The following is a 104,359-nucleotide window of genomic DNA, read 5'->3' on the forward strand; positions in this document are numbered from 1 at the left end:
AATCAGGGAGGGGGACTTTTAACAGCTTTCTGCAGCAACAGATAACTCTCTTCTAGAAAGGTGTCTTGCCTGTGTGCAGATGGTTCCCAGCTGGGCTACCGCTGATTCCGAGAGAGTGGGTTAATGCTTTTTAATGCACTGGCCAGAGATATGTGCTGATGGATAGGCAGTTTTTTTCAGCTGAGTGGACACTGAGTTAAAGTGGTTCTGACCACCAGGACAGGCAGTCTGTCTGCCATAGATCAGGGCTGTGAGTCGGTCATATGCTCGAATGGTCTAGTCTAGCTAAAGAGCCGCGTTTCTATGACCCTGGCGTGTGACCCATGATCTGCTGCTCTCTGGGTTGCAGGCAGGGAAGCTACCCTGGTGTGAATCACATGGGCATGATAGGCAGCGCTGCGCCTTACAGCCAGCCAGTCGGGAACAGCTCTGGGAGAATGACCCCACAGGCCCCGCCCTACAATGTCCCGCCCTCAGGTAAGGTAGCAGAGGGGATATTTGGTGCAGTTTGGTCATATCGCAAGGGGAGTTGCCATGACAATACAATTGATTGTCCTTCAGAATGACATATTCCATACTCAAGGAACGATGACGTTAAGCAAGAAACGGACGTGCTTTTTCTGTTTAAATCTAAAATGTATTTTCACTAAGGTTGCTGTCTTCGTTTGAGAATGGAAATAACTTGTAGAGGCCTGGAAATAGTCCCTGCATGGAAATGTATGAAAAATCCCAGAACACACCAGGGCCCAAGAGACAAGTGGTTTCCATGGAACCTCTGTTATATAGACTGACATTATGATTTGGGGAATAGGTCTGTTCTGGGAGTCCCTTGGTGTAAATTCTGCACTACATCAGCCTTGGAGGAAAGAGCAGATCGGCCCCTCCGGTGGCTGGGGGCGCTTTTGGGCCCCATCAGACCCATCAGGCTCAGCACCATCATCCCCTCGGCCTGCCGTAGACCTGCAGAGGGACCCTGTAGAGACAGACATCCGCATGGAAAAGCCCCGATCTCAATAAGCCTGGATGAGCTAGTGCAGATGATGGTGGTGGGGGTAGCTCCACTCACAGCAGCTTCAGGGCTACCGCCCCCCCCCCTCCCCTCCCTCCATGTCAGTCTGCCCTCTTGTCATCAAATTTCAAAGACACCTCAGACTCAGAGGCCACGGCCCAGTTCTTCACCGGTCTGGGATGAGGAGCGGAGGCCTGTGCCAACTGACCACCTAGAGACTCAGCCCCTGATGTGCCGCTGCTCTGCCCCCCCCCCAGGACCCCTGCCAACAGCAGCTGATGGCATGATGCCTCTCGACCCAAAACAGAAGCTGGACAGCAAGGAGGAGAGTGCTGGCCTGGAGCCCCAGAAGGCAAAGGTACCCGGGGGGCCTGTACCATCCCATCAGAGTAGGGGGTGTGGGTACAGGGGTCTGGTGCTGGGCACATGGCAGCAGGCCTGGCCATGTCTCTTGGTGTGACTCAGCTTGGTAGCTTGCCCATGCCCCCCCAGTCACCACACTGACACATTTCTGCATTTTCTCCCTAGGACGGTTACCTCTCCAGGTGTCCGTCACGGCCACCCACCCCCTCAGCGCTGTCCCCCAGCCCCGCCAGCCTATCCTCGTACCACGGCGACGACAGCGACAGCATCAGCAGTCCTGCCTGGCCCCGCACTCCCTCCAGCCCCGTGGGTCCCCTTTGTCTTCTTCACTGGCCTTATTTTTATTTTTCTGCTCTGTTTTCGTTTTGTTTTGTTTTTCCTGGCTGCTCGGTTTGTTTGTCTGCTGTTTGTGCTTTTCGATGGTGAGTGTGTGTCAGAGAGAGATTACCAGTCTATATTTTGACCCGAGGGAGATTTATAGGGGAGGTCTCCTCAGATGGCTGTACTGGCCCGCTCTCTCACTCTCTCACTCTCTCACTCTCTCTCTCTCTCTCTCTCTCTCTCTCTCTCTCTCTCTCTCTCTCTCTCTCTCTCTCTCTCTGGCGTCACCTGCAGCAGAAGCCCAACTCCTCCTCCACGCTGAGCGGTGAGAAGATCACCAAGCTCTACCAGATGGGTGTGGAGCCGGAGCGCCAGGCGTGGGTGGAGCGCTACCTGGCCTTCATGGAGGATCGCGGCACGCCGGTCACTAGCCTGCCCAGCGTGGGCAGGAAGCCGCTGGACCTGTGCCGCCTCTACATGTGTGTGAAGGAGATCGGTGGCCTCGCCACGGTAAGCGGCCACTCAGCCAGCACAGCCAGATTCACCGAGCGCAGGTGTCGTTCTGCGGGTTTGGACTCTTAAGTGCCTGTGACCGGAAGGTCATTGGTTTGAATCCCGCAGCCGGCAGGGTGACGTCACCGTCAGGCCCTTAAGTCAAACTGTCTGACCCTGCTATCTTAGTTGCACCTTGTTTTCGATAAAAGCATTTGCTAAACAAATAAATGTAAATGAGCCCGACTGCACATTAAAGGACTCACTAAGGCCTAGATGACTCCGCCCCCCATTTCTGCAGTCCATGGTACATGAACTACAGACAGCAAATTAGCTTTTTGGTTCCACTGAAAAGTAAAAGGTAATATGAGTTGCAGGCAGGATCTCCTATTGGATAACCCAGATTTGGCCATTGTGGTCACACCATGGAGCTGCCCAGCTGGGTGTCACGCACTGCCCCCGCCTCTCACTGAACATGCCCCCGCCTCTCACTGAACATGCCCCCGCCTCTCACTGAACATGCCCCCGCCCCCCTGCCTCGTGATGCAGGTGAATAAAACCAAGAAGTGGCGGGAGTTGTCTTCCCACCTGAACATGGGCGCCTCCAACAGCGCGGCCAGCTCCCTGAAGAAGCACTACATTCACTACCTGTTCGCCTTTGAGTGCCAAGTGGAGCGTGGGGAGGAGCCCCCGCCCGAGATCTTCGCCACGACCGACTCCAAGAAGCAGCAGACGCCCAAGATTCAGCCGCCATCTCCAGGTAAGGAGTGGTACTGCATGTTGCCACTTTATTAATGCAAGTGTTTGATTCTAATGGGTCATTTTTAAGAGTCTCCATTGCTGGACATCAGCTAAGGTAACACCAAGCATTTTGGTTTTTCAAAGAAAAGTAACATGCTCCCTCCACCTTATAGTTCAGTCCAGCCTTCTCAGCTTTTGAATTCTTGTAGCGTGCTAAATATTTCTGTCCTCATTGCTTCTTGGTGTTTGTAATTCTCTGTAAAACGGGCATGAGAGGCAGCAGGTGAAACAGGGGGGCTTTCCACTGCTTGTTGAACTGTCTGTGTTTACTGTCAGTCCCCCCCAGTCATGCCGTCAGTGTATATTACACACCCCATTCTGTGCTCTGACCACCAGGGCTGTTTGTGCCCCCCTCTTGTCTTTACACCTTCTTGTTTTCCCACATGAAAGGTCCCTCTTCTGCATTTCCTCCAACCCATATCCCATAATGCACTATCTCTGCTAGCAGGGGAGGTGGCCAGTGTCATGTGACCAAGGTTATTAATAGCTGGCAGGCTGTGATGTCACAATGGAGGTGGGGGGGGTATCCGGAATGCAGTGCCAGGAAGGGGTGGAGCTTGGAAGAGTTAAATAGCAGTGACCTCCTTTTGACTTGTGTCCACAAAGCAGGCCAGTGATGGTTCCCCTCCATCCCGGATGTGTGCTGAGTTCACGGCGCACTGTCGTCCACAGTGTGAGGAAGCACTTACCCCCGTGTAACCCCCACACACAGACTGAACATGCGAAGGCTGGCAGGCAGTCAAGTGGATATCCTTGAAAGAGGATCCCCCCTCCCGGATTCCTTCCCTCTCTCCCTGCTCCCCCGCCCTAACGTGCATGATGTGTTCATGTCATATGACCCCTCTATTACAGACCCAAGGCGTGGAGTTTTTAGGTGCACTTCACATAGGTTGTGTTTTTCTAATTAATCTGGAATAACCCAGCCCAGCCCCTCACGGCTTCAAAAGGCTGACAGAATTCTTCACTTTGAAGGAGCAACTCCTTCTCCCCCAGCCTTGTCCCAGTTACCCCCTCCACCACTCCTTTGCTGCAGTCCTGAGACCCTGGCCGGATGGTCCTGCCTCATGTAGCCTGATTCTGTGCTGTGTTTTGTGGCAGTAGATATTTGTGCTAATCTGCTGGCTGGTCTCACCATTTTTTGTGAAGAATCCCTGGGAGCGAGTCAGTGTCAGCTGGTGAGAGGGACACAAACCTCAATTTACGTGTATCTCCTCTGGTTCAACAAGTAGGGCATTGTGCTAATGACACAAAGGTTGTGGGTTTGAATTCCAGGGAGTGCACATTAATTGTAACCCTTCACTCTACTGTGGGTTGCTTTGGATAAAAGTGCCAAATTATTTTATAGAATATATTTGTAAATGAAGGGCATTTTGTAATATTTCTAAACAATATATGTCACAATGTAATATTAACGTTAAGGTGTTTACTTCTAAACAAAACTTGTAGGTTTCTATATACTTAAATATAAGGATGCACTGGTATCGGTATTAGTTGTAATACCATGCTCATGTCCTCATGACAATGTGTCGATGCCTGTAACCAATACCATGTGATGACATATTAGCTATATCGTTAATGAGCAAAATAAACAGGACAAAATATCTGTGGTATGGAACAAGTTAACAACGGAATCCAAACCATAGTGGACTGCAGACTGTGCTTGACTAAACTATGAAGAGGAGGGTTCATACAACACTAGTAATCTAATTAAACATCTAAAAAATAAACATTAGAAAGCATTTGACCAGCAGTGGTATAAAAAGTTTGTGAACCTCTGCTTTATAGGTTTTAAGGTGACGTTTTTAAATCGTAATTAACTTGCTGGTCAACTGTTTTTCACAGAGACTTAAAACTATGATCACCATGACCACTATGATCAGCCCCCCCTTCCCTCCTGCATGGCGATTCTCCCTTTCACTAATGGGACATGAGCGGCTCGGGGAGCCCAGAGCCCACATGCCGTGCTGACCACACCTCTGCCTGGTGTCCTCTCTCTCCCCCAGCTAACTCTGGCTCCCTGCAGGGCCCCCACACACCACAGTCCACAGGCAGCAGCTCAATGACGGAGGCGGGGGGTGACTTGAAGCCGCCCACACCAGCCCCACCCACACCTGCTCCTCACACGCAGATGATCCCGCAGCAGGGTAGCAGGTAGGGGGCGCACTTGAGTCTCATCTTTTGTGGTTGTGCCGTGCTGTGGATTTAGTTTACTTCAATTCATTTCAGACAACCTTTGTGCTTTTATTTGCCAAAAATAGCGAAATTACACATTTGCCTGATCAGGGTGAAACTGGCAGTTTCATGTAGTTTCTGGATACCAAGGATTTATGGGAAATGAGAAATGGATGGGTGTTATCAATAGGTGGATTTATAACACTGTTGGGGTTACATCTGGAAGACTTTGATACTGACTGTTTGGGCGATGTCAGAAAAAGGTAAAGAGGTCTGCCAGACGCGCTTTCCAAACACCGAGAACAAAATTCCGTATCACGTTATCAACATGTTTGTCATTCCTCATAGATATCAAAACAATAAAACGAGGCATAAGCGAGCGTAAGCGGTCAACAGAAGTTGCAACTCCCCACTCACCCCCTCTTTACCAAACACCCATTAGCAGGTGTGCAAGTAAAATCACAGTCTACCATGCCTAGCATCATGTGACACATACACCCTTAACGTAAAACAATGCAAGTAAGTGCTACATAAATGTGACATTGAGAATTTGCAGGATATGTAGCACATCCATTAAAATTGTCCTGTGCTCATTTAAAGCTCCTATGCAGAAAGAGTGACTGACACATTTCCTTGTCTGTGATTGTGTCAGTATCTATTGCATGCATTTGCACGTAACTTCCAGTTCTCCTCATAGTGAGTGTCTGTCTTCTCTTAGGAACAGCAGCACTGTCAGTGTGCAGGACCCCTTCGCAGAGGTCAATGACCCCGTCTTCCAGAAATGCACTCCTATGAACCCTGGGGCACCTTACCACCCCCAGGGGGGCAACATGCCAGAGGCTGTGATGAGGATACAGTATGAGGCCAACAAGGACCCCTTTGGTGCTGCAAGGAAGGGTAAGTCTTGTTTGGACTGTCCTTGCTCTATGAATGATGCAGGATAAGCAGGATGTGTGCTCTTCAGAGGCAGGGACGACTTCACCCACTTCTAGCTTCTGGTGTAGTACAGCGGAAAAATATTCTGTCTCAGATTGAAACGTTGAGAAATCTCTGCTGTCGAGTCACCTATGCCCATCTGTGGTGCAATGGTGCCCCCTAGTGGAGAGTAATGTTTTGTTTTAAATTTGCTCACTAAAGCTATAAATAAACCAATTTGTAAAACGTTGTGACTGAAGAGTTGCTCTTAGTACTTAGAAAAAAAAATCTCATTTATTTTCTAGATGCAGTTTTAACTTTTATATTTAGCTCCTCAATCTGCCCAGCCCGGTCATTAAGACCATCAACAACGCTTAGCTTACTTGGGACATTCTGCTCTTTATTTATGCTCCTTAGTTTTGCCTAATGGCAAGAGAAATGGTTATATTTGGGAATGACTCTTACTTTGGGAATGAGTGCTGATTTTAAGTGGAAACAGCGTTTCGACGGGAGCACGCTCTCTCCGCAGGGATGGCCCCAAACGAGCACTTTGGGGAAGGCCATATGGCCGGCAGCGGCATGCAGGAAGCATATGGCCGGGGGCCACCTCCGGGGGCCATGCCTGTCCCGGGCGTGGGCCAGCGCCCCCAGTACCCTTACGGCCCCGGCTATGACAGGAGGTGGGTCCGCAGTGGAGTTTCACTGGATCTTTGCGTTCACATTTATTTATTTAGCAGATGCAAAAAACAAGTGAGGCTAATACCCCAATTATCCATGACAAAGCACGGTGTATACCACCAAAATTAGTATTATTTATTATTCAGGAAACTAGCTATATGAAGAACATTAGAACCTCACGTTCATAATCAGTCTTGTAACCCTGAAATGATTTCAATATGATTCTTTAAGTACTTTTTTAAAAAGGACTTTAGGTTTTTCACCAGTTTAGATCAGAGTTTTCCCATTAAAGATGTACTATTGTAAAATTGAGTTGGAGAGCCAACTACCCGTCAGTAAGATTAACTGGTACTTAAACAGGATTGTTTATTTTTTGAGTGTGGTTCCAGAAATTCAGTCAGCTGATCTACCAGTTCAGAGTCTTTCTGGCACAAATGCAGAATGAGAACTGGCCACTTATTGCTGCTGTCTAACCGTGCTTTTATTTGGTGACCCATGTTCCATCAGACCGGACAATGTGATGGGACCAGAGGGGGGCATAGTTCCCCACCAAAGTCAGAACAACATGGCACCCTCTGCTAATGACTCGGGACTGTATTCTCCAAACAGATACCCCTCCCAGCTGAGGTGAGGACCCACCTCTCTCTCTCGCACCTCCGCATCTTCTAGAAGGGCTTAAAAGCAAAAATAGTCAGCACAACTGTGCATATTTTTCACCTGAAACTTGACCCACTTTTATCCAGCTGCCTTAAGAGATTTTAGTAACTCTGTCTCATTGCAGATATACCTTATTTACAGTGTCCTTGTGGAGATACCAAGACCTCTCAGTAGAACAGTTTGTCCCCTGGCTGAAATAGTCAACATAATTTCCTATAATGTCCGCATGCCCAGGGGGGCTGGACTGCCCGTTGATCTTGGACCCCTCAGTTTTTTTTTCTCTCTACTTGGGAGTTTGTAGTTCCTCTCCTCCATTGTCATCTGTCTTGTTTATTCTCTTTGCCTTCCCATTTCCCAGTTATTGAATTATTCTGTATAAATGATGCAGGAATGTATCTCACCCATGTAAAGCGCCTGGGGGTGACACTGTTGTGAAAGGAGCTATATAAAAATAAACTGAATTGAACATAATAGGCTCTGTAAGTGGTGAAATGTGGGAAAAGAAGCATAGCCTGAACGAATTATGTAACACAAAGAACTGGAAGGATGATTCACTCCCAGTTGCAGTTCCAGCCAGCGGTAAGAGCAGGCAAAGCTGTAACCTGCTCAGACTGTAACCCTGGTTTCCGTGTCAGTGCTTTTGGTAAATGAAGGGATTTATTGTGACTCCATGTCCCATCAGGCACGAGGGCTACGGACAGCAGTATTCCCACGGCATGCCATATGGAGCCCATCAGCCCGGAATGTTCCCCCAGCAGCAGGTGAGAAGCCAGGGCGTGGGGGAGCACTGTGATGTCAGGAACTGAGCCCCGCCTGTGCATGACCATGGATATGAAGTCTAACTGCCACAGAGGCTGCTCTCCAAATCACTGTCAGTGTGACTGATCGCTCCTCCTGCTCGAAGATGCCCTCAGAAGCTCAGGCCTTTTGTTGTATTCCAAGAGTCGACTGATTGCTTATTTGTGTAGAAAATGTAACTTGGCTTTAAAAATTAGCTTCGAACTTGAAAGTAGCTCAAACCATAATTTACTGTCATCTTTGAAATGGTGGTAGTGTTTTTCAAACGATGACTTTAAATAGTCTATTAAATGACGGGGTTACTCAGCAAGTTAGTGTTTGGCCAGGCCTGGTTATTAGAGGGTCTTGTAACAAACTTGTATCATTTGTCTTAAAGTTCCTTTCATTGCCATGTCTGATTTAGCAGAAATAAAAGAAACCTTATTTACAAATTTATAGAATAAGTGCAACATTGATGAATTAGTGAAGTATTGAAGGGCAAAAGTGAATTGCAGTATCTACAGATGATGGTGAAACAAGTGATGCTCATTCAGTCAGTCCAGCTTTCGCTCCCCTGCAGGGCTACAAACGGCCAATGGAGGGGATGTACGGCCCCCCTGCGAAGCGCCATGAGGGGGACGTGTATGGTGGGCCCTATGGAGGGCAGCAGCCAGATCCATATGGCCCCTACGGCAGCTATTCGGGCCCTGAACGCCGGCCCATGCAGAACCCCTTCCCATACGGTTATGGACGGGAACGCATGCCCCCCTCAGGTCCAGTGCCCCCACATGCAATGGGCTCTGGTGAGGGGCCCCAGCCCAGGATGTGGCCCTCCAGGACAGATGTGAACTACCCCTATCCAACTAGGCACGGTCAGGGAGCGACCTACCCTTTGGGCCGCGGGGACGACGGTGAAGGCCTGCCAGGCCAGGACAGCTCGTGGCCCAGTGCCACTGGGCAGCGCCAGCCGTCTTTTCACCCCTCGGCCACCTCCCCCTCTTCCTCCTCTGGACCGATGCCCCATATGACCACTAGGCCGCCGCCACCCTCGTCATACCAGACACCCCCCGCCATGGCTGCCAGCCATGTTCCCCGGGACCCCAGTCCCGCCCCTTTCCAGCGCTCTATGGAGGTGCATCCATCTCCCAGCAAGGGCCACTTTATGGCTTCTGTAAAACCGCCAAAGCCAGGCATGCCTGTCCCCATGCCGGGGCCCGCCCCAGCTCCCGGGATGCCTGGCCAGGCTCCTCCTCCGGTCCTCCAGCGAGAGGTCAGCTACCCCGCCAGTTCGGTGGAGGGCACACAGGCACTGCTGAAGCCACGTCGTAAGCTGACCTCCAAAGACACCGGTAGGTCCTGCCTGCTCTGTTACCCAGTGTCATAAACAGGCCATTTCCTCCTGCTGTGTTTAATCGCTATGCTGTTAGGGGATCAGCGTCGTCCCATGCATCCGAGCCACCTCTTAAGGAGTGTGTAAGGCCCCATCATTGTAGAAACAGGTTACAGCCCAGATAAGATGACTTTTGAGAGGAATTAATAGAGCCCAGAACAACTTATAATGGTAGTGGCTTTGTTTCCTGGAGATGCAGAGAAGATCCAGTTGGGGTTGAGAGTAAAAGAAATTTTCAGTTCTGCAGTGTTGTAAAGAAAGGAAATCGGAGATACTGTAATGGATAAGATCTATAATGTGGAACTGCATTGAGATTAAGGTGCCTTCCATCTGCAGTAAGTTGTCCTAACAAACATTCCAAACAAGTACAACTCTGCTGCTTTCTATCTACCATTTCCTAGTGTATTCGCACTAGGACACGTCACAGCCATATAACATGAAACATGGCTGTGACGGGTCCTAGTGTGAATACACTAGGAAATGGTAGATAGAAAGCAGCAGAGTTGTACTTGTTTGGAATGTTTGTAGGGACAACTTACTGCAGATGGAAGGCACCTTAATGTAGGATGAGAAACCACCTGCTGTGTAGGAGTAAGAAGGGGAAGATGCAATCTTAGCAATAAGGGAGTTTGTATAGCAGGCATTCTGGGATCAGCTGGGGTCAGCTGTTTGTCGGCGGGTTCCGTCTCCACTGAGCGTCTCAAAAAGACAAGAAACAGGGAGTATTATAGGGGCAGAAATCACTTTGGACCTCATTGCAGGAACCCCAGAGGCCTGGCGTGTGATGATGTCCCTCAAGTCAGGCCTGCTGGCAGAGAGCACCTGGGCCCTAGACACCATCAATATCCTGCTTTATGATGATAGCACTGTGGCCTCCTTCACCCTCTCACAGGTAGGACTACATCGGCTGAACCCTCAGGGGCCATTCACAAGTGACATATGCATGACATCATAAACCTACCTCAACATCTGTCTGGGAGTGATTTTCCTCCTTGATCCAAACAGGTTTGTTGATCTGTAGAGCGTGACCTCTGCCTTTTCTTTCACCCCTCCAGTTGCCTGGATTTCTGGAACTAATCGTGGAATACTTCAGAAGGTGCCTGATAGAGATGTTTGGGATTCTGAAGGAGTATGAAGTGGGAACACCTGGACAGAAGATACTTCTAGGACCTACGCCAAGTCAGAAGGAGGAGGATCCTGCCCACCCGGAAGAAATGGATAAATCTGAGGCAGAACTGGGAGAGGAGGATGGATGGGCAGCAAATGATGAGGCACTTCTCAATACCACTGAGGAGGCAGTGTCAGACAACATCAGGGAGGAGCCTCCAGATGAGCCACATTTAAAGGGGATGGATGAGGAAGAGCATGAGGAGAAGAGCAAGGACCTCTCAGAGGCAATATGTCCCCTGGAGCCCCGGCCAAAACAGGCTAGCAGGTATGACAAATTCCCACTGAAGGTGGAAGACAAGGACTGGGATGGGTCACAAGAAGACCTGCTAAACGGTGAGGGCTTCACCAGCGGGTTGCTGCACTGGCAGGCAGGTGGGGGGGACTCCACTGCCCACATCCAGACCCACTTTGAGAGAAAGACCAACAGCCTGTGGGGTAGGGAGGAGGAGTTGGAACCAGTAGAGGCCAATGAGAAGACTTGCCACAACAGGGCACCCTGGTGGCCATCAGTTTCCTTTGAGTTTGACACCCTGGAGGATGAACCACGTTGCCGAGACGATGCCCCTCTCTCTGTTGCTGCCAACTGGCAGGACTCGCTGGCACGGCGGTGCATCTGCATCTCCAACGTTATACGCAGCCTCTCCTTCGTACCTGGCAATGACACCGAGATGTCCCGGCATCCAGGCCTGGTGCTGATCCTAGGCCGGCTGGTGCTGCTGCACCACGAACACCTTGAAAGGAAAAGGCCTTCTGCAATTCGCCGCGATGGAGAAAGGGATGGCGAAGAGGAGGACCGTGGTCTGGCCTGCAGCAGAGATGAGTGGCGCTGGGATTGCCTTGCCACACTGCGGGAGAACACTATGGTGACCCTGGCAAACATTGCCGGCCAGCTGGATCTGTCACTCTACCCAGAAAGCATCTGTTTGCCTCTCCTGGATGGCCTCCTGCACTGGATGGTGTGCCCCTCGGCAGTATCCCGGGACCCGTTTCCAACGGCTGGGCCTTACTCTGCACTCACCCCACAGCGACTTGTACTGGAGTGCCTGTGCAAGCTGAGTGTTCAGGATGGCAACGTGGACCTCTTGCTGGCCACGCCACCTATGAGCCGGCAGCAGCGGCTCTACACAGCTTTGGTGCGTCATGTGGGTGAGCGCCGCAGCCAGGTGTGCCGCGAGATGGCGGTGGCTGTTCTGTCCAACTTGGCCCGTGGCGACCCTACAGCAGCCCGGGCTATAGCCCTGCAGCGGGGCGGCATAGGCAGCCTGATGGGATTTCTGGAGGACGGTGTGGCCGTGGCGCAGTACCAGCACGGCCCCCACGGGCCCCCGCACCCCGAGCCGCCGAGCGTCAGCATGATGTGCCGGGCCGCCAAGGCGCTGCTGGCCATGGCCGAGGTGGAGGAGAACCGGCCCAAGTTTGTGCTGTATGAGGGCCGGCTGTTGGACATCACCGTGTCCTCTGTGTTGAGCGCCGCTGTCTCCAGCATCCTGTGCCAAGTGCTCTTCAAAATCGGCCGCTTTTGACTGGCACCTTGACGGCCTCTAAGAGCAGATGTCACATGCAATTGCTGGTATTATATTTTTATTTAAGGGAAAAAATTAAATAAAAATGTTTTGTATATGTATAAATAAATATATAAATATATAAAAATAGCTCCCCAGCCCGATTCACGGTTTAATTTTGGAATTTTTGAAATGATTTTAATACAGATATTTAATACTTGCTGTGGTATGTGTTTTTAATATTTTTCCTGTCTTTTTTTTAATAATTTGATTTGAACAAGAGTTGATATATGCTCCTTTTTGTTGTCTCTTATATGTATGTCTCTTGTTTTATATAATTGTTCTGAATCAGTTTGCTTTCAATTAATAATTTAAATTGTGATAAATATTGTGGATGGTTCTTCTGCCACATTATTGAGAAGAAAAATGATTTTACTCGTATAAATATACCCATGTTTAAGAAAGGCTTGTGCAATAGGAATCACGGCAGGTTGGCATGGTAACAGGCTGGCTGTCAGTTAAGTGTGTGTTTGTTCCCTCCTACACCATGCAACACAAAATCAGTGTTGCATCTGCCTACCAGTCAAAGAAAAAAAAATACTCCCTTCTCCACTCCTGGAGCAGTCTCTTTAGTACTTGTATTACGTTTATTTTGTATTCGGCAGTGGGCTGAGATGTAAATAGATCTTGTACATTGAACAAACGTACCTTTGTTTTATTCTTTGTATTTCGTTGTTTTTAGTTACCTGCATATCTTTTTTTCCAGGTGATATGACTACAAAGTGACAGTAGTTGTTAATTCTAAATATTATTTGCTGTTACCGTTAATTTTATTTAGTCTATTTCATTGTTTGGGTTCACATCCTAAAACAAAGGCAAAGTCGTATCCTGTGTGTAAGAAGTTGCTGTGCTCTCAGCACGGGTGTGTACCGCTTTGTGAGCCCCATGTTGGACTTGTTTCATTCTGGGGAATAATGTATAAGGTTATAAAAGACAGAAAGACATCTATCCTATCCATTTCTTTTTAATTCCCCGCATGTGATGCGGAAAAGGAAAGTTATCCTGGGATGATGACAGAAACCAATTAAAACTGAATAACAGGACAAAGAAAATCCTACACCGATATTTAAGACTGGCGTCTTCTTTTCGCTCATCCACACATTGGACATTTATTCAAAACAAAATCTTTATACTATATGTTCCACATGTTAAAAAAATAAATGTACATTAAACCTTGTTAAGCACCGTGTAGGATATGGTGTTTGCTCTAAGTTAACCTGAAATGATACCATGCTCAGGCTGTATGTAAACCGAGTGTTGAAAAAGATCTAGATTTTGTTTGCCAGAGGTAAGAGCTGGTCAAGTGTGTGCATAAACCAATATAACTCCACTAGCTCCATCCCAGTCACATGGCTTAGCATGTGAACAGATATGTCCTGAAACCAGTGAAATCTAGCACATCTGACTAATCATGTGACTGAGAAGTACATGAATTTTGCATGACTTCACAAGAGTTGGCACGCTGCACCCTGAAATCACTAAGCAGAGGTTTGTTATGGTTACTATATACTACATACAAACTGTCTGGGAGTAGCTTCACGTACATCTGAATGAACCTATTGTTTGATTTATGTATAGAAGGAATGGTGAAAAAATACATCCTGTTGTATATTTTGGATTGTCTCTTGGAGGAGTGTGACCTCAGCATGAAGGTGTGCTTCAGTGATCAGCAGAGCTCTGTCATCTGCAGCCTGAGCTCCCAGTTGGGGCCATCCTTGGTAAACAGGTTGGTGGGGAGAAGCCAGACACAACACTGCATGAAAAATACCTATTAAAACCAGAGTACCCTGTCCAGAATAGGGTTACGAGGACTCGGCCCTGGAGGCGGACCTGGGGATGGTGCTCACCAGTGTGGAGAAATCAGTATAAAACACAGTGACCGGTGATGGTTTCACCTCCCATAAACCTCTGCCGGTATAAAGAAATCCCATTCCTTTGTTCATTTCAGATTACGTTTGTCGAGAATGTATATTTAGCACGTTGCAAACCAGGGGAATTTCACACTTAGAATGTCACAGGCAACAATACTCGCATAATACAATTCAATATGTTTATTTCCGCAGCAACATATTAAATCTTTGCAACAAATAAAGCCAGTTGTGACTTTTTCAAACTCATAGCTACAGTGAGCAGAAACAGATGCAAATATACTTTTAAAGGAAAGTGTCCATCCAGCACTTGATGTGCTGTGCCTGTCCACCTGATCAAAAGTATCCCAAGGCAAGGTCTTGGACATAAAGTCTATTAGAAAGAAACTCAACAAAAAACCAAAACTGCCAACCACAAAATGCCACAGGTCTGGAGGGCTGACTGGATGAAATGACGACAATGTAATTGCCAACCCTGCACCTCCAATAACACTGAAACTTTAAGGGAGGAAATCTGATCCCCAGGTAGTCCAGTCAGCTATGGAAGTGTGCGGCATCCATCCATTCTGTTACTTTGATCTGAAGAAAGACTCCCAGTTCATGGGGTTTATGTTGGCTTGTGTTTCTGTTTTGGGGATCGTTGGAAAGACTGACTGCATCTTCTGCTTGAACTCTGCTAGCTATGTAGACAAGAACAAGGATGTCCGTTACACACAGACCCACAAACTTCATTTCACCAGTTATGTGCTGCTCACATCCTGGCATTGAGACTCACGCTATGGACGCCCAGGGCCTTCCAGACAGCAAAGCTGAGGAGGCCCACCCCGCAGCAGGCATACAGCGAGCCCCAGCCCAGTGCCCGGAGGGCCAGTGATGCCCCACTCTCCGGTACTGCCGTTGTGCCTGCCAGGCCCTGGGGGCAGAGAAGGTAAGAGGCATGGCTTTTGGAACCATCCTGACTTAGGGCTGGTGGATATAGTGATATACAGCTGTGGCCAAAAGTTTTGAAAATGACACAAATATTAATTTTCACAGTCTCCTCAGTATTTATGATGCCAATTTGCCTATAATCCGGAATGTTATGAAGAGTCAACAGATGAATTGCAATTAATTGCAAAGTCCCTCACAATTTTGCCTAAGAACACAGAAACTTCTCCCGACCATCCAGCAACAGTTTGGTGATGAACATGCCTCTTCCAGCATGATGGAGCACCGTGCCATAAGGTAAAAGTAATAACTAAGCAGCTTGGGGAACAAAACGTTGATATTTTGGGTCCCTGGCCAGGAAACTCCCCAGACCTTAATCCCATTGAGAACTGGTGGTCAATCCTCAAGAGGCGGATGGACAAGCAAAAACCCACAAATTTGAACAAACTCCAAGCATTGATTTAAGCAAGAATGGGCTGCCGTCAGTCAGGATTTGGCCCCGAACTTGATTGACAGCAGCCAGGGCTAATTGCAAAGGTCTTGAAAAAGAAGGGCCAACACTGTAAATACTGACTCTTTGCATAAACTTAATGCAATTGTCAAAAAAAGCATTTGACACTTATGAAATGCTTATGAAATAACAGTGCTGTGTCCAAGACAGATGGCCTATTGAAGTTATATGGTGTACATTGTTCTCCATAGTTTACTGCTTAAAGCATACTTCATTGGAAATGTCTCTATCGTTTAGGGTTACACTAATTAGTCCAGCTGTCTTACAGTTACTGGCGTTGAATGGACACCATGCAATTATTAATAAATTTGTATAAAGCATATAATATGAAAGTTACATGGTGTGCATTTTCCACTGTAGTTTAGTGCTTAAAACATTTGTGAATAGTTTAGGTTTATACATTAGTCTATTACTCCTGTCTTTTGCATTTTAAATGGATAAAGTACAGTTATTAGTAACAAAAGTATATTAAGAGGAAACACAAAACTATTCCAAAAGATATTTCCCCACCCACCATATACCACAGCTGATCTTTAGAAAAAAAAAAAATCACAAACACATCGCAATCCACTAATATGTATTTTTGTGTGGCTGAGCGATTTGTACACCTGAAATGGATTTTGTTCCTTTTTATTTGCGGATTTTTGTTACATTCCTACTGTAGCTGACCTGTAGAAAAGATCCATAAATATAAGGTGCATTCTTGTTATATATTGTTATCGACATATGAGATTTTGGTCATATCGCACAGCCCCATCCGCACTCATTTCTGTAAAACAGGGCTCTTCAAGTCTGGACCTCCATAACAAATCCAAGCCATGTTTTCAGTTCTCAGGTAGTTAGTTAGTTTAATAAGTTTAATAAGCACCAATTCTGGTTGAGCAGAGGCTTCACACCAGGCTTACAGGTGAAGAACGGCTGGAAACTCAGCAGGGCTCGGCCCTTGAGGATCATGATTTGAATAGCCCTGCTCTAAAATAAGTGATAAGACAATATCCTAGAGGAAAATTCTTTGTAAAGAGTTTATATCCTTCAATGCCCAATGGATCAGCAACCTATCGTTTTAACTGCTTGACCACCTTGTCAAGCAATGGAAATACACTAGATAAACATCCCATCCATCAACCTTCTGTACTCACTTGGTTTATGCAGGGTCATTGGGGTCTAGAGCCTATCCTGGAAGCAATGGGCACAAGGCAGGGAATGACCCAGGACGGGGTGCTAACCCATTGCAGAGCACACTCACTCACACACTCACTCATACACCATTCACACCTACCTCCAAACATGTAGAGCCAGGGTGGAGACTTGTACACACATTGTGAGGAAACAGTGCAAACCATGATGTCAGCATGCTGCCCCAAAACACCCATGAAGTTCTATGGTATTTCCTCCTATTGGGGAAAATTATGTGGCAGGGGTTCCCACATACAACACAGGTCAAAATTTAGCTTATCTTTTGATTGCCAGCACCCACTGAACAGCTATAAAACTGCTTATATATTTAATTTTTTAAACACTACTGTAAGCTGCCCTGTCTTGAATACCATATTGATCGATTAACTCTGTCTGGTTAGACAACATCCATAGGCTTCATGCAAGAGTGGCGGGCAGCAGGTACTGTGGTGTTTAAGCATGTTGGTTAGCTGGTTCATATCACAAGACCCACCTTGTTCTAGTACACATTCAGCAAGGTATCAAACATCTGTTTATACAAAACCACTGACATAAAAAGTTTTTCTGGAAAGCAGGAACAACTCTTGTAACTACTTTACCCAAATAATTAGATCAGTCTGAGTGAGACACTGATTAGATTTGCTGCAAGTTGACCATCCCTGTCTCTGTCTGATGGCTTTTTTGGCTTTGAAAAAAACCAGGTTATTATCTTCAGACAGTTAAGACAAGACTTAAACAGCCTCCACTGCAGATCAACTCCTTAGGGAAATTATTTGAAGTGCTTATTTTGGATTTGTTTTTCTGAATGTATGCAAAACAAAAGTGACGTCTTGTGCTAGGATGCTTCACCTCAGGATCAGGCAATCGCCTTGATCTTGTGCACAAAGTTGGCCTTGTGAGCCAACGGGTGGCACTGACCTCACTGCAACATCCCCCCCATGAAATTCAATTTTCTCACATTAAAGGCATCTTTGCCTTTTGTTGAAAAATAGATTTAGAAACAAAGACAGCACTGTGATGCCCATTAAATTCTGTTTTAAAAACAAAAATAATCCAGGAATTTACGCAATACTTGGTTTAAAATAAATTCAAACTTGGTCTCATGATAAAGTTGAAGTAAACATGGCGTGCAATAATTAATAGCAGCAAAAAATGCGAAACTGACAAGCTATAGTTAACCCAATTTACCTAAATAAAAAAAAAGTTATACAATGGATTATTAATTGGGGTGTAATTATATACCTCTAAGAAATTAATATCTATGGCCCAGAAAGAAACATATCCCCCAAGCTGAAAATCTTAATTAGACAAGTTTACATCTTCACCTAAAGCAAAATAATCTGGACTGATATAGCTTTAAATGACTGGGGTTTCATTCATTTTTAATTACACTCTCGCACGGACTGACAGACACGCTTCAAGAAAAGTATCCACGCAGCTCTATCACACCTGCAACAAAGTGCCGTGGGTCGTCAGAACGCACAAATTGTTTTGGTGTTGTGTAACGCTGCTGAAGGTGCTGGTTTAATGAATTACAGCAAAAAGTGTGGCTATGATATAGGCATATGCATGTCATTCCAATAGAAGTGGGGGGGGGAAGTACTTCCACACCTTGTTAAACCATTCTGGGCTTTTCTTCTTAGCTATCGCCAAGGTCGTACCGAAACCGGCGATCATGCCAGCTGTGGCCACGGTTGTCAGAAAAACGCCACCTGCAAAATATTATAGATGCTAATTCAATCGTATGATTTCTATTCAAAAGTAGGCATTATATTGTTCCGCTTACAACATTGTCAACGATTATCACCCCTTAACTACAATGTGTAATGTATGTGACACAAAAAGAAATCCTTCAGCACATAGCAACGAAACCAAACATTTACGATTACAAATTCTTAACCTGGGGAAATTTACTCGCCTTTTAGCAACAGTATCTTGTTTTGTTCTTCGTCTTCAACCATGATTGAACACGCTTGTTAAGGTATATTTTCCCGTGCAGTTCATATGCTTAAAGAACGGTCCTTCGCTTAAAATCTTCCGGATACTACAAAAGCATAGGAGCAATAGTGTCCTATCGTGTATATTTTTCTAAATAGTTCATTCATTCATTTATATCCATAATAGGCATTCCAAACACACGAAAAATCTGTGTAAATATATGTCACGAAGATGCGTGTAAATGTATGACAAACTTTAATTTGAATAATATTAACTTAAACTAATTTGTACCACATATGTAATTACGTTTTGGGTAACAGAAATTGTAATATACAAGACAGCACGTACATGGAAGAGAAGAATGACCCATTTTTGTGTGGTTATACAGGGATTGGAAGTAACTCAATCTCCCATGCTTCTGCGCGCCGAACACGCTTTAGAACTGAACCGTTAATGCAGCGAGCTGTAACAGCATGAAGGTGCTGAAAGCTTCGTGTATTTTCTTCCAGCCGATTAAGACAAAGGCTTTTACGTTTTGATGTTGCAGCTTTGTTAACGGTTGGTACACGGAATCGTTGTATTTAGTAATGAAATTCTCCACTTTTCAGCATTATAACGTTTTTTCTTCTTAGCTGTATTTCTTTTCTGGAGTGTGTGTGTCGGCGTTTGTGGTTTTTTTTTCAAAGCGATTTAATTGGCTTTGATAACTAAAGAGTCGGGATGTTGCCCTACTTTGCATGAAAATTTTTCCTCCCATATTGATGGACGAATTATTCCTCTCCATTCAAATGTTGCGCTTGTTTTTCGATGCTTCTCGTAACAAGCCTGGATAACGGATCTGGATAAAGGATAAACAGCTAATGATCTCCTTTGACAAACACAAGAGGAGGGAGCATCTTTCTGGGTGGATTTTCTGGTGTTTCTGTAACCCGATTGCAGTCCGGTGGCTTCATTTGGCTGGATACTTAACTTTACCCGCCAGTCATTTTAGTTGCGCCTATAACTGATCAAGGAGCCGACCGCAGGCGTGCTTAAAACTCACTGCATGTCTCACATCCCAGCATCATTTATTATTATTATATTTTGAGATATATAACGGATGCATGTTCGTTGGTCCCACACATTTTTCGACAACATAGGACGTCGTTCACATGGAAAGTTTGATAGATGTTGCAAATCCAAGATATAAGGACGTGTAAGCCGGAGATAATTTAAATATCTTCGTTGGTGTTTAGAAACACTTTCGCCAAACTCTGTAAGGTTATATTTTGGATAGTTATTCATCACTCACAAAGGGACTTAACACTTGACACGGGTTCCTGCAAACGATCACATTGACTAAGTTATACTGTTTTAGTGGTGAACATTAAGATCGTGGGCTGATGGATCCTGGGATGACAGAGTGTCAGTACAGTCAGATCAGCACGGTCGCCTCATCGCTAATGGAGAGCCAGCTTGGGAAGAAGATCCCCAAAAGGAAGTGGCAAACTTTTCCGGGCAGGAATAAGTTTTACTGCAATGGAAGGATCATGATGGGTAGACAAACCGGTGTCTTCTACCTTACCATGGTACTTATCGTGGTCACCAGCGGGCTCTTCTTTGCTTTTGAGTGAGTTACTTTTTAATCGTAATACATCCTTATAAAAGCTCATTGTGTTCCTCGATGTTATGTATTGTTTTATATGTACTTCTATGTAATCGAATAAGGTAATGTTGTTGTACTTGGTGAATATTAATATCGTAATACTAAATTATAATAAATCGGCATGTAGATGGACCAAATTTTATTGTCTGACGTATAATGTCATTTTATAGGAATAGTATGTTAGGCAATTATGACACAGAACAATGGACGTCACTAAGCAATGGCTGCACTGGTTAGAATGAGTTGTGTGGCAGCTCAGTGGCTATAGCATTGTCACATCACACCTCCATGGATGGGGGGGCTTAAATCCTTTTCCAACTCTGTGTGTGTAATATTTATGTCTTTTATAGGCAGCGTTGTTACCTTTTCTGAACGATTTACTGCTTGCTGAACGATTACTATTTGTTCTTGTCTCTCAGTATTGACCAATCTTGAGTACGGCTCATAGTGTGATAAGAACGAATTGAATGGATTGATGTTTAGTTTTGTCCTTGGGGGTCCTATTGCCAAGGCTCTCTATTTTTTTTATTTGTTTGCTGGGAAACTAGTATTAAATGTATTCAGTGAGAAATAAAGCTAGCTAAAATGGGTCTGCACATTTTAGTCTCTGTATTGTACAAAATGTAAAAAAAAAAAAAAAAAAAAGTTCTGCAAAAGGAAGTATCCTTATTTAGTGAGCTGCAGTTGAAGTAGAACAACCTGTTAAGCTTCCAAAAGCTGTTTCTTTAGTCTGATGGTCACCACAAATGAGTTAAATTTCCCACTGTCTGAAAGTCATCCCTGTAATTTGGTCGGATTCTGTTAATAGTTTACTTAAAAAATGTACTGATCTTATGGTTATCACTCTCACACGCTAGCAGCTGTAGCTTTTAACCTTAGAACACCAAGGCGCTGTTTAATGTAGAAACATGCTCAGGCAAAGAAGAGCCATATGGGATGTATCTAGATGGGAAAGGTGTGGAACATGGCATGGTACGTGTCTTTTGGGCACAGTGTCTCCTATACTGGTCCTTCTTGATGAATTTTAGTTACTTGAAGACATTTCCGTAGATTCCAAGTGGCAGCATGTCCTTGGTGTTCACACAGTGATACATTTGTTTTTGTTTGGAATGTTGACTTACTCCTTGTAAACTTTTAATTAGCCTGACTGTAATTAGCAGCAGACTAGCAGAAAGTGATAGTCACCTGCATTCCGCAAAGACCCACCACAGCTCTGCCTTGGATTGACTGTTGGTTGTTGTTTGGTTACAGTTATTTTCTTGTCAAATGGTTGGTTAGATAGGCTTAGACAAACATTTACCTGCCAGTGTGGTGAATAGTCTTCTGGGATTTACTTGGCAAAAAGAATATCTACTCGCATTTGGTGCATGGCTGTTGTTAATTTCTGACCCTGATCGAAGGCCTTGTTAATGTGAGTAACTGTCACTCATCTCTCCTCTCCATATACCAGGCTGCCTTGTGCCCCATGTGTTAATGAAATGGTGGGTTACTCTTACTTTAATACTTTTAGAAGGCCTTTGCTGCTATTGATTTCAGCTGCTAGAGTTTGTTATGTGAGTTTGACTCTCCAAAAAGCCTTAAGGCATCTGCTGTGGAGATTGTTGTAAGTTAAGGTCAGCCAGCTAATGGACCGCAGCAGGGTTTCCTCAACCATGGAGCTGCATTTTACCCAGAGTTGGTGCTGTGTGTAAAAGAACAAGGATATGTACTCCTCTGCTGCAGGATGGATAAATAAATGGATTACTAGCTCAGTAGCTGCTTGGAAAGATCATCTAGTCTGTATGTAGATGCTCAAACCCTTCATGTTACTGATTTCAAGTAGACGTAGTTATTGTGTGTTGTTGTGTTCTGGTATTTGTGATCTGTGATGTAAACATTCTTTTATGGGGCACAGCTCTATGCTCTATCAGTGATTCAGGGTGTAAATTTCTATTCTGCATGCGGTGCTGGTGAGACAGTGGTTATTCAGTCAGGAGCCTGAATCCCAGGCAGCACTGGGCACAAAGCAAGGGTACACCCTGGATGGGATGCCAATACATGACAGGTCACACATGTACAGGTCCTCTTAGCTTGACTGCATGTCTTTGGACTACGTGGGGAAGCTTGGGTACCCCATTTATTTCTAAAGTAAGATGTATTTTGGGTTGTAACATTCTGGTTTGCTATGAAAATGGATACTAGTAATGTTTTTTTTTCCCTCATGAAATTTGCTTGCAAATATTTACAGTCCTATAGGGGTTTTGTCTATCTTACATGTTTTCTATTGCTTGAGTTGTAGAATTACACCCTTTGAGGGATTTTTATTATTATTATTATTATTATTATTATTATTCACAGTCTTTCTTTACTGCTTGTGGTCTGCTTGCAGACGTAAGACACTAGACTAGACTAGAAATCACATGGATACCCGCATCTTTGCCACCAGCAGTTTCACTAATTGTGAATCAAAGTCGTGGCTCGATTTTTACCACTCTGGTGGTGCCAGAGTGCTCTGTCTTATTCCTCTGGGAGAAAATATGGGTGAAAAGATAGCAATGGGTTCACAACACAGCCAGAGACCTTGGGAGAGAAAATCATTTCATGAAGTCCATGTTTGTTCAAGGAGTGATACATCCACACTATCCCTGGAAGGTGGAGAGTTTTGAGTCCTCTGTGTGTTTCTGGATGTTTTTAGAAGGCATCCTGAAAGGCATAGTCATATCCTACTTTGGCGGACGTTTCCCAGGATGACCCAAAAGCTCTAGCGTATTGTACAAGGATGTTTCATTTCTAAGCCATGTGACACTCAGAAAATAGGTCTGCTGTGCTGCTGGAGGTCACCTAGAGTGATCCCCCTTGAGTCAGCTTGGGGTTGGAGTAGACCTGACACATCAGGAAGAAATTATGCTCTATTCCGGGATTGTTTTGTTTGTTTGTACATGTCTGTCCGTCATTTAATTTTTTAAGTGGTTTATTTTCTAATGTAGCTATTTAGAGTGAGACTTTAAAGAAAACAGCTCTGCTTTACGCCATAGGTTGTGGTGTCCATTAGTCCCCTCAGCAAATATTTGTAGCCCAGGCTACTGGCTACAATGCTAATCATACATACATATATTTCTGTGGTTGATGCGATATGGCCTACCTATCCAGACTACTTGGTCTGAACTTGCGGTCTCCTCTAATTTTAACCTTCGTTCCTTTCCCAGTGCTGTGTGTTGAGATTTCTTTCCAATGATCGTCATTGGGGTATAGCTAAAGGTTTTTATCTCTGCGTCGTGACATAGATGGATGATGAAGAATTTTTTCGTTTAACTAGCCAGGGCAGGAATGTTACAGGCTGGAAAGACTAAAGTCTAAGTCTAAAATGCCTTAAGGCCAGTGATGCATAATTTACATGAATGAAGATAAGCCTGATTCTGAGGTACCAAGTACTGCACATTTTTGCTGGTCTTCAGTTAAACTGTGACCATGTTGAGTGTTTCATGATCATTAAAAAGTCTTCCCTAAACCAAAGGTTAAACACCCTGGGTATATTCAATGGTAGAATCAGTCAGGGTTGGTTCAAATCCTATAATAGATGTGGCTCCTCTGCTCGGTGCTAGACGTTGTCCAGGCATAGAGGATGCTTAGGTTTGGAGACATACCATACATGGCCACTCATGCTATCCTAAATAACAAATTGAGTATAATGCCTAATGGATGCAAGAATGCTTAATCCAAAGGACTTTAAGACGGATCCCTTTAAGATGTTACGTACACGTGTGAATTAGCCGCTAGTGATGCACCAATTTAGTAGAAAATCCCACTAAACAGTGTACGTAATTGTGCGAGACAATTTAAATGATATGAAAACAGCAATGACTGGTTTTAGAGTTGCTGGCTTGCGCTGTTCTGTGTACTCTCTACAGCTATCGCAACAAAGTGTACAGTAAGTGACACTCTTTCCAGTGGGAGAAAAATTGTGGAGCATTTTAAGCATTCGCCACTTGCGTATCCTTTCTTGGACGTTATTCAAACTGAACTGCAAATGCCTCAGAAACACTTAGAACTAGATGTACAAATAAGGTGGGACAATATGATATGAATGTTTATAGTAGTATAACTAAAGATTTTTTGGCATACTTTTTCTTTGTAGATTTACTAGTTATACAAGTGTGTATGTGTACATGTGTAATATTTAAATATTAAAGTTTCGGAATCTGTGTTGGTATCGGCAGTTGTCAGATTGGAACTGAGACAATATAGATCTGTCTATAGAAGGGGAGACAAACATAGCAACTCATGGCCAATGGGTCACGGCACAGACATGGAAGAACTTCCAAACAGACAGATAGTTACATCTATGAAGGCTGAGAACAAGCAGTCATTCTGAATGAGTTTTTGGGGCGGGTGGACCTGGTGACGGGTTATGAGGATGGAACTCAGATGGAGGCTAGTAAATTTCTGGGCGTTTCACTGGATCTTTTTCTCCCAGTGCTCATAATGGGTTTGGTTTCACAAACAGTATCTTGTTGCATGTATATAAAATCAAACAACTAAGTTAGAAATTAAGTGTGAATGCTAGTGATCCTAAAACAGAAGGGTGTGTCCCTAAACTGTGAAACTCATACTTAGGGCTTGGTGGTATATTGATACATTTACAAAATGAGATATAGAATGACACAATACCATTTATGTTAATATACTTTTATTGTGTGTTCAAATTGAGGCTCTATTAAAGATTAATAAAGACCAGTAGTTGCTCCTACCTGGTTGTAAACAACATGAGAGCTTTGGTGATGTTGTACAGAATCGCAGATTTCACAGTTAGTCAGGTAGCTCTGTGCATTCAGGTAGCATCTCATGGTGAGAAAAGGTGAGAAATCATTGTTACTTGATTGATTTCATTTAAAAACATTGCTAAATGGCTCATGTTAAAAATATCATAAATTACAATATTAGTTTTATTTTGTTTCACTTTAATCAGGATATTTTTTGGGTAAGCTGTGGTTCAATGAATGACTGGCTGCTATCTTTTGAACTGTTTGATAAGTTTTAAATTGTTAGTTTATAAACAAAAGTATCTAAATTTTCACCTTCTGTTTTGAAACCAGTGTCATCAACCGAGACAAAAATAATCTGTCGGTGGACATACTGGAGTGACATGTTTTTATGACATTGCTGCTTTATTTGACCCACACAACACAGATATACGCATAATTTATTTGTATCTTTATTTTGAGACTTCTGTTTGGAATAAATAAAATGCCTAAACTGAATAGTTGCTGTATAATTGCAAATAGGGAAATCTAGCATTTGCATTTCATCTTGATCACGCATTGTTTTAATAAATGTTTGTTATAAATAATATAATGGTATTCTGGCTAAAAATGTTTTTACATGTGCAGTCCAATTTGCCCAGCCCTAATGATACTTGAGTGCTGTTGACCTATGATATAGAATTGACAAATGAGGTCCTTTACACAGGAAGTAGACAGCCTTCAAAGGGGAGTAATTGCTTCCCAGTGGAGCCTAGAGGTGTTATTTGTCAAATGCACATATCTGTTTAATATGTGTTGTTTTTTGCAGGAGTTGCTAAATTTGCTACCTGTTATGATCCATTCTGTTTTGGAATAACTCTGCTGTTATCCCAAAAAGTAAATAAACACAATCCTGTCCAAGTATGTATGAAATCAACATGACTTTATAGGTTTATCTTGAGGCTATATCCTGATGTTACATTAATACCTCTAATGTCTGCTTTGTTTCATTTTCTAAACAAGTCCCTCAGGGTCCTTGTGATTTTCCTTCTTTTTGGGTTATGGATTAAGTTGTCTTAGAGGATGCTTGGGGCAGAGGTGGGAATTTCTACTAGGAATTCCCTTTCTTTGCCTCTTCTTTCAAAGGATCATTCATTGCCTTGGCAAGTAGGATTAAACATTGAGAAATAAAAATCTTATGACATTCCTCTCTCCAATGTTTAGAAGTTGCCCTATGTTTCCATAGCAGCAGTTCCCTCCATTTCTACCACCTAATCTGTTGCATCTCCATAGCAACCAAGAGAGACTTCTTTTTTGTCTGTGTGTAATGTGTACACCGTGTGGGTTGGAAACGAGGGAGCCATAGCTGTGTGTACAGTCAGTCCTGCAGAACAAATCAATACCAACAAACCTTTAACAAAGCTGACAATCAGGTCCAATGATTAAACAAAAATGCTGTTTCATATGCTGAGCATTTAATGATCAATGTGTACATTCTGTCCAAAGTAAAAAGAAAAAACTCAGCTGAGGTAAAAAAATTAAATTAAAATAAGCTCAGGCTTGGACAAAGTCAAACTCAGGATGTCTGCTTGAGTCTATAGTATGAGTTTTAGAAGCTGCTATGAAAAAGTAGATCCTCTGACACCAGTAGATAATTTAGGGGCGTTTCACAATGCTTGGTCTGACAAATTCAGCAGTTATTTCCCACAGGAAAGCTTAATCATAGAACTTATTGAATTAGTCTGTTTGTTTGGTCCTATGCTGACTCCATAAAAATCAGAATAATACCAACAAGTGTATGAAAAAATGAATACACTCGCATGTCTTTACTTTTGGGGGCAATTTTGGGCAGAATCCAAGAAAACTACATTTATTAGTTTGATTCAAAGACGCCAAGTAGATTCTTATCCGTCTTCATCTGTTTAGCTGCTGTGACCCAACTGACCCCAGAGTTGTTTACTTGGGAAATTCGCCTTTACAAGCTTTGTTTTCTAACCTGGGGGCTATTCCATGAAAGTAGCTAAAGAAAGCCAGACTTTCCTGAAAAAGTCAGACTCAAACTAGCACAATCTATTAACGTAGCCTCATGTCGTTCCACTAACGTTCAGATTTAATTAATCAAGGCTCATACAAGACAGACTCGCATAGTCTCACTTAGTGCGCACACTCGAGATATTTAACAAGCCCAGATGAATGGATGAACGATAGATCGATCAAATCAATCGGAAAGCGTGTAAAACTAGAGTGGTGTTTTTCTTCCGCCTCAGAACAAACGCTGCTGATGGAGCTGTATAAAAAAATGCAATGATGTAATCACTAAAAAGGCAATACTGTGGCCATAAATAAAGCCAAGGATTTGGCTTGGCACTGAATTGCAGAGAGACTAAATGCGTAAGTTACGTAAATGTTACAAGTGCTTAATACAGTGGCATGGTGGTAAAGTGGTTCGTGCTCTCGCCTTACACTGCGAAAGTTCCTGGGTCTATCCCCATAGCCAACGGGCGGCGTTGCAAATTTAGCTACTTTGACGTTATATTTAGCGAGTTTTTAGACCCCTCTCGCCACTCGTTTTCATAAAAGCGACTAGCGCCAAATATAGCGACCTTTTTTGGTGTTATTGGAGACTCGGACGTGAAAGGACGTATCGTTCATACTCTTCTCACCGACCAGCGGGTGCTGCCGTGGGCTGCTCTACCAAAGCGCTCACAGGCGGCTGGTCCTCGAACAGCAGCCCTGCCCAGCTGCAGAACAGCAGATGTTCTCCTCTCACTGATGCTGCCCTGGCTTTTAGTCAATAATAAGTAACTCCGCCAGAGTGTCTCTTTGGGGTCATTTTTGCCGGCCCCAAGTCTGGATAAAGGAGGGTTGGAATTGTGGAAAAAAAACAAGAATCGACAGAAGAAAGTTCATTCGTAGTTCTAAACGTAGCCTATTTGTGGTGTTTTTTAAACCACTTTTTGCCTCTGCCACGACATTATTCCTCTCTCTTACAGCGTCCATTATAATTACATGCACATTATGCAAATGAGGCGATGGCGTCATGTAGCTATTTTTAGCGACTTTTGTGACAGCCAGCAGCTACTTTACTTGCTGAGGAGTTGGCAACGGGGAACCTTCTTAGTTGAGTTCACGTGTCATTCTTACTGTATAATGCTATTCTGTATTATTTGATCTCCGTAAAATACTCTCAATCGCATCCGTGATCTGCACACATAAGCGTGTCTATTTTACTAGTAAACTTTGTACACAGTGAGTAAAAATATAAAAACACCTTCCTATTCATATTATTTTAACCGATTTGTCATTGCATTTCATGTTTGACCTTTCTAATATGGGTACGTTTTTACTTTAAATATTTAGGAATTAATTGGAATGCTGAGACGTGATTTTTAATAGGCTTTATTATATTTATTACACGACATTAGTAGTGTGATCACGGAATTTCGTCCGGCGGAACGATGTTTTGGGAATCTGTTCCCACACGTCGGACGTTCTTTGAGACAACGCTTAATTAAGAGAGCTAGTTAACCAGGGAACTGTACTACGAAGCAGGGTTTCTGGCTAATCGGGATAACTTGTCGGATTTAAGGTAGTCTGGGCAAAATGTAAGTGAACGAATATGAAGTCCATGTAAACGGTGGTACCTTAAATCCGACAAGTTACCCCGATAAGCCAGTAACCGCTTAGTAGTACAGGCCACTGGTCCGGGGCAGACTTGTTCACTCGCCTAAGTTACCGTGGTTGCTTAGCAGGGATTCATTTAAGACACTTCCCACTTAAATGAGCCAGACTTGTCGAAATAAATCGGACTTTCCCTTAATCCTGCTTCGTGGAATACCCCCCTGTGCAATTCAGTGTTTTCTCTTTTGATGTGTGACCAAATGGGAGACTAAAGCTAGAGTATTATTTCGTCATTTGCTTTCTCACTGACCTCATGCATTCAGCCTTATTTTGTCTCTGGCACCTTTTTAGCTTTGATTCATGTCGAACCTGGCTCTGGAGTGCTCTATAAATAACACAGATTTTTTTACGTCAGCACATCAGATTCCTGATATTCTCAGTAACACCCTGAGGCATTGAAGGACTGCCTTAGAGTTTCTTTTCCTTTGCCCATGTTCGTGGTCTACAGGTCTGCTATCTGTCATCTTTAGCCACTGTTCTGCTTGCCACTTATATGTTTCACTGTCTTTGGTTGACCACAGGATAACTGGCAATCCCTCATTGTCTACTATTTTCTGGTCTGTTGTCTTTGTCCTTGTTGTCCACCAGTCTTTTTGAAGAACACAATCAGGGTTTCTTCATGGGCAAATAAACTGAAAAGAACACACTACTCCTGTACAGGCAGATCTCTTCAGAGCTCTTGCCTCCATATGTGTGCGTAAGAGCAGCTTCTGCTCCCTAGAGCCTGCAGGAGGGCTGAGGAGGCCTGCGGCACTAAGCATGACTTCCTAGTGCTGCGGCAGGATGCTTGAGCTCAACATGACATGCTACCGCTCAGCACTTACTTGACAGGCTAGAGGCTTCGTTGATGAACATTGGGAACACCAGTGTGACCCTCCCGGAAGTTCCCGCCCCCCCCCCCCCCCCCCACACTTCCCTTCTGTGTAACGTTGTAGCTCTGCATTTCAGGAACAAACAACACATTTTATTGTGTACTTTGTGCAAATCAGAAAATTAGTCATTTGTTGTGTGTTTTCAGAGCGACGATGGCCATCATCCAGCAAGACTGATGTGAGATGAGGCTTGGTAATCCATCTGTGGGTGTCTATAGGATATTCAATGTGGTGTCAGGTGTGTCTATTTATTCTGATGTATCCTGTAGGCGGTTTATAACCACTTACAGCAACACGGAAGACTGCAGTAGTAAGAGAGCAGGCAGCTACTGTGCCTCATGAGGATGATGCTTTTAGGTGTAGTGGGAGCCAAAAGGAGAAAATAATGTGCTCTTACAGGATGCTGGATTGAATTAGTTATCTGGAACATAGGTGGGGCTCCCAGAACCCCTTTCTCTGTGGAGTGTGTCTTCAAGAAAGCTAAAGGATAACTCCTGATTTACTTGTTTGAATGGCTAGTTAGCAACCAATTATCTTTTTAGTATAATTTAGTGCTCATAAGGACAGTTATGCAAATTGAAAGTGAAATATTATTTTGAGAACTCATAATATTCAGTTTATCAATATTAGGCTAATACTGTACTGAATTAAACACTATAGATGTGACGGTAAGTCAGCCGCGGGACAGAGGTGAGTTTGAGTGGCTGTAGGACACTGTGAGTTGGCTGAACACCCACGTCTGCTGCTTGTTCATGTACACATGTTGTCTGGTGCTCCTGTAGTGATATTGGTTCTGTATTTTTGTAAACGAGCGGAATGGGCCATGTGACCGCCATGCCCCTGCTCTCTCGCCCTGTACAGCTGTCCCTTCCTGGCCTCCAGCTTGACTCCTGCCATCCCGGCTATAGGTGGCTTCCTCTTCCTCTTTGTCATGGGCATGCTGTTCAGGGCCAGCTTCAGTGACCCCGGTGTGCTGCCCCGCGCCACGCCTGACGAGGCCGCTCACCTGGAGAGCCAGATCGGTGACGGTGAGCCCCTCTTACGACTGTGGCTAGGGATTTGCAGCTGTACCCATCTGGGGTCAGGCGAAGCCGATTCAGTGTTGCGATTTGCAGGAAAACACTTTGGTATGAACAGTGAATGTGTTTACAGTGTTGGGGAAGCTACTTTTAAACAGTAGCGTTTTAAGCTACAAGCTACTTATTAAAAGTGACTAAGCTACAGCCAAGCTACTGTTTTAATATTGTAGTTAGCTAGACTACATGCTACAGAGGAAAAGTAGCTAACTACATCGAAGCTATTTCATCCAGTAATACTTAATATTTGTGCTGTGGGATACTCTTAAAGTAAATTTTTAAAATGTGAAACATGATGTTAACAGTGATATGAAAATCTTTTTTTTCCAGTGTAATGACAAATCATAGTAAGGCTTCAAAAATGTTTGTTTGGTGTAAGCCAAAGAGTACTTCACAATTACTGTGTGAAAAATAGAAGGGTTATAACAAAATCATCATTATTGAACTATTAATCAGAAGGATATTTTAAAACAAAAAACGACTGGTAAGATATCTGCTACTGCTAAGATACTGATAAGGCTAGTAAGATATCTGCATATCTGCTCAACACTTGTCCCGCTTTGTTTTCAGCTTTGCTTGAAAGATCTGTGGTAACCGGTGTTTAGCTGATAAAAACAGGTGAAGGGTTTCACTACCTTAAGCAGTCAATGATAGCAGCAGGGGTTAACAATATTTGAGTATCTCTGACTCACAGCAGAATCCCAGGAATTACACCAGTTACCCCAGTCATTCTGTCTTCTCCCAATGTCCTGTGAGGTGACCATTAGAATCTTACTGTTTGTGTTTAGTGTAAATGCTTAACCAGTGATACACACAGTACTTATACGTACTTGCATGTTTACTGCCAAATCCATTTCAGTCATATGTTGGCTGTCGGGGGCGGCATGGTGGTGCAGTGGTTTGCACTGTTGCCTCACACCTCTGGGACCCTGGTTCGAGTCTCCGCCTGGGTTACATGTGTGTGGAGTTTGCATGTTGCCCCCATGTCGTCGTGGGGTTTCCTCCAGGTACTCCTGTTTCCCCCCACGGTCCAAAAACATGCTGAGGCTAATTGGAGTTGTTAAATTGCCCGTAGGAGTGCATGTGTGAGTGAATGGTGTGTGAGTGTGCCCTGCGATGGGCTGGCCCCCCATCCTGGGTTGTTCCCTGCCTCATGCCCATTGCTTCCGGGATAGGCTCCAGACCCCCCGCGACCCAGTAGGATAAGAGGTTTGGAAGATGGATGGTTGTTGGTTTTCTCTGGATTACTAGTGAGAACGCTTCCTAAATCTGTTTTTATGAAGAATTTGTAGCTAAGTCAGAGCAGTGTTAAAAGCACCATGATACGACATAAAATGGCAGATGACATTCTGCCAAAGCAGTGTGATGTTATTATGAGCATCACAAAGTAGTGTGTGTATTCATTAGCACAGGCCATTGTATTTATCCCCAATTCTTAACATAATAGGCTTTCTGGCAGTCCTTTCATAAGTAGGAGTTGTCCGTAAGTCAGATGTTCTCAACTTTGGGATTTACCTTATCCATCTTCTAATGATTTAACCAATTCAAGGAAACAGAGGAATTGAGGATTGTAGACACATTGTAGGGACAGGGAAAACCATGTTCAGGATGCCAGGCCATTGCCAGAGTGATCACTCACTGTCGGATATTTGGAGATGCCAATCCGGATAATTAGTAGCCAAAAGAAACCAATAGAATGCAGAGGAACATGCGAACCAGATACAGAGAGCGGAGGCGGGAATCAAGTCCCCAACCCAGAGGTGAAATGCTGCAGTGCCGGCTAGTGCATCCCCCCTGCCTCTGACCAGCTGAGACCTTAATAACATACTGCTGACATTCACAGACAGGCTGTTTCTCTGCTGCCGGGGCAACGGCGCAGCTTTACAGTGTAGCTCTGAGCAGGGACCCGGCTCCGAGTTGCAATGTAAAACGCAGTGCCTGGTATCATGTGATTGAGTCGCTGCTGTCATGGAAGCGGGGTCAGCGAGCAGCGGGAGCCGCAGGGACAGGCAGGTATGGGACGGGGCGCGTGCTGACACTCCATTATATTTACGTCGTCATGTTTGTTGTGCGTGTTTCTACCGGAACCAGAGCTGCCTTCTGGAAACATATGCATAATATTATTAAGGGGTTAGCGATATAACCTCAAAATTATATCACGGTAAGAAAATTTGCAATAATGATATTTATGACGATACAGGAAAAAATACATTGGTGATTGCACCATGCGGGCAGCAGCATTAATTAGTGCAAACAAAATGAAGGGCATTTTCCATCTGTCTTCTCCAATGGGCTACTGTCATAGATGACAGACTACCTAATTCAAAGTGTGAATTTATTGCCACAAGGGCTGCACAGTTTTGAACAATATGTAAATCGCGATTCTTTTGCTTAGAGTTCAGATCACAATTCTCTAACATTTTTTTCTTAAATCTAAACATTTATTGCACCCATTAAACTGCAAAAGGAAACGCAACAAAACATGATTGTGCCAAACATATGATTGATCCAGGACTGGTATATCAACTTCTGACAACAGAAAGGAAATGCTCAATTGGCCATTCAATTGTAACCAAAACAGCTACCCAAAATTGCCAGTGGGGTACTTTTTTGATACTTCGGTACTTTGGAGTGTGACGCTTTCGGTTATGCAAATATAGCCTGCCTCTGAAACACAACTGCAGTCTTGAAAACAGTTGAGAACTCACAAAACAACTAGAAATGAGGTTAATAATAATAATAATTAATAATCATAATAATTAATAATGATGATAGATGTGTGGACAAATGAGACCCAAGCTTTAACTGAGATCTGGTTAGAAAACCCAGAGATCATGATATCATAAAAAGAAATAAAGTATTTTGCATAAAATACTAGGACAGCATGGTATTGGAAAATTTCTAAGTATTACAATGTGATTTTGTTGTAATAAATATTGGGGTATTTATAAAACAAGAAGAGAGTACAAGAGATGGTTTTCATATCGCGCATTAACAATGATATACAGCCATTTTTTGCAATCAGTACAAAATACCCCGCCTCATGCTGTGATATCAAGTAGTGCCGCGACCGGTTTTTATGATAGTGGAATACCCAACACTTTGAAGCACCATACATTTCATACTTTCTTGAAGTACTAAAAGTAAGGTACCTGGTGCAGTGGAAAAGTGCCCTTTAAAGAGAATGCAGAATCATAAACATGCTAGAGACACTCTGGGAAAAGGAGGAGAGTGCTTGCTTTAATCCAGCTGATGAAATTGCAGTGCAGAAGAACCATTGTAATTTTGGAAAAAAAAAATCACATAGAGATGTGAATCGAGATCTTTTTTTTTGGCTATTAATTGTGCAGCCTTAATTGCCACAAGATGCCAGTAGCAACAGCATTGTAGTGCAATAGAAGTGACACAGCATAAGTCATATGTATGCATTAAAGTAGCCTAGGTAATGTTTCCCCTGGAAATCTTAATTTAAAACTATAACCTTACCGCTTTAGTTTAATAATAACTAAATTAACTTAACCTTAAAACTCTTCAGGAGCCTGCACAATACTGTCACTTAAAATTACCCTCAAATTTTAAGTCCAAATGTAAACAAACGGCAGCAATCCAATAAAACCTTCAGTCAATCACTCACTTCACTCACTGCTTATAAAAATAAAATAAAAATTCTGTCAAAACTTAAGTTGCCTTGCATCCTTTTTGGATTACCATCAAATTATTTAGAATATCAGTGCTGGAGTTGTTGCATTGCCTCCAATCTCTTGTGTAAACATAAAATGGATACGCCATGAAATGAGGAAATGAGTTAGAATATCAGTGGTAAAAATAAAATAAGATAAAAATGCAATCTCCCCTTTGCCATTTAGGTTTCAAAGTCTATGTGCAAAGATTGTGCAGAAATGAAAAATAAAACGAAATAACATTTGCCTTTTATTATGCCACGTATGCAACAACAACAAACATTTCTTTTTGTATAGAGCGTTTTCACAACATTACATTGTCTCAAAGCGCTTTACAGCATCCTCACCCAAAGCCCCCAGTGAGTAAGCCATAGGCGACAGTGGCAAGGAAATACTCCCTAGAAGGAAGAAACCTTGGGAGGGACCAGACTCACAGGGGGAGCCCAACCTCCCGGGGCCGGCTCGGAAAGTCAAATCAGAGAGATGGCTAAGTCATAAAATTTGAGTCACAACTAGGGAGCAGGGAGGTGAGGACAAGCCGGTGCTGGCGCTCCTTCAAATCGCCGGGCAACCAGTAGTATGGCAGCCGGGCACACATGGAGGACGACACAGGCAGAAGGCCGAGTTGGATGGAAGGACATCATGGGTAGTTGAGGTGTCGCATGTAGCTGGATGTGCAGGATATCTTGATATCTCAATTTGGGGTCTCCAGGGAGCATACCCCAGGAGGAGTAGGGGAAATAAAATGTGCAATTCGTGAAGGTAGGGGAGACTATAGGCAGTGCTAGCAGTTAGGTGAGTGCAATGTGCAAGCTCCGGCAGATATGGCTATGGCAGCATAAGTAGGAAGGAGAGGCAAGTAGGAATGCAGGCATGGAGAGTCCCTGAAATGTCAGCATTCCAATTCCACAAGGGATTGTGAAGCTATCGTGACACCACTGACAGTTCAGTTTATCCAAAGATAGTGGCACTGATCCCCACCCAGCTCTACACCTCGCACTACAGATCAAACTGGGGGTGAATAATTAGCTAAAGCTAGGACTAGAGTCCCTATAGGCTAGACTGAACAAGTGTGTTTTTAGTCTAGACTTGAATATTGAAACTCTGGCTGCTGCATTCTGTCCCAGCTGAAGTTTATGGAAGGATCCAGATGAGCAACTAGAAAGGAAGTTATAAAGGCATGTATTAATTTTTCTGCATCATGAAAGGAGAGGATGTTCTGAAGCTTGGTTGTGCTCCGCAGATAATAAAATGCAGTTCTAGTTATACTTCTTATGTGAGCATTGAAGACCAAGATTTCTGTATAGGAAGGCCACCAATGTTGAGGTGGTGAAACTTATTTCTTGCAACCTTTGGACCAATTACCAGTACTTCTGTTTTTTTCTGTGTTTAACATAAGGAAATTTTTTGCTATCCAGCACCAGATATCTAATAGACAGGTTTCTTACCGTGACAGCAGTGATGCATCATCAAGCTTAACAGATATATATTTATAACTGTGTATCATCAGCATAACAATGAAACCCAACACTATGATTTCTAAGAATATTACCAAGAGGTAGCATATATAAAGTGAACAGTAGTGGGCCCAGTACTGATCCCTGTGGGACACCATATTTGACTTTAGTGGCCTTGGAAGATTCATTGTTCACATGGGCAAACTGATAGCGATCAGTTAAATTGGAGTGGAACCAGGAGAAAGCTGTCCCCTTAATGCCAACCACGCATTCTAGCCGGTCCAAGAGGATATTATGGTTCACTGTATCCAATGCCTGTGATGGGCTGGCCCCCCATCCTGGGTTGTTCCCTGCCTTGTGCCCATTGTTTCCGGGATAGGCTCCGGACCCCCCGCGACCCAGTAGGATAAGCGGTTTGGAAAACGGATGGAAGCCATAAACAAATCATTCACTACTTTGACTAGAGCAGTTTCTGTGCTATGGTTTGGTCTAAAGCCAGACTGATATAATTCATTAGCATTATTTTTCTGTAGGAAAGAAGACATCTGACGAACTACAACCTTTTCCATGATCTTTGAAATGAACGGGTGATTTGAGATAGGTCTATAATTTCCTAAAACACTAGGTTCAAGATTTGGTTTCTTTAGGACGGGTCTAATAACACCCATTTAAAAAATTTTTGGAACATATCCAAGCCTAAGAAATGAGTTCAATACATTTAGCATGGTAGTGATAGTTTCTTGAAGAATTTTGTAGGAATTGGGTCTATGGGACTAGTAGAGGATTTACAGGAGGAAACTAAGCTCAGAAGTTTTATAGGAAGGAAAGATTCCAAGGTTATTGGAATGCAAAAGACTAGCAAGTGGCTGGCAGCTGTATGTAGCTACGGACATGCACTGGATGGTCTGTCTAATCTTAGCTATTTTACCATTAAATAATGTAATAAAGTCATCACTTTTAAGAGCTTGTGGGACTTGCAAGTTTAATGAAGAATTCTGTGTTAACCTAGACTCGGATCCAAATAGGAATTTAGGATTGGTTTTGTTCTGTTAATCTGGAGAGATACACAGACCTAGCAGTCACTAGTGCTTGTCTATATTTAGAGAAGCTCTGTTTCCAGGCAGATTTTAAAACTTCTTGTTTAGTTGAGCGCCATTTGCGCTCTAGCTTGCGTGATGCCTGTTTGAGTTCATGTGCATGATCAGAGTACCAGGGGGCAGGTTTCTTATTTCTATGCTTTATCTTCTTAAGTAGAGCTGCAAGATCTAGAGTGCTGCGAAGGGATTTTTCCATGATTGCAGTTACTATGCATAAATTATTTGTGAATAAATAAAAAAGAAATCACAACAGCTCCGCCCACTGACCCACTCCAGTTAACATATATTTGCCTATTGTGAACTTGAAAATGAAAAAGCAAAGTAGGAAATGAAGTCAGTCAAATTGCCACAAGTTGCCAGTTGCAAGAGCATTGTAGTGCAATAAATGTGACACAATAGTAGTCAAATTGGAAAATGAAGAGACTCAAATTTTTTATTTTATTTTATATTTTTTCACAAATGACTCATGCATGAGTGGAAAATTTAAAATGCAAATGGTATTATTTGATTTTTCATTTTTGCCAGATCTTGACTCATAGACTTTGAAAACTAAATGGCAAAGTGGAGAATGATGATTATAAAATAGAAATACATTTTCATTTTCTTTTTTACAAGAAATACCTCTCATACAGATGCGAGTGCATAGGGAGATTCAAGCGAGGGAATTTTGTACAGACATGAATGTGTGCATGGTTTATATTTGCGATGGTTTTGAGGCTAATTAAATGTCATATGTTTGTGCTTGTGTCTTTGTTGTGCGTGCTACAGAATGTAAATGTGTCACATCACTATATCATTGATTTTGCGATATGACACTTAATCATGTAAAAATTTATACCGGTATTTTCATGGACGGTTTGATATGGCACAGCCCTCCTCAGGCCTGGCTCACAGTCTCCACTCTAATTCACATCTAATTCACATCCACACTAATCCACAGTGTTCACATCGGGTTGAGGTCAGAGCTGTGCAGGCCAGTCAAGTTTCTCCACACCAGACTCGCTCATCCATGTCCTTATGGACCTTGTTTTATGCACTGGTGCACAGTCATTTTGGAACAGGAACTGGCCATCTCCACACTATTCCCACAAAGTGGCTTTGAATGCTGTAGTACTTTTCACTGGAACTAAGGGGCCAAGCCCAACCCCTGAAAAACAACCCCACACCATAATCTCCCCTCCACCAAACTTTACACTTGGCACAGTGCAATCAGGCAAGTACTGTTCTGTCACCCGTCAAACCCTGACTTGTCCATCAGATGGCCAGGCAGAGAAACGTGATTCGTCACTCCAGAGAACACGTCTCCACTACTCAAGAATCCATTGGCGCCCTATTTTACATCACTGCATCGACGCTTTGCATTGCACTTGGTGATATGAGGTTTGAATGTAGCTGCTCAGTCATGGAAACCCATTCCATGAAGTTCTCTATGCACTGCTCTTAAGCTAATCTGAAGGCCACACGAAGTTTGGGGGTCTGTAGCTATTGACTCTACAGACAGTTACCAACATCTGCACACTGTGTGCCTCAGCATGCGTTGTCCCCGCTCTGTGATTTTACGTGGCCTGCCACTTGGCTGAGTTGCTGTTGATCCCAGTTGCTTACACTTTGGTATAATACCACTAACAGTTGACCGTGGAATATTTAGTAGCAAGGAAATTTCACGAATGGACTTATTGCACAGGTGGCATCCTATCATGGTACCGCGCTTGACTTCACTGAGCTCCTGAGAGTGAACCATTCTTTCACAAATGTTTGTACAAGCAGTCTGCATGCCTAGGTGCTTGATTTTATACACCTGTGGCTATGGAAGTGATTAGAACACCTGAATTCAATTAATTGGAGGGGTGTCCCAATACTTTTGGCAATATAGTGTAGGTCATTACCTGTGGCATGTCAGACACCCTCGGAGTAGTTGAATTTGACCTTGTCATCCGTCCTCTTGACCTTGGTTGTCATGGTAATGCCCTGTATTAAAAGGGGTAATGAGTTTGTTTTGAAAAAAAAAATGTGTCAGGTGCCCCTGGTCTCTCTCAGATTGCCTCAAAAGAACATTGAGGTTGTATCCTGATGAGATTCTAAAGTAAATAAGCTGGCAGCTTGACATGAAACAATGATATGTCCATAGAACAAAACCTTGCATGAGGGTGAGCAGGTTTACTGTAAGTCACGTGCAGGTTAGTTGAAAGCTGTGTTCGCATGCAGCGAACAGTAACTATACCTTAATGCCCAAACACGGAAATCATGTGGAACGAACTACAGTGTTGACCATATTAGGTGACCCTTTATCTTAAATGCACCTTTATAATGCTTTTATAATGCATATATAAAACATTCATAAACAGTATGTAAGTATACCTTAACATCGTAACATTCCTTAACAGCTTTAATATACAGTGGTGCCTGCGGTTCACGAACGCTGTGGTCTACGAACAATTTAGTTCACGACCAAAAATTTCGTGGAAAAAAAATGCATTGGTCCCAGTATGCCCCGCCTGAAATCCTAAAAAGAAGGGTCACAACAGGCAACCAACCAGCACCAAACCCAAACACACAGACCCCGAACTTAAAGATGCACATACACGTGAGGATCGGAGCGGGTATACACAAGACACGGGTAAACACACGCGCGACAATAGGGAAAGGCAACCATTAACAACAACAATACAAGGGGTTTAATGACTGTTAATAAAGAGCGTGATTGCCCCAGCAAGCAAATCTCCATGTCTCCTGCGATGCCTCGGTTCGCCCGTCCCCACACTATATCGTGTTTTTCTTTGAAGTTTTTACTATAAAAACCAGAAAATTAATTAACCAAATATTATTTGGTAGGCTTGTGAACGAATTATTCGAATTTCAGTGCTTTCTTATGGGGAAAATTGCCTTGGTTCGCGTACAAATTGGTTCACGACCACTTTCCTGGAATGGATTGTGTTCGTGAACCGCAGGCACCAGTGTACATTATCATTTCATGATTATGATTATAATGTTTGTTATTGTCATACAATGTTTGTTTTTCATGTATGTTAAAGCTGTTAAAGTATGTTAGGATGTTAATGTATAGTTAAATGCTGCTTATAAATGTTCTGTGAATGCATTATGAAGGTGCAATGTCATATTTTTAGGCTTGTGTTGTTGTGTGTGCTGTGGAACGTAGATGCTTAGTGGCACAATATCCCACGATATGACATTTCATTACATAAAAATTTATACCAGTATTATGGATAGTATGATGGCACAGCCCTAGTGCATATTGCAAATTTCATGTATTTTTAACTATTTCTTTTTTGTTGAAATAAAATGACCAGGAACAGCTTAGTTATGCCTTTCCTTTCATTTGTGGCTCATGACCATTATCTTGTTGCCCTTCTACCTATCCACCTGCTACTTTTTGTACCATATAGTCTTTATTTTTCCAGGTAACATGCTGGAAAAAGAGCAGCATTTACTGTCCTGCTCACAACTTTATAAGATGACATGAGAAGAAAAGGAATCCTGCCATCTGATTTGTCCTTGAGAATCACATGCTTCTCCAGGCTTCCTTGCTGTTGGCTAACATTGTCAGGCCTGATTCCCGCAGAACAGCACATTTCACAATTACTGGGGAGCACTCTCACCCTCCCTTATTACTTAATCAGGCTTACATCTGCTACTGCACTGAGTTTCTTGATGGGCTGTGAGGATGAAGATTACATGATGTCTCCTTCAACGTGCCAACTGGCAATTATAAAATAAGATCCCAGAAGCGGTTTGATGTTTTTTGCTGATGCAGTGCATTATGGGTTGGGCCACATTTTTGCTTCCCAGATAAGATTTTGCTACACAGTGTGTAGGAGCCTAAATGCATTTCGTATGATTTGAATAATTAACAGTAAATAATATTGATTCAAGGTATAAGTTTATTAGTTTGACAGACATTATTTTATAATGTTAAGATTTATTGGATCTAACTTGTAATGTTTAAAAACAGGACTTTTAATGTAGTCCTGATGGACACTATTGGGGTGCTTTTATTATGATAAAGGGGGCGGGGAATAGGAAGTTGGAGGGAGAGGAGTGAGATTGGGGCGAAATAGTTTTTTGACCTCCTGGTAAGATTGCTCTCGAATTTTGATATAAATGTATTTATTTTATTTGTGGATAAAATTTTATGTTTGTAATATTGGTTAAAGATTCTAAGTAAACAGTTAAGTTTTGCGAAGCAGTTTCTTGGAGTTTTATAGAGTGAATTTGGACGGGAGAATCTTTCGAGCGTCAAGCTAAGCTTCAATAGGTACACGCAAGAACCTACATTTTTAGTCAAAAAACTAGCTCTTCAAGGATTACTGGATTTGGAAAGGATTGGCTGGATATAGAGAACAACCGCAAGGATATATTTTATGTACTTGGCGACTAATTTGCAACGGATTGACTGCGCTGCTACTTGCTAACTCGAACGGTAAAAAAGGTTTTTTTTTGCTTTCTACCGAAATACAAAGTGAAACGCAGTAAAAAGCTAAGCGTTAACATTTCAGATAATTAATGTGAACGTGGAAAGGTTAACACAAAACATACAGAAGCCCGGTTGACATGGAACAGCAAGAAGAAAAACGAACTGTAAAAATTACCGAAAAGGCCATGGAAGAGCGCAAGTCCAGACAAATACAAGCACGTAAGAGCAAGCTAGCCCAACTAACTAGCATGATGAGACAAATTGAAGAATTAATGACCGACGATGCAAACGCTGACGTTGTTAAGAATAAGCTGCGAGTCGAATTCAGTGGTTTGCAGCAACAATTCACAGATTTAAACTACATATTACAACGTTTCATGAGTGAAGAAGAATTCTTGGATAATCAAAAAAATTGGTTTGAGCCGAAACATGCATTAATGAATGATTTCTTTTGGAAATGTGAAAACTGGATGAAAGATGTCATGGAGCGCACTGAGCGTGCTGAAGAAAATGAAAGGGTTCGAACTGATAAGTCTGTGTATTCAAAATCATCCGCTAAACGCTCTAAAAGGTCCAGTTCACAATGCACTAGCGTGACATCAGCGTATGCAATGAAAATTAGAGCAGAAATAGAACGTGCATCCTTAAAGGCTAGGGCAGCAGCTGTAATGGAAAAATTGGCCATAGAAGAGGAGGAAGCAGAGCATGAAGCAGAGCAAAAGAGAAAGGAAGCTGGAATAAGGGCTAAAAAGGAAATGCATTTAATTCAGACAGCTATTGCTGAGTCAGATGCAAAATTAAAAGTTTTGCAAAGGTATGAAGATATGCAGGAAAACATTAGTATTTGCGAATCTGATATATTTGAAGGCAAAAAGGAGATGAAAGGTGCCCTTTTGACATCATCAAAGCATGCTGCACCTAAATTGAATCACTCTAAGCTTGATTCAGATGATCATTTTCCAGCAGCAACCAAGAGAGTCTCAGATGATGCAAATAAGGAATGCAGTGGTGAAGTAGTGCTTGACAGTTTGTGTAAGGCCATTTCTCAACAAGCCAGTGTCACAGAGTATTTAGTGAAGAATCATAAGGCAGCATTGCTACCTGATCTCACCATTAAAACGTTCAAAGGCGACCCATTGGAATATAAATCCTTTATTAGATCGATTGAACATGGAATCGAAAGCCGCACTGATGATGATCGTGATCGTCTACAGTTTTTGCTGCAATACACAAGTGGACAGCCGCATGACTTGGTAAAGAGCTGTGTTCATATGCCACCTTCATCAGGCTATGCCAAAGCAAAACAAATGTTAAAGGATTTTTTTGGTGATGATTACAGCCTAGCAGAGGCGTACATAAAGGAGGCCTTGGACTGGCAAACAATCAAGGCAGAAGATGGCGCAGCCCTACAGTCTTTCTCATTATTTCTCACCGGTTGCTCCAACACAATGATAGACATTTGTTACATGGAAGACTTGGATAATACAGCTAATATTAAGGCATTAGCTAACAAGCTCCCGTACAAACTCAAAGAATCCTGGAGAAAATTTGCCTGTGACCTACAAGAAAGAACCAAGAAAAGAGTAAAGTTCAAGGACTTTGTTGATTTTGTTAACAAGCAAGTCAAGTACTTGTTGCATCCTCTCTATGGAAACATAAAGGAAACCAACCTAAACACAAAGGATTCAGTCAGACAAAAATCAAAACCACGACATGAAGAAACACATAAAACAAAAAGGGTATTCACAACATCCATTGCCTCATCAACAGAAAATAAATGTAAGGAAAATGAAGAAGTTACAACATCACAAACAAAGTCTGTTTCAGTGGATGTTAACAGCAGACCTTGCTTTTATTGCAATGGAGAGCAGCACGGCTTCACAACCTGCAAAGGATTCAAAAGTAAGCCACACAAAGAAAAGCTTGAGTTTTTGAAAAGGAAAGGCTTATGCTTTGCATGCTTGAAACATGGCCACATGAGTAGCAGTTGTAGAGACAAGACTAAGTGTCAAGAATGCTCTCGATTGCATCCAACCTTGCTGCACATTACCTTCAAGGATTCAAAGGGAGATGCAGCCAAAGAAAGTCAAGATCAGCCATCTGTAACTAATGCCCTTGTTCAAATGGCAGAAATCTGTGGCGTCACCGGGGCCGGTAAAGAAGATTGTTTTCTTTCAATTGTTCCAGTACTGGTCAAGGCACGTAAAGGCACAAAGATGGTAATAACGTATGCGTTTCTGGATCCTGGAAGTTCTGCTACCTTTGCTACAGAGTCACTGATAAATAAACTGAACATGAAAGGACGCCACACAAGCATCTCGTTGCGAACAATGGGAAGCGAGTCTGTGGTGAATACACATATTGTAACAGGACTGGAAATCAGTAGCCTAGAAGGCAACCAGTTTATTGAACTTTCAGAAGTGTTTTCTCAAAAGGCCATTCCTGTAACTATGGATAATATCCCACGCCAAGAGGATGTCATCAGCTGGCCTTACTTAAAGGATGTGAAGTTACCAACTGTAGAGGCAGATGTTGGATTACTTATAGGAGCCAACGTGCCTAAGGCAATGGAGCCTCTTCAGGTGGTGAGTAGCGTGGATAATGGACCATATGCCGTGAGGACAGTTTTGGGCTGGACGGTAAATGGACCTCTTAGAGGAGGAAATGATGGACTGAAAATAGATAGAATGGCAACAGTCACAACAAACCGAATCTCAGTAGCTAGGTTAGAAGAGCTTTGGCATCAACAGTTCAAGCTGGACTTTCCTGATGCTGGGCAAAATGAAAACATTGAAATGTCCAAGGAAGATCACCAGTTTATTAGCATGGTATCTCTGTCAACACAGCTGAAAGATGGACATTACACTATTTGCCTTCCATTGAGAAGTGAGCTGTTGTGTATGCCAAACAACAGATCAGTCGCGGAGCAACGTGCATTGAACTTGCGAAAGAGGTTTTCTAAAGATGCTGAGTATCATGCAGAATATGTTGCATTTATGGAGGACATTGTCAGGAAAGGCTATGCAGTGAAAATAGCCAATGCTGAATGTGAAATGATTGAAGGAAGAACTTGGTATCTGCCTCATCATGGAGTCAGACATCCTGTCAAGCAAAAGCTGCGTGTTGTCTTTGATTGTGCAGCAAGCTTTGGAGGAACATCGCTAAATCAGCAACTCCTACAAGGACCAGACCTGACAAGTTCGCTGCTGGGGGTTCTTACAAGATTCAGGCAAGAAACCATTGCCGTTATGGCCGATGTGGAGGCTATGTTTTATCAAGTCGGGGTCAAAGATGGTGATACAAATCTACTGAGATTTCTATGGTGGCCGCAAGGGAATTATCAGAAGGAGCTTGTTGAATTCAAGATGCTGGTTCACATCTTTGGTGCAACATCATCACCAAGTGTTGCAACCTTTGCTCTACAGAAATGCGCAGCCGATTTTGAAGACGAATTTGGACAAGAAGCCGCCAAAACGGTAAAGAGAAATTTTTATGTGGATGACTGCCTTAAGTCAACAGCTGATGAAGACACAGCAGTCACCCTGTGCACCAACTTGCGGAATATGTTAGCCAAAGGTGGTTTTCGGCTAACCAAATGGTCAAGCAACAGCAGGAAGTTGCTTAATTCAATTCCTGTAGATGAGAAAGCTGAGGGATTTCAAGATCTGGATTTGAATATGGACAATCTACCGGTGGAGAGAGCACTGGGAATCCAGTGGTGTGCTGAGACGGACCAATTCAAGTTCAAGATCAATCTCAAGGATCGACCACACACCAGGAGAGGCCTACTTTCCTTTGTCAGCTCCATATTTGATCCTTTGGGATTTATAGCTCCAGTAGTTCTGCCTGCCAAGAAAATTCTGCAAGATTTATGTAGACAGAAATACAGCTGGGATGAAAGTCTACCAAATGATGTCATTAAAGATTGGACAAAGTGGGCTTCTGACTTGTCACGGCTAGAGGATTTTGGCATTAACAGATGTATCAAGGCTAAGCAGTTTGGTACACTAATCTTCGCTCAGCTGCATCACTTTGCTGATGCGAGTGAAGATGCCTATGGAACAACAAGTTACCTTGTGCTACGCTCATCAACTGGCATGACTCAGTCTACTCTGATGATGGCAAAGGCCTGGGTGGCACCGTTGAAATCTCCCAGTATACCTAGGATGGAATTAACTGCAGCCTCAGTTGCAGTCAAAATGGATAAGCTGTTGAAGAAAGAGCTTGAATTAGAGCTTCAAGACTCGATCTACTGGACAGATAGCACAGTTGTGCTAAAATACTTGAATAGTGAAAGCGCCAGATTCAAGACGTTCGTTGCTAATAGAGTGACAACCATCCTGGAGCACTCTCAAGCTTCGCAGTGGAGATATATCAACACCAACCTGAATCCAGCAGATCATGTCTCGAGAGGACAAACTGTTGAAGCATTTTTGAGGAATGACAGCTGGCTCTCTGGACCAAGTTTTCTGCTCTGCACAGAAGACCAGTGGCCTAAGAATCCAGACCCTGGGATGATAAATGTGGATGACCCAGAGGTCAAAAGAGTTGTTCTGTCGCATGTCGTTCAGACACAAAAGCCCAAGGGTGCATTGGACCAGTTGATGACGTACTACTCGTCCTGGACAAAACTGAAACGTGCCATAGCATGGTTTTTGAAATTTAAAAATATGCTGAAGGAACTGATGGCAAGGAAAACAGAACTAAGTATCTCAAGCTGGGAAAGAATTGATCAGTTCAAGAAAACCTATAAGGGAACACACCTAACTTGTGAGGATCTGACCAAAGCTGAGAAGGAAATCGTGAAGTATGCCCAAAGGCAAAGATTTGGAGAGGACTTGGAAATGCTAAAGGCACGACAAAGGGTAAAGAAAAGTAGTTCATTGCATAAGTTGAATCCAGTACTGCACGACGGAGTTATGAGAGTAGGAGGCAGGTTGAGCAGATCATCATTGCCAACTGATTCCAAACAGCAAGCCATCCTGCCGAAGGATTCATACATCACAAGTCTTGTGCTGAGACATATTCATGATGTTACAGCACATGCAGGAAGAAATCACATGTTGGCTCAGTTACGACAGACATTTTGGATCCCCGGAGCAAATGGGGTCATTAGGAGAATTTTGTCTAAGTGCATCACCTGTAAGAAGCTACATGGGACGGTTGGCAAGCAACTCATGGCAGATTTGCCAAAATGCAGGGTTCTGCCTGACGATCCTCCATTTACAAAAGTTGGCATTGACTATTTTGGCCCGTTTGGTGTAAAAAGGGGAAGAGGACATGTAAAAAGGTACGGAGTTATTTTTACTTGTCTTGCCATACGAGCAGTGCACCTTGAAGTAGCGTCTTCACTGGACACTGATGCATGTCTCAATGCAATTAGAAGATTCCTTGCAAGGAGAGGACAGGTTAAAGAACTGTATTCAGACAATGGAACTAATTTCCGGGCAGCTGACAGTGAAATGAAAAAATTGATAAGTGGGTGGAATACCAGTGTAATTGAAAAACACTTGCAACAGAAAGGTATCCAGTGGCACTTCAGTCCTCCAACAGGATCTCATCACGGAGGACCCTGGGAGAGGATGATCCGCTCCGTGAGAAAGATTCTGAACGTCACCATAAAGGAACAGCTTGTGGACGAAGAAGGTCTACATACCGTTTTGTGTGAAGCTGAGGCCATCATAAACAGTAGACCCATCACCAAGGCATCTTCGGACGTTAATGACTTAGAAGCATTAACGCCTAATCACCTTTTGTTACTGAAAGTCAAGCCTGAGCTGCCTCCAGGTGTGTTCAGTAAAGATGATCAGTACGCAAATCGAAGATGGAGACAAGTCCAGTACCTCGCTGACATATTCTGGAAGCGCTGGTGTAGGGAGTACCTCACACAGCTACAAGAACGTCAACGATGGTCTACACCTCAGAGAAACTTCTGTGTCGGTGATGTAGTGCTGATTGTGGACGATACGTCACCTAGAAATTCCTGGCCGCTTGGAAGAATAATAGAGACCTTTCCTGATCAGAAAGGCCTTGTTCGTCAGGTGAAGGTCAAGACCAGGACCAATGAACTTTTGCGACCAGTAACAAAGCTGTGTCTGCTGCAAGAGTCTGAGGATAATTGATGGACTGTTAAGAAGAATTGCTTGGTTTTGTGATTATGTAGTTATGGACTATATGAAAGCTAAAGTTATTCAGCTTTGACTGAGTTAATAAGATGATTAGTATATCATTAGGCTCCTTCAGTTTAAATTTTGAGTAATTGTTTTAATGGTATTGTTAACAATTAGGGGCCGGAAATGTAGGAGCCTAAATGCATTTCGTATGATTTGAATAATTAACAGTAAATAATATTGATTCAAGGTATAAGTTTATTAGTTTGACAGACATTATTTTATAATGTTAAGATTTATTGGATCTAACTTGTAATGTTTAAAAACAGGACTTTTAATGTAGTCCTGATGGACACTATTGGGGTGCTTTTATTATGATAAAGGGGGCGGGGAATAGGAAGTTGGAGGGAGAGGAGTGAGATTGGGGCGAAATAGTTTTTTGACCTCCTGGTAAGATTGCTCTCGAATTTTGATATAAATGTATTTATTTTATTTGTGGATAAAATTTTATGTTTGTAATATTGGTTAAAGATTCTAAGTAAACAGTTAAGTTTTGCGAAGCAGTTTCTTGGAGTTTTATAGAGTGAATTTGGACGGGAGAATCTTTCGAGCGTCAAGCTAAGCTTCAATAGGTACACGCAAGAACCTACACAGTGGGTTTGGTGGGTTTACTCTTGTGAATGTGTCTGGGCCTGACACTCTCTTCCTTCCAGTGTAGTAAGTAACAAAAACATTACAGTACATTAGACTGGCTGCACATGTGATCCAGTTTTTTCACATATTCATATTACATGTTAGAAAATTACAAATCAGTAAAAATGGTGATCTCTTTAATGAGATATTGATACCAGGGACGTGATCCCTAGCCCCCTTGGTGCTGGGTTTTCATGACGTGTGCTTGTAGGCTGTTTGCCTACAGCGTTTGGTGAGTATGTCACCTTCCAGCTCTGATCAGCCTCTCTGCTTTGCCACCCGTCCTCCTTCCCCCAGCTGCCTCTGCGTGCTCCGATCACTCTGCAGCTGCTATAAGCTTCCCGGAGCATTATCTCCATATCCTGCCACTTCTGCCTAGAGGTACTATTAACCACACTACAGCTCTGAGTCCCATCCACCGTCCATCGCTGGGGGGTCCAGCCTGCTGTGGCTTTTTAAAGAAGGAATCAAGCAGTGGCTGTAAGACCATCTTCTAACATTTTTGTTAATAGATGGATTTGTCCAAACCAATGTGTTTTTTATAAAGCAGGGTCTGTCATTCCCTGGAGTAACTGGGTATAAAAGCCTTGCTCAGGGCCCCAACAGTGACATCACTCTGCCAACCCTGGGCTTCTGATCATAAGCACAGCATTCTAACACACTGAACCACACACCTCGTACTACAAGCAAAACATCTCAGCCTTACCCACAGTTTAATTCCTTAATGGTATCGCTGTTTTTTTTTTTTTTTAACCACAGTAATTTGGGTGAAGTGTGTGAGGGCACTCCCCGCTTTTCTGCAGTAGGTTAGTGCTGATTTGGGACATGGCTAGAGAGCAGAGGGGTGGGGGGGTTCTGTGGGTCTACAGCAGCTTTTTCTTACATTGCCTTCTCATGGAGGGACGGCACCGCTACTACTATGATGTGTGAGGTGGCTTAAATTTGACTTTTATGTAAAAGGTTAAGGAATGTTTCCCTTCAGATGTGTGGAGATGTGTCGGTAACGCTTCACATTAACTTCAACTTCATAATGCATCTGTAGAACATTCATAAGTAGCATACAAGTATACCTTACCATCCTAAATACTTTAACATATATAATGTTTATTTATGTATATTAAAGCTGTTAAAGTATGTTAGGATGTTAAGGTATGCTTTTACATGCTGCTTATGAATGTTATATGAATGTATAATTCAGGTGCAGTTAATATAAAGCATGGCCGATGTACCAAGCACCTATGATGCTTATATCTAAAGGCTACCGCGTACTGCACTGTCTTCTCAAAGCCGGAGGAGGCCTCTGCCCAGCCTTCGCAACCATGTGACCTTGACACGCTTCCTCGTTTCTGCAAGCCGTAGCATGTGCTCTTCATCCCGGGGGACGTAACCCTTTTCCCCATTTATAGACCTCCCATCCTTCAGCTCTCAAAGTCCTGCCCTCCATCGCCAGGCTGCCTGCTGACCTCATTCGTCAAACACGGGCGTCAACCGAAAGTCAGCATGTGGTACTCAGCTGGTCTCACACTATGTGGCTGTGGGATAAGGACGGGATTGCAGGAATTCACCCCCCCCCCCCCCCCAGTATGTGCTCATGGATAGTACAAAGGGCTCATGGTAGATAAATGGATGAGGTGAATTATTCTCCCAAAATCTGTGGGCTCTGTTGCCATGGATACTGTTATCTACTATAAGTGAACCTGCATACCTGATCTCATTTTGCACACACCAGTACACACCTGCATCCACTAAGTCCTGCAAGTTTTCCTACCATACTTGGAGAGCGGAGAATTGTCCCCCAGCATTTTCCTTCCTTCCTAGAGGTGTTTATCTAACCACAACATTTTTTTCCTGTTTTATTGACATTCTGATTGGCTAGTTTGGTCATGTAAATATACGCATCTATAACAATACTTCTTCCTTTAATTAGCAGATATTATTGTTGATGTCCAATGAAAATCTTCGATTGCCCTCCAAGCCAAGCCAATGTTGTGCCTGGCTGGCTACATTTGAGCAATGCTAGCTTGACAAACTTTGATTTGGAAGATGGGAATAATGGGAGTGAAGCTGTGTACTCAGGTGAGGAGGATTGTGGACAGTAACGGGGCCCCTTATGTGCCTGAGTTGCCCCTTTCTGTTAGTGGTATCTCAGTTTTTTCCTGCTGTGGTAGCCTGAGCGATAGACATTATCAGCTATCACACACATTCGGATGGATCTCATTGGGAACAAGCATCTTTGCTCAACCGTGAGGCAGGAACATTAATGAGATTCCTTAATTACAGTTAAATGATAATTACTGTTTATTTAGCAAATACCCAAATCCAAAGCAATGTTCAATTGAAAGGAGGGTCAGTTAGTTCCTGGAGAAATTCAGAGTTCAGAGGGCCCAACAGTAAAACCGCTCTGCCAACTCTGGGATTTGAACAAGCAACCTTCTGGGCTCAGGTATTGGGTCCCAACCTCCTAATCTGCACGCTACCCCTGCGATCAAGGGGTCAAGCCTGAAAGAAAAGCATGAACAGAAATGTGGCTCTGTACATCTGTTGTCTTTTCAGGTGGTATCACTTCACAGAGTGGCAGTGCCAGCCAGCTCTGCACACGGGTTAGCTGTTCTCCAATCTGTGACTCAGGCAACTCCCACAATGCATCATCCTCACAGTGGCTGCCATGGCCACGGTACTGAGTGCTCGCAGATGTTCTGAGGGACACATTTTGGTCGAGAAATGCAACTCGAGGGTTCCGTCACTTGAGTACTTGTCAGATTCCCAGCAGCCTTTTAAACTTGTGTTCCCGTTCCACAGATGACATTAACAGCCGCTCTCCCCCACGGACCCAGGAGGTCGTCATCAACGGTCAAACTGTGAAGCTGAAGTACTGCTTCACCTGCAAGATCTTCAGGCCGCCAAGAGTCTCTCACTGCAGCCTCTGTGACAACTGTGTGGGTGAGCGTCTGTCTGTCTGTCTTTATGTGCGCGTGTGTGTGGGTGAGCATCTGTCTGTCTGTCTTTGTGTGCGCGTGTGTGTGTGTGGGTGAGCATCTGTCTGTGTGTCTGTCTGTCTTTGTGTGCGCGTGTGTGGGTGAGCATCTGTCTGTCTGTCTTTGTGTGCGCGTGTGTGTGTGTGGGTGATCATCTGTCTGTCTGTCTCTTTGTGTGCGCGTGTGTGTGTGGGTGATCATCTGTCTGTGTGTCTGTCTGTCTTTGTGTGCGCGTGTGTGTGTGTGGGTGATCATCTGTCTGTGTGTCTGTCTGTCTTTGTGTGCGCGTGTGTGTGTGTGGGTGAGCATCTGTCTCTGTCTGCTTGTTTTCCTGTATCTCTCAGTGCATCTGTCTGTCTGTGTATGTCTGCATGTCTGTTTGTCTCTTCCTGTTTGTACCTGTTTGTGTGTCTCTGCATGTCTCTGCCTGTCTGTGTCTGTCAGGCTTCATGTTATTCCTGAATGTTCTCCACTGATCTCATGCTGTCCCACCAGACTCTGCTCTCACCTGATGCTCTTGCTCTGTCTCCCCCTGTGCAGAGAGGTTCGACCACCACTGCCCTTGGGTGGGTAACTGTGTGGGCAAGAGGAACTACCGCTTCTTCTACCTCTTCATCCTCTCGCTGTCCTTCCTCACGATCTTCATCTTCGCCTTCGTCATCACGCACATTGTCCTCAGTGAGTAGCAGCATCAGGAACAGTGGTCAGATGTATCCACTGGATACATGAACAGCTGTGATGTTATAGTAACATTAAAGCAGGGCTCTAGTTGGACACTATCATACATGACATAAACCTTCCTGTGAATTTCCTGAACCAAAACTTTTTTTATTGGTCAACAGTCTTTAAGCAGTTCTGACTGGATAATTTGTAGGGGGTTAGTAAGGGTCCCCCCATACACATAGTTCAATGACAGCCTTGCATAAAGTGATAATTTAATTTTGTCTGACTCTCAATTCATTAATAAGTTATTAGTCTGTCTGAGTCTCATTGATAAGACATACTATAGGTAATTGGGGGATCGTGTTAGGCTACAACGTGACTGATTCCAAGGATGGATGCTTTTAATGTAGAGACAAGAAGCATGAGTTATGGGATAGATGTGTAAAGAGGAGAGGATGGAGTAGGGGAGGAGAGAATGGAGTAGGGAAGGAGGAGATGAAATGGTGGAGTAATGGAGGAGACGGTACAGTAAGGGATGAGGGGATGGAATAAGGGAGGAGGGGAGGGAGTAGGGGAGAAGATGGAGTGGGAGAGTAGGAGACGAAATGTTGGAGTAGGGAAGGAAACAGTACAGTAAGGGAAGACAGGATGGAATAAAGAAGTAGGGGAGAAGAGGATGGAGTGGGGGGAAGAATGGGTGAAGGAGGGGATGATGTAGGGGATGAGAGAGTGGAATAGGTGATGAAGTAAGGTAGGAGAGGGTGGAGTAGGAGATGGAATTGGGGAGGAGAGGGTGGAGTAAAGGAGGAGAAGGTGGAGTGGGGGTGGAGTAAGGAATGGGGTAGAGTAGGGGAAGAGAGGGTGGTATGGAATGGGGGAGGAGAGGGTGGAGGAAGGGGATGAAAAGGTGGAGGAAGGGATGAGTAGGGTTGGAGGGGATGAAGGGGGGGTGGAGCTGGGGATATGAGGGTAAAGTAGGGCATGTAAGGGGTCCTTTACTGGTTCTGTGGTATTGCTTCTGGCAGGGCTGAAATGTGAGAGGCTGTTGTCGACCAAGCTGCTGCAGGGATTGCGTGAATCATGCTGACACTTTACCCCTGATTTACAAAGATCAGGGTTGCCAGATGTGCCCTGTGCACTTTCAGCAGGCAGCAAGACACGTGGGGGACACGGCAAGCTCAACTTCATTTTTTGCATGTTTCTCATGCAGGGTCCAGTCAGACTGGCTTCCTCAGCGCTCTCAAAGATAGCCCTGCCAGATATCCATCCAGTAAGAGGCGGCATGTCAGCTTGTGTCCGTGTGTAACACCCTCTGCGCATCAGGCCCGACCAGCCTGCCTCCCCGGGCACACAGTCCAGCTCCCATTTCCTTTATTACATCCACCCCACTCCTGTGTTCATCACTGCATTTGACAGTTCGTTTCTGCATAGTTTATTACTACAGTTATTTATAGTAAACAAGTCTCTTGACAGCAGTACGGGAATATTACTTCTGCTGACTAATTATATAAAAGCTCTTTTTGTTTAGCAAAGTCAGTGACATTGTGAAAACAGGGATTATGGTGGTCATTAAACCATTAACAGCCACACAAAATAGTCTTTTATGAATAACATAAAGTAATAATTAGTGCACAACAAGCTGATTTTACACCCATACAGCCTTTGCCCTATACTGTTGACATACAGTACATTATTCCCTTGTGATATATACGCCTGTGACTAAGGGCTCTCTCTGGTGGACACATGGGGGCACTGTAAGTTCCAGGGTGCTCTATAATTAGGGTTGGCAGCTCTCTATGAATATCAGCCCGCCGGTATGTTTCTGCGTCTGTCTGTGAGAGAAGGACCTCAGCTGCCCCCCTCAGCCTCTCCTACATCTGGACCACTAACAGCTTCACAGCATTAGCAACGATTACAGAGATGAGTAGGCACTGGCTGAAGTTTTCTATAATTTACAAATTAATATATTAGTGTATTGCCTTACTGGATAATTGCTAGGGTTTTTTTAAGCTGTTTGGGGAGTCTTTGGTTTGTTCATGCTGAGATACCTTTCCTGTCCGCTCAGAAGGCCTCTGGGAGACTCTTTCATAACATCTCCCACTATTACTCTGGCTTAGTCACGGCTGATGGAGTTCATGCTGATTCAGAGGTGGATCTGCGAGTTATTGGGGGGTTGGTGGATGAGCTCGGTGTGTGTCTCTGTGTGTCTGTGTGCACGCGCACATTTTTTTATCAACATCCTACATCAAGCATGCCTGTGATCTTGTTCCGGCGATGGCCACCAGCTCCTTAACCACTCTGATACTGTGCTAGAGGTGGTCGTCTGCTTCTTCTCTGTGTGGTCCATCGTGGGCCTCTCTGGGTTCCACACCTACCTGATTGGCTCCAACCAGACCACTAATGAAGATGTGAGTACCGCAATGCCTCCATCCTGCTGCACACTGGCGCTTTTCACAAATGACTCCTGGTAATTAAACCCCTGTGACTCTTCTGCAGATCAAGGGTTTGTGGTCATCCAAGAGAGGGAAGGGCAACTACAACCCCTACAGTTACAGCAGTGTCATCACCAACTGCTGCGCCGCACTTTGCGGGCCTCTTCCACCCAGGTGCGGTCACTGTGGCTCCAGACAGGATTTCAGAAGGGGTGGAGCTTGCTGGTTGAGGGGGTGTGGCTTAAAGAACCAAATCACAAGTGTTACTCTGTTAGGTCACCTGTACTTATGTGTGTATTATTTGCATGTATATCCTTCTGTACCCAGTCTGATTGACCGACGTGGCTTCATCCAGCCAGACACTCCGCAGACTGCGATCCAGTCCAATGGAACCACAGCCTACGTGGCATCCCAGCCTCAAGCCCACATGGTAGGGAGTCTCTCTATGTCTGGGCCCTCCATGGCTACTGGCTTGTGCTTTTGGGTTAACTTGAGGAAATTGTGCTTAGCACTCCGCAGTGGATCAGGTCCTGAGTTCCCCAGTCATTTAACTGCCCAGGTTGTCTTCTTTTGATTTCTTCGCCAACTGAACCTGTCTTGCACCACTGTACTCAGCATTGATCTAAACCTTCTCACCAGCCCAAAAACACAATCAGTCTTAGTTGAACTGTACCATAGTATGCAGCACACCTGAAGGTATATGTGTGAGGGTCGTGTGTGCTTTTGTGCAGTTGTGTTTTGGAAAGTTCTGTGGTCTCACTGCGTGCTGTTTGTGATGAAGCTGATGATCTTCTCTTCTTTTTCTTTCTTTTGCATCCCTCTTTGTTGCCTGTGTCTTTGGCCTCATGGCCATTTTCCCATGACTCCCGTCTGCCCCTTTGTGTCCCCCATTCACGCTCATGCTCACAACTCTCTACCTTCTCTGCACTCGTCCTTGAATCCTCACTTTAGTGTGACCAAGATCAGTGCATTCAGGGCACTAAATTCGTTTTCCAGGCTGCCACCACACCCCTTCTGCACAGCGACCCCATATCTTTGGGCTCTGTGCAGCCCCTCCTGGGTAAGATCCCGCTTGGGGTAGCCTGTTCGACCCTGAGCTACCCAGCTCAGCATGCTGCCACTGCTTCCATGCCCAGCCGACCGTGGGAGGGGCAGGCGTTGCCCCACCGGGACCCGGAGCAGGAGGCGAACCGCCAGCTTTACCCCAAGGCTCCTGGCCTGGGTGCATATGGTCCTGCTTCCCAGGACTCCCTGCACCAGGACTCAGTCCGAGGCCTGGTCAAACTGAGCTCCGTCTGACCTCCGACGTCACTCCTTCTGCTCTCCACAGGAAGTGACCTCTGACAGCTGCTTCCATAGCTCCTTATGGCCCCCCTATTTATTCGTGCTGCCAACAGTAGTGTCAGCAAAGCCCCCCACATTAAGACTGCTTGGCCAAACAGAGAATGGATACCTGGATCCTCTCTGAGCACTTTAGACCCTCATAATTAGACATCCGCCCCCCCTCCCCCAAAGTCTGTGGAGGAAGACGGTAACTCAGGAATGGGAATGAGGATATCATTTCTACTGCCAACACCCAAAAGACGCTCCACCTCAAACTGCCAGTCTTGATGATTTCTTTCCCACTTTCACAAATGAAAACTGACTGTTCCTTTTCGTTATAAAAATGGTCCCTGTTGTTCATTGATTATCAGTCTCTGCCTTTTTCTGAATAAATTCCTACAGACTTTCATCATTTAAATCAACAGCAAAAATCTATCTATCTGATGTTTGTATGTCGTTGCTTTGCTAAACGATATTATGCAAGTTTTCCATCAGGTAATTTCTTACTGTATGCAATAAATTGATAAAATAACCTTTAATGTGTCATTTGAAGATGCATTTAAAACTTCAGGTCTCCTACATAGAAAGGCATTGTAATGTTAAGAGATTGTTGCTGAATACACTCGGAACCCTTATAAAACAGGTGATTCCTGTCAGGGTGCTTTTTCTCTTCGGAAACCTGCATCTGCAGTGTCTAGTAACAGCTGCAATCTCCCCCAACCTGAGGAAACATACATTTGTTGGTTTCTCGCTAACATCATGGCAACTCGTGGTGCTCCTAAAAATGATTGAGCTTCCTGCATGTGAAATTTGTTTATAAGATTGTTTGGGAGATTTATAAGAATGCTTTTGTATGTTAGTAAAAGCACTCAGAGATATTTTAGCCCTAACGATGGGTCTCTATCACCCTCTGGTGGTGAGAACATAGAAGTGTTAGAGTCCCATTATGGAACCATCTCCAGGTCACAGCTGACAGATTTCACTAGATCAAAACTTTAGAACAGACTATGCTGGCATTTGCTGAGTATTGGCTTTGAATGGCTTATTGGAACATGTAATTCTGACTGACTAGTGTAAATGTCAATCATTCCAGTGTTAACATTCTGAAATCAAATGGCAGATAATTTTGATGAGGCCAGGACACAGGGAATTGAGTTCTGTTGTGTATGGGGCTATATAGCCGCAGGTCAGTTGAAGTGCTCTGACTGACTCCTGTCCACAAGTCACAGACTTGAAGGGTGTTTGCAGTCACCGTCAAATCCCCTTTTTTTATTATCCCATTTTTTGTTGTATCATGTGGACAGCCAGGTTGAGCATCTGTAGGATGTATTGGACCGAGAAGTCTAATCAACAGCGAATGAATTTTCTCCCATGTGTGCCACAGTAGCCCTTCTCTGGGTTCATACCTGGGATAGCCTTTGTTCACATCCCACATCGAGTCCTGGCAGCACAGGCCCAGCATCCTGTAGGAGTTTGTGGCTTTTCTATCGTTGTACCTCTCTCAGTAAATGGCTGACCTCAAACACCCCACAAGCCTTGCTGCTTTGGAGATGCTCTGACCCAGTTGTTTGGCCAGAATGGTTTGGCTGTTGTCAGTCACTCAGATCTGCATCCTTTCCCATTTCTTCTGCATTTTAAATGTCCAATACTAGTATCATATTTACCATCTAACATATCACAAACCTTGACATGCAATGTTTTTCAAGACGGCTTCATATCGGGGTGATCATAATGTTTTGGTTCATCGGTGTATATTGCTGATGAAATATGTCAAAGTGGTGCCAGCCAAGATAAATCTCTGTGCCCACCCATTTACCCAGTGAGGAGATACAAATGTATGATGTTCGAGGCAAACAGGAACTCTTGCTTATCAGTTTATTCAGAAGCTCAAACAGTAGTCATATATACATGTTCCTATAATAAAGCATGATGCAAACCTTAGGCAATATTGCTGCATAATACAGGTTGGAGAGCTACTATTTAGCTGACAAATTTCAACTCAGTGTACTGGGAAACAATGCAATGGGGCAGAACAAAAGTTTCATTAGAAAAGCCTTTTTTTAAAAAAAGGAGACGAGAACTACAGCAGCACAATTTCCCAGCAAGCTTTGCTGTCAGCAAGTTTGGTGACATAAACCAAGGTGGAAGCTTGCATAGAGGTTGCTGACTCACTATATATTCAGTGTCCCTGATTGAATTAAATCTGTTCTTATGGCTTCAGTCAAACTAAATACTGCTAGATGTGTGGTGAACATGGACGAGCAGCTCAATGTCAATCAGCCTGGTTCCGCTCTCCTTGGCAGGTGATTGCTGCTTGATCATCAGTGAAACATTCCAATCAGTGATCATCCCAATGTGCTGCCCCATCTAAGCAGGTCCCAGTACACCAAAGTGCAGTGCCCTCTACCGCTGCCACCCTAAGTATCACAGTGATAAAATCACACATTTCATATACTTTTACCATTGTGCTTTTTTAAACTTCCGTTGATATCTTCAGAGATTACAAATTGCCACATGGTATTAGAAATGGGGGTATGAATCTGACATTCATCCTAAATTGTCGGATTGCTGGAATCTATGGAATTACTTCCATAGAACATGCTGAACTTAGATGGTGTGTATGTGGCAGGTGGAAAAGGAATATCTACCAAATGATTTTCCTGAGATACCTCAGACGCTAATAGACTAAACATTACATGACCAGCGTAATCCAGCCTTCCCCCTAGTGCTAATATGCCTGTTATCTTATAAGCAATAACCATGTTTTTGAATATTTTTACCTGCCGCAATTGTAAAAATATATTTTTACTGATTTATGATTTTAATAATTATTTTAATCTGAGTTTTAATTAAAAGAAGGGATTAAAACTGCATGTTTGGTTTGGGCCCACAATCAGTGTCTTGGTTTAAGATGTTAAAGTGAAGGACAGCTCAACCAAATCCATGAGTCAGATGAGGAATGTATGTATGGGAAGGTACCAGCCTCCTGAGGTTAGGGGTCGAGGTGCTGCCCGTCATGCTCAGGCAGCAGGGCACCACAGCTTGACGTCAAGGAGCTGCAGGTCGCCCACGATTTCCAGCTCGTCAATACGGTTCACATCTTGGACCCGGTGCTTGTAATCCAGCACGTGCTCGCCGTTAACAGCTACTTTGAAGAGATGGGCCTCACACCGTACAATTATCTGCAGGGAAGAGGTATAGACTGATCAGTTAGGGGGTATGAATCAGCCCAAAGTGAGAGAAAGCAGCCGGGGCGATGGCGAGCTGGGTAGGGAGGATGAACACAGGATCTCTGTGTTTTCAGAATTTTTTTGTAACCAATTAGACTTAACTGGGTTTTATTTAAAAAGTTGGGGTGATTTGGTTATTAACTGCAACAAGAAAGAAAATAACTGATTCACAACTACAACATTCTTTCCCTTAATCGATGAAGGTGCAGAAGTAAAGCTAAATTTAGTTAAAGTTGGCAGCCAGTACCTCAAAGTACTTCCCAGGGTGGAAGGGGAAGGGGATGGGCAGGGTATTCTCCTCAGGGCCCCAGCACTCGCCCAGGAAGGAGTTGCGCACAAAGACTCCCGCCTTGATGCGAGGGTTCAGGTGCAGGGCAATGTCCTTGGTGTCACTGATGCGCAGGTTCACGGTGAAGCTGCAGGATGCAGGTGCACACAAACAAACGTGCTCAGCTCACTCCAGAAATCAGCTTCTCTTGTCCATTACTTTGAATCCAGTTTGCCACATGACAGATTCTGTCTTACAGACACAACAGGCCCCTCAGAAAAATCACCAGCACCTGCGATCAATGTGTGGAATTATGGCACATCAGACAGCATTGTCCAGTCTAATCTACCCAAGAGACAGCAAAATCAGTGTGGTGGAGTTGGCTTTACAGGATGCGTTAAGAGGCTTGTGTCATCCCCATTATAACCTTCGGAAGTGGTATGCGAGCTGAATTAAATGCACTGGGGCTCTTCATAAGAACGAGACTGGGGCAAGGCCACAGTGACATAGTGGCTCTACTGCCACCATGCAGAATACTGTTGTTATGCTGCATTCTCCATCCATCCATTTTCCAAACCGCTTATCCTACTGGGTCGTGGGGGGTCCGAAGCCTATCCCGGAAGCAATGGGCACGAGGCAGGGAACAACCCAGGATGGGGGGCCAGCCCATCGCAGGGCACACTCACACACCATTCACTCACACAGTCCACACACGCACTCCTACGGGCAATTTAGCAAGTCCAATTAGCCTAAGCATGTCTTTGGATTGTGGGGGGGAAACCGGAGTACCTGAAGGAAACCCCACGACGACATGGGGAGAACATGCAAACTCCGCACACGTGACCCAGACTCGAACCCGGGTCCCAGAGGTGTGAGGCAACAGTGCTAACCACTGCACCACCATGCCGCCCCTACTGCATTCTCAGAAGTCGAAATTTCCAAGTTCCTACTTGGAAATTTCAACACGAACAACCCTTGAATTTAGAGTTCCAACTCAGAAGACGGAGGAACCTCTGCAGCCCCAACCTCAGAATTCAAGATGATTGCAACCTTCATCAACAGAAGTGAAAGCTGTAGCTATAAACTGTTTATTAGCACTTCTGTCTTATTTGTGGCTCATTAAATTGGTCGTACACACCGCTATCTGTGGATATGTTGCTACGGTGTTAGTATGCACAAAATACCACGTATTGTGTTGTTATCATTTGGTATTGCTAACAATGGGAACAAATGAGCCTAGCTAGAACTGGGGTCTGTTTCAGAAAGCAGGATTTCTTGACTAACAGCATAACTTGTTGGATTTAAGGTAGTCTGGGTTAAATGTAAGTGAACAAAGATAAAGGGCATTTAAACTAGCGTACCTTAAATCTAGCAAGATTTCCAGCTGAGCAAGGAACCCTGCTTTTGGAAAGAGGTCCCTGGTATTGCTAAATGGCTCTCTGATTTCTTGTACTGGAACTCCGGTCATTCCCAGCTCCGACATCTGGCCTCCCAGGTAAACGAAACGCAGCAATAGAAAGCAATTACCTGTGTGGGTAGAGGCTGATCTGCCCTTTCACTGTAAGCGTGTTCCCAGTGTCCAGTCCTCTCAGCAGTCGGCCAATATATGGGAGGCTCTGTAATACAGTCACAAGAGAAACAAAGACCATGACCATCCCGAGCCACATGCACATTCAAGCACTAAATTCATCTCTGCCGATCTGTGAAACAGAATCCAGGTGACTAACAGCATCTAGGCGTTAACAACAAAATGTTAATTACAGTATGTTTTATGATGTGTGAAGAACTAATTTCAATTTGACATAAGTAATTAGAAATGTTCTAATTGGCTTTAGATCTTAATGTTTAACCCTCTTATTAGGTGTTTCTAATTAAAAAGGTTCCTAATAATGGCAAACCTGAGTAATTAAACCATTTATCTGTGCAAAGTGTATTCTGACCTTGTGTCATATGATGATACTGCTGAATGAGGGGCTATTTTACAGTGCACTTAGACCATAATTTCGCATAACTTCTTTAAAATAACATTTATGAAATTAAGTTTCATCACTGCATACATGACAGCTGTTACTTAAGGTACCAATCCATCCAACCATCTTTTAACCACTTAAATTTCTGGGCAGAAAATAAAAACAAACTCACCAAGTCACCAGACTCTGAAAGTATTGCCTGTGTACAGGAGAAAATGGGTAATAATTAGGTTTTCATCACTGGAAACATCTCATTTTTAACAAGCAACTAGGCATGTTGGCACACAAAGGAAAATGCTGACTGCTTGATGTGGAATGCTACCTATCCCAGGAAACACTTACCCATGCTCAAAGCCTGTTAAATGTACAACACAGATTGTTTCTTGTTATACACACAAGAACAAGCCTGATTCTCAGACTGAATTAAAAGATAAAAATCCAAGCTAAATTCCAGTGATGAGGGTAAAATTCTGAGTTATTAAAGCTAATGTAGTCCAAGTGATTCAGAGGAGTGATGAGGCCACAGAATGAAAAGAATGACCTTACATTGGATTGTACTGCCTTGGTCACCAGACTAGATGGAGGATTTAGGGTTGGGCTCTGAAAATGGAAGCAAGACACTGACCCAGTGACCAGCAGAAGCACAGTGCTCACAGGAATGCACATGTACACACACACGCATGCACTCACAGGACAAGACTTGGTGAACTCATGAATTGAACTTGAAAACTTTGAAAAATCAGATGTTTACAACTTTTCGAAAAAGATAAGTAACATAGCACAATTATCAGGATATATCAATCAAATCTAAAAATATATGTAGAGCAAACATTGTACATGTGGTTATGTGATGATTACTAAAATACAACACTGGACATTTGGCAAATATGGCAAGGTAAGGCTTAGTTGAGTTACTCACTGAGGCTGGGATGAATCCAATCGCTTGCAGTTTGACCTTCCCAAATACCCCTATAGTATCCACCTTATCTAGATCTAGCCGATGTTTGTACTCCAGCAAATGGCCACCATTCACTGCCACCTAACATGAAGATTGAAGAATGAAATAGATCAGGGTAAACACAGGTACAGGAAAAGTTCTTGTGTACGGCAATGTTGGGGCTGACTGGAAAAACACTGAATTGTAACACATTTCTTACACTTACTTTAATCCTTTCATACACACAATAATGATTATTCTGCTGCAATGTCACTACCAGATAAAGTTGGATATTCAATACAGTACAAGAGTTTGTGAAGTAAGCAATGGCAGAACAAGTAGACAGCCTCCTAAAGCATGCTGTATTGTGTAATGCTTTTCTTTGATATTTTGCTGCTAGTTTTAGTTTTATTTTAACAGAATAGTGCCATTACTTATAATTATAATTTTTAATTTTCTATACTGATTTTGTGTCATTCGCTTGAGCGTGCCGGTTATTTGAGTGCTAGGATGAGAACTTTTATGAAAAAGGTGATTAAGTTTAAAAAAATCAGCTACACCTTTTCAATGAGAAGGGAATGCCAGTGAAAAGCCCTATAATAAACTGAAGTAAATGATATAGTGCAGTGTTAGTGTAGCGAAAGCTATAACCTTGGGTTCCTTTAAATCAGAGCTAAAAAAGAATTTAACAACTCTAACCTATTAGTTCAGTTCTCCCCAAACGAGCTTGATGGGCCGAATGGTCTCCTCTCGTTTGTAAATTTCCTGTGTTCTTATGTTCTTAATATTAACCTAGTGCTTCACTGCAGATTTTCATCCATCCACAAAGCAATTTCAAGGAGTGAAATCAGCAGTTTCTTAACAACCGTTCAATGTAAAAGAAGATACGCAAGAAATGCAGTACTACTTCCATCTAAGATGGGGAATCTGCTCTTCCAATAATTCAGAGGAGTACCCTTGCTGTGTTGTTAAATCATATCCTTGTTTCATATGACGAAAAAGTTTTTGATTACAAAACTTACCTTGAACATTACCTTCTGCACCAGGATGATGATTTCAAATGCTGCCCCCTGCTGAAACGGCATCTGATAGTGGATCTCCTCCTTTCCCCAGCGTTCCTGGTGCAGGGAGTTGCACACTATGTATGGAGATCTCTTGAATCGCGGATTGAAGTGGAAGGCTATGTCGGCACGAGGCTTGGTGCTGCTCCCACATGACAAGTCCACCTGAAACCTGGACAAATACATGCACGCACGCACTATAATGAACAGGCAAAACTTGACAACAATATAATTTAATAAAAAAAATATTGTTGAAAACAGTAATCTATATCAGTTTCACTATTAATAGTAAAAACAGTAGTAATGCAACTACAGTTAGTAATAAGTATCAATTACAGTTTGGAATAGGTTTTTTGAATGGATATCTAAAAGGTAGTAAGCAGGCCTGAAGTAGCCAAACAGGAGTCACAGGAGAATTCCCAGTGGGCCGCATAGCTGTTGTTTCGGTAAGAAACAAAAAAATCTGACAAGTTTAAAATTCTGCAACAATGCATAAACATTGATCCGCGAAATTTCTCACACACATATTTGTATTCATATCTTTGTGGGAAACGTGCATTCATTTCTAACATAATACCAACAATGACAACCTTAACCCTAACCCATGTTATCAATCGAAATAAAATTTTTTTTTTTAGTTTTTTGATGTGTGTTTTTCAAAAATACATTCCATGCTCCATCAACATTACTTCCAAAGTGATGTGTGTATTCAACAAACACAAGCATTCTCATGTATTTTATAGTTTATTATACAGTATTATACATGAGCACAAATGTCCAAGCCTTATGTTTAAAACCAAGCCAAGACCATGACAAAAGGCTTAGTGACAAAGAAAAGACTGAGACCATTTCTCTAGATCAGATGGATCACAATTTGTGTGAGATTTTCTGACCCCATAAAATTTCAGGAAAAAGCAGTAACAGAGCAGTCTAAAAGACTTCAAATGACTTATAATAAACAGATATTATGATTCTGTAGAGATTTCATAACTGGTGTTTACCAATCGACTTCAGCAGTGAGGTCACCTTTTGAAGGTGTGGTACCTTCTGATTGGAAGCACGCCTTCATAACGCCTATTTTTAAAAAAGGGGATAGAAGTAATTTGTCTAACTATAGGCCAATCAGTCTAACTTGTATAACTGGTAAAGTTATGGAGGCTATAATCAAAGAGAAAATGGTAGATTACCTGGACTCTAATAACATTTTGCGGGATAGCCAGCATGGATTTAGGAGAGGTAGATCCTGTTTAACAAATCTGTTGGAGTTTTTTGAGGAAGCTACTCAGGAAGTTGATGATAAGAAGGCCTATGATGTCATCTACTTAGATTTCCAAAAGGCTTTTGATGTTGTCCCCCACAAGAGGCTCCTACTTAAACTCAAAGCGACAGGTATTTTAGGTACCGTAGCGACCTGGATTGATAACTGGTTAACAGATAGGAAACAGCGAGTAGTTATAAGAGGCACAATGTCAAAGTGGGCTTGCGTTCATAGTGGGGTACCGCAGGGTTTGATTTTAGGACCACTATTGTTCCTAATTTACATAAATGATATGGATACCAATATATACAGTAAACTGGTGAAATTTGCAGATGACACCAAGGTGGGTGGTGTAGCAGATACTGAATTAGTGGCTCAGCAGCTACAGCGGGATCTTGATTTAATTTGTGACTGGGCCGATACCTGGCAGATGAAATTTAACATCGATAAATGTAAGGTACTCCATCTAGGGAGCAGAAATATAAAGTACAGGTATTTCATGGGTGTCACTGAAATAAAGGTAGCTGATCATGAGAAAGACCTTGGTGTGTATGTTGATGCTTCCATGTCCCATTCTCGCCAGTGTGGGGAAGCAATAAAAAAGGCCAATAGGATGTTGGGGTATATCTCCAGGTGTGTGGAGTTTAAGTCAAGGGAGGTAATGCTAAGATTATACAATTCCTTGGTGAGACCTCACCTAGAATATTGTGTGCAGGTTTGGTCACCATATCTTAAAAAGGACATTGTGGCCTTAGAAAAGGTGCAGCGTAGGGCCACAAAAATGATTCCTGGTCTTAGAGGAATGTCATACGAGGAACGGTTACTTGAGCTAAATCTGTTCAGTCTCAAGCAAAGGAGACTGAGGGGGGACATGATCCAGGTATATAAGATTCTAACAGGTTTGGATGCTGTTCAAGCAAATAGTTACTTCAGCATTAGTTTAAATACACGAACTCGTGGCCATAGGTGGAAATTAGCGGGAGAACACTTCAAGCTGGATTTAAGGAAGCACTTCTTTACACAGCGTGTAGTCAGAGTATGGAATAGCCTTCCTGATAATGTAGTGCAAGCTGAATCCTTGGGTTCCTTTAAATCAGAGCTAGATAAGATTTTAACGACTCTGAGCTATTAGTTTAGTTCTCCCCAAGCGAGCTTGATGGGCCGAATGGCCTCCTCTCGTTTGTATAGTTCTGATGTTCTTATGTTCTTATGTCACACTTTGTGATAGCTGCCGTCAGATTTTTGGACCCCATATAATTCCAGGAAAAGGCAGTGATATAGCAATGAAAAAGACTTCTGGTGATTTAACGTGAACATAAATTATAATCTTGGAAAGAATTCATTACTGGGATGTACAGGTCAGCTCTGGCAAAGGGGTGACTTTTTCTGACATCTGATGTCAGATTTTGTCTCCCCAGTGTGACTTGTGAAAAAGCAAACAATCATTCAAATGTGCTGTCTTTTCAGCATGCTTACACCCTTCTAATGTTGTCTTCTTATATCGAGCATTCCTAATTGTGAAAGTAAATGTACATCACATAACTGACTAAATAAACAGCACCCTAAGTATCAGAATGCATAAGGAAAGAATAAATATCATGTCGTCTTAAAACATTTATTTGAAATCTGCATTCTTACATGAATATATCCTTTGTCGGTATAGTTATATTTAGCTTGCATGCATCCCCTTTGAAATAAATATAAAATAAAATAAAAGCAAGCAATCGTGGTAAATAGTCGCCGTTTTGCAGCTCAGAAATGCGCACTCTTTTAGCCACCTCTGTAATTTGCGAATGCTGATTTCTAACATGCAGAAGAGTTATTTCCAATCATAGCTCAATAGACAACACAAAGAAACACAAATAAAAGGACAGATCAGAAAGTGGAAAAGCTGCCGTGAAAAAGTTAAAATAATTGCGATAAGTAAATGAAATTTAACATAATTACGGTATGCACAATGAGCTGAGGACTCGTGCACGTGAACACGATCCTTGCGTTCATTCCCAGTAACATGTAAGACGGCGCCCCTGTAGTTACACATTACAACGTTCACAAACACAAGTAATAGCTTGCTATTCTTAATCACTTTCTCAAACTATTAATGTTAGAAATAGGCCAAGCAGGCGGGGCTAAAAAGTCATACTGCTTGAACAATTCAACATGCTATTTATTACTTTTTTCTTCTTGAAATGTCCGTGATATATTTATAGGAATAATTGAACTGAAGACAAAATGGGCTGGTCTTTGATATAAAACTCCTGAGCTAGTCCCACTTCGATACTGGTAGTAAGCAATACGCGTAAGCATTAATGTACTGCAAAATGTCAGACATTTTAGCCAAGTATTGCTTGACATAATGAAAAATAGCCGTGATGGTCTTTAAGAAGGTGACGGTCCGTTGGATGTGAATGCCTATTGACTTGGGAATTAGACTGTAATCAGCCCAAAATTTAAATGAGAATTTTCGTCCAAAATGGACATTCAGATTATCAGTGCGGTTTACAGTCGCGGTCGCGTAGAGGATACCATACCTGTCTGCATCGCTCAGCACAGTGCCTTGAATCAGCACCATCTCTCCAGGCCGCAACCCGCCGAGGATGGTGCCAGCGAAAGGGACAGTCTGAGAGATACAAACAGGACGTCAATAGGAGATGTTGACCCAGGTCAAAATGTAAAGCCGCGCAAACAGAAGATCAGATAGAGATTATCGCTTAAAATAGCTACGATCACGTTTCAATTACAGAAAAATAAACGTTTAACAGCCCTGTTAAAGTCTAGCAAGCAACGACGACTCAAGAGTGTGCATCTGTCACATAACTGAACATATCATCTGACACAGAAAACTTGCCCCGATATCAACTTGTAAGTGATACTTGTAAGTATCTGGATGATAGTTATACCGTTTTCAATTTACCTAGCTGGCTAAATGATGGCGGTTTTAACTTCAGTGTTTCCATATGAGGTAAACGAAAACTGAGAAGTCAATGTCAGACAGTTTCTTGTGGATCTGACCTGCCAAACCTTCTTGGTCGCGAAATGGCCGCAATAGAGTTTATAAGACATATATAAGACCTATAATACTATATTATAAAACCATCACAACACCTACCGCACAAATACACCGCCGTACTCTTTACTCTTCAGAATGTCTACAAACACTAATAATGTCATAGAACCGAAACATTTCATGCTCGTGTTTTCTTACATAAATATATAAAAATTAAACAAGGGCATTTGTTTGGAGTAGGGAGCACCTAACACGTCAAAGCGCGGCATAGCAAACAAATTGGTAACAATTCTAAAACACCGGAAATACAGTATTCACGAGTAAAATGTGTTTCCGCCGCAAACTACTAAAAATCATTAAGGATAATTAATATTTGCTGCTAGCTAACCGCGAGGTCATCTATCAGAAAGATCGTATTTACAAATAACGTTCAGGTGCAACTCGGTCCTTACCGGATTTAAAAAGGTTTGCTTAGGGTTTGCAACAGACATATTACTTGATACCCAGTGTACGAATGAAAGGTATGGAATTCCTGTTGAGAATGCAGTCGAAAGCAAGCTCCTGTCTTTTTATTAAATGCCTATTCGGATTTTACTTTCGCTTCCGTGTTAGTGACGTAAGGCGGGCTGCAGCCAATCACATGCATTCTCACATGACCATACTCAGAACGTGCGCGCCCACGTAGCATGTAGAACTGCACAGGAGACAAGCGCATACGAGTTCTACGTCTGGTTATCCCAGGGCTAAACTATGGAAGTATTTTAAAACACAGCATCTTAAACGGTAATATCTCACCACCCATTTCACTTAACTGTCAGTCAAAATACCAGCCCATAAAAGTAAATCATGACAAATCCAGTTTTTGACGAAGTTTTATTTTGGACAACTAAATAATTTATGCTCACCAACCTTAACAGAATGTCACACATATATAGACACACATAGAAAAAAAGTGTTGCATTAATTTTAATTACAATTCATTACAAAAATAAAAAAGAAACCTTAAAAAAAAAAAAAACACTGCAATAAAGTGGATTGTGTGCACACCAAGTTGTCAGCTGCACCCGATTCCAGCTGCACAGGGTGCAAGTCACTTTGGGATCAGACCAGAACACAGCAGGGTGGTTGGGAGGGTGAACATGGGGCCCAGCCAAATGCCACATCCCCTTCCCTTCAAGTGTTAATGCATGGAGTCTGTGTGTGGGGATGCTGAACTCCTCAGAAGTCTGCATCCAGGCGGAATGTGTTATCAGTTGGCCCAGACATGACTCCCATTCGCTGGTACTCGCCAACCCTCTTCTCAAAGAAGTTTGTCTTTCCCTCCAGAGAAATGTTCTCCATAAAATCAAAGGGGTTCTCCGCCTTGTAGATCTGAACACAGAAATCTTAGTTAGTAAACTTGGTATAATTGCATATTGTGAAATATTGCCCACCAGCACCATATGCTTAACCAGGAAATCCCATTTTCAGACAACACGGGTTGAAATATAGAATTACCTTGCTAAAGCCTAGTTCAAGCATCAATCTGTCAGCAACAAACTCGATGTACTGTGTCATGAGGGTGCAATTCATGCCAATCAGATTCACCGGGAGAGCCTTTGTGAGGAACTCCTAAAGCGGAGAGAGGAAATCAGTAGTTCCTTCCTTTAATTTCAAAACAAATACATGGGAAAAATCTCCACAAGGCCACAGCAGTAAACTCACCTGCTCAATTTCAACAGCGTCTGTGATAATCTGTTTAACCTTTTCTTTGGAAGGCTTGTTCACCAAGTGCTTGAACATCAGGCAAGCAAAGTCACAATGAAGACCCTTTAAAAAAAAAAAAAAAAAAAAAACACGCTTATCAAGCCCTAACTCATGATAGCATAATACATGAGGACACAAACATTAACTAGTCCAGCCATGACCAGGTCAATGAAAATGATTAGTAATTTGCAATGGCAGTGGAAAGTGGCTGAAAGTTTGTGTGAGACAAGCAGTGGACCAGATACATCCTGAAGAAGTGTTCCAGACCCACCTCATCCCTGCTGATCAGCTCATTGGAGAATGTGAGGCCAGGCATTAGACCCCTCTTCTTCAACCAAAAGATGGCAGCAAAAGACCCAGAGAAGAAGATTCCTTCCACAGCAGCGAATGCCACTACACGTTCCCCTGGAAGAGAAGAACTCTTCAGCACCCATGGAGTAAAGGCCAAAACAAAGCCTGAAAGAATGCTACTGGGACACCAGCTTACCATACTGAGCATCCCTGTTTCCAATCCAGTTCAGAGCCCAGTCCGCCTTCTTCTTCACACAAGGCATTGTCTCAATTGCATTAAAGAGGTACTCCCTATATGAATGGGAACAGAAGGTCACACTGATAGCAAAGAACCAACACCCATGAAATCATTAGCAAACACCTGTGCTCCCTGTGATATACCCCACCTAGTACACAATGCTAAAACAAACACTTCTGTTTCGGCTCAGACTGTGGTGTTTATCATGCTGCTGCCCCGTTAAGAGGACCACACGCCCACTAAAACTGAGGAACGGCAACACCCAGCTCCCATCATCAGCTGAGGTACGTACCCCTGCACCAATCATCATCGCCAGGAAATGAATGCATGCAAGTGTAATATACAGACCATAGATCATACATGCATACCGCACAGCACTGGTGCAGTACCAGACTGACCTTTCAGCGGGATCCTTGATGTATGTGTCAATGAGCAGGCTGTACATTTCTGAATGAATGTTCTCCATGGCAATTTGAAAACCGTAGAAACAACGAGCTTCAGTCACCTGGACTTCCTGGCTGAAGCGTTCCACCTAAGAACCCAATTTGAAAGGATACAGTTTATTTAAAATGGAAATGTGCAAACAGACATGTGAATAAAGACGTGTATGAGTACACATCTTACCAAATTCTCATTTACGATGCCATCACTGGCAGCAAAGAATGCCAGAACGTGAGAGATGAAGTATCTCTCGTCATCTTTTAGGGATTCCCAGTGTTGCAAGTCTTTGGAGAGGTCAACCTAGAAACAAACCAAAAAAAAAAACCCATCTAGTTTCAGAACTGACAGATCTACAGGGTTCAGAAAGAGCAGCCAGAAAGCTACAACCCATAGACTCCTAACCCAGACAGCACCACACCTCCTCTGCAGTCCAGAAAGAAGCCTCTGCCTTCTTGTACATCTGCCAGATGTCGTGATATTGGATGGGGAAAATGACAAATCGACGGGGATTCTCTCTTAGCAGCGGCTCATCCTCGACGCCTGGTTTCCTGGCCGTTCCAGGCTTCATCTACGGATGGGAAAACAGGAGAAAAAAAAAGTCGATCATGATACCGGACTATACCTCATACCCAGTCACAAAATGACAAACATGTGCCGGTCTACAGTAGGAAGGTTGTGACTCCTCCCCCCGCGGCGTCCCCTTTCACCCCACCCCTAAATATCAGCGCACGTCCCATTAAGGGCATGGCTGACCGCCAAGATTCGGCGCCAAAGAGGTATAAAGGATTCCAAAAATCCTTTCTAGAATGGTACCCAGAACGTTTTAATCTCGACAATTATAAACAAACAAGATTTAATCGGGTTTACTTACCTCTGTATCGAATATCTTTCGCGCGGTCTTGGATGCCAGAACTCGGGTAGCATTTAAGCTTGGGGGCTGAAAAACAGAAACATTTAATATTTGACTGGGTAGGTCGTTATATTACACATATGTTATGCTTTGTTATTTGAATTTGTGTAGTAAGTTTTACGAATCATAAGCATGAGATGCAAAAAAGCTAATGAACACAAAAGAGAGAAACTGAAGCTTACAACAAAAGTTATAACTCACCGTGTTTTCTTTGTCAGTCAGGTAAACACGGTCCATTTTGGTAATGATGGAATTTTCGCTTTTGCTTGAAAGAGGGCTGCGAGCAGACATTTTAGAGATTAGAGAAACTGTACCTAATTACAACTTAAAAACGTATTGCAATAAAACCCAACAACTTTAAGCTGAACTAAAATGAAATAAATAGTAAAAAGGTAATTATTAACTTCAAATTAACTTTTAAAATATACACTAAAATAAACGATGTCCTCCCAAGAGTTGCTTCCAGTAAAATGTAATAGCTTGCGTTTCAGCTGCTCTATTTATTCAAGTCTTGGCGCTCGATTCTGATAACCAATAGATTTGGTCGAGCATGTAATTGTGAAAAAAATACAGCCAATCGGGGTGCGCGTTTAGTTTCATTACGTCACGTCCGATTGCGGGAATTTCAAACGCGCCAAGAAACTAACCGGGAAGGAAAGGCGCGTTTTAGATATTATGTATTGTAATGAAATGAAAAAAATATATATATTTATATATATAATACATAAGAACTCATGTTTCAACAATAGGTACACTATCTTTATTATACGTATTTTGTAATGGAACATTTGCCAGCTTATTCTACTATTTTTCTACTATCTTAAAAGTATTTGTTTAATTTAATATACTGTATCGGTCGTAGTAATGTCATTTTAAGTGGGGTGCAACTCCATGCGTTAGTTGCATGACATTTTAGAATGGAGATAGTAAATGTAGTTTATATAGCCACTGTTCCTAGTATTCCCGCCATTCTGTAAAAGCTTTTCCACTTATATAGCTGGTGATTCTGAAAGTGTTTTTTGTTACCAATGCAAACTATAAGCTGAACATCAACAACTGGAAAAAGAGTCACTGAGTACAGGGTTGCCAACCCTTACGCATTTGGCGAGATTCATGCTTTCAGACGCAAGAAACCTTACGGAAAATCTATATTATTCCATTATAAACCTAAAATTAGCCACATCAGAAGTGTTGTGTTATTTTGCAAACCCCACGGACTATTTACAATGCAATAAAGCTGTTATATGCATATACGATTGTGGTGTGCAGACTTGTCTCGAATTGAAAATCTCACTTTAGCCAGCTGCCCAAAGTTGGCAACCTTGTAAAAAAGTAGGCTACATATTTTTTTATGCAAGTACTTAGTATACTAAAGGATAAACATGCTTGCGTAGTAGTAATATATCATTGTAGATGGTTAAACTAATCCGGGGCAGTAATCACATTTACGAAGTTTTAACTATTATACATTTAATTCAATTTAATTATACGACAATTTCTTTGAATAGCGAAATCAACATGACAAAAAAATGCAGAACTAAACCATTTATACACATCAATATAAAATAAAACTGTTCATAATTAAATCATTATTATGACAATAAAGTTGCAACAGATAGCACCCTATAGCACATTTTAGTTGGCTACCTTAAAAATGACATGGTAAGTCTTTGTTGAGTGCATGGCATTTCAGTCATGACATTTAAACCCGCCGTATTTCAACAAAAGGTGTAACCAACTGTAACGCGTATACCAACAAGAGTTGACGATGTGCAAAAAATATCTTATCATACAATTATGTCGCCCCCTCTCGGCGAGTAGACTAGCGCGCAACCTTTAAAACATGCCTTTTTATTCCTAGTTCGTGTAACTTGCTCCGTAGCACTTGACATAGAAGCCAGTTGAGACGGTTACAGTCACCGGTTGTACTTGAAGGGAAGCAACGTCGGAAACTATAACATGCACATGATTTCTTGCAGATTTGACCAGATTCATGTATTGTGCTGAACCAGAATTACTCGCATCCCGTGTCCAAACCACCTGCTGTTTTTCCGTAACTGCAAAATTCGTAGTATGCATTTTCTTTTCATGTGTTAATTTGGAGCTCTGCAGATGCATTTCCAATTCTCATAATCTTTTAAACAGTGGCATGCATTATGTGAAAGATATTTGGGGAAAATATGTACGAAGTGCAACCCATCATGTATGAATAACAACTTATATCAGTTTTGGCATTCCTAATCTTGCACATTCATGAAGATGGGTATAAGAACGGTTTAATATCCTGGATGGGACAATGGGTTACAGGGTATTTACAGACACGGTACATGGAGTCTGATACACAGTTTAGCTTAGTGTAACCAATAAACAAGCATAGAAGCATGTTTTACAGAGGGACCATAGAGAGCATTCTCTGTGGCTGCATCACAGCCTGGTACGGGAATTGCAATGTTTCGGACCACAAGACCCTACAGAAGATTGTGAGGACAGCCGAGAAGATCATTGGGGTCTCTCTCCCCTCTATTACGGACATCTACACCACACGCAGCATCCGCAAAGCCATCCGCATTGTGGATGACCCCACACACACCCTTGTGCCGTTACCCAAGAAGAACAACCTAGCCTACTTAAATTATTGCCATCCTGTTGCACTCTGTAGTTATGATATGCTTTGAGAAAATAATCAAAGATTTCAGCTGTTCATTTCTGCTCAGCTCTTTAGATTCTCACCAGTTTGCCTACCAAACCAACATGTACATGGACAATGTCCTTCATTCCATCCTTTCCCACATGAACACTGGGAGGGGGAACTATGTGAAGCTGCTGTTTATTGACTACAGTTCAACCTTCAACACCATAGTTCTGTCTAGGCTGGTCACCAAGCTCAAGGACTTGAAGCTGAGCTCCTCCCTTTATGACTTCGTTCTGAACATCCTCACTGATAAACCACAGGTGGCGAGAGTTGGTAGCTGGACCTCTAACACTCTCATTCACAACATCGGAGGCCCACAAGGTTATATTCTCTACTTTACTCCCTGTACACACATGACTGTTCAGCCAGACATAGGTCCAATACCAACCTATAATTTGCAGTTGACATAGTGGTGGTAGGTTTGATCTACAATAGGGATGAGATGATATACCTGGATAAGGTTGAGGAGCTGTCTCTGTGGTGTCAAGCTAACAACTAGGACCTGAATGTCTTTAAGACCAAGGAGATGGTTATGGACTTCAGGAAAGCCAACAGAGAAATTACACACCTCTCAAGATTATCAGGATACTGGTGGAGAGGGTCAGCAGCTACAGGTATCTCGGAGTACACATTTATGAGTACATGACATGGATGACCCAAACTTCCACACTGCTGCAGATAGCTAAGCAGTGACCATATGACCTGAGGTAGTTGAGGGAACTGTTGGATCTCTGCTATCTGGAACCACCAATGCCTGGTATGGCAGTTGCAAGGATCTCAGAGCCCTGTAGAGGGTGATATGGAATGCCAAGGGAATAGCATGGACAAAACTGCCTGCCCTGCAGGACATCTACATACAATGATGTAGGTCTAGGGCATTAATATCACCAGAAACACTGGGCACCCACGCCATAAACTGTTCCAGTGGTTGCACTCAGTAGTCACCTCCTTAGCCTTATGGCCGAGACTAAGAGACGCTGAGGAGAAGCTGCTACCCCCTGGCCATCACGATCATTAACACCACCCATCAAAAACTAAAATGATATATAACTGCACCCCGCACTTTAAATATGTTCTCATATTTTCTTATATCTTTAACATTTCAGTATGACTTGGATAACAATTTCTGTTTGCCTACAGCAAGACCCAGGACCAAGCACGGACTAGGAAGCACGGATCTTATATTTTTAGTGCTGTACGTATTTAGTTAACTTGTGTTATTTAATTTTGCTATCCTTCTACCTTGTTTATTGCACAGCCTGGAGTAGTGGCAGTTTCAGTTCACTCCTGATGTACCACTACATTCATGCATATGACAAATAAAAATCTTGAATCTTGAAGGAAGGAATGAGAAGATTAGACATGCTTGTGATTAAAACCCATAGCTAAACAGAAAAATAACTTACAATAAGTGTCCTAAATCCTCCAACATACAAATTGCATACAAATCCACCTGGGTTACATAAAACATAAATATTTGGGAGAAGGTGGTTTGCAGGTTGCTGGTTTTTTTAGAATACTCCGTTGACCTCTGGCTCTTGTGGGGTGTGGTTGTGGCCTCCCACCCTTGCTATTTAGTATATTCCATGTTGAAAACACACACACGCACACAACACACATACACAACACACACACACACAACACACGCAGACTAGCCTGCATCTCACCTACACAGTTGAGCACACATGTACATATACTTGCACGATCCATCCAAGCACACACTAAGATTTTATATGCTTGTATAGTTGTGTTACTTTCTTCACTCTTTAATTTATCCAGAAATGATGTTTTGCACTTACTCCTTTTTTCTTTTTTCTGTTTTTTCTCTTTGTACTTATTTTTTTCCCCTCTTAATCTGTCCCTCCTCTTCGTCCACCTCACCCACTGCAATATTTTACATGTGTTAAAAATGAAATAAATAAATAAAATAAAAAAAAGAAATCGATCAACATGAGGGGCCTATGCAGAGTTTATAGAGCCCCTCATGGTAAAGCAAACATGTTTGGCACAGCAGTGCATTCAGACCATGATTCTGCTTGCTAAAGCTGCCGGACAGGACAAAGGGAAAAAAATAAGAATACTCCTGCTTTTTGTAGCTCACGATTTTTCTCTTCTCTCTCAATGCCCACATCTGCTTTGCATGAAATCACCTCCTAATACCATTGTACTTGCCTCCATTTCAATCCATCTATCCATCTTCATTAGCCTACGTATCTGTCCAGTACTGGCCTGGAACATGGGCAACCTACAACCTATCCCAGGAGAGGCTGTCCCATAGAATAAACTGTTAAACAAAATGATTAAAAACTGTTAAACAAATAGTCATCACAGGCATGGGGGAACATAAGCCCCACAGAGAACCAAAAATGGGATTCGAACCTACATTTCTGAAACGGGAATGAGCCCCATTGTGCAACCATGTCATTCCATCTCTTTCATCTGAAAGATTTTAAGACTTGCAAAACGGGAAAAGATGGCTTCATATTATATTTTGCTTCACGCTGCCACTCTGACGAAGACAAGACATTGCAATGTTGTACAGCTTCGTGCCCCTGTCCCATGACGTTCCTCCCTCCCACCCATCGTCCCACGGGAGCCTGGGACGTGGATGAAACAAGAATAATATTATAAGCTTATTGATTAGTTCTGAGATCTGTTAAAGTAATGATTCAGACTAGCGTTCCTAGCCCGTGCTTGGTCCTGGGTCATGCTGTAGGCAAACAGAAAATGTTATCCAAGTCATACTGAAATGTTATTTAAATCCACCATAATCTATTGTTTATGACTCTATAATAAATCAGTACACTACAAATTAAGTCAAATTAAATGTTAGAAACAGAGCTGGTGTAGTCCTGGGTCATGACTATCTATATAATCCTTCTCTTTATGTAAATTGTCATTTAGAAATACAGTTAATGTCGTTTTGTGGTCAGAGGAATGCCTCAATTCATCATATTTAGGTCTCTGCTGACGAATACAGTACCAGGCGGTTCTACTGGTATACGTATATTTCGGACTAAAAGCACCGTCTCTTTTGCTCTTTTTGGTGGAACCGAGCATATCAAATGGTTGCACCTGATGATGCCATGTATTACCGGTAATTGTTATTTTTTCTTCATGCCGCCTACGCCATGATACGTTCTACAGCAGCGCATGCTGACGGCATTCTGCAGTGGCAACATTTGTTTTCCCTTCGCCGAATGTCGGTCAGTAAGGCAAAAGGGCGGGGATGGATCCAGCCAATCAAAGTAAGAGTACGGCAGTGTGCCAGCTCTGCCTGCTCACCGATTGGTCGCGCCCCTTCGGCGTTGCCTGAAATCTGATTGGTAAATTGTTGTTACTAGGTGTGGAAGGGAAAAACAAGTTCTGTTTATCGTAGGAAGAGAAACGTCGCATTAAGTAGCACTGGATGTTGTGGTGCATCTGTGGGGCCAGTCTGTTACGTCAGAATTAATTCAAAAAGTCAATATATAATGCCATTCAAGAATAAATACAAATTTAATATATTTAATTTAATTTAATATTTTAAGTACAAATGCAGTTTGACTTCATTCTGCATACAGCTTGTGTGTTGCACTCTTGCTTGGCTGTAAGTAAATGTCTAAGAATTAGTATATCTACACACACACACACACACACTCGATAGGTGCTCGGCAGTCGGGGATGTAAAATACCGAGCCAGCAATCCGTTGACGTTTCTTTCCACAAAACTTTTGATGAAACAACTGCTGTTGAAGCTGAAATCCCACATTATGTAACGAAAACAAAAAAAATTGTGTACGCTAAATTTAAGTTGACCAGAGGCCGTTAAGAAATTATGTCCGGACTTTAGGTTTATGTGTCTAAATGGGTTACTTGGTTAAGCACAAGATATTAACGCGAGCCTCCAGCCCATAGCGCTCCTCGTAACAGACGTTTTTAGGGTATGCTATTTCAAAGGGAACGACTTAAACCAGAAACTCAAGTCACTGCAAAATGTATGTATGGTTGATGCAAATGAACGGCGATCAAAAAATATTCAATCTTAGCAATTTAGGAACTAGACTTCGTTGACGTTTCTTGCAACCTTACAGGTATATTAAAATAAAGAGTACCTCGCACTTGAAGAATGTAGAAAAAAGTAATATCAACAATTGTAATAATATCAAAAAACATACACGTTTATTTCTTACAAATGTTTATTAAATAATAGGCAAAGTGAAAGAGTAGGTAGAAATCACAGTGGAATATCGTCCACTCGAGTTTTTTTTTTTTTTTACATATAGGTTCATTTCATATTCTGTAAATAAATGCAGTTTGTAATACACAGTACATTCATATATAGATATGCATATGTACACATTTACAGACAGACAAAATGTTTACTGAAAGACTTTGGCAAATGAACAGTACATTTAGTAAAGTGTGACTTGTATGAAAGTAAACAAGAATTCCCATGAAGCAGGAATAACAAAAATAGAAAAAGACAGTTGTTCCAGTGCAAGATGAGTTTGGAGTATTTTGTGAAATTGTTGTAGCAGCCTTGTCTTCATATTGTCACCTTCTTTGTAGATACTGGGAGGTCAGTTGAGGGGTGGGCCTGCAGTCAGGAAGAGGGAGCTAGTTTGGAGTTGGTGGTAACGCATCAGTGCGGGAAACTGCAGCACGGGAGGCAGGCGTGCCTGTCTTTCCCTTGACTGCCTCTGTCATTTTATGGTCCTGCACCCCTGGCTGCCAGGCAGAGGTCTTTTTGGTAGATGCGTGCCGTCTAGTGTGCTTGGTCAGATGATCGCTCCGCATGAAACGCCGATCGCACACGGGACAGGCGAATTTCTTCTCGCCGGTGTGTGTACGCCGGTGCCGTGAGAGCTCGTCAGAACGGGCAAACCTCTTCTCGCAGCCATCCCAGTTACAGCTGAATGGCTTTTCACCTGCTCGACAAAGGGGCAGAGAATCATCTTCTCGTACACATGGCATTAGCTGACGTCAATACATGCTCTCCCTAGTTACACCCCATGAATCCAGTTTTTACTGGAACTCCTAACATTTCTGGGAACTGTTGTATACATAATACTGTTTGGAATAAGATTATAAGTCTGAGAAGGTTAGTTTTTGGTAGGCTGAATTGTTCCAGCTAGAGGTTTCAGTTACTGCAGTTGAGTGCTTGTGTAAACAGAGGCAGGGACATTCTTTGGCCTACAGGCTGCCTTGGGCACTCACACCTGGCTGTTGGGGCAATGCTGTCCATACACCTCCAAGGCATTATAAACGTAGAGCTAGAGCAGACTAGATTTGATTGGCAGGTCTAAAAATATCCTGCCGAGACTGTTAAAATGCCTATGATTCTAAGGATTGGGTAAGTCCAGTCATCAGACTCCCTCTCCACCTTCAGGAAATGCCTCAAGACCCTTCCGTTACAGGAATTCCTCTACTACTCTAATGTTTCTCTATGTTCTCTGAATGTTCTTAATATTGCAATTCTCATTATTGAATTGTCTTGTTCCAGTACTAATTACACTTCTACCTGGGCATTCATTGGAAGCTCTGCATAGTTACACTTATGCCTAGTTGCCTCCTTGACAGCTATATGTTGGTAATGTGCTATCTGCCTCATTCATACATCCATTTGGACAAATGTATCTGCTAAATATTAAAAATGTTAATGTAAGTCTAATGATTTGAACATAGCTGAATCAATGAATTTATTGAAAAATAGTACAAGTGTTTGTTACGTTAAGGTGTTCTACATAAATACGGATGTTGTGTTCACTGACGCTGATCTATAAGCAGAAGAAGCGGGGTGTACCTGTGTGCGTTCGGAGATGGGCTTTCAGGTGAGAGCTCTTAAAGTATGTTTTCCTGCAGCCTGGAAAGCTGCAGACGTAGTTCCGTCGGCGGGAGAAGTCAGCATGAGGCATTGTGCTCCCGCTCTGTCCCGAGGGCACGTAGACTGGGGCGGGGGCCAGGGGCAACAGCTTGGTGTTGCCAAGGGTCACTACAGTGGGGGGACACTGGGATGGCGGGGGCACTGGGGACTGAGGTACCACAAACATGACTGTACCTTGGGCTACGGGGGAGCCTACCAGAATGGGCTGGGTGAAGGGGGAGGGCCCAGGTGTCTGTGTCCGTACAGGGGTCTGGATGAGAGCTGAAATCATTCCAGGCTGCCCACCCACAGGAAACATTTGGCAGAACACAGGGGAACTGGCAACAGCAGATGGGGACAGGGAGGCTGGAGTGGGTACCACCACGACATCCCGGCATGTCTTGGTCAGGGCTGCACAAATGCTGTTGGTGCTTGGAGTGGCAGGCCGCACCAGAGAAGGCTCATGGGGAGGGCGCCCACTGCTTGGGGCTGCAGGGGGAGCTGGTGGGGCCTGCTGGGCAGGGGACGTGTCGGCGGTGTGGCGGATGACGCTGGTCGCCATGGCCCTGCATGGCGGGGGGGTGCCTCCCTGAGAGACAGGGGAGCCCAGCCTGGTCCGGGGTAAGGCAGGTCTTGGGTCCGAGCTCATGACAGGGGAGGCAGTGGCATACATGACCGTGGTGGCAATGGAAGAGTCAGCAAATTTGGGGCTGTGAGGGGGGGTCATGCACTATAACAGAGAGGGGAGACATGATTATTGTTGTAAGACCTAGGGCAATATAAAAGCAAAATATTTACAGACTATTGACTTTTTAAGCTGTCATGATAATAATCCAGGTTAAGTTTTTTTTTCCGACATGCCTCTTTTACCCACCAGCGATGATAGAGAAATGAAGTCTCTGGTGTGGTCGGTAGGATCCGGGTGCAGGAGGGAGTCGCAGGAGTCTGAGGTGGGTGTGAGCGGTCGTGGCTTGTCTGACCTCTGACCCAGTGAGCTCATGCTCACCAAGGCCTCTGCGGCCTCCAGGTCATGGTACGCCAGCGTGCAACTGCTAGACTGCTTGCTGTCATGTCTCTGTCGCTCCAAGGCTGATGTGCAGATGTTTGTCAACTCCATCTGAAAGAAACACAAACACAAAGCTGACATTGTTTGTAATAAACTCTGACAGCAGTCACTAGCCTCCAAAGTTCATTTTGGGCTTAGCATATAAAGTTCAAATATCTCATGAGTTTAAATGGATAACACGCTACATATAGCCCACAACTGAGTGCCCGCGATCAGCACGCTTATTAACTGCGCGCAGTTATCCCGCCACTGGGGGAACTGGACGACTACACCCAGCGAGGCGCGCGGCGCTCATTCCGGAGCAGGAAACCTCCCACAGCCAAATATAGAGCAAGCGATGACGTGCTGGCAGCTAGCTGCCATGTGAGACCCCAAAGCAGACCATTACGCAGCCATCAGGAAGTGCCGAATTAACTCACACTTACGGCAACTAATGTAGAGGATCTGAGCCTCTTCCCAGAAACGACGACAGCAGTTTACGAGTCCAGATAACACAAGGCACCAGCTGCGCCATCAGTATTGCGAACACAAATCGAACCCCTAAATATGATATTATCCTTTATATAAAAGCATAATAATGCACTGAATGGAAGTTAAGGATATCCACCATCAACTTCACCCCCTTTGTAAACAAATTAACATTTTAAAGAAATAAGAATGTAAGCAGTTAATATAACCCGGGAAGCAATGTGTTTAATATCGGATTTTTCAGGGTTCTCTTTTGTGTTAAGTAATTGCTCTCGTGTTGCTATGTTGGATACTGTGTGATTTAATGTCGAACAACAACATTCACTGTACTGTCTTGCACGTCATGCATCACAATTCAATGCAATTCAATGCTGCTGACACTTAGCACCTTCCAATGAGGCATCGCTGATGGACAGACAGGTAAACTATTACACGTTGTCATTTGTTAAATTGTAAAGCAATTCATAGCTACTTTTCACAGCTGCATTGAACACAAACACCATCTTTATAAGCAGAGAGCAAAAAACATACGAAGTCTTTCAGCGATCCAGCAGGGATGCATTTGCTGGCACAATGATTTTTCATCCTTGCTACATTATGTCACCTCAGTAACCACGACCCTGACATCAAAGCGAAACCAACAGGATCGCTTGCCATAAAAGAACAACGAACTTATCAAGTCAGAATAATTGTAACTCACCCTGCTCGTCTCTTCAGTATTTAAGTTCTGCCGCGTGGTATAAGTGAGCATTTTACAGAGATGAAGACTTCCCAATGGTCGCGTCAGGAAACAATGGAAATAAAGAGGCAGCGGCAATGCGACCGCTAAGCGAGGAGCTGGCTACTGGGCATAAAAATAAAAACGTTCACCAGCGAGGTCCAGCCTCCTCAGCTGTGCGACCAAAAAAAAATTAAAAAAGAAAAACAAAATTCAGAACAGACTCGCGGGTGGCAACATACGGCCAATCATAATCATAGGTGTATTCGACGTTGACCAATGGGAGCGAAGATAGCGCGTGGCCAGCGCGTGATTGCACAGCGATTGGAGGAGACGGGGAGCGTGGCTACCGGGGGGTGTGGTCGGGAGTCAGCGGTGTCAGAATAAACCCGTTGAACCCTTAGCTGGAAAACTGGGCTAAAGGTCGTATTACTGAGCTGGGGGAAGCGTGAGATACTTGCGCGCGTCTGGCCTGCCCACGCTGGAGGAAGCGCGGCGGGCGGCGGCTGAAGCCTCACAAAGAACCAATGTTATACTACGAGCTGTACCAGAATTACCCTTTTAAAGCATTTATAAGGACTGTATTTAAGTACATATTTATACGTAATGGTTTTATATAATTTTCCCACGTATTTGACAATTGATCACGATTACTTGAGTAAATGATTGTATTTGGGGCCTTGTTCAGGGTTGAACTTTACCTGTTTAAACAGGTATTCGATCAAATAATATAATACCATTTTTAATGATTTTATGTACCGAAACCAAGTTTAAACGTGCTGATCACGTTTTTTTCCCACGGTTAATTATTTTGTTCGGCTCAAATTAGAATATTCCGTTTAGGCTTTGTCCTTAATCATACCAAGTACGTCTTTTCTGTGAAATCTTACCGTTGAATTTATCAAATCAGCTACTATAAATACAGCAATAAAAGACTCCCTGGATATTTTGCGTTTGTGATGTGTTAGAGAATCACGATGCACACTGAATAAATGACAGCACGACGTTGTGCGGGACACCATGACGTCCCCAGTCTGCCTGCATTAGATCTAGATATGTGCGCTATGCCCTAATTCACATAAGCTGGGACTCCCCGCAAAGGGAGGGGTTCACACTGAACCCAGCGACCCTTTTGCAGAGAGGCTGTTTTCCACAATTTCATTGTGAGGGCTCCATGGAGGAGGGTGGGGCTTATTCTTTATAGTGCCTGTATGTTAACCCTTTTTGTTTATTTCTGACCAATGGTAAAAGACTGCTAAACGGGGTGCTGCCTTCAAAGAAGAGTCCACAGAGATGTGGAGTGTAGATGACATTTGCATACATTAAATAGTCCGAAGGGAAATCTTATTTCTTAAAGATTGGTGGCGGAGAAATATTTTGTAATTATTTCACACAGAAAAAAAGTTTGATCCGGCTCTCCAAAATGTAGGGTTTCACAGTCCTTACAGTGGATATAAAAAAATCTACATACCCCTGCTAAAATGGCATGTTTTTTGTAACCAAAATAAATGATGTCAGAACTTTTTCCACCTTTTTTTCAAAATTGCGATCTATACAAATAAGGTTAAACAAATCAGAAACTGTTTAAGGTAGGAAATAAATAAACATAATAGTTCACATCCACATAATGAAGAATGTGTGTTCAGAATCAACCAACCAAATTCAGCCTCATCTTAAATAGTAACTATTGTCAGGGGAGTTTCTAGTTATTGAAAAGATGAGGGGCTAAGTCAGGTTTACCTGGCCTTTTGTTTTTTTCTGAAGGAAAATTGGCATCGGGCTAAAATACAGAGGGCTATAGCTCCAGGTGATCGGACCTAATGACACCCATGGTGAGTATACATCCGATATCAATTAAAGTGACTCTGATTGACCTCAGATACAGTTTGACTGATGATTCTGTTATCCACTTGGTTGCTTTGTACTCCAAAAGTCACAAACAGGATCTCATCATTGAAAGGTAGACTATATGGACAAAAGTATTGGGACACACCTCTTAATCAGTGAGTTTAGGTGTTTCATTCAGACCCATTGCCACAGGTGTATAAATAAAACACCAAGCCATGCAGTCAGGTTTACAAAAATTTGTGAAAGAATGGGCCTTTTGAGGAGCTCAGTGAATTTAAGTGTGGTATCGTCATAGGATGCCACCATTGCAATAAATTAGTTTGTGAAATTTCTTCCCTGCTAGATATTCCACGGTAAACTGTAAGTGGTATTATTGCAAAGTGGAAGCATTTAGGAATAACAGAAACTCAGCCTCAAAGTGGCAGGGAACATAATTTAACAGAACTATCCATCCATCCAAGGCATTCCCAGGCCAGCCGAGAGATATAATCTCTCCAGTGTGTCCTGAGACTGCCCTGGGGCCTCCTCCCGGTTGGACATGGCCGAAACACCTCTCCAGGGAGTCGTTCAAGAGGCATCCTAGACAAATGTCCAAACCACGTCAACTGGCTCCTGTTGATGCAGAGGAGCAGCGACTTTACTTTGTGCTCCTCCGGAATGTCCAAGCTCCTCAGCCCATCTCTAAGGCTGAGTATCTTTGACAATGCATAGCAAAATTCACATGCAACACAAAAATCATTCTTAGATGATCAAATGGGTCTCTTTCTGTATTGTTCTGATTTTTTTTTTTTATCACAACTTGATCTGGATAGTGGGCTGGATATTTTACTGGATCTATTCAGGTTAAGTACATCTCTCAAAGGTACAAAAACATTGCCCATTCAAAGAATAGATTTAAGTTTAGCTACAGGCCTGTATCCTTATCCATCCAACCACCAGTCACCCGGTTGCTTAGCAAATGCAGATGAGATTCACTTCTCAAGCAGCGGATGAAAGTGAAGGTTGTCTGCAGGACCAAACGCTGTGTGTAATGGGATTATGTATTTCTGATCATGTATAGGAATGCAGAACAGGCATGACCCAAATCAACCACAGGATGTGCGTTCTGCAATAATTGCTGCAGTTCATGTACCAGGGAGAAACTGAAATGCTAACTTCAGCAAGTAACCTATTTTGCATTTTATGCATTTGACATTTTTTTTTCTTGTACACGTTCATCTGTCAAGTGATTGGGTAGAGGGCTACAGATACAGAAACAAATTACAGGCCTGATTTGCCCGGGTTACAGAAGCTATTAGCTACAGTAGCTGTTAATTGTCTGGCTGATTTGAAGCTTAGCAGCTTTCCTCTAGAGAGAGGGGCCTCTGTAAACAATTCTCAGTATGAGAAGCAGAGAGTGGGAGGCACTAGGAAGCAGCGACCTGGAGAGAAACGAACTCAAGCTCAAACAGGAAGGTGAGATGGGGTGGAGGGGGTGGGGGTTACTCTAGGTCAGGGGATCAGCCATTTCCTCTGACTCTGATATTTCACTCTGACTGTCACAAAGCCCTCATGTTCATGCTGTGTTGTGCGGCAGAGGAACATCCCAATGCCGCTGTCCATGTTTGCCAGGATTCCTGTGGAAATGGAGCCTGGGAGGGAAAAAGAGAAAATGAGAGAGAGAGAGAGAGAGAGAGAGAGAGGACGTGAAACAAAGAGAGAGAATTAGCTAACCCCTGCAAGAATTACACCAGAGGACTAAGAAGAGTCCTCTGCACCACGACATGATAACATTGCAAGACAGGCATTTGCTAGCTAAATTCAAGACCTGTTTGTTTTATTTAAATCTGCAAAATGTCTTTGAATTTGATTTGTGTGAGTACTATTAAAGACAGGCTCCTATCCAGGGTGGTACCCAGTCTTATGCCCTGTCCTGCTGGGATGGGCTCCATTCCCCACGCAACCCTGTGCCAGATAAGCTGATGGATCTTTAATGTTTGACTCTTTAGATTTTATATCGATTCTTCTCTCAGAAACCTGCTTGGTTATGAAATGGTTGAGAAACACTGACAGTAATTTTACAACAGGAATTTATACAATATGCAGCCCTAAGAAAATATATTTCCTAATATTGAAAGTACATTCATATGTATTTCTGCAACAGGTCGAGGTTTCGGTTTCAAAAACAGCAGGAATCCGACCACCCTTGTTTTTATTTTCAGAATCTTTCAAGTATTTGTTCTTAGGAATCATTTTTCAGACATTTAATGAATCCTTATGTCAGATGTTTCAGGGTTTTGGTCAAAGTAAGCCATGACTTTGTTATTAAGAATAACATGAAATAGTCGTGCTCGTCACACTGCATTTCTACCTTGATGTGTGGCTGGTTCGTTTCGGTGCTTGTTCTGCAGAGCTTCTCCCGCGGCCTCTGTCGTCACGGTGACAGTGGCATCTGGGAACTGGGCCAGCCATCCTGTCCCTGAATGACTCTCCAGTGTGCGGAGACACACACGCATAGACCACGCGCGGATCAGATTTGGGCTTGGCCTCACACAGCCATAGCGACAAGGACGTTTTAAGAAACAGAAAATCATATATGCTGATACATAATTACCTTCACATTCACAAAGTCACATATAGCGATATGTGTAAGCTGAGAAAGTCAGTGAATGGCCTGTCTGTGATGGATGTGTATGAAAGGGCTTTCTTGCGAAATGTCAGCCCTTGGCTCTATTTCCATTTGCCCAGGTGTGAGCAGGACAGGATAGGACTCATTTCCAGACTTCAGGTGCGAGGTCCTGCCTGTCTCTGCTAATGAGCTGGGGGACTCTGCCTAAGTCCCAGCAGGGCAGGGGGGCACCTCTGTGTACCACACCATATCAGACTTTTTGAGAGTACGGCTGTCTTGCGAATGAGCGGGGTCACACTGAAGGAGTGATACTTCTCACATGATCAGACACTGCTCAAGACAAAGCATGACCAGCAGGAACCTTCTCTATTTAAAAAGCTCGTATTTAATTTACGGATCCAGTTATTTATGGTGTCTCCAAACCAGCTTCACCACATTTAAAGGGGATCCTGAAAGAGTACATGAATTTTAGGTCCTGACTACATGTGATTCAGCATCCAGAGAAAGTACCACTCGGCGCGCTCCTCTTGTGACTGGAAACATAGGTGTATGCTCAAGATGACCAGGAAACGCAGGGTGATTTCTGCATTGTATGTGCTGACATGGGCCAGCATGGCAGCTAGACCACACACATGCTGGCAGAGAGGCCCTCTGTCAGTCAGTCTGTGTGTCTGTTTGTTTACTCGTGCTTCTGGAAAAGCCCCTGCTGTGGCTGTTGGATGGGATCCCAGTCAAAAACCCAGCACAGAGCAAGCCCGTGCCAAGTGACATGTATGGCAGAGTAACCCCCAGGACTGCCAGAGCGCACGTAGGTCAGTGTGTGGGGAGTATTTTTCTACAGCAATGATCTTTAGAAGTTGTCTTTGTGGGGACGTCCCAGCAAAACAAAAGACATTTGGAGACATCATTAAATCTTTTTCTATCCATCTTCTAACCACAAATCCTGGTCAGGATTTTTGAGCATATTGCAGGCAGCACAGGTTTGTGGTACATCCTGGACTGGGTGATCTCATTTTTATGCATGTGGGTGTGTGTCTGTGTTCCTGGCTGTCGATTTGGCAGAGCTTGGATGCCATGAAGCAAGCACCTCTCTTCTGCAGCTCTGCTGTCCTCTTTGTCCATCAGGGTTACCTCGCTACACGCTAGTAAAGACAATGTAGTGTAGCTGTAGAGCAGTGATGGAGTAGCTAAGTGTCTTACAACGAGGACGCTTTAGGTCCCAGGAGGAACATTTCTGTGGCCGTAAATAGCTTTAGTGATGTCGTGTGAAAAAACGGAAGCGTTGGACAAGGTTCCTGGGCTTGAATCTCTCTCCTGCACGGGACAACTGGGCATCATTTTATGTTGGCTGAGCAGAGTGACCTAGAGGAGTAACAATAGAGGTGTGTTTAATTTCTATCAACCCAAAACCAATGAGATACAATACGCAATTGCCCCGAAAGCTCAAAAAAGCATATTTGATTATATTGCACTATATTTCAGCTACTCTGTGATCACCCTGTTGAGGAGAAAAATGTGGCCAATGGATGGATGGATCTGAAATTTGCCAGTTGTATGGTGAGTCTTTAACTCAGACGGGAGAGTCTGTATCTGAAGAACCAACAGATACTTCATACATCTTATATTATCGGGTTGAATATAATGCCCAGCACTGACTCTGTTGTGGAAATTCTCTACGTTACTATTACAAGCTTAGGAGTCCTTAATGTCATTGCTTGTGGAGTTGGGCTGCTCCCAGTTTGAGTCTATCAGGCACCTGTGAGTTAGTCTGAAAAGAAGGCTGGATTTACAGGAAGAAGGCAGGAGCTGCCAAGGTCAGCAGCTTTCGGCTTGCTGGTAGGCGTGGGGGCTGCTGATGAACTGGTCACGATTTAACTGCGGGGATTTAACTATGGACGAAAAGGAACTGGACAGGAACTTCTCCACCCGAAGGCGGAGAACTTCAGAGCCACTGCATTTTCACAGGTTGTTGCAGGGATTCCCCGCAGCTCTGTAGATTTCACAGGGAAAAAAAACAACACTGGACCAAGCATGTGTCCAGCTAGACGATCTATTCTGTGCTGTAGTTAAACACCCAGGGTTTACTCAGCCTCCCACCCCCCACTCCATCGACACCCCTGCTGTCCCTTGTCCCTCATGCCTCTTGAATACCACACCTCTTATCACATCTAGGCTCCTGGTAGGGAGGTGGTGCTGACTCGCTCTGCTGTATCTATAGTTGGACGGCATTAAAGTGCCCCCTCCCTTCAGCCTGCTGGTCATTGGCCTGGGATGAGTCAATAAGTAAACACCGGCTCCAAGCTCTCGTCAACCCTGACCTAATGCCGATGGCATTCCCATGGTACCGCTTAGCATATTTTTTGCTAATAAGCAACAGATTGTAGTGCACAGAGGAATAGATTGTTATGGCTGCTTCAAGCGAATGACGTAATAATCAAATGACCAGATGGTAACCTTACTCTCGCCCTCTTGAGGAAATGGTGCAGTGCTGCTTTTTCATACAAGGGACTCGTAATGAGATTCAGTTCAATTGTTGAGTGAAGGTGAGAGCACATATCAAATATACCAGCACAACCAGTAAGAGTTTGGTACACCAAGGTCTGAGAACAGGAAATGACTGCATTCTGACAATGCATTTATCCGTCTTGTCCCGGATCTCATATCTCGTATCCAGTTTCTTACGTGGGATTTCAGGGAAGGTTGGGGAAAAAGGGAATTTGAGAAAAACACTTAATCTCTTGCTCACACAAAACAATTATCCTAGAAGTCTCCTAGAAAGGAGAAGCTTCAGACACATATTCATTAGATGCCTAATTAGTGGGACGCTGAAAATATATAATTATTTTTTTTCAAAATGGTGACAAGCCAGTTCTACCTGATCTAACCCTTCATGGGATACACGGGGGTGGGTGGGTGTGTGTGTGTGTGTGAAATTACCATGCGTTTTTTTAGGAGCCAACATCGCTTCTGCGGCTCAGGTGCTTTGTGGCATGCAGGCATACACAGATAGATGTGTGTTAAACACGGCGCACTGGGGGCCTGGCCTGGGGTGTGAGGAAGGTGACGTCCTTGTGGTTTTCAGGGTGTGAGGTGAGATCGCTCCCCCTTCCAGCCACCGTCCATATGAAGAAAAAGCAAAAACATCTGCATACTCATTTCGACGGATTTTTTTATTTTTGGTAAAACAAAAATAAAAAAAATGCTGCATTGCCAGCTCAGCGCTAAACCTTTATCATTTTAGTATATGTCTCCATCTCTTGGCCAATTATGGTAATTGCACTCTGTCGACATAAACCTATCAGCAGATGGCGTTCCCATTAAAACTTAAAGCCATATTCCAGTCTACCATTACACAAGTCACTTAACCTGAACTGCTGCCGTAAATTATAGATATACAACTGGGCAAAAACGTCAGGCATTTTCAATAAAAGCATCACTTAGAATGATTAAGGCGCACATTCTTTGCTTATGATTTGACATGATACTTAACAATGTGAAATGCATGGGGTTTACAACTGTAGTTAGTGCTTGAACCAACCTGTAAGTTAGTGCTTATTGATTGACTTCCAATAAATCAGAGCTGCATTTTAAAGAGTCTTCCTTAAACTCTAGATAAGTTTTTGTCTTTCAGGCTTGTGTTGTCTTTGGGGGGTGGGGCAAAGTTACACTTAGGCCAAGATACCCAATCATATCATTGTGAGCAACTGGGTGGTCACAGCGGACAACATTCTCATAGAGAAAACTACTAAATCCTCAGCAACTCCATTTTGGTGGCCTACTGGTTGCCAGTTTAAATCCCATTATCAGCAGAGTGACGTCATCATTGGGCCCTTGATCGGGATCCTTAACCCCTAATTGCTCCCAAGAAATTGACTGCCCTGCTTCTTCAAAAATGTACACTGCTTCAGACAAAAAAAATGCTAAATAAGTACAATGTGTAACATACTAAATCATATCTCACAAGGTGTTTATTAAGCTATGGCACCAACTAACAAACATGCTAATCACTACAGCCCAGATAAACCCTGTTGACCTATTGGATTTTGATCAGATGACACAAACTGCAATGTTCACACAGGAAACAATACAGAAAAAATACGCAGGTTGGTCAACAGGCAGCCGAGTGGCTCCAGAATGAATGTGATGCTGAAATCCAGGCAAATGAGTCAATCTTTACATCTGAGTCCTTCAAACATGAGATAGGCATATAAGCCTTGCATTTTCCAAAACCTTTATGGTATGTGTTACAAATTCTTTAAAGCATCTCGAGCTTAAAAGTACAAAAAATCTCTTTCAGGTATCATTCATCCTGGAGTTTTCCTCTTCTCTGTCTGTTTTTTACGTCTGCTGCCATGTGATGTCTTGATGGGAGGCTGGCGCGGGCGGCTAAAGAGAAGCTGCTCCAGCAGGCAGACCTCGGCGTGCACATGGGCTTCCTGCACCCCCAGCAGGAAGGAAATCATGCCCAGCACGGACACGTAGCTCCTGGGCAGGGAGTCCTCCACCTCCGGGAAGTGATCACCGCACTGCCTGTTAAATGCAAAGGTAACATCCTCAGCACAAGGCATCAGCAGGTTTAGTCGGATTTAATGCCCATTTCGACAAAAAGGACTTTAGAATGTTTGCAAAGGTAGATAGTTCAGGTCCAGTAATTAAAAATCCAGACTTTGGTCAACCAACCAAGTATCAAAAGTCACAATCAGAGTACTCAACTGGTTGGTTGAAACAAAACTTTCTGGACCTGAACTGTCCCCATTTAGTTTGCAGTTTCTTATTTGTCATATACAGAGTGAGATTCCACAGCTCGCCCTGCGGTGTGTTGGTGCCTTCCCAGGGCTGGTTCCTGCCTCTGACCATTGTTCTTGGGATGGGCTCCGGTCCCCCCCCGTGACCCCAGTTGTGATTAAGCGGTTGCGGTGATGGATAGGTGGATGGATTCCACAGCTTTGGTTTCCTTTGTGCTGAGTATGAAGAATTTCTTGCACAGGGTACAAGTCTCATATTTATTATTGCTAGCAGGTTTCTACCATGTCCTGAAACTGGAGTCCCCCCAACCAGGATTTGTTCAGTTTGAATGATACTTACAGACAAGCTTAGAGCAACATCTTAGTCACTGCAGCTAATGTACCTCCTTCATGCTACAAACATAAATGATGCTGTTGGTCCCACCTAATCCAGTGTGCGTGAATACAAAATAAGTACAAAATAGTTCGTTTTATTTGCACCTTTTGAGAACTTTTAAAGAACCATAACGGATGGATTTTAATACCAATATAGGCCATTTTTGGATAAACCGAACACTTTTAAGACTTTTTAAGGATCAGTGTGTGTCCTGCAGCACCCAGCAGAGACTGACAGTGTCAGCAGCCAACTCTCTGACCACAGACATATTCAGCTTATTGGCCAAACACCCAAGCCAGGTTTCCCATCAGCCTCAGTTCACAGGCCGTGTCCCCCTGAGGCCACCTGGCTTGCCACTAGGGTGACTCTCTGCCCAGGATGGACTCCAGGCTTTCCCTCAGGAAGCAGCTGGGTGATGGACGGGCGAAAAAACTCAGCTCTTGAACGTGATGCCAAATTAATCTTTTCCAAAGTTGCACAGTGTGGCCCCCTGTTTCCGTGAAATCCTGCATTAATGAAAAGGTGCAGGGGCCCTGAACACAGGAGGCGTTTGTGCAGGAAGGGGAAACGTATGCAAAACCGAGGACAGGTGGCCTGGCAGACCTCTGCAGAAGGCTTGTGGACACTGGACGGCGTCCTTCGCATGGCAAGGCATGAGCGGATCCTACAAGCTGCCCACGTCGCTGGGGCTCAGGAGCCTGCTGTTTAAGTTATTTACCATGAATTATAATTTATTAACCATCCTGCCCCATTTGTTAAAAAAGAAAAAAAAAAGTTAATCTGACAAATTCTGACCTGACCACCCTATCATGGTCAGACTGACTATTTCAGGCTAAAAACCCAGCAAAACTTTAAACAAAATACAATCCAGTAAACCTTTTAAAAAAGCATATTTAGAAATATGGATTATCTTCTGAGAAGGGCATCCCACCCAGGGTGTACCTCGGCCTTACACCATATGCTGCTTGGAAGCGGCTCCAAGAACTCCCACGACCCTGACCAGGATGGGTGTTTAGAAGATGAGTGGATGGGTGGATGGATGGGTGGATAGATGGCTGGATGGATAGACAGACATTCTGACATCTCTGACCTGGGATTACAGGAACTCAGCGACGTGTGCCAGTATGTGGGGTTGGAGGGCCTGGCGATACCCTTCCTCTCCTTTACGGCGGAGCCCAGGCGCCGCTCCTGGTAGTTGGGCCCATCTCCGTCCTCCTCGCCCCACCGCAACCGGAAGCTGGAAGGTGAACCCTGCCTAGGCTCTGGGTCAGAGCCGGTGAGCTTCTGGAAGTGTGCCTGGAGTTGCTCCACCACCCCTGGGACGGGCCGAGAAAACAGACAAGGAAGAGAGGAGAGAGGTAGTAAGAAGAAAGAGAAGGAGAGAGGGGAAGAGAGCGAGCGAAAGAGGGAAAGCAAGACACCCAAATCATGACACACCTTACTAAAAACAATCTAGTTCGGTCCAAGAAGGACTGTGATTAACCCTCATAAAATTAGCAGAATTCTGGCTGGTCTGCCTTGGAAGCGTCAGTTTCTGTGCTCCGGCACTCTTAGACACTTACGTCTCCGCTTGATGACAACGGACTTATTTTTCTTGGAGGGGTACACAGGCTTCTGCGACTTCCATGACTTCCTATATCAAATACAGCACAAAATATTGGTATCGGCATTGGTCTGATTGTGTCAACATTCGACAATATGTTGACCAAGGGCTTATTAATATAAACAAAAATTTAAATGAATTTAAGTTCAGCAAAAATAGGAAATTAAATAAAAATGATCAAAAACAAATAAAACTAAACTGAATGAAAAAGGAAACAAACTAAAAAACTGATTAAAAAAATGAACTGAAATTACCTACAGCATTAGCTACTTTAAGCATAAATAACTTCAGCAGACTGATTCATATATCAAATGCATTATGGCAAAACAGGAAAACATACATGGGTTGCAGAAACATTGTGTTTATTGACATATATATCAGGAAGGACATGCATGTTAATATGCAATTCTGAAGATGGGTTGGGCATCATTAACAACCAGCAAATGAGGAAAAAAGGGTGGGACGCAGTGGGACACATAAATGCTATAGGACCACGGTGTACAAGGTAACCCATGACAACAGCCAATCAGAGCTGGCTGGGTGGGAGTAGTATCCTGTATCCCAGAAAGCAGACAGAAAGTGACAGGAAAAGCCAAGACATGGAGTGAGACGGCACAATGGAGTGAAAGTCACGCAGGGCTCACCATGCCATGGCCTGATCCTCTGTCTCCTTGGCCACAATTAGCGCCCCCTGGACAGTCTTGTACCACTTCCGAAAGCAGAAGATACTGCTGTCTAATAAAAGGATGAGATAATTGAGGTCTGACATGAGCACTTGATCTCAGACTGTACACACAGTGGGGAAAAATTGCAACAAAATCCATCCTTTCTATATAAACTCATGGAAAAGTTTTCCCATATTACACATTCCATATGATCCACATGTCTAACTGGGTGGCTGGCATGCTGTCTGAATTGGGCTGATGTAAGGAGAAGTACTGCGATGCATCTGACAGCACTTATTCATTTACAGAGTTTTGCAGATTGGGTCCTGACTAGTGAAAAACCCATTTTCCAATAAACATGTTCAAATGCCCACAGTGGTCAGAAATTACAGCAAAAACTGTTTAATACAAACCTATTTGTTTGATTTCAAATGTTTATACAAGTCTGCAGGCATTAGAAAACCTCAGTAATGCATTTTACAGTTTACCAACATAGACTTAAAATGGCTACACAAAATTTACCTTGATTTTGCTTGTTTTCATCATCAGCACTATTGGATAAACACCTGAAGTTAAAATGGGGAGAGGAGAAGCATCCTAATATTAGCAAAACACACAGATAAATCAAACAGCTGAAGACAGAACGGCCTGAACTTAAAAGAAGCGGGGAGGGATTCACCAACCACTCTTGGTGGTCATCCAGCTTAAACAGCAGTTTCAATGTGACGACAATAAGGGCCGAAGCCAAGACGTCATAGCTGAGGAGGCCGGATTTCCTGGCCCGAGGGTCATAGGTCAAGAAGGTGTCCTTTCCAATGCCAGCCTGCTGCATCACCCTGCAGGCCCAGACATGGAGTTCATCTGAGATATGCATGTAGGAAATAAAAGGGAGACTTTCAGAAATAACACCTTCTAGCAAGTTCACAGTGTACAGGTGCAAACGTCTGCCACTAAAAACAAATTACCAGGATAGAGTTACTTATAGAGACTTTGTGAATACTTATGAATCAGGGGCTGAATGTACCATACAACTCACAAGAATGCAAACATCGCAAAATAAATTAAAACATAATGAACACATTTAAACTGATCAGTAAAAACACTACGAGTGAGAAATATTCATCAATCGGGATTCAGCAATGTTCTTCAGGCTTCTTAATTCTAGTGTTAAAGGTAACAACAACCCATGTGGGCTTTCAGGCGGTCAGTCAGAGGCAGATCACGGCACAGAGTGGCCCACCGGGGAGGTTGAGTTCCATTAGGTATCGGAGACAGAGCAGGGATGGGTGGAGAGGGCAGGCTGAGGTCAGCGGGGGGAAGCGAGGCAAGCCCAAGAAGACGGCCAGCTTGTGGGCTTCCTGCTGGACCATCTTGTAGGATGGTATGGACTGTAGAGGACAAAGACTTCATCTGAGATATAATTATTATATATATAATAATTATCCTTAGAAACCATGTTGGGTCTGATGGTGCAGAACTTTTTTCCTTCTTTAGTTCAACATTCAGGTTTTTTTTATGTCACTCCTAACATGCCAAGCCAACTATAAAGGAGAATGACAGTGTCACATCACATGACCTGTCCACTCAATCTAAACCTAGTAAAAAAAAGTTTAGGAGGAGTATGACCAGAAACTGAAGGAAAAGCAGCCAATGAATGCTCAGCATATATGTGGGACCTCCTTCAGGACAGCTGGAAAAGCATCCCAGGCCACCTCATGAAACTGGCATAGAGGAGAAAGTATGGTCACCCAGTCCCTGGAGCAACTGGGGTTAATGGCCTTGCTCAATGGTGGGATCACTCTGTTGTCCCAGGGATTAGAACTGGCAACCTTCTGAGTCCCAACCCACATACTGTAAGACTCAGTCCAAATCTACAATCCAAGTCCAGTGCAAAATAAGTTAGAAAAGTGAAACCATCTGAATAAAATGAACGTCATCTAATGTGTTAATGTCACAAACAGTGGTACGGGGATCATTCTTGGTAACAGCTCAGCACTGACAGTCAGATATGCACAGAGTACTATGGTTTATCTCCTGCTACAGCCTCCAAGTTACATCTGTGTTCTGAATTTATTACTAATTATTTACTCTAAAGAACCCCTCTTAAATATTGCATTTCATTGCTTTTCATCAGGCATTTCCATTTGCACACTGTTTACATGGGAACATCCAGCTACTATTGCATATTTGGGATTATTCCAATACCCTTACCCATCTGTCTGATTACTTACTTGAGCTTCCAGTTTTCTATTTTATCTTAAAATTCTTCCTTTTCTTATATTTAAGCTATGTGTACTGTGGTATGTGGCAGTTTAATTTATGTTTTGCTGCTGTAACAAAAGAACATCCCAGTCAAGATCAATAAAGTACATTCATCCATCTGAGAGGGTCTGTGAAGTCTGCTGTCTTCGGGTTTATATTTTCTCCCATAATGCAAAGCTGTTTGTGAACTTATTAGGTATATAGCCTGTATTCATTATTATCTGATTTCTCCTGGGTAAATAAAGGTTAAATTTCAAAAACTTCAAGTGAAACAACACACAGTCAGCCATTACCTCTGCTCTGAAAATAAGGGCATCTTTGCCAAAGAGCTTCATGTCCTCTGGGAAATTCTGGTAGGCATTGATGTAGGGGATATGGCCCTGAGCTGTGAAACTGTAAACACAACACAGCCACAAGGGGGAGCCATCATTACACCTATGCCGCTTTAAAACACCGTAATCAATGTGCTGGTACAGGAGCATGCAGAATGAGATCATGCTAAACATACAGACATACTGAAGTCAATGTATGGGGGAAGTGTAGAAAGAACCTAAAAACACCCCCAGCCTGCACCCCCAGCGCACACACACCTCAGCAGGTCAGCCAGGGTGATTGCTTCCTGTAGCCACAGCAGGGACAGGTGCAGGAAGGCCAGCGTCATAGGCATGGTCATCAGATGGTGCATCCTCCTCTCTCGGGCAGAGCAGTACAAGCTGGAGTCTAGGGCTTCGGTGCACACTGAGGACAGCCTCTCCCCGTCGCTGGACCGACCTGAAAAGCCACTGCTTACACTTCACCCATTACGTTCAACTCCAATAAATTGTAGTGGCTCTGCATAGTTCCGGCTGGAACTAACTGAAAACCTTTTGCTTACAGCCCCCCGCTGTTTAACCTGTCATGCCCAGTAGGGGGCTCTAGCTCTCAGTCAAAGTTCCAAAAGCCAAAGCTAAAGTGTCTTAATTCTCTCCCTCCCCTCTATAATACTGCAGATGCCTTGGCTGGTCACTGACACCCAGTGCATGTGCTGTTCTCTGCTTAATTAGATGGGCTTTGTTTATCTCCTAACTAAGCTCATAGGAAAGATCCTTTTGGAATTGATACGTAATTTTGAAACAATTATGTAGTCCATAAAGAATGAATCTGCAGAATAAAGGATGCTAAATAGAGACCAAAGGAACACTACAAAGACCACATTCCCTCTGAACTCTGCGGGGGAGTTGCTATGATACTGACTAGCCTGGCTGTGGATTGTGACTGACCGCCATGTGTCTAATCGGGGCATCTAATACCTGAGATGGTACTGTGAGCGCCATCCATATCACTCTCAGTCTCGGCCGTAGACAAGCAGGACAAGTCACTCATGGCCAAGGATTCAGGGCAGCTGTCCGAGTCCTACAATGCATCAGGAAATGATGATGTCATGACCAAAAAAAATAGGAAATGCCAAAGAAAGAGAGCACTCGTAAGTGATACGTGCATTTTTATCCGAAGCAAAAACTAAAATACTACATGGAATACATTGGATTCAAGAAAAGGACAACTTCAAGTTAATGAATCATTTACTTTAAAAAAGGCTATATACTACACCTAATAATGCAGAATACTAGTGTAGGGCATGGCTCTTAAACACTGGTCCTGTTCCTCATACGAAGCCCTATGGCTTTCTTACATAAAGCACGACATTTCTGATTTTCTTTATTTTACAGCTGTTGTAAAATTTTAACCCTCCCTTGAGACTTGGATGAGAAAAGTAATTATATTCACACAAAGCACAAACTCACCTGCTGGGATGTCACAGAATACAAAAGTTTTGTGGTGTAGGCTTGTTTACTCTTGTGCAGGTATCCTCTCCAGAAATTGCACAAAATATCATCCTTTAACACACACAAAACTTGTGAACTAAGACTGCAGTTGGTTAAATAGAAAAGACTGGAAATGCAGTTTAACCGAATCCATTTCTGTAATTTTAAGATTTAAGAACTGCAACAAAGGGAAAGAAATGACAGGTATGCGGCAGAATTTTAGTTCCTTGGTACAGTGAAAGGATGCTATGCTGTGACAAAAATCCCCAACCAACAGTATCAGAAACACACCTTGAGTTCAGGGCGGACTCCCATCGTCAGAAGGGCCTCAGCCTGCTGCTTAAGTATGAACTGAAACCCTTCACACACCATCCAGTCCTTTCCATGCTCTGCAACAACACACACACAGCATCAGTGTTAAGTCACTAACTCAACATATAATAATGACATCAACCTCGCCTTTGGCTTTATTGTCAATGTCCTACTTATTTATTTAAAAATTAAAGAATGAAGTGCTTGAAAATGTAGCAATAAAACGCATGTGTCACTGGAATTTTAATGCGCCACCCAGTGGTAGAGCGCCAAAGCTGGTATAGCGCAGTACTACCAACACCATGATTACAGATATTGCCTCTGGAGTCTCAGTGAAGAAATAATTACTGTATTTCATAAGCATAAAAGTATTCAAAGCTAGCTTATGTTTTGATTCCACAAAAATGTCGTTTTTATACTTTAAATACGAGCCGTGTATGTACAAGCCGTGGACACGTAACTCACTCTGTTTTGCCGGCTTTTTGGCCCCATGTGAGATACTAGACATCCTGCTTCCAGTCACACAAGACGGATCTGTAACTTCGACGGTTCTCTGTCAAAACAGAAAATGAGTACATGAGCAGGCAGCAGTCCCCTCCGTCCGGCTAAGCGGGACCTTTACAGCAGAACATGGTTAAGGTCGTCTAAAAACCGAGCGCACACTTATTAGCAGAGGATTCACCTCGATCACATTGTGGCACGATTTGCAGTAATATCTTCCCTCCTCCGTGACACCCCAGTTCACCGCGGAACACTGAGAGCACGGGTCTCTGAAGAAGCCCTAAAAGTGACAAAACTGATTATAACCCAGAGTAATCATATAACATTATGCAGCGCAGGCGATTTGAAGCACTGACAATTTGATACTTCTCCACCTTTGAGCTGATACAGTTATCGTACTACTGAAGCTCGACGTAAAACAGTCACAATTAATCAAACTTACAATTAACTCTTCGTCCATTTTCCGACAAATTCTATTAAAGTTATAAACTATAGAGAAAACTCATTTCACGCGCTTATTTGTACGAATTCAACCCCCCTTCCGGTGTGTCACATGGAAATACATTCGATATGCAACCAAACAGTAGGTAGTAAATTAATAGCGTACAGAAGTCTGTACAAAAAGCATACAAAATATGTTTTATAACAGTACGTTGTACATTATTACTTCATATGCAAGGCATCTTATGGTGGTGGGATTTTAACGGAATTTATACTTGACAATGGTGAAAGTACATTTAAAATATCATGGTTTTCAGTAGTATGACGTATTGTCTAACGGGGGCGCTCAAATACTCCTTCAAAAACAGAGTGTGCAATAAATGTAATGAAAACTTTCTGTACATCGCAAGGTATTCAGTTATATCTATACATTTTTGACAAATGGATTTTTAAAAATACATTTTTCCAAATATGCGCAATATGCAGAATTCACATGCTACGTATATGTGCTGGAAAAATGAATATGTACTGTATCTCTGAACTGCCCCAAGTGTACATTTAACATAGATAAGGAATAGGTTGTGTCCTATCCCAGAATTAGCCCAGTATATGCTGAGAGGTGATGCAATGGGTACCACCAATACTACTTTTATGCATTACAGTGAAGCAGATAATTGTTATCGGCTAATAGGACACATAGTGTGATAATTTCATAACATTCTTTGAGATTTCACTACTTATAAACATCACCTTACCACAGACGTTGACCTTGAATTCTATACAATAGCTGTTTCGAATTGGTCACATTGAATAAATCTATATGTACAACTCCGCCCCCGCTAATGAAAAAAAGATTATATCATACTGAGTATTCCACTAGGGGGCAGCAGGTCAGACGGGCTAAACCAACAGCTGCAAAATCCAGTAAGAAAAAGACAGAAGAGCTGATTGCTCAACTTTAGACTGAACTTTACAGTCCAGAGTGGATGGGCCTATGTCTTTTTGTCTCTGTGTGTGGGTGTATGTGTATGTTGTGGGGATGTGAGTATGGTCTATGTGCATGGGTGCGAGGTGTGTTTGCGGGGTGTCTGTGTGGATGGTGGGGGCCTGGGTCCGGGACTTGCTGCTCCGTCCTGGGTGCGGTTGATCTCCTGGGCATGGTTGCTGGCCCCTTTCCTCAGGGTGGTGGCCCGGGGCGTGCTCGGGCCTCTCTAGGGTGGGTGGGGCTCTCTACCGAGGGCTGGTCGCACCCGGCTGCCTGGGGTCCTAGAGGCCCTGGCCTTGGCTCGTACGGGAGCGGCCGCACCCTCGTGGGGTCGGCTACCTGTTGTCTCTGGTTCTCTGGGGCTCATGCCCTTTTGGTTGCGGGGGCTGCGTCTGGGACCTCCCTCCTCCCCCGGCTGGGGCGGGGGTGCGGCTATCATTGGGACATGGGGCCCCGGCTCTTCCGGGCTCTTTGGGGGCTACAGACGTCCTGATCCTCCCGGGCCTGCCTCCGCCGACCTCTGGCTCTTGTGGGGTGTGGTTGCAGCCTCCCACCCTTGCTATTTAGTACATTCCATGTTGAAAACACACACACGTAACACACGCACACAACACACGCACACTAGCCTGCATCTCGCCTACACAGTTAAGCACACATGTACATATACTTGCACGCACCTATCTAAGCACACACTAAGATTTTGTATGCTTGTATATTGTGTTACTTTCTGCACGCTTTAATTTTGTTTATTCCTTTCTGAATCTATCCACTTTTCTTTTTCCTGTCTTTTTTTCTCCTATTCCTTCTTTTTCCTTCCCCCCCCCCCCCCCCCCCATAATCTGTCCCTCCACTTCGGCCACCTCACCCACTGTAATATTTTACATGTGTCAAAACTGAAATAAATAAATAAAATTAAAATAAAAAGAAATCGATCAACATGAGGGGCCTATGCAGAGTTTATAGAGCCCCTCATGGTAAAGCAAACATGTTTGGCACAGCAGTGCATTCAGACCATGATTCTGCTAAAGCTGCCGGACAGGACAAAGGGAGAAAAAGAAAAAACCTTTACAGAGACATTTAAAAAGTGGACGGAGGCTGTGTGCCATCTATGCCATCTATTGCTGAATTAAAAAAATTGAAATTAGCAAAATAAAAATCAAAACTGTAAATGCCTTTGCTATGGAATTTTTAAAATTGAATTTCAAAGATCCTGTTACAGAAACACCAGTTTTGTGATAAACTAATAAAATAGGATTTGATGGCATCGTGTTAGTAGTCCTGGAACCAACGTTGCTGATTGACAAAGTCTGCTAAGTTTTATTTGTTATGTCAACAATCATACACTGAGCTACTGTGTAAGGAAATGTTTCTGCACCTGCTTTCTGGGTTGCGCTCAAAGAAGTAGTGAAAATAGTGCAATAGTAGTGAAAAGAAAATCGCATAAAAGGAATAAATAAGAATAAAACTTCAGTACAATTAGAATAACAATCAAGATAAAATGACATGACCCCCCGCGACCCAGTAGGATAAGCGGTTTGGAAAATGGATGGATGGATGGATAAAATGACATGACTGCAAAATAGACGATAAAAATAGAGAGCTGTATTACAGAGGTGGACAATTCAGGTCCAGAAAGTAAAAAAAAAAGATTTTCTTTCACCCAACCAATTACTTTGGTGACTGTGACTGTTAATACCGGTTGTTTGAAAGAAAATCTTGGTTGATTTTTACTTTCTGGAGCTGGACTATACACCTCTGCCCAGTATATCAACATAGTAAAAAGATGTGCAACTGCAGTATGGTATGATAAAAGTGCGTAAATTGACTTGTTAGTGATGAACTTGTTCAGGATTGAAGCTTCTCTGTCTCTCTGTTTTGGTCTTCAGTCTGCGGAAGCGTCTCCCTGACTATGACAGCAAGAGGGGGCCATTGCTGGGGTGGAGGGCTCGTTTTTATCACTTTGTCCTTTGGTCAGCAGGGTAGAGCATTCAGCCTAATGCTGTACTCTGCACAGGGTTTTGCTGTCCCGCTTCCTACGTCTCCCAAACCAGGTGCTGATGCTCCTACTAAGGTGCTCTCCATGGTGCAGGTGTAGAGTAGACAGCTATAGATTGTTGATAGTGAATAATTGTGTGTGTTCACACCTTTTAATGGACTGGCCTCTTGCCTAGAGTGTACCCCAGCCTGGTGTCCTCTGAGATCAATTCCAGCCCCCCCCCCAACCCTACTTAATGTAAGTCATTAGATTATGGATGTATGGTGTCACAGCAAAAGCTCTCAGATGCTCAGGACCAAAGCCTCCTTATCACATTGATTGACTATCAGTTACTCTGAAGATATTGCACAATGGTGTGGACGAGTTCAAATCAGATGCCATTTAAGAGTCGCTTGTAAATGTCCAGCTTTGAGTGTTAATATGCATGTTCACGCACCCTGATGCGCATTTGTGCTTTAATTCTCTTTCTTTGTTCTGACACAGAAGGAGTCACATTCCAGAGGCTGAGGCCCAGGCGTCTGTAGCATGTCTGCAGCGTGAGGTAATGTGAGAACGCTCTTCCCCCATGGGCACAGGAAATGGACTTTCCCACGAAAGGCTGATCCGACAGGGGCAGACAGAAGTGCCACTGTTGAAAACCAGCCCCCTTACCTTTGCAGTAAGCCACAAATCTAGTTCAGCTAATATTGCTATTTTTTTGTTTGAATGTATGGCTGTGCTTGATGCTTTTATCCAGAGTGAATTATACACACCTCGTGTTTTATCGAAACAGTGATAGTTAAGTGCTTCACTCAATTGTACAAGAGTTCAGTCCTTCTTCGGACCTTTTACTTAAAGCCTTCAAATCACATCTAAAGATGAGTCTCTATCTATGTTTGTCAGTATGGGGCTGCCCCCCAAATTAAACACAGTCACTCCATCCCATTCCTTTTAAGTACTATCCATTTCAAGAATGATACAACAGCAATAGTTGGGTGTCGGTTCAAACTGGGACACACCATTATGTTCTTTGATAGAGGATGGGTGGCAACTGTAGTTTTAAAATCGTATTAAAGAAGATTGGTGAGGCTCCTTTTTAGCCAAGGCCCCTGTGGTTCAGCTCAGGTAAGCCCGTGCATTAAAGCATCCCTAGATATAATGAACTGAATTAAGTTTAAATTTATTTCAGTCTCATTACATACACACACTTACATACATAGACATACATACATATTGACCGATAAAGGTGTAGGTTGAAGCTTCAGCTAATGCATCTTATCACTTGCATTTTCCCCTTTTCTCAGTCACTTCATCCTCTCACACCCTGCCAACCTCTCGACCTCATTGTGTGCTCGTCACCATGGCGATGGACACTGGAGGGGCATCGCTGGAAATCAATGCTCATATCCTGCCACTGCGTTTCACTGTACTCACTTTGATATCAAGCTATAAATCTATCAAAAAATTTTTATATTTAAAATGATATATGTAATAATGCTATATGGAAATAATTATCTTCAGGGAAGCAGTAGAATAGTAAGATGCTGAAACTGATAATATGCAGAATTTCTTATGCCTCATGCTGACTGTCATATAAAGTTTAAAGGAAGGTCTCAGAGAGCTTTCATGGCCTTACTTTCCTCCCCAGGCATGATCCTGTACACCTGGAAAGCAGTTTTTTCTCTTTTTTCAATCAGCACGAAATCCCTATTGTTGTCCAACAGGGGGCGGTGTTCTTCATGTTTTCGAGTCTGCGTCCTGATCCCCCTTCCTCATCTCCCCTGTGTCTCTCATCCCCTCCCCCTACTCTCACTGCCATATGCTCCTGTTTCCAAAGAGGAACAGAGTTCCGGAACATTCCCACAGTCAGGCCCCAACAAGACTCTGCCCCCTTTGTCACTGCTGTGGTTGCAGCACCGGTAGCCTCTGCGCCTCCTCCGCTTTCTGCCCACTAGCCGGACCATCGCTCCTCCTGCGTAGGCAGCGCAGAACCGCGTGCTTGCAGGAATAACACACATCCGCAGTTGTATGGAGGTGGGTGCAGTATATTTGACCTCTGCTGCATCCTTGCAGGTGCTGTAATACATTCAGTGTATCTAATTCCCCTGCGGTGGACAGAAACAGTTGTGTGCTCATGCTGATGTTTGCTTTGCTGAGCTGCTGGGCGTGAGCCGCTCCCAGGACGTCTGCTTTTCTTCTGCTTGATTTTTTTTTTTTTGGGGGGGGGAATTCCCTGCCTTTTTACACAGCTGCATTCCTGCACGGTGCCTCTGGGTTGCCCCATAGGTGTGGCAGAAACAAGTGTATATGTCACATGGGGGGGGGAGGGGGGGTCGCAGCCAGTCAAGTTGTGGTTGTTAATCTGTTTGAGCACCACACTCCTACACACACCCCAGACCTATTGTCTTTTTACCCCCCCCCCCCAAACATAATCAAGGAAGAGTGTCTATTTGTAGGCAAGCTCCAGGCTTGGCCTGAGCATCGCTCCCCCCCCCCATCATTCCGGAAC

General features: G+C 43.3%; 7 protein-coding genes and 1 non-coding gene across 18 annotated transcripts; 2 read left to right on the forward strand and 6 right to left on the reverse strand.

Moving 5' to 3' along the window:
* Positions 1 to 88: 88 nt before the first annotated feature.
* On the forward strand, positions 89 to 13,372 carry LOC125729085 (AT-rich interactive domain-containing protein 1B-like). Of its 3 annotated transcripts, XM_049005633.1 has the most exons (13): positions 89 to 477; positions 1,267 to 1,367; positions 1,538 to 1,678; positions 1,988 to 2,203; positions 2,735 to 2,945; positions 4,990 to 5,137; positions 5,877 to 6,055; positions 6,603 to 6,753; positions 7,259 to 7,378; positions 8,091 to 8,169; positions 8,766 to 9,534; positions 10,337 to 10,467; positions 10,631 to 13,372. In XM_049005633.1, exons 1-13 carry the CDS (start codon positions 324 to 326, stop codon positions 12,266 to 12,268), a joined length of 4,038 nt encoding a protein of 1,345 aa, XP_048861590.1. In that variant the 5' UTR covers positions 89 to 323; the 3' UTR covers positions 12,269 to 13,372. The 3 variants fall into 3 exon arrangements, with proteins under 3 accessions (XP_048861590.1, XP_048861588.1, XP_048861589.1); XM_049005631.1 differs by lacking the exon at positions 89 to 477 and having other exon boundaries at positions 494 to 1,367; XM_049005632.1 differs by lacking the exon at positions 89 to 477 and having other exon boundaries at positions 494 to 1,367; positions 1,991 to 2,203.
* Positions 13,373 to 14,343: 971 nt separating this feature from the next.
* On the reverse strand, positions 14,344 to 18,833 carry LOC125729090 (transmembrane protein 242-like). The gene is made up of 4 exons (XM_049005644.1): positions 18,708 to 18,833; positions 18,401 to 18,501; positions 14,951 to 15,088; positions 14,344 to 14,855 (listed from the first exon to the last, which is right to left on the reverse strand). Exons 1-4 carry the CDS (start codon positions 18,748 to 18,750, stop codon positions 14,745 to 14,747), a joined length of 393 nt encoding a protein of 130 aa, XP_048861601.1. The 5' UTR covers positions 18,751 to 18,833; the 3' UTR covers positions 14,344 to 14,744.
* A 316-nt stretch (positions 18,834 to 19,149) lies between these two features.
* LOC125729086 (palmitoyltransferase ZDHHC14-like) lies at positions 19,150 to 56,113 on the forward strand. Of its 9 annotated transcripts, none has more exons than XM_049005640.1 (10): positions 19,160 to 20,336; positions 29,790 to 29,847; positions 30,505 to 30,671; positions 50,988 to 51,128; positions 51,704 to 51,841; positions 53,037 to 53,096; positions 54,140 to 54,234; positions 54,323 to 54,432; positions 54,586 to 54,688; positions 55,210 to 55,727. In XM_049005640.1, the coding sequence occupies exons 3-10, from the start codon at positions 30,575 to 30,577 to the stop codon at positions 55,555 to 55,557; spliced, it is 1,092 nt and encodes a 363-aa protein (XP_048861597.1). In that variant the 5' UTR covers positions 19,160 to 20,336; positions 29,790 to 29,847; positions 30,505 to 30,574; the 3' UTR covers positions 55,558 to 55,727. The 9 variants fall into 9 exon arrangements, with proteins under 9 accessions (XP_048861598.1, XP_048861597.1, XP_048861596.1 ...); XM_049005635.1 differs by lacking the exon at positions 29,790 to 29,847 and having other exon boundaries at positions 19,161 to 19,285; positions 20,085 to 20,336; XM_049005641.1 differs by lacking the exon at positions 29,790 to 29,847 and having other exon boundaries at positions 19,150 to 19,285.
* Positions 56,114 to 57,442: 1,329 nt separating this feature from the next.
* On the reverse strand, positions 57,443 to 67,928 carry LOC125729088 (galectin-8-like). The gene is made up of 9 exons (XM_049005643.1): positions 67,765 to 67,928; positions 66,837 to 66,925; positions 63,009 to 63,219; positions 61,969 to 62,088; positions 61,596 to 61,649; positions 61,222 to 61,248; positions 60,607 to 60,695; positions 59,059 to 59,227; positions 57,443 to 58,763 (listed from the first exon to the last, which is right to left on the reverse strand). The coding sequence occupies exons 1-9, from the start codon at positions 67,801 to 67,803 to the stop codon at positions 58,602 to 58,604; spliced, it is 960 nt and encodes a 319-aa protein (XP_048861600.1). The 5' UTR covers positions 67,804 to 67,928; the 3' UTR covers positions 57,443 to 58,601.
* Positions 67,929 to 68,168: 240 nt separating this feature from the next.
* Positions 68,169 to 71,424, reverse strand: LOC125729093 (ribonucleoside-diphosphate reductase subunit M2). Its single transcript, XM_049005647.1, has 10 exons — positions 71,140 to 71,424; positions 70,900 to 70,965; positions 70,447 to 70,596; positions 70,212 to 70,328; positions 69,986 to 70,119; positions 69,546 to 69,640; positions 69,330 to 69,463; positions 69,017 to 69,121; positions 68,810 to 68,923; positions 68,169 to 68,683 (listed from the first exon to the last, which is right to left on the reverse strand). Exons 1-10 carry the CDS (start codon positions 71,227 to 71,229, stop codon positions 68,531 to 68,533), a joined length of 1,158 nt encoding a protein of 385 aa, XP_048861604.1. The 5' UTR covers positions 71,230 to 71,424; the 3' UTR covers positions 68,169 to 68,530.
* Positions 69,769 to 69,903, reverse strand: LOC125729094 (small nucleolar RNA SNORD94). Its single transcript, XR_007389581.1, has one exon. It is a non-coding gene; the product is annotated as a small nucleolar RNA SNORD94 (small nucleolar RNA).
* Positions 71,425 to 77,790: 6,366 nt separating the features above from the next.
* LOC125729092 (Krueppel-like factor 11) lies at positions 77,791 to 81,914 on the reverse strand. The gene is made up of 4 exons (XM_049005646.1): positions 81,710 to 81,914; positions 80,350 to 80,592; positions 79,416 to 80,205; positions 77,791 to 78,540 (listed from the first exon to the last, which is right to left on the reverse strand). The coding sequence occupies exons 1-4, from the start codon at positions 81,758 to 81,760 to the stop codon at positions 78,230 to 78,232; spliced, it is 1,395 nt and encodes a 464-aa protein (XP_048861603.1). The 5' UTR covers positions 81,761 to 81,914; the 3' UTR covers positions 77,791 to 78,229.
* Positions 81,915 to 90,121: 8,207 nt separating this feature from the next.
* Positions 90,122 to 99,006, reverse strand: LOC125729091 (TATA box-binding protein-associated factor RNA polymerase I subunit B-like). Its single transcript, XM_049005645.1, has 15 exons — positions 98,892 to 99,006; positions 98,631 to 98,729; positions 98,414 to 98,501; positions 97,928 to 98,025; positions 97,616 to 97,708; positions 97,124 to 97,226; positions 96,425 to 96,605; positions 96,128 to 96,227; positions 94,813 to 94,960; positions 94,256 to 94,433; positions 94,095 to 94,138; positions 93,552 to 93,642; positions 92,867 to 92,937; positions 92,395 to 92,620; positions 90,122 to 90,713 (listed from the first exon to the last, which is right to left on the reverse strand). Exons 1-15 carry the CDS (start codon positions 98,907 to 98,909, stop codon positions 90,488 to 90,490), a joined length of 1,764 nt encoding a protein of 587 aa, XP_048861602.1. The 5' UTR covers positions 98,910 to 99,006; the 3' UTR covers positions 90,122 to 90,487.
* Between the last annotated feature and the right edge of the window lie 5,353 nt (positions 99,007 to 104,359).

The sequence above is a fragment of the Brienomyrus brachyistius genome, unplaced genomic scaffold (assembly GCF_023856365.1).
Source record: "Brienomyrus brachyistius isolate T26 unplaced genomic scaffold, BBRACH_0.4 scaffold476, whole genome shotgun sequence".
NCBI classification, from domain to species: Eukaryota; Metazoa; Chordata; class Actinopteri; order Osteoglossiformes; family Mormyridae; genus Brienomyrus; species Brienomyrus brachyistius.

Bases quoted from the DNA above. Each gene is read 5' to 3' on its own strand.
- LOC125729092 (XM_049005646.1), bottom strand. From the start codon at position 81,760: ATGCTCACTTATACCACGCGGCAGAACTTAAATACTGAAGAGACGAGC. The intron at 80,593-81,709 runs GTGAGTTACAAT...TGTTTCTTTCAG, and splicing joins ATACTGAAGAGACGAGCAGG to ATGGAGTTGACAAACATCTG. The intron at 78,541-79,415 runs GTACACCCCGCT...TTTGTCGAGCAG, and splicing joins CCATCTCCGAACGCACACAG to GTGAAAAGCCATTCAGCTGT.
- LOC125729086 (XM_049005634.1), top strand. From the start codon at position 20,110: ATGGATCCTGGGATGACAGAGTGTCAGTACAGTCAGATCAGCACGGTC. The intron at 30,672-50,987 runs GTGAGCCCCTCT...CCCGTTCCACAG, and splicing joins GGAGAGCCAGATCGGTGACG to ATGACATTAACAGCCGCTCT. The intron at 54,689-55,209 runs GTAGGGAGTCTC...TCCTCACTTTAG, and splicing joins CCCAGCCTCAAGCCCACATG to TGTGACCAAGATCAGTGCAT.
- LOC125729093 (XM_049005647.1), bottom strand. From the start codon at position 71,229: ATGTCTGCTCGCAGCCCTCTTTCAAGCAAAAGCGAAAATTCCATCATT. The intron at 70,120-70,211 runs GTAAGATGTGTA...TTGGGTTCTTAG, and splicing joins GCATCGTAAATGAGAATTTG to GTGGAACGCTTCAGCCAGGA. The intron at 68,924-69,016 runs GTGAGTTTACTG...TCTCCGCTTTAG, and splicing joins ACGCTGTTGAAATTGAGCAG to GAGTTCCTCACAAAGGCTCT.
- LOC125729090 (XM_049005644.1), bottom strand. From the start codon at position 18,750: ATGGTTGAAGACGAAGAACAAAACAAGATACTGTTGCTAAAAG. The intron at 18,502-18,707 runs GCGAGTAAATTT...AATATTTTGCAG, and splicing joins CAAGATACTGTTGCTAAAAG to GTGGCGTTTTTCTGACAACC. The intron at 14,856-14,950 runs GTGAGTCTCAAT...TTGTCTACATAG, and splicing joins AGGCCCTGGGCGTCCATAGC to CTAGCAGAGTTCAAGCAGAA.
- LOC125729091 (XM_049005645.1), bottom strand. The intron at 94,961-96,127 runs GTAATGGCTGAC...TGTCCTCTACAG, and splicing joins CCCTTATTTTCAGAGCAGAG to TCCATACCATCCTACAAGAT. The intron at 94,139-94,255 runs GTTGGTGAATCC...TTTTAACTTCAG, and splicing joins CTGGATGACCACCAAGAGTG to GTGTTTATCCAATAGTGCTG.
- LOC125729085 (XM_049005631.1), top strand. From the start codon at position 1,038: ATGATGGTGGTGGGGGTAGCTCCACTCACAGCAGCTTCAGGGCTACCG. The intron at 6,056-6,602 runs GTAAGTCTTGTT...CTCTCTCCGCAG, and splicing joins CTTTGGTGCTGCAAGGAAGG to GGATGGCCCCAAACGAGCAC. The intron at 9,535-10,336 runs GTAGGTCCTGCC...ACCTCATTGCAG, and splicing joins GCTGACCTCCAAAGACACCG to GAACCCCAGAGGCCTGGCGT.
- LOC125729088 (XM_049005643.1), bottom strand. From the start codon at position 67,803: ATGTCTGTTGCAAACCCTAAGCAAACCTTTTTAAATCCG. The intron at 61,249-61,595 runs GTAAGGTCATTC...TCCTGTACACAG, and splicing joins CCAAGGCAGTACAATCCAAT to GCAATACTTTCAGAGTCTGG. The intron at 58,764-59,058 runs GTACTGGCTGCC...TCTTCCCTGCAG, and splicing joins ACCCTGGGAAGTACTTTGAG to ATAATTGTACGGTGTGAGGC.